The sequence below is a fragment of the Hydra vulgaris genome, chromosome 04 (assembly GCF_038396675.1).
Source record: "Hydra vulgaris chromosome 04, alternate assembly HydraT2T_AEP".
Taxonomy (NCBI): domain Eukaryota; kingdom Metazoa; phylum Cnidaria; class Hydrozoa; order Anthoathecata; family Hydridae; genus Hydra; species Hydra vulgaris.
Window position 1 is genome coordinate 12960227 of NC_088923.1, and position 111971 is coordinate 13072197.

At 28.2% G+C, this 111971-nt stretch overlaps 2 protein-coding genes across 5 annotated transcripts; one reads left to right on the forward strand and one right to left on the reverse strand.

Annotated features, from left to right (window-relative positions):
- Positions 1-5216: 5216 nt before the first annotated feature.
- On the forward strand, positions 5217-76183 carry LOC100214788 (voltage-dependent calcium channel subunit alpha-2/delta-4). 3 transcript variants are annotated; one of them, XM_065795488.1, is made up of 6 exons: positions 5217-6042; positions 39371-39532; positions 55488-55724; positions 65201-66401; positions 68196-68395; positions 75108-76183. In XM_065795488.1, exons 1-6 carry the CDS (start codon positions 5445-5447, stop codon positions 76013-76015), a joined length of 3306 nt encoding a protein of 1101 aa, XP_065651560.1. In that variant the 5' UTR covers positions 5217-5444; the 3' UTR covers positions 76016-76183. The 3 variants fall into 3 exon arrangements, with proteins under 3 accessions (XP_065651560.1, XP_065651562.1, XP_065651561.1); XM_065795490.1 differs by lacking the exon at positions 5217-6042 and adding an exon at positions 37625-37815; XM_065795489.1 differs by lacking the exon at positions 5217-6042 and adding an exon at positions 38003-38794.
- A 14151-nt stretch (positions 76184-90334) lies between these two features.
- On the reverse strand, positions 90335-103667 carry LOC100211222 (prolyl 4-hydroxylase subunit alpha-1). 2 transcript variants are annotated; one of them, XM_065795485.1, is made up of 12 exons: positions 102948-103667; positions 98921-99061; positions 98575-98777; positions 98251-98302; positions 92856-93031; positions 92500-92744; positions 92246-92354; positions 92073-92123; positions 91932-91994; positions 91774-91842; positions 91247-91343; positions 90335-90664 (listed from the first exon to the last, which is right to left on the reverse strand). In XM_065795485.1, the coding sequence occupies exons 1-12, from the start codon at positions 103297-103299 to the stop codon at positions 90594-90596; spliced, it is 1629 nt and encodes a 542-aa protein (XP_065651557.1). In that variant the 5' UTR covers positions 103300-103667; the 3' UTR covers positions 90335-90593. The 2 variants fall into 2 exon arrangements, with proteins under 2 accessions (XP_065651557.1, XP_065651558.1); XM_065795486.1 differs by lacking the exon at positions 92856-93031 and adding an exon at positions 93702-93877 and having other exon boundaries at positions 102948-103626.
- Positions 103668-111971: the final 8304 nt, after the last annotated feature.

A 111971-nucleotide genomic window follows, 5' to 3' on the forward strand; every position in this document is an offset into this window, starting at 1 on the left:
TTCATTCCACCTGCTCCAAAAGACGTTTTGTAGTTGATTTCCTTTGCGTGTAAAAAGTCAAAATGTGAAACACGGGTTTGTCTTTGTCGATCGCATGGATTGACTTGTACGGATTTGTGCAACTGTTTGTCTTATGAAAACAAAAATGATTGGGACGACACTTTAACAGAATATTATTCGACTAATTCCGATGCAAGTTCAGGATTTTATCAAACTGATTAAATATCCATCTATGATATATATATATATATATATATATATATATATATATATATATATATATATATATATATATATATATATATATATATATATATACATGTACATATATATATATATGTATGTATGTATGTATGTATGTATGTATGTATGTATGTATGTATGTATGTATGTATGTATGTATGTATGTATGTATGTATATACGCTCACACACACACACACACACACACACACACACACACACACACGCATGCAAAAAACCAAAAATGTGTTTATCCTTGATATATTTGAAGTCATCAATCAAGAACTTCGACCCTTGTAATATTTTCCCTTTTAAAAATCTGTTCACGAAATTCTTTTTGATTATTTTTTTTTTCTTTCACGAAATTTGGAAAATTTATTAGCGTTACGTCATCAGTACCAAGTAAGGGCTCAAATTTGACCTTTTATGCACTTCTAGAAATGCTCGTAAGTTTTTCTCAAGATTTTATTATTTATTATAAGGTTTTCTCAAGAAGTTATCTAACATTTGACGTAAATATGTATTTTTTAGTTTGATTTTTAAAAAACTTTATTAGCAAGACGTCATCAGTACCAAATAAGGGCCCAAATTTGACCCTTAAAGCACTTTCAGAAAGGCACGTAAAGTTTTTCTCATTCAAGATATCAACCTTAAACTATTTAAGTAGTTTTTGTAATGTCCACTTCATTTCCAAGAAAAAATTACACGTAGCGTTCAGACTATAAATTTGTGGTTTAAATTTTCTAATATTATTTTCAAATTTTCAACATTTTTATTTATACTCCGGATGTTTAGGTTTAACAGCGAAAAAGAAGATGATGAAGAATTAAGAAAGCTAGAAGCCTCACTGACATTAAAGTAATTAGTTTCGACTGAAAGTTTGTCAAAAATGTTTACATCAGAATCAATGTCATTTGTTAAAAGTATATTATCTCTGTGAGGCATATTTAAAATGTTTGATATATTGGTTTCTGCCATGTTAAATGTTAAAAAATTATTTTCTTACAGCTATTTATGAGGTTGATCATATTTTATTTTGTATTAGTTTTACTAATAAGTTTTTCGTCATTTTTAATGAAAGCATATTTTAGATTAATGATTTTGTCTAGGGTTTTGCGGTTTTTCAAAACCGGTTTTCAAAAACCGGTTTTTCTAATAAATTTGACACATTTGAAAACCGGTTTTTAAATTACGAAAACCGGTTTTCTATTTTTTATCATTTTTATTTTATATTGTTATTATACAATAGCATTTCGTTACGTTATTTGAGTATTCTGTTTCCTTTTTTTTAACACGCTTCTTTAAATTTATCCCTTATCATTTTTGTAAAATGTTACGTAATAATTACCCAATAGAAACAGTTGCTTGACTGAAAAAAGTACACGCGATGTACTTTTTTCATAACATAACACATAACACAATTTTTCATATACATAAACACAAATTTTTAAAAAGTTTTTCCAAAATGGCTTCCCGAAAAATTCATATGCTTCTCAAATAATTGGGATTTATTATTCATTTTTAAAATGTATTTACGTGTAAGATTATATTGTGTTTATGTATTTATAAATGTAACTAATTTAAATCGTTTATATATTAATAATATATATAATACTATTATGATCTTTATATCTATTTAAATGTAATATTGTAGTATTTATTTTTATGTGTATACTATACTAAGATTTTTTATTTTGCAAATTAGATTTTTGGAATTTGTTACTTATAGAATCAAATTTGTTACTTATAAAAATCAAGTATGTTTTATATTATAATTTATAAATAAATAGTTTCCCTTAATTAGTTTGTTAAGTATTTTGTTATGTTATGGTAATATAATTATGATATGAGCTTAAGCTCTTATCAACGTGGTAATATAATTTAAAGTTACAATTGAAAAAGGTAAGGCATTTTTGTTTCAAAAATATTTATTCAATAATTTAATTTCATTTCCAGATAATAAAAAAAAATGAATAAGTCAGAAGTTTGGAATAGTTTTAAAAGGTCAGGGATAGAAAAAGCAATCTGCAAATATTGTAATAAAATGTTGAGTTGCAAAGGTTCATCAACAAGTAATCTACGTAACCACTTAAAATCAGTTCATAAAATTGATATTGAAAATAAATCAGAAACGTTCAGCAAAGAAGATACTGGTCCTACATCTTTTTTAAAAGAAAAAACTAATATTTTAAATTTTATGCAAGTAAAAAGGAGTAGCTTACAAGAAATCTTATCAAAACTTGCTGCAATGGTTGGGTTTTCTATAAATAGCATTACGAAAAGCTCATTCATACGAGGGTCTCTAACAACGAGGATATTCATTACCCAAAAAAACTCTAGAATAATGGATCTCATTCATGCATTTTATGACGAAGCAAAACTTGAAACTATTACAGAATTAGATTCAATAAAAATGAGTGGAAAAATATTTTCTATAACTTTAAACGAGTGGATAAGTAAAAGAAATCATAGATATTTATACATTTATGTACATCACTTAGCAAAAGATTTTAATTTAGGATTAGTTCCAATAGCTGGCTCTTGTGATGCTCAGAGAACATTCGAATTAATATCTTCGAGACTTAAAATATTAAATTTGAATCAAGAAACTGACATTGTTGCTGCAACAAATGATGGTGCTGCTGTTAGGATAAAATTTAGCAAATTATCATGTATAATTAATCAACTATGCTATTCAAATGCAATCCACCTAGCAGTTACTGATGTATTATATAAACATAGAGAAATGGTTGAAGCTGAATCCGAAGTAAATGGTTCAAGTGAGGAATCGGATGATGAAGATGAAGACAAATATGACGAATATGAAGAACCTTTTTCTTATATTTGTAACCAAGAGCATCCTATTCCTATTTTGTCTGACAATTGCAAACATTCCGTTTCACAAATCAGAAAAATTTGTAAATTTTTTCGCAAATCTCCAGTAAGAAATACCATTCTCCAAAATTATATAAAATTAAAAAAAGGAAAAGAGTTGAATTTAATTCTTGACTGCAAAACAAGGTGGAATAGTATAGAGGAAATAGTTGGAAGATTTTTAGCAGTAAAAGAATGTGTAGTTTTAACATTGAATGATCTTTATTCATCTTATATGTGGAATGAAGCTCAATATCTTACACTTTTGGAACTTCATAAAGTCTTGGAACCCATTTGTCTAGCAGTAGAAGGCTTAGAGCGACGAGATGCCACTTTATTAACTAGTGAAGGTATATTTTCATTTCTATTAAAAGAACCAAAAAATATAAAGTCTAAAATAACTTTTAATCTATTAAAAGCTTTAGAAGAAAGAATTCAAGAAAGAAGACAAGTTGAATTAGCATCTCTTTTACTTTTTTTGCAAAATCCGGAAAACATTTCTGGTCCAACAATTTTTGACTTCAGTCAGCAATCTCTTTCTAATAATTACGATAACGAGCGAAAAATCTTCGTTTATATACATGTTTGTTCCTTTTAATTTGTGCGATTCTTGAAAGATTTTGGCTTTATCTTTGTGTCTAAGTAAATTAATTAAAACTGTTCTTGTACATCTATCCTATCTCAATCCGGTCCGATGAGCTTGCTCGATTTTAACTCCATTCAGTCCTAATTTATTAGATAAAAATAATTGAACTTTCTCTTCGGTTTCAATCCAGGTTTCTTTTGCACTTTCTGGTATTCCATCAGTTCGCAGATTTTTTTTTTCGATATCTATCTTCAATTTTTCAGTATTTTGCGTTTCTATTTTCCGCTAGAATGTTTTTCTTTTCAAAGCGTTCGTTGTTTTCTTCGTAGACTTTAGCTACTTTTTTATCGAAAAGTTCTTGAAAATTTAAAGATAATTTTACGTCTTCAATATCTTTTACCAAAGTTTTGATTTGGTTAGCATTTTCTTTAAAACTTTGTTGGATTTTATCAAGATGCTCATTGAAGATTTTTGTGTTTGCACTTAAAATTTCGACAAATATTTTTTCTTGTTGTTTCAGCATTGCCTCTGTTTCTTTTCTAAATTCCAATAACATTTCCTGAAGCATTTTTTTAATTTCTGCAAGTGTAACTGTCATTTGTTTTAATGTTTTAACGGCCAATAAGTTTTTTGTTGATTTATTTTTTTAAATATTTTTATGTAAAACAATTTTTTTTTTTAAACAGATAAAAACGCGTCTGCTCTTATTGAAGGGCTTATTGGAAAAAAAAAAGTAGTGACAGCGTAAACTTATTGCTGCCATTTTTATTGTTGTCTTCGAAAATAAAAAGCGCAAAAAGAAAGAAATTGGAAATCAAAACGGTGTTTCGTCGTAACGAAAAAATTTGCTTTGCCCGAATTTTTGTTGTCTTGACGAAAACGACCTTCATTCGGATCATGCAATTAAATTCATGGTTAGAATAACATTTTACAACTTTTTTTATCATCCGACAATGAGAAAAACCGTAACTTTCGGAAGCATAAAAATGATTTAAATAAATTAATTTTAATACTAAAGGTATATTTTAAATAAACTTTCATTTGTCTACATCAATATTCATTTGCTAAAAGTTGACGAAAGAGAGAATAAAGTTTGGTATAAAGTATAAAGAGAGAATAAAGTTTGGAATAAAGTGCTTTTTCATTTATGTTAATTTCTATTTAAATTAAAAAACGTTTTGCAAATACGATGGTAAATTTATAAAAAATAAAAAACAAATAAACAATCAATATTTAAAATTCAAATTAAGTACAATTTTCAGCATTAAAGTACAGCGTCACGTCTTTCAGCATCTGGTCAGAAAAGTTTGATCTTTTTTTTTTACACGTAAGTTCTTAAGCTATGATTTTTAAATAGGACTTCACTGTTTATAAATAATAAATGAGAAGTCATTACATATTTATTAATAAATAGTTTTAATGTGAATGCAATATTGATATCAAAAATGATATATAATTGAAGTCATGGTGTTAATAATAATCTACAAATCAGAATGTGTAAATTACACTAATTCATTTATCATGAATATCATTCCATTTTGATGAGACTCGATCAAACATTTTGATGAGGCTCGATCAAATATTCTATTAATTTAAGATTATTAATTTCCGCACTTTTAATTTTTTTAAAGAAGAAAGGTTTAATAAGCAATTCTAAATCAGTTTTATAAGTCACGATTTGTAAACTATATTTTGTATTAACAATCATTAAAAAAGTTTTTAAATCGTAATATATTTGTTACAATGAGGTTTAAAATAATTTTTATCTTGTTGTTTGGAGTTGTAAAAAACGATTTGCCAACTGTTGCAACTCTAAAAGAAGGTGCTGCTATTTTTTCAAGAATCTTGGACTATTATACCAACAAAATCACACAATATAAAGCCTTAAGCGAAGATTTTAACTCAATCAAAAACAGTATACAATTTCTAAAAACTGATGGTCAGAAAATAAACGATCAATTTAACCATGGTGTTGCAAGTTTATTTGAAAAGAAAGTAAAATCTCTGGAAAGTATTAAAAAAAAGATACTTGATGAAAAAGAATCATACAAGTACGTTGATAACTTGGAAAGATTTGAGTATCCCAACGTGCGGGATATTTTTGCTGAATACTCCCGAGAATCAAACACAAGTATTCCAGTGATAGAAATTGTAGGACCTTTTCCGACTGATGTCCCTATAAATTTGACACGAAGTTTTGTCCATATACCCACAAATATTTATGCATATAGTTCTGATATGTTGAACAAAGTGTTATGGACTCAAAAACTAGATGACGTGTTTATTTCAAACCAACGTAATGATGTTCATCTTATTATGGAGGAGTATTGCGAACCATCTGGTAATTTTTTAAATTTGTTCATTGCGTCATTTATAAATATACATAGTTATAAAACCATATAAAAACTTCATAATAAATTATATTTCATTTATTTCATAATTATACAATGGTGAAATCAAAATGATATGAGTCTGGTAACAAAAGAATATTTCATTCAAGGTTTCCTGATTTTTTTTAAATTAGATTAACAATATTAACATAATAAAAAAGTAATAATAATATCAATAAAAATAATAAATAATAAAATTAATAAAAATTAGAACGCAATTTATCAAATCCATCAAATATTTAGAAAATCATTTATTTGATTCAAAAATCATTTTGGCATTTAAAAGTTAACCATGCAAAATTTTTTTTCTTCTGAACTTTAGATTGTTAACTATTGAATATTTAAATCTTAAATAGTCCAAAACCCAGAGTTTTGAATCTTGTTACAGAAAGCTGGTGCCACCGCCAAAGTTATCTAATAGTTCTCTAATTGCTTAAGTATTAAGACTCTAATTAGTTAAGTATGAAGACTCGAGTTACTTAAGTATTAAAAGCCACATTGCTTTAGAACTCTCTGATAATGAAAGTTTTAAAAAAAAAATTTTGAAAGTTTTTTTGAAACTTTTAAACATTTTTTTTTGAAAGTTTTTTTGAAAGTTTAAAACATTTTTTTTTTTACAAAATCATAATAATTTTGATTTTGATTTACACTTTTTAAGCGTTGAAATAAAAGCGTACGTAATTTATGGATGACCCCTTACAAGAAGAACAAAATTTATTAAAAGCGTACGTAACTTATGGACGACCCCTTACAAAATGAATAAGATTTATTAAAAGCGTACGTAATTTATAAACGACCCTCTTACAAAATGAATAAACTTTAATTACTCGAAAAATATAAGTTTTAGTTGTGTGCTTTTTTTTAATTTTATTTTATATATTAATAAAAATTTCGAGAAAGTTACAAGATTGCACTATGATCATAGAGTTGTGACAACGTTTTAAATGCAGGTTATGTATGGTCAAGCACGTAAGTCAAAATATGAGTATTTCAAGTGAAATGTTATATCTCTACAACTCGTATTTAACATAATTTATATCTCTACAACTCATATTTAATGTAATTTCAATGAGGGGAATAGTAGCCATCAAAAGTTTCTAGCAAAAAATTTCTAAATTTCCAGTTTATAGCGTTTAAAAAATCGTTGTTTATTTTTCAAACTATTACGATATTATGGCAAAAAAATATAATATAAAAAAAAATTATACATTCAAACATTCAGGTAGCCTAAAATAAGATTTTTATTATAATTATTTTTATCATTTTTATTATAATTGTTTTTTATAATGCACAGGAAAATAAAAATATGCACAGGAATAGAAACGCACAAGATTGAATGTTTTTAAACGAACCACCTTCAAACACTTTTCAAAATTAGTATAAAAAAAAGCTTATCTTTTAAAAAATACATTCATGTATGTTTGTAAACGGTAATATATTCGCCTAAGATTTTTAAGTCTGAAAAATATTTATAAAGTCTGTTGTAGATTCTTTTTGTTTCAAAAATAGTGGAAAAATTGAGATAAGTCTACGATTGCTTAGCAATGGCGTGTCTCCAGTTTTAAATATTGGTAGAATCTTTGCTATTTTTAATTTATCTGGGACAACTCCTATTTGAATTGATGAGTTAAAAATATTAAAAAGAACATTTTTTACAATGGATAATAAATCAAATACTACATTGCTGGAAATGTTGTCAATGCCCGGAGCTTTGTTTTCTTTTACTGATTTATTTGTCTCTTCAATTTCCTCTGAAACTTTAGATCAGTTTTGGAAAGTGAACTAATGTAATCAAAATAGTTATTGAATAGTTTTTTTGGATTGTTTCTTCTTGATGTTAGCCTTCAACCAATATTCACTGAAAAGTTATTAAATTTTTCGAAGATTTTTCTTTTTTTGCATACTCAATTTCATTTTCCTCAATTTTGGAAATTTAAGATTTTTTTGAGTTTTATCAATAATTTTGTTCATTTCCAATGCTTCTTTAAATAATACCATTATATATTTTTAAATTGTTTGGGATAATAGTACTTTTAGATTTTTTTATTTACTGACATTTATATATGAGCAATATAGCGAGAGTGACAATTCAGCAACGAGTGACGGTCGTAACATTTTACACTCTTAAAGCTATTTAAAATGAACTAAAAATGGAAATGACTTTACTGATTGAATAATTATACTATCGTATAATTAAGTATGCAAAAATTACGGCATTAAAGTCTTAAATTTTTTCAAAAACTCGAAGTAGCGTGACGGTCGTAATGTTTAGTTTTTACCACTTCCGAACAAAACAACTTTGTCAGACATAATGCAGCGAACGGCATGGTAAAAAAAAATCATTTGATGTGTGCATTTAGCATATAATGATATTATTATATATACTGAGTTTTATAGTTTTTATATAAAGTTTTGCAAGCATTTTTGTGTTTTTTTTTTGTCGTGACGGTCGTAACGAAAAATCCATTATTACAAAACAACAAATAAAACGACGCAATCATTGCTGTCAGAAAAAAAGTTGAAATGATTATTAAAAACCATACAAATCATGTTTAAAAATATTATCAAAGTACTAAATTATGGCTTTACGATACGATTTTTAACGCTTCAGAGCAGGACTGAAAATAAACGTCAAAACACGTTCATACAACTTTAAAACCATGCTAATGAATGGTAAAATAATTTTTTTATATAACTTTATATATATATATATATATATATATATATATATATATATATATAAAGTATATATATATATATATATATATATATATATATATATATATAAAGTATATATATATATATATATATATATATATATATATATATATATATATATATATATATATATATACTTTATATATATATATATATATATATATATATATATATATATATTTATAAATATATATATATATATATATATATATATTTCATATGACAACAAATTTTTTTGTCATATGAAATTTGTTGTCATATGAAAGTCATTTACATAAACAAAAACATGACACATTTAATAGAGACTTCCTTTTTTAAAAAAATGTTACAATGGTAACTCATAGTTACAATATAGCAATTTAATTTTTCTATTATCTAACTTTCTACAGTAATCTAAAAAAATTTGATAAAGCATTAAACATAGCACTACTGATGAAAATAGTGAAAGGCCTCTAGTGCTTTTTTATTATTTATATATTTATTTAAAAGAAATAAATCTTTTTTCAAATTTCAAAAATTCAATTATTGTTTTTTTTGCTTGGCATACCTTTTTCCATTATATATATATATATATATATATATATATATATATATATATATATATATATATATATATATATATATATATATATATATATATATATATATATATATATATATATATATATACATATATATATATATATATATATATATATATATATATATATATATATATATATATATATATATATATATATATGTATATATATATATATATATATATATATATATATATATATATATATATATATATATATATATATATATATATATATATATATGTATATATAAATATATATTAGGATGTCACAAAAAAAAAAAAATTTTTTTGCGCTATCAAAAACTTGGCTCTTATATGTAAAATGACGAAATATATAAAAAATATTGATCTGAGACAACTGTAAGAGCTTGGTGTGTAAAACTTTTAAAAAATGTCAATTTTTGTCATGTTTTTTAAGTTTTTATTATTTTAATTGTACATGTGATATAAAAAAGATTAAATTTATTCAAAAGTAGGATTTTTTAAATATAATTATTTAAAGTAGTCATCTTTTACTTTTATTAAATTGTATATTTAACTTTTTTTCTTGGTTATTGGTATTTTATTGATCATTGCTATTTTTTACTTATAAAACTTTGATTACTTTAATATACATGTGATTTAAAACTGTTTCAAAGTTTTTAGTTTCATAATTAAATATATTGTTAAAAATGTCGTACATTAAAAAAATCCAGCAAAAAAGGGGAAAAAGAAAAGTACACTGTTCAAAGCAGTTTAAGGCGATCTTTACATCTGTTAAAATATCCCATAAATGAGCTTCCAGTCAACCAGCTGCCCAGTGTCAGAAATATCCTGCAATACTTTCACTTTTTGAAATCTTCTAGGTAATTTTAATATCTAGTTTTTTTCTAATTTATTTACTTAACCTACAGTTCATGAATATAATTATATATTTCAGTTAATTCTCTTTTGCATAGGAGCACCAGATTTCAGTCCAGCAAAGAAATTATTGCTTGTCCAACAAAAACAGGAACCTGAAGTCTAGTTTGTCAGTATAGAGCATGCAAAAGGTCAATCAATAGATGCGTAACTTCAGCTGTCACTGGCATCTGGATAAAAACTGGTTTTACGTGCAACATTATTAGTGGAAGATCTGTTTGGTAAATTTTGCACACAAAAAAATTATTATAGGCTTATCTTGTTTTTTAGTAACTTCAGCTATGTAACATTTTTCAGTGAAAGGATCTCTAAAACTCACAGAGAAATATAACAAAATGAAAGGATGGAGTAAACTAAACTGGAGTTCAAGTAAAGGGATCTGGACTCAAAAGCAACTAGATTTCCAGGTGGAGGTTAATACCTTGTTTGATATATCTGTTCCTACAGTAATTGACATGATAATGAAAGATCAGAGAAGAACCGAAGATGCAAAGAATGAAGATGTAGCCTTCTACGAAGACTAGAGATCTAAAAGGAATATGACCATGACTGCACAGTATAATGAAGAATTTGAAATTAAGGCTCTGCGAAGAAAGCAGAAATACGAAAGAGTTAGGCAATTGAATGATCAGAAAAACACAAAGGCTCAAAAAGAAAAAAGGACTTTGCAAACATTTGACAGATTGCAGAAATCAACAGACGAGAAAAGTACTGACAAAGCTTTGGATGGACAAATTGAACTTGAAGATGATGTTAGCCTATTTGAAAGTTCCATTTTATGTGAAGAAAGTGATGATTCTGAATATGATGAATCCAAATCAAAAAAATCAAAAACAATTTTAGAGTTAACTCCAGATGAACTAACTGAAACTACTTTTGCTGTTAGCGTTCGGTATAGAATCGGTATTAGGCCCCAGATTGCTATAATTTCTGCTATCTGCAATAAAGCAGCTGTTGACTTGCATGAGATTAATTTATTAAGATCTACAATACACAGAAAAAGATACAGAATTATTAAAAATCTTGGCAAATATTATTCACCAAATTGATAAAGTTTATTTTTTTTATTATCTCTATTACTTTAAATGTATAATTTAATTGATTTAGGTGAAACACTACGACAGGATCTTGTTGATGTTTTAAAAGGAAAAACACTCATAGTCCATTTTGATGGGAAACTTGCTAGACAGCTTGAAGAAGATCTGACAGTTAACTGTGAGAGAAATGCAGTTAGTGTAACTAGCCGAGATTTAGAATGTAGAGATGATTTTTTTCTTGGCATAGTGCAGGCAAAAAATTCAACTGGGTCCGAGCAGGCAAATTTAATCCTCAATCTCTTGGAATACTATGATATTGTCGACAATATCATTGGTGTTTGCTGCGACACAATTGCATCTAACACTGGAAAATTTGCGGGAGCAGTTACAATCCTATCAACTGTCCTTAATACAAGTCTTGTCTGGCGCATGTGTCGTCACCATATTATTGAAGTACATATTAAACATTTTATGACTGGCGCTGAGACCAAGTCTCCGAGAAGAGAAATTTATGTGCGCTCACAGAGGGCTTGGTCAACAATTGTTGACAAGATAGACACATCATCAGACAATCTGGTTAAGTTTAACTGGACTTCTTTAGAGATTGAATTGCGTGTCTATAATATAGACAAGACAGCATTAAAGTTTGGGGAAACTGTACTTCATGAAAATATTTTCAAAAAAGGAGATTACAAAAATCTTTGTCAGTTATATGTTTACTACCTTGGTGGTCTTGTTCCTGCTATAAAATTTCATCAGCCAGGAGCTTGCCATGCATCAAGGTTTATGGCAGATGCAATTTATTTGCTTACATTAGAAATGACAAAGAACATCTCAAACATCATGAATGAAAAGGAGAAGAAAATGGTTAAAACAGCTTCTTTGTTTATATCTTTAACATACTGTCCTTGGTTTTTCCAAAGCTCTCTTAGTTTTAAAGCACCAGTTAATGATTTAGCAGCATTCAAAGATGTGTTTGATTTAAGTAAAGAATATCCCGAGTTTTCTCAATCAATACTGAAAAGCATGCAAAATCATACCTGGTATTTAAGTCAGCAGCATGTTGTAATGGCTTTAGTTGATGATGATGTTAAAAAAGATGAGAAGAAGAATATATTCCAAAAACTGTTACAGTTTCCTGATCCTGAAGAATTCATGAAGGGTAAACCTAAAATGCCTGTAATCACATTGTCAACAATACTATCAAATTTAGTAATATGATAAATGCTTAACATAATTTTTTTTCTAATATTTACAAGTTTTATCGTAAAAATAGCAAAAAATCAAAAAAAATCAAAAATTTGAAGTTTTACTCCAAGCACTTATAACCGTTTATATTTAAAAAATCTGATATATTTAGTCATAATATACCTAGTAACCAAGTTCTAGATAGTGCAATCTCTTTTTTCCAAAAAAAAAAAATTTTTGGGACACCCTAATATATATATATATATATATATATATATATATATATATATATATATATATATATATATATATATATATATATATATATATATATATTATCCAATTGGAATAAGCTTAAAGACAAATAAGATTATCACAAAAATAGAGTTTATCACAAAAATTGTTTGGCCTAAAATTGTACTATTCAACCAGCATTTAAAATGTTTCTTCAAGAGTTGACAGTCAATTAAGTAAAGAACTTGCTGAACAAATCAAATGCAATACACGAATTTTGAAATGTATAATGAAAGTTGTTATTTATTGTGGAAAACAATGTATACCTCCGCGTGGTACGCTTGAAAATGCAGATAAACTTGGAAATGTTAACTCATTTATTTATCATTATTTTAAGTGCGTTAAAACTGTCATCTCAGAAATAGAAATGATGAGAATAGACGTCAATGTGTTTGCAGAACAAATGTATAAGTATGCATCAATTCTTGTCGAAAAATCTAATACAAAGTCAGTAAGTACACACAGTCTAACAAATTCATTAAGCGAATCTGCCCTTTAAATATTTTAAACGGTGTCTCATCATTCCATTCACAGATCATATATTTGTTGAGTTGAAAGATAAATTTAAATCATCAAATACAATTGGGTTATTTTTAAGTTTTGTACCTTCTATGATTTGCGTGAAAACTTCAGTGGAGCTGTCTGAAATGATTCGAAAAGCTACGATATATTTTGAAAGTGATCTCCCTAACTCTAATTTCCTTGATGAAGAAATAGTTATGTAGCATAAAATGTGGCTTTGATGTCAACCAGAACCCTCAACTGCTGCTAGTGCTCTTAAAGAATCTAAGCTAGATAAGTTTTCAAATATTTACATACTTTTTTCCCTTAGATGTCACTTCCAGTCACTATTTCGGAATCTTCCAGTCACTATTTCAGAATGTAAAAAAACGGGATGCTTTCATTTATACAGAAAAGCAACACAAAGACGGGAACTACTTTCTGAGTTGGTTTTAATGAACATCCATTATGATTATAACTTTGATTTAGATGTGGCTGTTAAAATGTTTGAAAAATTACATCCGAGAAGATTAGAATTTGTCTCCTTTCTTTTAGACAATTAACAATTGTTGCAATTAATTAAATATTTATCATTGAGACCAAACGTTTGTTGTTTATTTGTGTGTGTGTGTGTGTGTGTGTGTGTGTGTGTGTGTGTGTGTGTGTGTGTGTGTGTGTGTGTGTGTGTGTGTGTGTGTGTGTGTGTGTATTAGGGTGTCCTAAAAAACAACATTTTAGAAAAATGTATACAGCCACCCCCTCAATATGAACTATATGATAAAAAAACATAGGATTTAAACAATTTTTGAATAAAAAATATTTTTAGGGGTCCCCAAAACCCTAGATCATTTAAGGAGTTTCTAATATTATCAGAAAAAAAGCTCTTTAAAAGTGTATAATGTTGGATCTCAAATGAAGCGTAATCATATGAAAATTTCTAAAATGATAATTATAGTATAAAAAACTTCATTGAAAAAAAATATTGTCAAAAAAACTTATTAAGATGCAGTTTTTTCTTTTTTAGTTAATAAACTTCATTTTTAATGCTGTTTAGTCTAACATTTATTTTTATATAATATAGTTATCATTTTCAAAGTTTTTATATAATTTTATATAATTGTTTAATTCGCTTCATTTGAGACCCAACAGGATACACTTTTGAAGAACTTTTTTTTTTGGTAATTTCAGGAACTCGTTATATGTTCAAAGGTCTTGGGATACCCTAAAAATATTTTGAGTTTAAAAATTTTGAATCAAAAATATATATTAATATATAATAAAAGCATATATATTAATGTATATTTAGAGTAATATATACATATATATATATATATATATATATATATATATATATATATATATATATATATATATATATATATATATATATATATATATATATATATATATATATATATGTATGGATTATTTCATTAAAACACCTTCTGTAAACATTTTTACATGGTAAAAATACTAAGAGAAAATAAAAAGATTATTTGGGAATGTTTTCTTCAAGAGTTCTTTTGAAAATTGTTTGCTGTTGCTTTGCATTCCAACATTGAACTGCCTGTACTAGAATTTGATAAGAATCTTCAGGAATTGCATTTTCTGAAACTTTTACTTTCTTCTTAACCTAAATTAAGTTTTTCATATTTAGTTTATGGATCTTGCATAATTCCTTTATGTCATCTAAAAATGAATGTTTTTGCAAGGAGGTATAATAAACTGGAGGGAGAACGAAGTTAAAATACGTCATTTCTCAAAGAACGGTCTTAGTCGCAACAAAATTTTCTATTAACACCGCGTAATTATCATAATTTAAAGTTAACCAATCACATTCCACTTTTAACCAAAATTATCCCATGATATTGTTTCAAAACGTCATAAGCAATTGCAAAAAAAACAGCCCTGAAATAAAAGAACGCGTTTCTTTTATTTCAGGGCTGATGAGTAAGATAAGGTATTCTTAAAGTTTTATAAATATTGAAAAAATTCTGATACCACGGTAATTGTAATTCGAAAACAATATTTAGAGTTAGTTAGTAACTCGTAAACAATATTTAGAGTTAGTTAATTGTTAATTTTTTTATTTTGTGCTCTTTAAACTAATAATACATCTCTAGATTAGAATTGAATTAATAAATGTCTAAATAAGAATTGGTAATATTTTTGCCAGATTTACAAAAAGGTATTTTATACCTCTATATTTAGAATATAGCAAACTGTTTTTAAATCCAACAAAAATACTAAATGCTTCATAAAGTAATCTTTTTTTGATTACCTCGATACCTAGTATCTAGGTATTCAAACATACCTAGTATCGAGGTATTCAAAGATACCTAGTATTGAGGTATTTAAAAAAAGATTACTTTACGTTGGTCATGATTTTTGTTGTGGTTACTACTTGATTGTTGGAACAGTTGTTATAAACTTATCCGGTCAAATTTTAAGAGAGTAATGTATTTTGATTACAGATTAAAAAGGTTACTAACTACATTTTGACATGCCGTTGGAATAATTATACAACAAAGACTGTACTGCAATTATAAACAATTTTCGGCTTTGTTTTTTCTCCATTTTGTTATAGCTCCTTGTTTTTACTGAGCAATAGTTAAGCTGGGATAAATAATTTCAAAATTTACTTTATTATTTAATAGACGTATAAATAGGTTTATTTTGTTGTTTGTACGTCGATATCTCCCAAACTTTAAATAGAGAGTTCATATAGTTTTTGCTATACTTGGATACATTAAAAAAAAACTTAATTGCATTTCTTCACATTTAATTAAGTCTTTGCTTTGTTAACTCTCTATTTTCACAGAGCTCCAGAACATGCGTTTAAATTAGCGTTGGAACTGCTAAAAAATTTTATAACTGGATAATTTGTGCAAATCGGATACCAAATTGAATCAGAGTTTGCACTTTTGTTTGGAAAGTTGATACCCTATTGTTAATATTTGATCTATTTAGTGAGACAAAAATGCATTTTTCTGTATCCCAAATGGAGCCCAGATGATTAAGTTGTTTATTTGATATTATTTGATAGTCGCCTATGGTTATATTGCCATTAGTTACTTATCGTTTTCCGGAAACATAAGTTCCGCTTTGACAGCATTGAGTTTTATACCGTTTAAGTTATTGTAAACATTACACGTTGTTATAAGTTTTTCAAGACCAGATAGAGTAGAGCTAAACAGAATGATGTCGTCAGCATAAACAATAACACCAGCGATCAAGAACTTTTTCAGCATCAAGCGCACATAAGTAAATAGGCGAATTATTGTTGCTGTAATGTCTAATTGTTTCACTTATAAGAAATTCAGCATGCAAGGTCAAACTCTTGTTATTAAAACCAAATTTAAGGGAACGCGTTTCTTTTATTTCAGGGCTGATGAGTAAGATAAGTTATTCTAAAAGTTTTATAAATATAGAAATAATGCTGATACCACGGTAATTGTTTAGTGATTTGACTATCGGTATAATAGTTGAAGATGACATAGCTGCAGAAGTCCATCCATGATTATTTGCGAAATGAAAGAATTTTCTTATCCATTGCGTTAGTGCATCACACTGGGCATGTTTTAAATGTTTTGCACATATATTGAAATCATCCTTGCATTATTTGGTTTTAGGCAAGAAATAGTTTTTTTTATAATTTCATCAGTAATTATTGTTTCATCAAGATTTTCACTAGGTGGAATTTGACAATAAGTACGGTTATGAGTTATTCTTTTAGTGTTTAATTGTTTTTCAAATATAGTAGCAAATTCTGAGGTAATTGATTCTTTATCCGTTTTATTATAAAATATAGTAAAAAGTTTATGGTAACTAAAATATAGTAAAAAGTTTATGGTAAGTAAAATATAGTAAAAAGTTTATGGTTGAAAGTTTTGGATTCGAATCCTTTTTTATACACTTAAAAATATTCAAAATATTTTTTGAATTACAGTTTTTTAGTTTATCAACTTGTATGTATTGTTGATATAGGTTATTATTTTGAGCTGCTTTGACAGCTTTGTGGAAATTCTTCCGAGTATAGCGATTTAAGGTTAAAGAAGTTGAGTCATTCACGAATCCCGTCTCACTCATTTTTAAAAATAATCAATCAATCAATATATTTCTGAAATATTTGATATTACATTTCATGGTTGTTTACAAATGGTATAAACTACTAATATAAAGTAAACACCTAATGACAATGATTAAAATAGTAATGGCAGTAATAATAAAAATAATATTTATAATAATAAATGATAACAATAAAAATTACATATTACTTTAACAATAATAATAACAACAATAATAATAAAAATATATTTAAATAAGTCTTTTTAGATAATATGACAAATAATTAAAAAACAAACAAACAAAACCAACAAATTATACAAAAATTTATGGTTTGTGAAATATAAACTTCAAGTAAAAAAAAAGCATTTGTTATTTCATAGCAAGTAAGTTGATATCAAAATTGAGAAAAAGAGAAAAAAGATTGCTTTCATTTAATTAAAGTTAACCATAATTAAAGTTAATCATAGTTAAAGTTAATCAAAAGTTAATCATAGTTCTTATAATATAATAACCAAAATATATTGCAAATAATATGACTAAATAAATACATTAAATATAAACAGAAAAACACTGAGAAAATCAAAACAAAAGTTACAACAAACATTACAAACAAAACAAAAATTTACTTTATATACTTTTGGCAAAAAAAAGATTAAAAAAAACAACAAAAAAACGACCAAAAACAATAAAAAATAAAGAAAAATAATAATAATACACGTATACTAAAACATATATAATAAATGGCTAAAATGAAAATAAAAACAAATAATATTTAACTGTATAAAAAATTATATATCACTATTTAAATATAATTAATAAAACAAAAAATAAAAATAAACTACTAAACTACTACAAAATAAAACTAAACTAAACTAAAAGATAGAACAATAAATGACTAACAAAAAATAATAAATAAAACTTTATACGCGAAAAAATTAAAGAAAAATCACTGCGACAAGACTGCGTAACAGCATAACTAATAAGAAAATTGTACATCGTAAATCGTGTATATAAAAAATTCTAAAAAGTATATGAAAGAAAACTAAAGAAATATATGAAATAAAACTAAAGAAATATATGAAAAAATAATAAAATCTTGATTTGTCGTTCTTTTTTCGATGTATAAATAGTTTTTTGTTCTTTCTTTTCCATTCTTTTTATTTATTTCACTCATTAACTTTTTTAACTTCTATTTTCAATACTTCTTTACTTATTTTCTTTCAGATATTTCTTTTTCTTTCCTTCTTTTATTTATTCTTCTTTTTAGTTGATTGTATTTTTCGTTTAATTTATAAACTTTTTCTTTTTTCTTTTTTCCACTTATCTTAGTTATCTTTATCCATTAGAAAAGCCCACCATTTGTGATGTCATTGCAAAGTCAAAAAATAAAAAAATAATGTGTAAGAATTTTTTTACTTTGACTTAATTTGAGATTCCAGGATTTTCCACCAGGATTTTGAATGTTTAGATCTATTTTTTGACTTGAAGTGTTCTATTAGTGCCCACACTCCGATATTAGTAATAGTATATATTTAGGTAAGTTCATTTTCGAAATCATCAATAATTAGTTAATAAAAATAATATTAACAAAATATTAACAAAATTAATATTAACAAAACTTTTAATAATAACAAAACTGGTATTTAAGCGATCATTATACAAGTTTATAAAATTTAGATTGTTCCAGAGATATCTTAAAATACTAAAATCCTCCGTTATTTTATTTATATTTTCTCGATAATACTGACCTTTAAAATCAATTGCAATTGATAGTGGCTAGTGCTCTCTAACAATATGAAATAAAGGAGGAATAACGACCTATTTATATTATAGAAAAGATGTATTCTTTGAAATAGCTATATCGTCAATATAAGATGAGTTTGGTAATGTAAAGTGTCAATATGTGATTGCAGGACCAGCCCCTTTAGTTACATCGACTATTTCTAATTCATTTGATTCAATAAATTCAGATAAAACTAAAGAATAATTGTTTCTTTTCGGGATAGATCTTTCTAGTAGATCATATATTCTATGCGGAAATGACTGGAAATCTCCAAGTATAATTACTTCGCTATTATTGTCATAACTATTCAATATTTCTTAAAGTATGTCTTATTAGGCCGGGTGAACTAAAATAAGCAATTGCTTTTTCTTAGTAATTGCTCAGGTTTACATGAATAAAAACTTAACAGAAATTCATGAAGTTTTTATTCACGTAAAGCTGACCAATTACTGAGTATAACCGATTACTCATTTTTTTCACCCGGCCGCTTGACTTGTTGATGTTTAATTGTTTCGTGACAAGGTGAGATAAATGCCAATTAAAATAATTTTGATAAAATTTTTTTGTAATTTTATTGCGGATTTTATACTATCATCTTCGTAAAGAGATGAGATATTTTGAAGTTGGTTCTTTTGGCTAAGAAAAAATGATTATGATTTATATATATAGATCTCAAGTTTTATATATATTTATATAGACCACTATGGGATTTATATGTAGATCTTGTGGTCTATATATAGATCACAAACATTTTCTCTTAGCGCTCGTACAGAAGATGTGCTATAAAATTATACTCAATCTTGCCACTATTGCGGCTAATGTATTTATTTGATCAATTAAAATTCTTTCTATCTTACGAACAGCCGGATTTACAGTCAGGCTGCCTAGGCTATGACCTAGGGGCACCACAAAAAAAAAGGGCCTTAAAATTAAATAGTAGGAAACAAAATTTTAATTCTTGGAAAATTCTTTCATTTTCATTTAAAAGTAAATGTGTAAAAAAAAACATTTGACTACACTTATTATTTTTCAAATCACATTCTGTTATAAATATATTTACTTAAAAAATTATTGTTTCACATAAATTTTTTAAGTAAGTATATTTATATTTTCTCAAATCTCAATAAGCGCTTCTTTAAGTTCCAGGTTGACATATATTTGAATAAAGGGATTTTGTACCAGATACTAAAGATTTAAAACCCAATTATCTTTAAAACTTGACGAAATGGTAAAAAATAATTTGCATTTTTAAAATTAAAATTAGAAATGTTATACGAAAAGCTTATTGTTTAGGGAATGGATTAGCTCATCAGTTACTTTAGGGGTCGTCCATAAAGTACGTACGCTTTTTTTCGTATACCCCCCCGCCCCTCGTGTATTTTGCAATACGCTTTTTTGAGTACCCTCCACCTCCCTAAAAGTACCTATGCTTTTAACCTATTTATCTAACGTTTTATAATATTTTTTTAAATTTAGTGTCTCCTTTCTTTTATAATTGACCCACTGCCCTCCCATCTCATATACGCCATTTGTAGACCCCCTCTTCCCCTCCGAGCGAACGTACTTTATGGACGATCCCTTACTTAAAAGCGTGCAAATTTTTATTTAAAGTGAACTCATTTATTTTAAATCATCTACTTTGAAACACTATGCTCGAATAAAAAGGAAACAAATTTATCAACCACGCGGTTGTTGTTTTTTAATGAAACAGACCGACAAAAAAAATTTTGTTTTAAGTATTTCAAAGAACACAGTGCTAAAATTTCTTTCGTCGATAATGTACACATTATCGAAGAAAGTAATCGTAATGCTTCGTAAAGGTAATGTTTTAGCATTAACGATTACGAAACATTGTGATTACTCTTTTTGATAATGTATGCATTATCGAAGAAAGTAACAGTAATGTTTTAGGACGATTTTCTTTAAAAGGCTTTCACAGCCTTCTTCAGTCTTCTAAAATACGTTCGCTTTAAGTAAAATTTTGCACTCTTTTTAAGTAAAATAAATGAGCATGCAGCGGAGAAAGTAATCATAATTTGTTTGAATAAGAGGTTTTCCATAAAGTATGTACTCAGACATAGGGGAAGGGGTTTACCCAAAAACGTATGAATCCGTATATAGGAGGGAGGGAGGTGATAAAGACGGCGACTACTTACGCGGTTTGACACCATGATTTACTTTTTTTTTTTTTTTTCCAAACAATTTTTTTAATACGCAACATTTTTGAGGCGATTGGTTTTATTTGTAAAATAAATTTACACATAAAATTAAATTTATTAGTTACCAAAATATAGCAGATTAAACTTGTCAGACTATTTAAAATAAATCAGAAATTTGTATCAAGGTACCCCACCTATGGGTACCTTGTTACAAACTATGAGCATCGTTAAAGAAGTAAATAAAAAGTATAAAGTTTAGAGTAAAGGCAGATTTTTACTCGAAAGACGAACAAATTAATAATTATAATCCAAATAATGCATCAAATGGTCCATTTCACAATTCAGAAATCCAGATAATATATCGTTTTAAATGTCAATCTTAAGCGTCAATAAATAATGGTTTTGCATCAAAACTGGATTTTCTAGTATTTTATTGACATAAACCTTTTAAAAATTGGCTGTAAATATTAAAAGAAATGATTTTTTGAATTGTTTATGACACAATGGAGTACAATTCTACAGTTTTAGGGGCCTCTCACAAGTGCTGTATCAAGTTACCCCATACTTGCTAATAGAAAACAATTGCTTTATTTTTAACATCAACTTGTTTTCACAATAGTTTTGTTTAATGAATTAAAGAGCTTATGTATTGCATTTACAAAATAATGTTACTTACCGATAGTCACATTAAACAGTATACCTTAAAGCTTAGGAACTTTAAAAACAAATAAATTACTTTGTCATAAAAAAAGAACACAAAATTTGACCCCTCGCAGACCTAATGATGTCAAATAATAATTTTTTTGTCAAAACATAGCTAGAAGTAACTGTTACACTATACCCAATAATAGTAGTAACTGTTACACCATACCCAGCCAGTCTTCCTTCTAAACAAAAAGAATAACACATGCTAAGAATGGTTTCCATCCTGTGAAATTAACTACTACTATTGACCAAAAACACCAGTTAAATATTGATACTTTCACCGTCACAGAAACGTAGTATTATATTATACTAAATTTTCATACAGAATGTGAAACCAGATATAAAAGCACGTGACATTAAAATTTGACTTTAAAAACCTCAAAAAACACGAGTAAAACTGTCCGGGAAATACACGTGCTTTTGCTTTACACCTTGTGTTTATACAGGTTTTAATTCTGAAAGTGAAACTGCCAGGGTATAAAAATGGTTGTCACAACTTTTAAGATGCCTCCACAAAAATCTTGCATTAAATCCATACGCTTTTGAATAGTAAATGCACTCACTTGTATTCCAAATTCTTTCTAAAGAACGCTTGACACTTTTGGTGCTGATAAAATTTGGTTTGTTTGCACATCTTGACAACTCGTTTAATTCTTGATGTCATTTTACCCTTAGCTGCGTATCGTGGATAATTTTTCACATATCCAAATGTTTTGTACTTTTTAATCAATTGCTGGGGTACCTAATACCATTCCACTGCTTTTTTTTTATCAGTCTAAATGTTTTAACTTGCTTATACAAGTGGCTACAAACCCAGTCGAATTGCGCTGGGTTTGTAGCCATTCTTTTTAACTCCCATACATGATGATAAATTAAATAAGATTGAAAAATATCAGTCAATTATTAACGGTTATTTATCATTAAGCAACAATGTTTCAAAAAAAAAAATCGATTAAGAATCTTTTTCTAATAATCGCTTTCAAATCTTATTTTACCAAAACAATAGGTTCGGATAATTATTTTTCGTTGAGGTTTTAGCATTCGTTAAACTAAAACAACGTTAGTTACAGAGAAAACGGGGACATACAAAAAACGTACAATAAACGTTCAGACGGATCGTCTCGGACGTGTTCCAAACTGATTCTAGATTAGACGCTCAAAGACATCTTTCAGGATGTTCTAAGGATGTCGTAAAAAGACTTAAATAAGACATTCCGTTCAAGTGCATTTATACAAAATTGGTCTAGAAAATACGTCTTTTAAACGTTCAAAGGACATTTGTTATGCAATGAACGTATTTTAGCAATCACCGAATTTGTAGGGTTTTGGGGACAAAAGTTTAACATTTATAAAACAAAACAGAAACGGCAATTAGTGTGCCTTATTAATTGAAACAAATAAAACACAAAATTAAAAGTATACACAAGATTAAAACATGTTTCAAATTACAGATCTAAAAAATATCATAAAAATTGTTGTCGTGGTTTAGTTTTTCACGGTCGCCGGTATAGCAGTCTAAAATTACTCCCGTAAATAAATACTCCCGGAGTATTTATTTCCTAGGAAATATGTACTCCGGGAATATATACATCTTAGGAAATAATTACTCACAGGACTATTTATTTCTTAGGATATAAATACTCCCCCAGGATATATGTACTCCCTAAAGTTGAATTTGAAATATATAAATGTAACATTGAATTTGAGGTGGCGCGTCGCATCTCTCTGATGCGTACTGATTAAATAATCATTAGCGTAACAACATTGGTTAAAAAACAGATTGTTTTTACAGTATTTTTACATTGAAAAGCGGTTGCAACTTTTATTATTATACTTCCTTTAAAGTTTTCAAAAATATTATAAAAATACCGTAACACCTCTAAATTTTATCAAGAGGATATTTTTTCTTTCTATTCGTACCGCTATTTTGGTAATCGGCTTTAATCGGCATTTTATTGGGTTTCCCGTTGTTAATTTTTTATTTCTCTTTTAAACACTTATATCTTATAGTATTTAGAATTCCTATGATTCTTTGGGATTATTATGAGAAAATTCCTTATTAAAAAGTTCTTCCTAATTTTTCTTTTCTAACAAAATGCTAATACTGGAACCCAGAACCATTTTTGATCTGCGGTTTTGGTACAAAAAAGAAATTAATAGATAAAAGTAATAATTTACAGTTAATAAAGTTATACATTTGTAACTATTGTGTTTGAATATAATATTTATACACAAAAAAATTTTTTTGAGGAAAAGGTGAAAGATGCTAAGACTTTAAACATGATAACAAGTGTCCCCGCATTTTCAATACATCAAAATTCGTTTCCATATATGATTTACATAGGTGATCACAAATATTGACTCTTCCATAAGAGCAAAATGTAAGAAACCAATGATATGAGCCATTATGCATAAGTTGAATATGTTCATTATTGACTAGCTGGTATGGATTCTTTGAACAATTTTGAGCATTTAGTACAGATTAGAATTCTGCAACTGGTACTAGCTGTTTACAAATAAGCATTTGGGCAGCATCCATGATGTTGTTATTTAGCCACGAATTATGAGACAACAAAATATCTTTATCTTCATTTTTAAGATGATAAAGATTTGGAAAATTTAACCATAGTTTCTCAGGTTTTAAAGCCTTTTTTGAGTCAACTGAATTGATTACTTGATGTGATTTCCAAAATGTTTGTTCAACTGTAAACCATGAATGTTTTTCTGCACAAATGATAATCCACGCAGATTTCCATTTTTCATAATTGACAATATCGTTCAAGCAAGCTGCAAACTCCACTAAAAATATTTTTAATAACTTTTGAATACTTCCTTTTATTTTATTGCTCCGTTGCATTAAACTTGAGAGTTCGTGATCTTGAAATTTAAGGAAAATACGCGGAAGAAGAAACTTTTTTTGTTGTTGCAAAATGTTTTTAAATCTCATACAGGTTTGATACAACGATTAATATGTTTCCGTAACAATAATGGATGTTTTCACTGCACTAATTAATATTATTTCAACAACTTCATCAGGTAACATGCACCATAAACTTGTAACTTTCTCTTCAGTTTCAACACAAGAACTCAACATATCATTATATAATGACCTTTTATTTTTATCAATGTATGGCTTCAGCAAAGTGACGCTGTAATTTTTCTTTAGAGTAGTATTTTTTTGGTTAAATAAAGTGCACAAGTTGTTTTTAGAAACTGAATGTACTGTATATGGACCAAGCCAATTAAATGAAAATTTTCCTCCTTTTCTATCTATCCTTTCTTGATTTTTTAAAAGAGCTTTATCACTAATTTCAATCAAATGGGGTGCTTGATGGCGTTTATTATAACCTTTTTACTGTTTATTTTTAGCGGTTTGGATGTTTTTGAATGCTGTATGGTAATAAAATAAATGAAGTAAGAACGGCATCAAAAGTTTCTCTGTCAAAACTTTTAATGTCATGTTTTTAATATCAACCATTCCGTATTTAACATCTTCAGCTAAAGTAGGTTCTCGATTATATAATAAAAAAAATGGTGAAAATTTTGTTGAAGTGTGCTTGCTAACACGATGTGCAAATAATATTCCTTTAATAATGTAGGGCCATTCCACACATTCCACAGCTTTTTCACCAAGAACTTTAACTAATACTTCTTTTATAGTTCTATTCTGACCCTCACATAAACTATTAGATTGGGGATGGTAAGCAGAAGATACCCTTTGCTCAGCTCTTGCCATCGTATGCAATTTTTTGCTGACTTCATTTACTAACTCTCTTCCTTGATTGTTAATTTGTATTTAATGCACTCGTGTCAACAGGTTACTTCATATAAAAAGAGTGCAGTTGAATCAGCAGTTTTTTTTTAAGAGGTTTAGCTTTTGACCATTTTGTAAAATAGTCTATAAAGGCAACTAAATGTTTACAACCACCAACCTCTGGCAAGTTAAAAATATTAATTCCAGCTTGTTCCATTGCTTTAATTACAATTGGAATGAAATACAGTTCTGTTGAATAACTTATTATTTTACCATGTTTTTGACATTGATCACATTTTTAAATAAACTTTTCTACGTCGAATTTAATATTTTTCCAGTAAACCCTGCTAAAGATTTTGGGATGAGTTGCATCTCTTCCACAGTGCGAGGCCATTGCTTTTGCTTTGGAATTTTCACTAAGACCAAAATGAATGTCAGATAATATCTTTTGCTGTTGATCTTTACAAGCAATGACTAACTTTTTGCTCCGGTATAATAATTGTTCAGATAAAATGCTGAAATTCTTGCAAGCATTTCGAAGATTAGATTTGTTTCCTTTACTAGCCTTAATTTCTAGAGAAAAAACTTTTTCTTTAAGGTACTTTTCAATTGCAATAAAAACAACAGGTCGCGCCTTTTTTTATTCTAAGAGTGTGGAAAATTTACTTTCGATATTGAAGGAACAATTTTACGATACAGCGATGCCTCGCGATGTCCTAAAATGCCTATTTAGCCTTGATATACTAAGTTCACTTTGTTTTTAATAAGTTTAAGGACTAAACTGTAACTTAATACTGCTCAGTTTACCACAAAACAAAATTTACAAATGTAAAATTAATTGTCATTAAAAGATTGCTTTTCGAATTTAATTTAAATGGTAATAAGTACTCTCATTGTGAGTACTTATTTACTAAAGGAGGTATTTATTTACTAGCCTAAAATGACTGGGGGAGTACTTTTTGACTAGGAGTTAAGTACTCTGGGAGTATTTATTTACAGGGAGTTATTTTAGGCTGCTACACCGGTGTCTTTTCTATCCAGCGCTCTTTTCAGGACATCTCCAACGCAATTTTCTAGCTCATTCTCGGCATGGTCTCTGCAAAATACGAAAAAATATATAAATAAGATTTATAGAATATAAAATAAATATAATAAATATTCAAACAAGTTAGCTTATACAAAGGCTATCTGAACTATTATTTTTAAGTAATAAGTAATTATATTTTAACAAAAAAAAAAAAGAAGACAACTTATTATCATACATAACATAATAGTTTGATCTTAGCAGTGAAACCAATAAATCAATTAGTTTTGTAGTCAGATTTTTAAAATTTAAAAAATCTAACCTTATCATTTAAAGATCATAATTAACCTTATCATTTGAAGATCATATTTAAGGATCTGCAAAAGTTTTTCCCACATTCTATATACTGATATCTATTATCGATTTAAATGTTAGAATAATTAAAAGTCTTTTTATTATAAATAAATGCAAAGGAAATACCAATTTCTGTTGATGCGCAACTTTTAGTAGTTCAGTTTTACATCAATTTTTCAAAATAAATTTACTTGGCGTTAGTAAGTTTTGCAAAGGGTTCATCATATATGAAACTTGACATTTTTTTTCACAATTACATCCAAATTCTAAAAATTGATATATATATATATATATATATATATATATATATATATATATATATATATATATATATATATATATATATATATATATATATATGTATATATGTATATATATAGTACTGTGAATATGTTTTAGACCACTTGTATAATTAGATGTATTTACAATTTTTTCCTGTGTAATTTTTTTAAAGCGTACTTAAGTTTAATAATATATAAGAAAAGTTGAAAGGATATGTTATTTTGAATAAATAAACACAATTGATGAGGGAACATGAGGGATTTGTTTGTTTATTTATTAAAACAATGTGTCATAATAGCTACATCCAAAACAGGATATTCAAAGACTGCTGTTATAGAAATCATTAAAAAGTTTAGAGAAACTGGCTCCCTTGAAGATAGAAAGAAAAGTGGTAGATCTTCTAAGCTAACAAAAGATGAGAATAAATATTTAAAAATCCTTTCTTTAAGAAATACAAAAAAAGCATCAACCGGTGGCAAAGGACATTAACACAGCAACTAGGGAAAATGTCAGCGTTTCTTGTATTCGACGACACCTACTCTAATTTGGATTAAGAGGGCGTGTTGCAATTCGAAAACCATTATTACAGCATGACAATAAAAAAAAATGACTTAAATATGCAAAAATTGGGCCCAGGAAATGTTTAATCGGGTTCTGTACACCGATGAGTCTAAATTCGAAATTTTTGGAACGAAGGGACGTTAATATGTTTGAATAAGAATTGAAGAAGCCTATCAGCCCGAGTGTTTAAACCCTACTGATGACCTGGTCTCCCCAGAGTCCAGATTTAAATATAATTGAGCATATTTGGGATTACCTGGACAGAAAGAGGGTCAAACATGCTCCTCGAAATGTTGAAGAATGTTTTGAGGTACTTCAAAGAGAATGGTACAACATACCCCAGGATTTTATAACTAATTTGTATGAATCTATTACCCGAACTCTCTTCTTGTTGTAAAAATGTAAAAAAGTTTATCCTCAATAAAATTAATCAATGAACTATCAGTTATGCAATGATCCCCTAGCTACTCTCTATAACTAAATTTTTAATACATCAAAAGTATAAAACTCATAAATAAATAAAAAAAATAACAATAACAATATAAAACCAAAAAATAGAAATAAAAATATAAAACTCATAAAATAAAAATATAAAACTCTAAAAATAAAACATAAAAATATATAAATGTTCATTTAGTCACAACCAAATACCCTCATTTTCATCATCCTGTAAAGTTTATATGGCTCTAAAATTTTTAGCATTGTTACTAAACCATGTAACATGTAATAAATAAACAATAAACTATTTTCTATGCAATTGCCCTGCTTAATTCTCTATAACAATTTTTTTTTTTTTTTATAGTACTTTAATGCATATTCAATACTTCTATTTCCTCATAAAATACTATGCTTAAAAAATTCTGGTACATAACAAAACTCTCCTTGGACTTCTCCTTCTTTGACTTTTCTTTCCAAGTCGTTAAACTTCTTTCCATTTACTTTCCTTCTTTTTACCTGTTATACTTTTTGTTATTGATTTATTATGATTTTTATATTTTTATTTTGCATTGTTATTAATGATTATCACTATTTTATATATAGATAAATATATATAGTAAAATATATATCTATATATAATAAAATATATCTACAGATTATACTTTTTTATATTACTGTATTTAGTATTATTATTATTATTATTATTTATTACTATTATTGCTATTACTATTTATTTATTACTTATTATTATTATCATTATTGTTATTATGGTATAATTTATACCATCATAGGTCTTTACACGTCATCAGTTTATAACTGTTTGTAAATGTCCCGCACGATTGTATATATATACAGTTATTATTAAAGTGAAAATATATTGATTTGATTTGATATATATAAAAAAATATTTATATATAAAGTCTAAATTTTTTTTTAATTCATTACTTCATATATACTAAAACTAAATATAAATCAAATTGTTAAAAAAAAGTCTAAGAAGTAATTTATTAATGTAATAATAATTAAAATAATAAATTACAATCTATAGTATTTCAAACAACTCTTTATGAAACCGTTAACTGTTATTATTTCGATTTTCAGATATAATTAAATATGGCGCACGCATTTAAAAACTACTAAATAAAATGTTTACAAAAAGTTAACCATAAACTAAATATTTTAACCTATGCTAAAAAAAAGATATTTAAATTTAGTTTACATGTTTGTTTGATCTGTGCTTTATTATTAAGACGTTCACTAAACGTTTTTTGTATGTTCAGTGTTAGCTGGGTAATTAATAATAAATGGGTAACAATCGTTGTTTGTTTTTTTCTGAAAATTACTAGATAAATTTTATTTTTCACAATAAAATTTTTAGCTCGGCTCTGACTATACAGTCAATTAAACGCTGAGTCCTACTTCAATGCAAGTTCAAACGAAGATCATGTTATTCGGATAGGTTCTTGCAATCTCCGTTGATGTATAAATGGAGAACGTAGTTGTATTTATGACACCATGTCTTTTATATTTAATGCATTGTAATGATTTTACCCTCTTTATTTTATCGATTGTATCCTTATAATCTGAGTCCTTAAGTCTGTCAATAAATTTGATTGTGATTTTGTTTTAAAGATGTTATTTGTTCACCTCATAATTAGATGCTAAAAAAGCTTTTGACAGCTGCAACAGGGACATTCTCTTTGATAAACTTTACTTTGATAAAAACTTACCTCTCAAAATAGTTAACACTATATCTTCTTTATACCACAAAAGTAGTGCAACTGTCTCTTACTGTCTTTTCAAGGTTCCAAATCAGTTTCATTTGCTCTTAAGCAAGGAGTGAGACAAGGATCCATTCTGTCCCCCTATCTATATAACATATACTCCGAAAAGTTACTCGAAACTATAAAAAATGATAACGTTGTCGGTACTTCTATACATGGAAACTTCACAGGTGTTGTTGCTTATGTTGACGACATCATTCTTCTTAGCTCTACTCTATCTGGTATTGAAAGGCTGATTACAACGTGTAATATTTACAATAACTTAAACGGCATAAAGCTCAATGCTGTCAAAACGGAACTGTTGCTTTCCGGAAAAAGACAATTAACTAGTTGCAAGATAACCCTAAACGACCATCAAATAATACCAAATGAAAAACTTAATTATCTAGGCTTTATTTGGGATACACAAAAATCTATTTTTGCCTCACTTAATAGAACAAATATTAACAATAGGGTATCAAATTTCCAAACAACAGTGCAAACTCTGGTTCAATCTGGTATCCGGTTTGTACATTCATCTTCAATTATTCAATTATATACATCTTTAGCAGTTCCGACGCTAACGCAAGGTCTGGAACTCTGTGAAAATAGAGAGTCAACAATGCAAAGTCTTAATAAACTTAGAAGAAATGCAGTTAAGTCATGTTTTAATATCTCCAAGTATAGCAAAAACTATATAAACTCTCTATTTAAAGTTCGGGAGATATAAACTTACATACAACAAAATAAAATAAACCTATTTATCCGTCTACTAAATAATAAAGTAACTTTTAAAATCATCAGTTCTCAGCTTATCTATTGTTCATTAAAATATTCATTTTTAGATGATATAAAGGAACTATGTAAGATCCATAAAATAAATGTGAAAAACTTAATTCAGGATAAGAAGAAAGTGAAAATTAATGTTTTAGAAAATATAATTTCTGAAGATACTTATCAAAATATAGTATCGGCACTTCAATGTTGGAATGCAAAGCAACAGCAAACAATTTTCAAAAATACTCTTGAAGAAAACATGCCCAAGTGATCTACTTTATTCTCTCTTTATATATCTTAAACTATTTTTTATGTATTTTTACCTTGTAAACACATTTACAGAGGGTATTTAATAAAATAATAATATAATATAAAACTTTTATTTGTTGATGAAAAGTATAGAAATTATGTAAATCATAAAAAATATTTTTTTAAAATTGAAGCAAAACCTTTAATCACATTAGGTTGTACTTCAAGTTGTTCTTCAATAAAGTTGTACTTCAATAAAAAACTTTGCATATAGTTAGAACAATCTTTTCATTAAACCATAACAGCAGTGCAACTGTCTCATACCAAGGTTGCAAATCAAATGAGTTTTATCTTCAACAAGAAGTAAGACAGGGTTCAATTCTATTACCGCACCTTAAAATATTTATATCCAGGACCTTTTCAAAACCATTAAAAATTAAAGTAATGTAGGTACGTCTATATATGGTAACTTCACTGGTGTGATAGCGTATGATGATGACATTATACTTTTAAGCTCAACTTTATCTGGTCTGGAAAAATTAATCAAAACTTGTAATGTATACTGCAATTCAAATTGCATAAAACTAAACCCTGATACTACTAAGTTCCTCCTGACAGGTAAAAGACAACTACAAAGCTGCACAATATCTCTCGATGGTATCGAATATATTTACACAATAGACTCAAACACTTGGGGCTTACATGGGATAAAGGGCATTACACATTTGCCTTACTTGATTGGGTAAACATTGCTGAAAAATATCTAATTTTTGGGCAGCTGTCCAAACTCTTGTTCAATCTGGAATCCGTTTTGCTCAGCCAAAATCTATCGCACAATTATATCAAACCTTGGTAGTACCAATATTAACTTACAGTCTGGATCTTAGTAAAATCAATGACGAAACAATGAAACCTAGACAGAATCGGTAGGAATGCATTAAAATCGCTTTTCAACCTTTTAAAACTCCGCAAAATTTATTTGCACTTGTTATTTAAAGTTCAAGACATATCCAAATGCATTCACCAGAATAAACTGAACTTATTTATTCGTCTTTTAGATAACAAATCGACGAATCCCACAGTAAAACAATCTTTTTTAGATGATGTCTAGCAGGTGTGCCATATTAGTGGACTAAGTTTTGAAAAATTAAGGAATGAAAAAGTTAGAAAACGTTTTGTGGTGGGGGATGAAATCCCGAAAAATATTAAGAAAACATTAAAGTACTCATTAGATTGGTGGAACTTAAAAGAACATTTTCAATTTCAAACATCTAAACATTTTCAAGCAAACTCTAAAAGAAAACATTCCAAAATGATTTCTATTCTTCCTTTCAAACTTTAAATAATTTTTTACTTTTACCTTGTAAAAATATTTACAGTTGGTGGTTAAGAAAAAATAATAATTAGATGAATAATAAATTTTCCGAACTAAAATTTTACTTATTTTTAAAATTGGGCCTCCAATATTTATTGACCCCTAACATTGTTAATCTGGTTCTGATCATACTTCTGACTCTAATGTGCTAGATAGAACTAACGATTATATTTTAAAACCAAGATAGCCAATTTTTAATTGTACAGAAAAAACTGTTGTTTTGTTCTTTGATAAACTTGGAACCTATAGCAGGAAAATTGTAGGTTAAATAGAAAGTAGTTTGTTAATTTCATGATTTTTATCAAGTATTTCATTCTAAAGTTTATATTAGCTTATTTATCTGGTAATGCAAAAATAAAAAATAAAAAAAATAATTAAACTAAAACTTTTTTTTAAATATTTTTTTAAAAACCAAGTCAGCATAAGCGCTCGATTGAGTTTTTTTTTCAAAAATTTTGCCAGCATATTGAACGAATCGAATCTACTGATAATCCATATTACTTCAGTTTTAAAACGTCGTTGCTGAATTATAACTAATCTGCAACGATGTTACAAAATCGAAGTAATACGGATTTTTTAACATTGTTGCTGATCTGTAACCAATCAGCAACAATTTTCTAAAATCGAAGTAATCTGGGTTGTTAGTAGATTCGACCCGAGTTCAATATACTGGCAAAATTCTTCTCATGTTCAGGCCTGTAAGCTTAATAGGAGAGACTGATGATTTTTGCATAGAGGTAATAAACTTTCTTGGTGTTGCTCTAGAATCGGAAACTTTTTTCTCTGCTTCTACAAAGCTGTGGAGTATTTTGGAACTATTCGATAGCAGTTAATTAAAATCTCTTTCGAAAACTCAAGCGTGCGTTCTTGTTGACTCCGGTTAAACCCATTCACCAGAACCACTACAAAATGATAAAAGCCGCTGTCCTCATAATATTTTGAGATCAGTGGATAGAAGCATTGCTCACAAATCGTAAGAAACATTCGCCTTTATTGATTGTGAGTCACAATCAATAAGAGCGAATGTTTCGAAACGAAAGCAAAAACAATAGTATGGGATCAAATTTTACAACGAATGAATGCGTATTACAGTAAACTCCCGGTTATTTCAAACTATTTCTGGCGAGGGAAGGTCATGTACAGCGGAAAAGACATCAAGTTGGGAGCAAACCCATTTGCCCACTATCCTCTCGAGGTATGAATTGAGAGATGTTTACATGTTTACAACGCTGACGAGTTTGGTTTATTTTATCAACAGCCACCGACAAAAATCTTTCATTTAAAAGGTGAACGATGAGCAGGAGGAAAATTAAGCAAAGTTCGTTTAACAGGCTTGGCAGCAGGAAATGGGGTTGGTAAAAAGCTGCCTATGTTTATAATCGGAAAAGCAGAAAAACCACGATGTTTCAAAGATGTCAAAAACCTACCTTGTCAATACAAGTCCCAAAACAATTCCTGGATGGACTCTAAATTCTTTACTGATTATGTAAGGAGGCTTGACGCAAAGATTTATGCTGAGGGTAGAAAAGTTGCACTTATCATAACTGCCCAGCTCATCCTAATGTTGAAAATCTCAAACCAATTGAATTTGTATTTTTACCACCAAACACAACCTCCAAAACGCAACCAATGGACCAGGGAGTCATAAGAACATTGAAGACTTTTTATCGCACGAATGTTGTGAGGCGTCAGATAAAATACATCGGTGCTGGTAAAACAACACCAAATATTAACATTCTTGAAGCTATGAGCATGTTGGTCAAGTCGTGGGATGCTGTATCGACTAACACTGTAATAAATTGTTTTAGAAAGGCAGGCATCTCAAAGGAAATTCCGGTTACAAGTATAAATGGTGAAGAAGATCCTTTTGAATTGCTTCAAGAAAACGTCAGAGCTTAAATCACGTGGCTTAGTAGAGAAAGATTTTGCTGTTGAAGATTACGTAAACATAGGTTTTGATATTTGTACAAGCGAAGCAATCGCTATCACAGATCGAGAAATTCTGGATTTCATTTTAATCAACGATTGTGCTGAGGTAGATAAGGAGGTAGACGAAGATTCGAACGATTTGCCTCTCGTAAAGTCAAAGTTATCAAATGGTTGCACGTGCAATAGAGTTAATTGAATGTTGGTCTCTTTTTGAAAATAACGGCGTCGAAAACCGGCAATCGCTAAACCTAGTATCAAAGATGTCACAGTTAGCCTTAACTAAATTTAGGTTTTCTGAATTATGTCCAAATTAATTTCAACGTTTTCTGAAAGAGTATAGTTTACTGATCACTATGTATATAGTCCACCAAATCAAAAAACTCCTATTAAGTAATTATGGCATTTTAAAGATTTTTTCGCGCCTTTTATTTTGCGCCTTTTTTTGCAAGTGTTTTGCGCCATTTTTTGGTCCGCCATGTTTTCATTCAAAATTTTATTGTAAAAATTAAAGACAATTTATTGAAAATGAATAATACAGATGGTATTGTGTTATATTACATAGATTAAGATTGCATAATTACATAATTGGAATGTTTTAAATCATCAAAATATTTACAAATATAAAATTAAAAACTATTTCTTCTTGAATTGAATCACTAAAAAAATATCAACATTTAGATCAACATGTCCAAGAGAAACAAGATGTTTTCCATTATAAGAACCTAATGCCCTTACTAAATTATATTCATAATTAGAATTATTTGCGGACACCTTGTACCGGTTCCACGAGGCAGTTTTGAAGAGGTAATGAACACATTCTCCTGATTGCTCCGAATAAACTCCAAGACCCATTTCATGTTCATTTCCGACCAAATAATGTTATCCATTACATGGTTGACAGTTCCCGCCCTAATATGAAGCTCCCGTAAAACAAGTCTATCTACAAGAAGTTCGGAGGGGTTTCCATATACTAATACATGGTTTATACAATTCTTAAAATGTTGTGCACACTTAGGTTTTGAACCAGATTCCTTGAATTTTGTATAGTTGTTTTGACAGCTCTCGAAAGTTCTGTATGGAGCATTTGTTTAAGTTTCTCTTCTATCCTACTCACATAGATAACAGGGATGAATTGAACTGCTACTTAAAAATGTACCTGTCAGAATTTGACTAAGTTTTATGTCGCATACCCCAATGTGCTTAACTTTTTCAAGATTTAATTTTTCAAATAACGTTTTAATGTTTAAATATCTTTCTGAGATTTCTGGAGCTACTAGAAGAAAAAATGAAGCATTTACTGACAAATCTTTAAATATTTTTTTTAGACCATCTTTATATAAAGACCAGCAAGCTGTTACCGGTTTTATTTCAAGGTAATCTATTTCAACTTTGCCGTAATTTTGAAAAATTTCATTGAGATTAACTATAATTAAACAAAATTTGATAAAACCACTTCCCCCCGTCAACAGCAATTTTTAGCAAATGATTCTTAGAATCAACACATTTTAGATCCAGGAGTAGTTTAACAAAAAGAGTAACATCATTGCAGTACGCTGCTGTAATATTTTTATATTCCAAAGTTTTATCTTTGTTTTTAAATTCAAATAAAATATTTTCTTTGGTAAATAATGGGAGAAGACAACTGTCCAAATCAGAGACACAGTCTTTCAGTCCAGGTTTTACAGCGTTTCTTCTTTTTTCAACAACTCTGTAATTATTAATTTTTTTATATAATAAGTTTTACTCCAAATATTGCAAAATTTATTGTGCAAAATTAAATTTGTATGAGTATTGTGATTTTACCTTATTATATTTGCAAGTTTTATCATTTGATGGTTATTTAAGGAAAGAAAATTCTGAATATAAAGAAGATTTATGTGAGCAAAATTGGTTGTTTTTGGAGTATTCTCAGATCCTATAGATAGCTTCAGTTTACTACCTCCTGTCTTCAATGAAATAGTGTTACCACTTTCACTACATAGCTTTTCTTTAATAAAGTGAGAAGCCATTTGTTCCTTGACATCTACATAAGTTAAGAAACTATGAAGACTGAATGGAAAAGGTTTCGACAACTTTACATTGTTAAAAAGGTTATTGGCTTAAAAGCTTACAAAGGTTTTTTTAAATTAAAATTATCATTTTTGATTTATTATTCTTAACATTTTTTACACTTATCTCTCTATAAGTAACGCAAATTAATACGGTTTTTCTTATACCTTGATATCCGGATGCCGCTGATATATCATTTCTGAAAAAAAAATTACATTAACGAACTCGTTTTCTATAGAACATGGTATACAACCTTTCACAGTCAAATAATCAAAGTTATAAAAACTTTTTCTACCTGAGCGTTGTTGCATTGCATTTATGATGCAATCCTCTTTTAACTTTAGTCAGACAGGAACTACACCGCGGACTAATAGCTGCCGTTTTAAAACTCTTTATACCAGATTTTTTTCTTGGGTATCTTTCCCTGCGTTCTTGCGATTTTACATATTTCACAGCTGCAAGATTTTAGTTTCTTGAAACTATATAAAAAATTATAATTTTATATTTCTTTACAACAGATATACAAATAAAATAACATTTAACCCATTTCGTGTTTTAGCCGGGATAGTCATCTTTGACCAGTCAAAGTCAAAATTAATTTTCTGCCTGAGATCAACAACATTTGTTCTTTCAACTATACCCCTACACCTTAAAAAGATAAAGATATGCTAGTACCAAGCAAAATGAGATTTGATTCATTTATCAAATCTTATTTCTTTGAGTTCAACAAGGTATCCAATTTTTCAGTTATGTGAATGGTTTTACGTTTATGACATATATACTTTTTATATATATTTGTTTAGTTAAAAATCATTAAGTATACCAACCTTGGACACAATCGAGTATCGATCATCAGCAATGTTATTACCCGAAAAACAGCTCTGAAATTTAGAAATTATATGGCTTTGGCTGTTTATTTTCATATGACATTTGCGACCACAAAAAAGACCACTAATACTTTTTTCTCTGTTCTTTGATGATCTAAAATAGTCGGAGGATGTGATTTACCGATTCTTAACATTTTTTTAAACAAAATTTGTTCGACGTTTGTCTTTTGCAATTAAATTTGTGGCAGAAAAAATGGCGGATTAAAGATGGTCGTTCAGAAAACGTTGAAACTAATTTGGACACAATTCAGAAAACCTAAATTTAGTTAAGACTAACCGTGATGTTTGATAAGCATTCTTTAAAGGCAAAAAAGCAATTGAAAATGGACGATTTTTTCGAAAAATTGTAAATATTTTATTTCTTTATTTTAGATTGTTTTTTTTTTAGAAGTTAAAGACTTAAACGGCATCCTATTCCAAAGTTTTTCTTCTTTTTTACTTTCTACTACTGTTAAAATTTAATAGTAACTTGAAATTGGTCACTTTAAAGAAGATTTTCAGTTATTCGAACTTTCGGTGATTCGAAGGAAATTCTTGTTTCCCTTGGAGGTTCGAATAACCGGGAGTTTACTTATATTGTAAATGAATGAAAACGCATTCATTCGTTGTAAAATTTATTGGAAAATATTTTTTGTTTTAAGATGATTTGGAATCAGCATGCTGTTTCCAATCTTTGCAAAGTGCAATTATTACTCTAGATATATGTTCTGAACTTTATTCATCTCTTGTTGATTATCTGATTGGATTAACAGTTACCGGGCAGATTATTTACAAAAGAGTCTCTTTTGTTAAGGAAAAATAAATGGAAACTGCTTTTCCAAATACTCAAATCATTCATAGAATTTTCATGTTTCATGATATACATCGAAATATTAACATGTAATTATGGTTTAGATTCATTGATTAGCAATTTTGTTGATGAAAAGTGTAGGAAAAAGTTTTTGTAGATTATTCCTGTAAAAACTTTGCATAGTTTTCTAAATAAATATTATGTTGTATGTCTCCAACCTATTATGATCTTACGAAGTAAAATCTTATGTTGAAATCAAAAGGGAAAAAGCTCTATTCAATAGTTTGCGATTTCTTTTAAGTATTGCAATTTGGTGTTTCATAAGTCAACTTTGTATGTTTGTTGGAGCTTCTTTAGCATATACATTATTAGAAATTCACTCTGCTTTTTTATAAAATATTTCTGAGATACTTGTTACAATTTTTTAAAAGCAAAAAGATCATGAAATAAAGAGTTTTCATACTCAGTCCGTAATAAAAAGCTCACCGCTCACTTGTCCCTTTTACAACAACTGTACAATTATAGTCTAAAACAGGTTGGTCATGAAAATTATTTATATATTATATTCATTTACTTTATATTTATAATATTTATTTAGGCACTTTTTAAACATGATACCATTTGCATATACACACCATAAAAAACACAAATATGCTCATATAATATATTATGTTTTTAATGTATATAATTTATATCTGTATAATGTATATAATTTATATCTGTATATGTTTATATTACATATGTATAATATATTATCACATGTGCATAAATTATACACATGTAATAGTATATTGTAGTGTAATATGCATATATTAGGTGTGTAATATATTTTATGTGTGTAAGTATAAAGTATATATTTATAGACATAATAATGTGAATGTTTATAAATATATATGATGTGTATAATATATGCTGTAATACATTTACACATGTTTTCATATTTTATTTATAATATATCATTACTTTTCATAAAATTTTATCGATAGTTAGTTTATTTTTCTACTTTATTTGTCAAAAATAAAGTAGAAAAATAAACTAACTATCGTTAAATAAATTAAATTAACTAAATGTAATTGACAAAGTTTGGCTTTATAATTTTTATTGTCTTTAGGTTTTTTGCGAATGTTTCCAGGAAATTTAAATGGTTATAGTAATGCTGGACCAGATTTATATGATTGCAGAAATCGTGTTTGGTTTCAAATGAGTTCTACAAGTCCAAAAGATGTCGTAATTGTTATTGACACTTCAGGGTCTATGGCAGGAACAAATATAAGTATGATTTAATAAAGTAGTAATTTGTTTTCTAAATATTTATGCTATTTTTTATTTTTTTTTAACCTGGTGTATTATTACACTAGAGTTATTTACACTTAATTATTACTTTTTTTCTTAGCTTAAAAAAAAATTTATGCATGTAAAAAGATGTACTTTTTAACTTTAAAGTTACTTTATATCTTTAAAAAAACTAAAAAGATTTATAACTTTACAAAAACTAAAATTTTTTTAAAAAGTTCTGTAAAGCACAAAGTGAAAAAACTCCATGTTTATATTTTTATTTCATTAATTAGTTATTTTTTTAATAAAAATTTGCTGCATGATATTTATAGTATATAGAGATTGTATATCTTGTTATAATATACCATTTCAAAGTGCTCGAACTACAAAGTTGTGGGCCAGAATACACAAACAGCATGTATATATATATATATATATATATATATATATATATATATATATATATATATATATATATATATATAATAAAAAATTTAATATATATATATATTAAAAAATTTACATTAAAAAATTTTCAAATTATAGTAAAAATATTTCACAGGAAGTTGGGAATTGTTATAATTATGTAATAACTATATAGTCAAATCAGGTTATCCTGCTACTGGTAACATGTAACCCAGTACAATCTGCTTCATGTCCTGCTACCTTGTAGGATACGCCTTTTTAGGCAAAGGCTAGGAGATGCCAACTCCGATTTAAAACACCCCCTGCCTTGGGGCTCTTGGTTGAGTAAAGGCTAGAGATGGTGTCTTGATAAAAATACTCATCTTGGGCAGATGTTAAATGCACCCAGCTACTGTCTTGTAGAAGGCCTCCTAGGCAAAGACTTAAGGGGTAAACAGATTCTATCTGTTGACCAGCCTCGCACCCCTTCTTCATCTATTAGGCTGGCGCAGATGTATTTTTAATACATTGTTTCCAGTTTAGGATGTTGAATGCTGGATCTTCTTGATTCAATGCATGGGTTTGCTTGTGTCACTGTTTATATGACTAGGCAACTCATTCTATTATCTCCTTATGAGGGTACAGCTCTAAAACTCAGTTTTATGGTTCTGAGGCCGGCTGGTAGTCAGGTTTTCCGAACTCTGTGGTAGCTCTCAGAGAGGCTGATTCCATCAACAGCTGAAAAATATCAAAGTATTAACAGTGCCATGTTGCGCATGGATGGTGTCCCTGTTTGTACTTTTAGTGTGCATTGCAGAGGCCACATTTGGAGCCCTTTGTTATGGCTTAGGGTTTATTAGTAGTAATGAGGCAATTGCTTGGGCTATTAAACGGTGTTCTGAGTACTATCTATGCTTTGAGTCAAGTTCTTCAATCTAATTTAAAAATGAATAAAGTACCAAAAACTATAAAACACAAAAAACCATCATCATCACCAAGTTCTCTAAACCTATCATTCACTAATATTCGTGGTCTTCGAAGTAACTTTTCTTCTGTTGAGTCTTATCTCTTGCAAAGTTCACCAGACCTACTTGCTCTTTGTGAGACTAATTTGAGTTTGGCTGTCTCATCTTGTGATCTTAGTGTTGATGGTTATCTTCCTCTGATTCGTAAAGACTCAAATAGTCACATGCTTGGCCTGGGCATTTACATTCGTAAGAATTCACCTGTTTGTCGTGAAACTAGGTTTGAATCCACAGAATATTCTTTCATGTGCTTTCGTTTAGCACCACTTCACTCTATTGCCTTTCTCTTTGTTCTATATCGCTCTCCTTCATCTCAAGACTGCACTCTTTTTGATGTTATTTCTGATCATATTGACCAAGCCCTCTCTCTTTATCCATCAGCTAATATAGTTGTTGTCGGTGACTTTAATGCTCACCACTCTGAATGGCTTGGCTCTAGTGTCAATGACTCTGCAGGCATTAAAGCCCACAACTTTTGCCTTTCTCAATCCCTAACTCAAGTAGTCAACTTTCCAACTCGCTTTCCTGACAACCCTAATCATTTACCTTCTCTACTCGACTTATGTCTTGTTTCTGATCCTAGTCAGTGCTCAGTTTCTCCACATTCACCCTTAGGTGCTTCTGATCACAGTTTGATCTCTTTAAAACTAATATCTCATTCTTCTTCATCACCTGAATACCCCTATTATCGAACCTCTTACAACTACAGTAAAGCTGACTGGGATTCTTTCCGTGATTTTCTTCGTGATGGCCCTTGGGTAGAAATCTTTCAACTTCCTGTCGACAAATGTGCTTCTTACATAACTTCGTGGATTCAGGCTGGCATGGAATCTTTTATTCCCTCTCGACGATTCCAGGTCAAGCCTCACTCTCCTCCATGGTTTTCCTCACACTGTGCTGCTGCGATTGCCAATCGAAACCGTTACTTCCATATTTATCAGCAAAACAATTCTCCAGAAAACAGACGTCTGTTTATTACTGCTAGAAACAACTGTAAAAAGGTTTTGTCTAACGCCAAAACCCGCTATTCTCAGGTCATGAAATCTCGTATCTCATCTCAAAAATTAGGCTCTCGTGACTTCTGGAGAATCTTTAATAATATCAATAATAAGGGCAAATCTATAATTCCACCTCTCTTGTATGGTTCAGACTTTGTCACCTCACCTAAAGACAAAGCCGAACTGTTTGCTAAAAACTTTTCATCAATATCATCTCTTGATTCCACTAATTGCGTTCTACCTGATATTGCCAACAAACAGGTTGATCCATTGCTTGACATTCATATCACTCCAGCATATGTATCTAAAGTGATTTCCTGCCTAGACTCTTCTACAGCTTGTGGCCCAGACAACATACCTGTTACTGTCTTGCAGAAGTGTTCTCCGGAGCTGTCGTCTATACTCTCAAAACTATTCAACAAGTGCTTATCAGAGTCTTGTTTTCCAGCCTGCTGGAAAGCCGCATCTGTTATCCCTATCTTCAAAAATTCTGGGGAGCGATCTGATTCGTCTAACTACCGTCCCATAAGTCTTCTTCCTATCATAAGCAAGGTTTTTGAATCTTTAATTAACAAACACTTAATTTCTCATCTTGAATCTAATAACTTACTTTCTGACCATCAATATGGATTTCGATCTTCTCGTTCTACAGCTGATTTGCTAACAGTAATAACTGACAGGTTTTATCGTGCATTAGATGAAGGTGGAGAGGTTAAGGCCATCGCTCTTGACATTTCAAAAGCGTTTGATAAAGTTTGGCATGCTGGTCTTCTCCATAAGCTTTCTTCTTATGGTGTATCCGGCAACATCTTTAAGATCATTGAATCCTTCCTTCCAATCGTAGCATAAAAGTTGTCCTCGATGGACAACACTCTTCTTCTTATTCTGTAACCTCAGGGGTTCCTCAAGGTTCTATCCTTGGCCCTATACTCTTTTTAATTTATGTTAACGATCTTCCAGATATTCTCACATCTAAGGTGGCATTGTTTGCTGATGATACTACCATTTATTCTTGTCGTGATAAGAAACCAACACCTTATGATTGTTTGGAGGGGGCATTTGAGCTTGAAAAGGATCTCACTTCTGCTACAGCATGGGGCTCACAGTGGCTGGTGAACTTTAATTCAGATAAAACTCAATTTTTTTCAGCCAATCGTTATCGCAATAATTTAGATCTTCCTATATTTATGAACGGTGATGTACTCGATGAGTCACCTACTCTTCATCTTCTAGGATTAACTCTTACTTCCAATCTTTCTTGGAAACCATATATCAAATTGGTTGCAAAATTAGCATCTGCTAAGGTTGCATCTCTTTATCGAGCTCGCCACTTTCTTACTCTGGATTCTATTCTCTATCTCTATAAATCTCAAATCCGGCCTTGTATGGAATACTGTTGCCATATCTGGGGCGGATCTTCTCATGATGCTCTTTCTCTTTTAGACAAGGTGCAAAAACGCATTGTAAACATAGTTGGACCTGCTCTTGCAGCCAACCTTCAACCACTATCACATCGTCGTAATATTGCTTCTCTTTCTCTTTTCTACAAATACTATAATGGGCACTGCTCTAAAGAGCTAGCGTCTCTTGTGTCATCTACTAAAATTCATTCTCGTGTTACTCGTCATTCAATTAAGTGTCATCCTTTTTGTGTGACTGTTCCTAAGTGCTCCTAAAACGCTTATTCCTCTAGTTTTTTTCCTCGAATATCAGTTCTTTGGAATTCGCTTCCTTCATCTTGCTTTCCTGATTCATATAATTTGCAATCTTTTAAATCGTCCGTCAATCGTTATCTTGCTCTACAATCTTCATCTTTTCTCTTACAGTAACTTCCAACTTTAATTAGTGGAAGCGAAGATGTTTAAAAAAAAAACTGTAGTATTTTGCAACCAGGAAGTTGCATTAACTACATTAGATAATTAAAAATTCATGAAAAGAATTCTTTAAAATTTGGATATATTTGAGCTGGTCATTTGTTTTTATAGTTTTTTAAAAGGAACTTATTTTCATGTCTGCATTTAGAAATTAATTCTGATTTTTTATTCAGTAAATTTTCTTGGTCTAAATGAGTAATAATTTCAAATTTTTCTCGTAAACATAGTATACCTTTTTTGGAAATGTTATTATAGGCAGGTGCAGTTTTTAGGATAGACCAGTTTAATTTAAAACTAATTTTTTTTTCTTCTAGTTGCCAAATATATTTAGACAGCATAGTCTCTTTTGAGTACTTTTTATGTTTAAAAGATTGTTTGTGGTTGGCATAACGTTTTTTCCATTTGCCCTTGGTTAAGCCAATATATTGTTTATCAGGGTTGTTTTGCGAGGAAACAATGCATTTGTAAAAATATTTTTTGATAAGCATTTGCCATTCATAGGGCAGTCAAGTTTTTGCTTGCAGTTACAATTTTCAGTATTTTTTTCTTTGAGAAATTCATTTTTATTAATCAATGCAAAATTATGGCATTTTATAATTCTTTCAATATTTTTTGTACAGCTATAGCTTACTTTAATAGTGTTTCTGTTAAAAATTTTGTGCAATTTATTAGAGGGAGGGAAATGTTTGTCAGCTATTTTTAAAAACGCTTTTCCAATGTTTGTTGAAACATTTTTGCTGTACGGGAGGAGGGGGGGGGGTTGAACCAAATTCTATTTCTATTTCACTTTTTTACAATTTTTGTTTCATTTTTTTGCTCGAAATTTTTAAATTCTCTTTTTTTAAGAGCATCTTCATACACGCATTAGGAAGAGTTAAAAATATTTTCATTAGAAGAGTTTTGATTTAGCCTATTGTTAATTGAAATGGGAAAATTCGAATCATCCCCCCCTCCCCAAATATTAAAACAAATTCCCATTTCAATTAACAATAGACTAACTTGAATAAACTATCAAATAGATAGATATTTTTCTTGTATTTATATTTTTAACATATATTTCAATTTATAATTCATTATAGATCTTTAAAAATATTTTTATTTTTTTATTTCTTAGTATTAATTTTTTTTTATCACAATTCTTTTACGAATAGGTTTTATCTAATAAATGGCTTGACTATTGTAGGCTAGTTCAAATTTCAAAATTGCTTCTGATTTCACACCAGTTGCTTTATATTTTTTTAACTGATTGGTAAAGGTCTTGATTTTTTTGGTTATTTAGATGTTGATTGATTTTTATTCAGAGCTTCTTGAATTTTGGCAAAAAAAGATATTGATTGTGATGGTTCTCCTTGTTTGCCAATAGCGCAATCATCTAATTATGGTGGGAGACTATTTTCTTTTATTGCAAATATTTGATATAATAGTTTTGCAGCAGTAACTTGAATATCTTTATTCGAAATGTAAAAAAATGTGTTTATATTTTTTAAAAAAATCGAATTCTAACTTTTTTTTTTTTTTTTTTTTTGTTATTCACCTCCTCAAGGCCGAGAAGGCCACTACTGATGAGGAGGCTACTTAACATAATGTTTCAACAATTTTCGTATCTGGAGATTAATGCCTCAGCAAATTTAGAGCTGATGTCAGTTTCTAGAATCTTCAATTTGATAACTAATATCTCCATAACAATCTCACACTCCGAAATTGTTTTATTTTGCTGCGAACTAATGCAGTAGCAATGATTTTCAATAAATCAGACAGCGTTTTCAACAAATCCAAGTCAATGTCATTTAACATGTTTAGGCAGTTTAGTTCCTTGAGTGTTTTTTTTTACACCTTCTAAGCTGTAAAAAAAAAACACATCCAAATATCTTATTTATCATCTTAAAAACACTGTTCCATCTAGTGCAGTTATCGAGCAACAGTTCTTCGTCATGCAAAGGTTTGTAAATTTTGCAATATCTTCACTATCTAAGCCAAATTCCTTTAACTTTCTGATTACATAAAATGTTCAAATGTTTCAGTATGACATAAAAATGGCAATTCCTCCTTTCCTTAGCAGTATGTGAAGTTGTGGTGAACATTTAAATTATAATATCTTCTGCCTCTGTTGCTATTCATCATCTGTTAATTCTCAAATATTTGTTTTTAATTTATTTAAATTAAATAACTTAGCTTTGAATTAACTAATGTTTAATTACACGTGCCTTTTAGTTAACTAACTTAATAATTTTATTTATTTTTGTTTTGTTTTTAAAATTAAATCATAATATATAAAATTCTCTGCCAACTGTAATGACGCATTAGGTTGACATTGAAGAGAATTGAAGAAAACACTTTAATTTTCAAAACAACCGCTTAGAATTATTAAAAATGTAATGTAGAAAAAATAAAGAATTGAAAAAAAACTTTGTCAAAGTTGATTAGCAGTTGTAAAACAAAGTACATCTGTAATTAATATATGAATATTTTAATCTAAAAATTTAATTATGCAGTAGTATAATGTTAGTGTTAATGCATTATTTGGAGGTTTCTAAATATTTCCAATACACCTATGCAAGATTATATTTAACATGATTAATCAATAGTACTTCCGGAATCTGTAATAGTTGTTGACAAATTATAGGGAATATAGTTAAAACAAAAGATAGTAAAATGAAAAAAAAAAATGATGTTCATATGAATAAAAATCACCCTGACTAACCGGGATAGAAAAACTACTTAAATCTCACCTCTCCTTTAAAACTCATATAATTTTAACATTGCGTTTATATGTAAAATTTTTCACCCCGCTTAGGCAAGGTCTTGCCTATGAACTACTGGGAACAACCCGGGTTGATGGGGTGAGAATTCTTCGTATTAACACACGCTGAAAACCATCCCAGGTGGACTGGACAGCTTTGTTACAAAATTTAAGTATTATTTACTTGATTTTTAAATTTAAGTCATTTGATCATGTATGCTTATAAACTTTAATATTTGTCTTGAAGTTTTTCAAGGCTAAAGTTTTATTTCTATTAGTTAATTTTAAATTATTCATGATATTTATTTTGTAAAACATGCAGTATAATCAAACGTTTAATATGCATATAATAAAAAGTTAAAAGTTATCAAGTAATTTTATGTAAATCGAAAGAGTTTTTTTATTAAACTTTTTTTTTTAGTTTTTAATTTAAAAATTGATGTGAATGATTATTTGTTAACAAATATCACATGACCTTGAAAACGTCCCACTTGAGCGAGGTATTTTTTTTCATATGAACACGAGCTGAAATTTATCCCACCTATTCAAGTACTATGGTTAGGCAGGATGGTTTTTCCTCTATAGGGTCAGCCCCTAAAACTATGCAATAAAAGTAAAACACGATGCTTTATTTAACATTGACATATTTATTTATTTAAATTTTGCAATGCAGTGTTATTCATAAAATAAAAATATTTATTTAGTAATTCTCATTCATTCTATTAAAAACACATTTGTTTCTATTTTAAAAAATATGTGAGAGATAAATTTAAAGAATATAAGTTGAAGAAGTTAAAGATAAGTAAAAAAACGTCTCAAAAAATATTAAATTCTTATCTCAAAAAACAGTTCTACATAAAAAAGTAAAGTAATAAACATCACTTATATAGTTACTGTATTTTATAACAAAGATGTCAATTTATTTTTTCTTTGATTTATGTTTATTATTTTTTAACTGATATGAATAACTGCAGACCAATAACTAAAGTTATTTGATGAACAGCTTAATAACTTTTATAACAATACTGGCAAAATGGTATGCTAAATAGAAACAATTATTTTAATAAATGTCACCTAGTAACAAACCTTTTTTTTTATTTCAGTGCTTGAAATAAATAAAAATTGCGCCTCTAATTAAATATATAATTATTAGCAATTTGAAAACATAAAAAAAAATCTGTTTTTTAAATGTTTCAAGAAAAATATTTTGCAAATTAAACTAGTAATAAAAATAAAAATGCTGCAAATAATTGTAAACGCACCAATTCTACACTTCTTTTCAATAATAAAAATAGAAATTGCTTTTGAGTTTCTTTTAAGCTTAAATAAATTTTTCAAGAGTTTATAGTAATATATAAAATTATTTTTTATCAGATAATATTTATATATCAGTTTACATAAGAGAGCGATGCGCAGTGGGCCAGGTGGTGGACAAAACCTAAAAATGAAATATTTGTTATATTCAAAACCATATAATAAAAAAAAAAAGCATGAATTTTTTACTTTTAATTTTTATGCTTAGTTATAGTAAACAGTAACCTTTAACATTTTATGTGCATACTAAATTAGTTGATATATTTATAGTATTTAACAGCTTTACAAAAAAAAAAAAATTAAGTAAAGATCAACATTTATTAAATAGCTGTCAAATAACAATGTATTTAGTACTTTTGATTTGCACAAAATTTGAAAGTCGTGAAAAAAGTCTAACAAATGAAAAGGGCTTATTTATTACTTGCATGGTACCATCAGAACTCAGTGGACATAATAACAATAAAAACTTTGTACTGTGAAGAAATGAAAAGCCATCATCTACTGCATATTGTCAACAAGTAAGATTTTCTTTTCAAAAAGAAACTAAGAATGCTGTTGAAGAAAAAAAAATTATTGATACTGAAATAGAAAAGTGTGATATTATAGGCATTATTTTTTCTGGTAAAGAAATATCATGATAGATGGATAAGTTCAAGTTCAATTTTATCAACTATGATAAATTCAACAAAGTGTTGTTCAATGTGTGATTTGTCTACTAAAGACATGAATAAGTTGAAGAAAGTGTTGAATTTAGACACCAATAATTTAGAGTTAAAATATGGTTTATCTAGCCTATACGCTTGGATAAACTTTTTTGAGCTAATTATTCATAATGGATATAAAAATAAAACTAGAAAATGCCAGGCTAGAACCGAAGCTGATAAATTGGCAATACGGCAAGTAAAGAGTAGAATTCAGACCGATTTCATGAACCAATTGGAATTGGTTGTGGATTTTCCTAAAAGTTGAGGATCTGGTAAGTCATATTCTGTGTGTGTGTGTGTGTGTGTGTGTGTGTGTGTGTGTGTGTGTGTGTGTATATACACACAATGCATGTGATGAATAAAATCGCCCAGCACGATATTTTGTGCTCGTAATACTGAAACACATTATCAACGTGCGCGATTATGTGCACTCAGCATTAAGTCTTCAAGAGCGATATTCAGAGTTGGAAATTGGTTACCATGGAGCCATCCATGAATTACGTATGCAAGTATGGAGAGGGGTCACTTAAAAGCGTACCAGTGCGTACAAGGAAAAAGGTGGACAATTTTTTCTTTAAATTTTTTTCATGTGAAGTCCAGGAAATCAGACAAAAAAGTTGTGGTTTTTTAGTTAATGCATTTGTCTATCTACCCGAAAAAATATGTTACTGTAGTCTTGATATTGAATAAAAACAATGAAATATTGCTATTTACTAAAAGTTGACAATATAACTTAGTTTCCTATTGGAGTTGAATTAACATGCTTGATTGCAGTCATTCTAAACAACAGAAATGTTGTTTAAAATATATACTAGTTAAAATTAAAAAAAAGATTAAGAATATTTCTTTACAAAAGATGTGTGAAAAATTAAAATCAATAAAGCAAAAAAATCTTACATTTTTACAAAATCATGAGGATTAAAACTTGATTTTTCAAAATTTAATCAAATTTTAATATAAATTTTCTATTCTCATTAAGCCGAAACTTTTTGAAAATAGTAAACATTCCATTCTATCTGAGCAGTAATGAATTCATAACTTTTCATTCATTGTTTGTACAAAACAGAAAACTGCTTTCTAATTTAAACTGAATGTGCCATTTAAATTTTATAAGTGAATAATATTTTATATATTTGATTATGTACTTAATAAATATATAATAGACTTATACTAATATCATTTATATTAGTGTAGGTATATATATACTTATAGAAATATAGTATATAAATAACTTATATACTGACGTATATTTTGAGAAATGCATTTGTGAAACTAGTGACATTACATTTTTTCTTTTGTTGTTTGTGAGCATACTTATAAAAGTTTCAATTTAAAGTTATATAACAAATATATTTGTTATATGTATTGTTTATTGAAACTAATATAATATTTATAAAGTAATATTTATAAATATTATGCTAAATATTTATAAATATTACTCTTGATATTTAATTTTTTTGGAATTTTCATTGAAGTGTTGCAAGTTTTGATATTTTATTACATGGGCTTTTATACAATTCAAAGTAAAAAATCTAGTTAAGCAAAGTTTTTTGTCAAATGGACCCTAAAATACTATAAGAGTTAGTGAATGGTTCGACTTAACCAGGGTATGATTAAGCGAATAATAGAGGAGAGGTTAAGACCATCGCTCTTGACATTTCAAAAGCTTTTGATAAAATTTTGGCATGCAGGTCTTCTCCATAAGCTTTCTTCTTATGGTGTATCAGGTAACATCTTTAAGATAATTGAATCCTTCCTTGTCAATTGTAGTATAAAAGTTGTCCTTGATGGACAACACTCTTCTTCATATCCTGTAATTTCAGGGGTTCCTCAAGGTTTTACCCTTGGCTCTATACTCTTTTTAATTTACATTAATAATCTTTCAGATATTCTCACATCTAATGTGGCATTGTTTGCTCATGATACTACCATTTATTCTTGTCGTGATAAGAAACCAACACTCTCTGATTGCTTGGAGGGGGCATTTGAGCTTGAAAAGGATCTCACTTCTGCTAGAGCATGGGGCTCACAGTGGCTGGTGAAGTTCAATACAGATAAAACTCAATTTTTTTCAGCCAATCGTTATCGCAATAAGTTAGATCTTTCTATATTTATGAACGGTGATGTACTCGATGAGTCATCTACTCTTCATCTTCTAAGATTAACTCTTGCTTCCGATCTTTTTTGGAAACCATATATCAAATATGTTACAAATTTAGCATCTGCTAAGGTTGCATCTCTTTATCGAGCTCGACACTTTCTTACTTCAGATTCTATTCTCTATCTCTATAAATCTCAAATCCGGCCTTGTATGGAATACTGTTGCCATATCTGGGGCGAATCTTCTAATAATGCCCTTTCACTTTTAGACAAGGTGCAAAAACGCATTGTAAACATAGTTGGACCTGTTCTTGCAGCCAACCTTCAACCATTATCACATCGCCGTAATGTTGCTTCTCTTTCTCTTTTCAACAAATACTATAATGGGCACTGCTCTAAAGAGCTAGTGTCTCTTGTGCCATCTACTAAAATTCATTCTCATGTTACTCGTCATTCAGTTAAGTCTCATCTCTTTTCTGTGACTGTTCCTAAGTGCTCCAAAAACGCTTATTCCTCTAGTTTTTTTCCTCGAACATCAGCTCTTTGGAATTCGCTTCCTTCATCTTGCTTTCCTGATTCATATAATTTGCAATCCTTTAAGTCGTCTGTCAATCGTTATCTTGCTCTACAATCTTCATATTTTCTCTCCCAGTAACTTCCAATTTTAATTAGTGGTTGCTTGCAGCCTTGTTGGAAGTGAAGATGTTTAAATATTATATATATATATATATATATATATATATATATATATATATATATATATATATATATATATATGTATATGTATGTATTTGTATATATATGTATATATATATATGTGTGTATATATGTCTATATATATATGTATATATATATATATATATATATATATATATATATATATATATATATATATATATGTTTATATATATATATATATATATATATATATATATATATATATATATATATATATATATATATATATATATATATATGTATATATATATATATATATGTATATATATATATATATACATATATGTGTGTGTGTGTGTGTGTGTGTGTGTATATATATATATATATATATATATATATATATATATATATATATATATATATATATATATATATATATATATATTATATAATAAACATATTTCAATACATATGCTCAATTTACAAAACATTTATGTTCTAGTAAATATGAAAATACTGCCAGCAGAGCTTTTGCTAACTTTAAATCAACTGCTGAGATATTGAATGTTGATGAAACTCTTATCTAATTTTTATATTATTTTAGTCACTTTGTCCTCAGGATATGAAATAGATTCTATAAAATTTAAAAGTTTTTGCAAAACTGCACTAAAACTATATTTACCAAAATATTCATGGTACTAAATGTCACAATCTGTTCAAAAAATTCTGGGTCATGGTCACGCCATAATTACAAGACAATACCTTCCGATCGGAATAATGTTAGAAGAAGGTACTAAACAAAGACTTTAGTAACTTTCAGGAACATTTTAGCAGAAAGACCTCAAGAAAAAGTACAAATCAAGATTCGATTAATAAGTTTCTTGTGTCAAGTGATCCTTTCATAACATTTAAAAAAAATTAAAGTAACAATCGAAGTTTGCATAATTTTTCGGCCCACTGTGCAATGGCAGGCTTGTTCTAAAAACGTTTGTATTTAAATTATTTATAGCAATTTAAATGTTATTTATGCTTTTCTTAGTTTTAAACTAGGTTAAAAAGAGTTTAGTCATAATTGTTACAACATTACATAACAATGTTTTCAATGATTTACTTCAGTGATGTCTTTAATATGGAAATTTTCTTTTGTGGAAGGGAAACATCTTAAAATAGCTAAAGGAAAGTTTGGAAGGAATAGATACAAATTGCACTATTTTTTCCTAGCATATATTTTTGTCCAACTATTTAACCATAAAGTATGAAAAATTTACAATAATATATTATAAACTCACATAAATAAAGTTAGGTATCACTTGTATAGTTAAAAACTAGTCGATGGAGTGACACCATTAAAAAAAGAAAAGAAAACATAGAAAGAATTTAAAATAAAAACAAAAATGAAAAAAAAAGAAAAGAAAACTAACATGAAAACAAGACAGAAAGAAAAAAAAAAGGGGGGGGGGGAAAGAAAAGAAAATAAAGCATCAATAAATAATGATAATATTAATTATAGTAATAATAAATAAAAAATAGATAATATGAATAAAAAAAACATTACAAATAATAACTATAATATGATAACTTTAATAAAAATCATAATAAGATAATTTTTATAAAAATCCTAATGAAATCTAATGATAAAAACTATGGTAAAAATAATTATAATAATATTTATAACTAAAAAAAAATTTTAAAAATAAACATAACAATTGCAAAAATTATAACAAAAATTATAAATTAAACTATTACTACCATGGAATCACTATCATTATATATAATATTAATAAGGCACCTATGATAAAGGTAAATTAATGATAAAAATAATAATAGTAATGAAATTAAAAAAGATAATATAAAATAAAAATAATAACATTTTCATTAATACAGTAATATAATAAACAATAATAAAAGATAAAATTGATATTCATAAGATATATCAGGGATTATCTTTTTCCGGATATTTACGGAATTCCAGATGTTTTTTTCAACTTTTATTTTTTCCAGATATCCAAAACATTTTCCATAAATTACAAGTTTAGGTATTTTTGTAATATATTTGTTTTATACATTTTTTCACTCATCGCTCATACAAAATTATGAAAAGTTTTTAAAAAAACAACTAAAAACAACTCAACTAAAAGGAAAAAAAAGGAAAACATATTCCGGGCTTTTTCTGGATATTTTATCTAAACAATTTTCCAGATTTTTAAAAAATGATTTGTATGATCTATGATATATACTCAAGTAAAAGTTTCTTAATTTGGTTTCGATTGAGAAGAAGGATGTTTTTAATAAAAAAGATATTTAGTTTAAATCTTTGTTTTTATAAATGGTATTAATTGCTTCCAGTGAATAATACATTGGTGTTTTATAGAGAGCTTGCCATATTTGATAGTGTTAAAAAAAGAAAGTGCAAATTATTTCCCTTGTTTTAATAAAAAAATTAAATAAAAAATTTGATGAAATAAGTCTTTACAAACATAAATGTTAAAAAAAAATCAAAACTTTTTATGTCAAAACTTCCTACAAACAGTTTTAAAAATGGCACAAAACGCCCTAAATATGGCCCCTTTTATCCCTTAAAGGTAACCTTAAAGGTTTTAACCCTTACGATTTTCAAAAGTAAAAAAAAAAAATTCATCAGTACTAAATTATGGTTTGGGCAGATAATAAGCTCTTTTTTTATCAGACATTTTTTTTGAAACACCCTAATATACATTTAATATACATGAAATACCCATGACCTTTTTTTGAATCATCCTAATATGCATATAATATACATAGCTGATGTTTTTTATTTGTATGTTTCATTAGTAAAAATTATTTAGTATGACATTTATAACTACATATTTGTTTATTGAGTTTCAGAGGGAAATGTATAGGTTAAATATTTCCAATTACATAATTTGTCTATTTACAATATGAGGCTTGGGCAAAAATGGTGTGCGAATGCATGCTGTAACTGACCATTCTTGTTCTACAATTTGACCACGGCTGTTTCGATGTTTTAACAATTTAAATGCAATAAAAAAAATCTTTATGTTATGAATAACTTTTAATTGTTGATTTTTTAAAATTTTTTATTTAAGTCAAAGGCTTTAAAGAAAAAAAAAGATTGTTTAAAATTAACGTGTATATTAAAAAAATTTTTAGTTGGCACTGCTTTTCCATGTCTTTCTAAAAATCTTTTAAATTAAATTTTCTAAAAATCTTTTAAATTTTATTTATATAATGTTAATTATGTTACTTTGAATTATGATTAAGTTAAATTAAATTTTCCTAATGCAACTGAATGATTTAATTGTTTTTTTTGTTTTGTTTTGTTTCTATTCAGAGCCGTCAACACAGGGGGGCACTGCCCCTTCTTTTCCATTTTTTTGTAAAGGACCATTTTTCTTTTAATTTAATTTTTTTTAAGACATTTCTAGGTACAGAGGACTTTTTTTAGAAATTAATGATTGTGCCCCTTCACTTTGAAATCCTTGTTGTCGACCCTGCTATTTTTAACAATTTAGTTTCACTTTTCAATAATTTAAATAAAAAAAATTTATTTATTAAACAATCATTAGAAGTAATTTGTAAAAGCATTTTGCATAACTTTAATAAAACATTTCAAAAGATAAGTTTTTAAGTAATTTATTTCAAATGCAATTAAAAACACAACAAAAAGCAAATTTCGCTTCAAGTTTTTTGAGTTTTTTTTTTAAAGCTTATTTTTTTTTTTTTTTATTCTTTAGTTTTTTTAATTTTTTTCCTAGTTTAAGTTTAGCTTAGCATTTCTTTTTTCAGCGCATTTATGAAATGTTTAAATTATCAAAACATCTAAACAGTTGTGGTCAATTTGTCAACAAAAAAAATCATTTGCATGGTCAGCCATAGCATTTAACTCCACTCTATTCTTGCCAAGCCTGCAATATATGCAATATGTGTGTGTAATTTATTGTCTTGTAAATAAATTAAGATTGTAAAAGTTTAATTTTTTTAAATTTCATAACTAATTCTTTGAATTATTTAATAATTTTTTTAACTTATTGTATTTTTTTGTTTGTTTGTTTATTTTCTAACTTTTGCAGTGTTAGAAATTTAATAATCCAGAGTTGTTTCACTGCTTCTTTTAGTTATTGCTGGAATTACAGCAAAAGCATTAATAGATACCTTGACGGAAAACGATTACTTCAATGTTTTGACAGTTGCCAAAAGTACTACTTATGTTTCCCCATGCATCAAATTTCTCATCCAAGCCACAAAGTTTAACAAAGAGAGAATGAAATATGATATTAACAAGATAGCTGAACCCTCAGGTCAGCTCAACCTTTCTGATGGTATCAGTTCAGCCTTCAAGACTTTAAATTCAGGTTAGTAATAAAAAATACTTTTTACTTGTTTAGTAGACAGTACATTGATTTGATTTGTGACCCTCAAAGCAGTACAACAAAATTCCAAACAATACCCTGTCCATGTCCTTGTTTTTTAGATTCTGTCCTGACATCTTCTTTATAAAAACATAAAAGATTTAATTTCTTTTTTTTAATTCATTTTTGTTTTATCATTTCTAACTTTGCTCACCTATTAAGTAAATTTTTTTTTTTTTTGATGAATAAATTCTTTTTTTTTATTCATTTTGTGTTACAGTTTATATGTTGTTTATTTTTATATATTTCAGTTTACATCACATCAATTATAAGGCCACATGGTTAGGATTTTTTTGTGGTTTTTTTCAATTTGGTTTTAAAAATAAAACTAACCATTCAGTTTTTTCATTCATTTATTTAATAAATTTAGAATTACAGATTTTTAAAAATACCAAAGAAAGCTAAAAATTAATTTTTATTTTTTTAATATTTTCTTTTATATAAAAATTTTTTTCAACATTTCCAACCGCCACTGTAGTTCTTCTGGCAGTGACAACGTTATCAAAAGTAAAAAAAACCCTCTTCAAAGTTGCAGAAGTTGCTGAAAACTTATTTATGTATTTTGATAAAATTGGGTACTGCAACTTCATAACTTTCCACCACTCTAAGATGTTAGTCATTTCTTCAGCTGTTTCAGCTGCTAAATAATAATCACTTCCTAAATCATAATTTAGTCATTGTTGAAGCACTGCGTGCTGAAATTTCTCGTTTCAGTCTTTTTCTAAGCAGTTCGTGGTGATTAACTTTAGCATTTTTATTACTTTCATAGTCAGTTTTGTTGCTAATCGTTGAAGCTTTTTTGTGTTTTTTTTTCCTTTTTCTTAAGTCAATATTGCTTCTTTTATTTCATTGCTTTTTTTATATTAAATCAAATGCAGGCCTTTGTAACTAAAAAATTTAAAAAGTTTTTAAAAATCTAAAAAACTTGCAAAGCAATTAGTTAATTGCAACATTAAAAGGAAAAATCTTTCCTGCAGTTCATAAATCAGCATTTTTATAAATATTCTTGTTGGCTTGTGTTTGTGATATTGATGGAAAGGATGCTCTTGGTGCAAAGAATATAATTCAGGTATCACATCTTGGATTGTTGGTCTTTTATTGGCTGATAAGGTTACTGAAATATTGTAAATATTTTCAAGAAATTGGATTGCTGTATTCTCAAGTCTTCCATTGATCATCTGAGGGGCATGACCTTTCAAACTCGTTATTGGTTTTTGCAAGTGTTTTGATTGCATCTAAGACTTCAAGGACTGACTTTATGCATATGTACTCGAAATACCATTGGTATACATGGAACAATCAATAACCTGGGCTTAATTCCAAGTTCTTTACAAGTATCTCTAAGCTTAGTTGTAGAGAAAACACTTCAATGTGTGTGTGATGCTAAATTTGTACAGTTTTTTATTGCTTTAGAAAGTTCAATTGAATATTTGATTGATTTAAGAATAACTGTAGCGCAATTCTGAATTAATTTCATAACTTTCTTTAGCAACCAAAGCAATATTGCTGTCATTAAATTCTTCTTAAATTAGCAATAAAAGTGTCCAGGTTTACTGCAATAGATACCGCATTGTATCTAGTAAATGATAGGTAAGCAATGGGAAAACTTACTAAAGTCTAAATTAATGCAGTGAAATGTAAGACTTATGTAGGAATCATTGTTTAAACTTTTGTGCATTCATTTTCAACAGAGTTCAACTTGTTCCAAATTGTTGCAACGCCATTTATAAAGAAACTTTATCTTTGTGTGCAGTCTTTTACCATCTCTGATTTCAGTTTATAATTATGACCATGTATTATAAATTATTTACTATTAGTTAATGTTAATTGCTTGTCAAAGTTGCACCTTTTCAATGCATTTAGTTTATTAAATATTTTATACATACACTTAAAGTTTCCTTAGTAGTCTTTTATGGGGAACAATGTCAAAAGCTTTTGCAAAATCTGTAAAAATAATATCAATAGATAACTTTTTTTAAACGCCATTTGCCATTAAATCTAGTGATTCCAATAGATTTGTTATGCATAATTTTCCTTTCATAGCCATGCTGATTTTCCTTTAAAAGATTATTTAAAAGAAATTAGATGTACAGTAGTGTACACAGCTTTCAGAATTAGAAAAAATGAGGTCGACAATAATTTGCTGACCTTAATCTTTCAGACGTTGGCATCAGGTCAGCATAAAAAACCTGATACAAAGGTTTTACCATAAAACATAGAAATGAGGTCGGCGATTTTTTGCCAACCTCAAACACTTCTAGGTCAGCAGTTAGGTTTGCATTGCTGAATGCCGACCCTAATTCAGAGAGCTGCATACAATTTGCGGACAGGCTAATTAAATTTTACTAATATTTTAACACTTACTTCACAAAATCCAATATATACCAAATAAAAGATTTTCATCTTTACTGTTATGTTTTAAAAAAGTATTGATAATTTAGTTAAGCTCAAAAATTTATGGACAATACTTACACATTTTAAATTTTTCCCAAAAAATTGCTAGTTAATTGATGTTGTAAACAAACACTTTGTGGAAATAATTATAAGTGGTTGAGGTAATGGGGTATAAGAAAAGTATGATATTTTCAGTGAAAAGATTGATAGCAAGTTTAAATAGAGCATCGGTTCAAATGGAAATTTGTTTTGTAAGACAGCATAATTTTATGAAGCAGGGAGGTTTTCTGTTAAACAAATTATAAAGAGGTATGAACGTATAGGACCCACAAATATTCAAAAAAAATCAGGAAGATCATGCAAAACAATATATTATCAGGATAAAATGCCTGTGATACTAAGCAACAAAAAATCCTATTTGACAGCTATTGATTTAAATGAATAAATGAAGGGTTTTTATGGAATGAATTGTAATATTACTACTACAAAGTAATGTTTGCAACATGCAAATGTGTTTGGAAGATGCGGTAATGGTGTAGTGGTAGAGCACTCGCTTTATAAGCGAGAGGTTTCATGTTCTATCCCCACCATATTCCTGGTGGTAACTGCGCTCAACTTGTTTCTCTGTGCAGCGGCCTTTTTTTCAAGGTTCGTATTTTGAAGTTATAGAGTTGAGAAAGGGTTATAATCATAATTAAGTAGCCTCCTCATTGTAGTGGCCTTCTCAGCCTTGGGGAGGTTAATTAAGATAAAAATAAAAAAAGATGTCAGCCTAGAAGATGTCATCATATTCCTGAAACACTGAAATGGTCAAAAAGAATCAGTATAATAAGCTTGGTCGGGAAGCAGGTGCGATCACACTCAATTACTGACCACAAAAATAATATTTAGTTGCTACAACTTGACCACATTTTTTTTAGATGTTTTGGGAACATTTAATATATTTTTAAAATCCTGTTTTGCGGACATACATAGAAACATACATTTAGAGTATTCAAGTTTATGAAAAAAAAATTTTTATGGACATTCATGAAACATACATAATCTTTAATGTTCTCAAAACATCTTGGTGCGGAATAAAGAATATTCGTGAACACTAAAAACCCGCCAAATCTACAAACTTTTGTTGAGATTTCTATTATTTTAAGACTGTTGCTCATTCATGGAGCCACATATACAAAGCTGTAAACGTTTGAAACTTTTGTTTTTTGTTTACAAAAATAGAAGTTTTAAATATATATATTTTTTAAATTATGAAAGTTTTGAGAAGTTTGTTATATATAATAGATTTTAGTAGTATATTATTATTTTTTAATAATAATATAAATAGTATGTGTTTTTTAAGTAAATGTAGTTTGATGTATGTATTTTTTATGTTAATATATTTCTTTTACAGCAATTTGTACGATTGATTTTGTAAACAAAAAGACTTTCAATGACAATGTTTTCAATGCAATTATTAATAATCATCAAAGTTAATAAAACTAATTATGAATAAACATACAAGAAAAAAATTTTTAAACTATGCAAAGCATGAAATAGTCATTAAAAAAATATTAACTTTTTTATTTATTAATCAATTCTACTAGTGTTATTTTTTCATTAGAATTTTGTTGAAATAAGACAAAAGTGTATAAATAAAAGAAATTATATTATACTCTTTGATAAATAGAAAAACATTTGTTTCTTTATTACACAATCATTAATAGTAAGTTGTTACTCTGCATAAAAAATGTCGCATAATTTTATAAAAAACTATGAAAAAGCGAAGTTAAGAAAATTTTACTTCTAGACATTTGTTTAGTTTCAAGTACTTATTTTGTGTTAAAAATTATTTATCTTTTGATATTCATACCGAGGGGGGGAAAGCCTCTTTACTTTTTGCTTCACGCAAATTCTGACATAAAAATTGAGCAAAATAAAAACTGCCTTTTTTTATTCAAAAATAACCCCACTTATAAATTTAAAGGGTACGGGCCTGATTTCTTAGTTAAGTTCTTTTTGTAATTGTCTCTCATCGGTTCAGTTAATGCTTCTTGTTTTGTTTTTTTTTAGAAATGTTCTCAAAACAACTAAAGAACTGCTGCCAAGTTGTCCTAAAATATAAGATGCCTGGTCAGGAATCGAGTGTGAAAACATAGGTCAAAGAATCTTTTTAGGGATGAAAACAAGTTTATGTAGTTCGAATCAGGTAGAATCAAGTTTGTTTGACATCCATTTGATTCCAAATTCCAACTGCTTACCATAAAAAAAAAGGAGGTAATGTAATGGTTTTGGGGTGTTTTAGTCCGGGCAGCATTGATCCGGTTCATTGATATACCAGAACTATTGATCAAGAAATAGATTAAACAAAAGAATATGTAAGAGCATTGTGTTACCTCATGGGAAGGATAAAATATCTTGTAGATGGATTTAGCATTAGGAAAACAATCCCAAACACACTGGTAAATTGCTTCAAGAACTCTACAAAAAGAGTAAAACTCGTGTTTTGAAGTTGATATCCTAATCAACTGGCTTAGTTGAAATAAGATGCTGTTGATTATTTATGGCAACATGTCCATCAAATATTAAACAAGTTTACAAATTATGCTAATTATTAAAGAAATATTGCACTCAATTCCTTTTATTAAATCAATGTCTAAAACAATATCGAACTCATCAAAAATCGTTATTTTAATTAATTAAATTACGCTGATTCAGGCTTGGCGAGGAAGGCGTGCGATTTCACATCATAATATGACCATACAAATACTATTTGATTTTTAAAACATGACCACGGCTGTTAATATGTTTTGAAAATTCGTATACATTTTAAAAATTTGCTAAAAAAATCTTAACTTAACTATGAAGAAACTTAAAAAGAAACTTATCCTAAAAGAAACAAATAAAAATCTTCATTAAAAAAAAATAGCAAAAAATAAAATAAAAATAACTTAACTAAACTTAAAACTAAAAAAAAAAAAACTTATTAAATGAATAATAAACTATAACAATAAGATTATTTAGATTACATTTGGAATAAATAACTTTAAATCATTTATTTTTTTACTAATGTTTATCTTTTTACTAATGTTATAATATAATATTATACTCATAATATACATCATACTTCATATTAATTAGAAATATTTATCTATCCTGATGATTGTGAAAACACCATATAAATGCTTCTAAAACCTTAAAAAGGAAATCTTTAATATTCAAAATTGTTAAGATCAAGAAAAAAAAGTACCTTAGTGCAATTTTAGATTTAGAATGATATCAATTTAGATTTAGAATCTAAATATGCATTTAATTCAATGCTAATAAGAAATACATTATGAGCTTGATCATTTAGCCAATGCATTGGTATCAGACTTGGTAACCATATATATATATATATATATATATATATATATATATATATATATATATATATATATATATATATATATATATATATACATATATATATATATATATATATATATATACATATATATATATATACATATATATATATATATATACATATATACAGTATCGGACAAAATGAGTGCAACCAAATAATGCTAATTTAGTTTCTTTATATAAAAGTGCTGCTTTTTTTCAATTTAGAGAAATAACTATGTAACTGTTTAGAGACAGAGTTCTTTAAGTTTTCGTCACAAAGTTCATTATTTGTACACGAAAATTAATAAATTAATCAAAAGTATCAAAAAAAGTTGATTTCCTTCTGGACAAAACAAGTGCAACTCAACAAAATGTTGACCAAGCTGTATTTTGCTACCAATATTTCGTGGCGAATCCTTTGTTGTCGATCACAGCCTTGCATCTTCGAGGCATAGATTCGATCAGGTGATCAATGAAACTTTGTGGAATCGCTGCCCAGGCCTTTTGGATTTGTTCAAACAGTTGATCCTTATTACGAACACCTTCACGATTAATTCTGCGGTTGACGATCTCCCACAGGTTCTTGATAGGGTTGAGATCCGGAGATTGAGGCGGCCAATCCATCACCTATAGATGGTTGTCTTAAAACCACTGCTTGACTACTTTTGCAGTGTGTTTCGGATTGTTGTATTGCTGAAAAACCCGTTTTATTGGCATATTCGATTCAGCATGAGGTAACATAACATCTTTCAGGATATTTTTGTACATGAAACAGTCCATTATTCCATCGTTTTGATGTATTGGACCTAGACCGTTAGCAGAAAAACACCCCCAGACCATTACATTGCCTCTACTATGCTTCACGGTCTTATGGTAGTAACGTAAATCGAGGCGTTTTCTGGCCGGTCGACGTACACTGCAAATGCCATCGCTCCCAATGATGTTGAACTTCGATTCATCACTGAACAGGGCAGTTCGCCATTTTTGCACATTCCAGTCAATATGTCTTTTCTTCTGGTTTTTTAGTGAAATCAGCGGTTTCTTTGCAGGGCGTCGAGAAAACAATCCGGCTTCAACAGCACGTCGTCTGATTGTTCGGTCCGATACATGCAGCTCTAATTGCTTTTGTATCTCGACTGATGATATCCAGGGATCTTTTTTGACGAATCTGACAATCATAGAATCCTCTCTAGAAGTGGTGGAACGTGGTCTTCCACCTTTGTTATCTGCTGCCAACTTTCCCGTAGAGCGATATTTGAAACAATCTTGATACGTTCCATTTTTTCACGCGATATTTATCACGAATACTTTTTTGTGACATTCCACTTGCGTAATCGCCAATAATTTTCTTTCTTAGTTCCAATCCAAGACTGTCGGGAGCCTTTTTTGCATTTGAAGTCATAAAAATAATAAAAATAAATAATCACGCTTCTCAAGGCTTACCGTGTTACATTTACCTTGTGATGATACAATAATGCTCTGCGGAACACAACGTCTTGGTTGGATGTGGACTGTATTGATGTAATGAAACGCTTGTTGTATTTCACTTCTTGTATTGATGTTCTTCGATAAAACACTTTGATAAAACTCACTTCGATAAACTGTCTTGATAATACTGACTGATTGACTTCCATATACTGACTGAATTACATGTCGATTTACATGTCTCTTATATAGTAAAATGAACCTGTGTGAACCTGTTCTGGAAGATTCTAGATGCTTCTTTTCGATGCTTCTGGAAGCTTCTGGATGCGTCTGGATGCTTCTGAATGTTTCTGGATGCTACTGGATGCTTCCAGATGTTTCTTATGGAAACTTCTGGAAGCTTCTGCATGCTTCTGGAAACTTCTGGATACTTCCTTTAATTATTAAAAAACTTCCGTGACGCGGACAAGGCTTAAGAAAATGAAACAAATCAAAAAAGTTGCACTTGTTTTGTCCGCTGCAAAATGGCACTTGTCAACAAAATTCTGCCTGTGTGCTGTCACCTGTCAGCTGATTGCTCATGTCATGGCATGCTTTGACTCCAGACTCCTGGACTGTTTGCTGTGGTAGTATAGTTCGCTTCGTTTTTAAGACATGTAAAATTAGGAACACTTTTTAGCATTGTTCGATGCTGGTTGTAAATGTTTTGTCCAATACTGTATATATATACATATATATATGTATATATGCATGAAATTTATTTCATGAGAATATGTATATATTCTCATGAAATTTTTGAGTAAATTTACAGATGTCTTCCTACTAACAAACTTGTCACAAAATAAATGGGGATGGTTATCACGCTTTCCTGCGTGTATTGTTTTCTTAAACCGCTAATTCAAATTCTTGGCTCGTGCTATATAATGTCGTTCAAAAGTGTGCTCAACTATGATTCTAATTCTTATTGATAGCAAAAACAAGCAAACTAGTAAAACTTAAAATCCTAAATTATTTGTGAATGGAAGTAAAATAAATTGTTGAAGTCAAATTTTGCTAAAAAAAGAAGCACTTTGACAGTTTTAAATTTATCTAAAGATGAATAATGCTTATGTATCTACTGATTTGAGTCATTTATTAAAAGAAGATCAAGAGAATATTGGATTGAACATCAACTTTGCAAAAAATTAGTTAATGAATAATGCACACCAGGCCTAAAAACTATTTTTAAAAACACTTATTATAGTATAAGTTGCGTTGTACTTTCGAAAGAAAACTTCAAAAATTTCAAGATATTTTTATTTATATTATTATTTATATTAAAAATTTTTTATTATGTATTTATTTACAATATATGTTTGTATATATTATTATTTATTTTTATGTTATTTATATTTATATTATTTATATTTATATTAAGATTATTCCATGTGTCTGGAAGTATCGCGCTCAACTTGTTTCTCCTTGCAACGACCTTATTTGTCAAGGTTTGTGTTTTAGAGTTAGAGAGTTGAGAGAGGGTTGTAACCACAATAAGTAGTCTTCTCGACTATAGTGGTCTCCGCCTCAACTATAGTGGCCTCGTCCTCAATGAGTGGTCTTGACCTTAAAAAGATGAAATTGTTAATAAAAAATTTGTTTCAGAATAATCTGAAAAACTTTTGTCTCAGAGTTATGTTAACAAAATTAAGTTGTACTCAAATTTGCATTAACTGATTATAGTCCAAACATACCAAGAAATGTAACAACTAACCCTGCACTCTGTGACAACCAACCCCATAGTTAGGGTTGTCACACAGCAGAGGTCTTTGAAAAATGATTTTACAACAAAATATATTTAATTTAATGTCATGAAATCATTGTAAAAGTTACTAAAAATAGTTAAACTACCTTGTACAAAAATTGGCTTTGATATAGTAAAAAATAAAATATGAGCAGTCTAAAACGTAAAAACTGTGACAACCAACCCTACTCTTCTCTACTAAACACAACAAAAAACGTAAAAACTAAAAAGCATTTGAAAATTATTTTTGTCTTTCTGGTTACAAAATATTATTGATATTTTAATAACTAGGATATTTTCAAATACCCAATGAAATTTATCTTCAAAAACTTATTAACTTGAAGCATTGTCATAAATTAACTTTTAAATTATAAATAATATATTTTTTTGTTTGACTTATGTAAGTTTATGTAAATTTTTATGTATTTACACCTTATCTTATTTATAGACACTAACTTTAATCGCACTTACACTTCTGGTTGTAACAAACTAATTATGGTGATAAGTGAAGGAATAGAAGGAGATTATAAATCTGCAGCGAAAGATATTTTTGATAAAATGAATAAAGATAAAAAAGTACGTGTATTTTCATATCGTGTTGGAAGAGTAAAAAATCCAAATAATCAAGCTCTTAAAGAGATGTCTTGTAATAATCGAGGTTATTTTTATCAAATAGAAACCCTCAATAATATTTGGGATACTGTCCCGAAATATCTAAATGTACTAAGCAGGTCTATTGCAAATTCAAGAGCGGAAGTAAAACCAAAAATATCTCCTCTATACTTAGATAGTACAGGAGCTGGAATGGTTTTAACAATATCATTAGGTATTTTTGATAATGGAAATTATTCTGGTGTTGTTGGAATTGATATGCTAAGTCGTGCTGTGAAACAACTAGTTCAAAGTAATTCATTAGGTTATTTTAGCCACACTTTGGTTATAAATAACAATGGTTTTATAGTTTCTCATCCAAAGTTTAAGGAGCAAGGAGGTTATCTTACCCCTCCTGGGAATATCTATTTTGAAGATTTGGAATACAGTCAAAATATAAACGATTCAATTACTTTAAAGTCCCGCATGATCAATGGAGAAAATGGTTCTGTTAACTTAATGACATATTGGCTGTATGATAACAACCGTAAACTTGCAGAAAATAACATGACTTATTATTTCAATCCTGTCAATGACACTTTACTTTTTTCATCTTTTGCATTAAGTGATGTTGATAGAACATTTTTTCAGTTGGACAGAAACGTTAGTAATAGTATGTATGAATATGGATTGGTTGCTCTTTACATTTATGAATCTGAAAATTTTACTGAAAATGCTACTACCCCTGCACAACCAACTTATGTTGACATACCGAATTGGCAGTATTGTAATATAACATCATCTGATATAAATAAAACCACCAATGATATGAAGGTCTATCCTAAAACAAAAGAAGTTTATGAATTTTTGTTAAATTATGGAAGTATAGATGATATAACTGATGATTGTGATGAAATTTTGGTTTCTTCATTGCTGGTTACAGCTGGTTATGCTTTTTTGCGTATTAATCAGTCATGGGCATCATTTTTAGACGAAAAACAAATTGAAGATCCAGATTTTCAATCTGTGTATGTTGGAACTGCTGGTGGATATACGAGGTATATGCAGATTTTATTTGTGTAAAGTTCTTATTTTAAGAAGCTTTGTCTTTTTAAAGAAGCTTTTTGTCTTGTAGAAGTTTAATTAACACAAAATTTCAACATTATTTTATCTCATTTAGAAAGGGTATAGGACAGAGAGTGGGGGAAGGCCTTACACCAAAAAAGCTTCAGTTTGTAACAATTGTAACAAAGTTAATTATAAAACATCAATTTTGTTATAATTGATATAGCTTGAAATTAATTTGTATAGAAAGAACAATAGGTAAGTAGGAAAAAGAATGTGTCTGAAAAACCTTCCACTTGTTTAAATTTTTTTTGCAAAAAACCTTATAAACCCAAAAAAAATATTTTATTTTTATTTAATGTTATATTATAATTAAAATATAAACATTTTCATATACTTTCTATATTTTAATATATATTTTTTAAAACATATAGAGGCATTAATAAGTAATGATAAGGGTAATTCCCTCCTTCTATTACAGAGAATATTTGTGCAAAGTACATTTTTATTAGTAATTATAAAAAAAGTTTATTTTATATTAAGACTCATTTTTATTTATGTTTTTGCAAAAAATATTTATTACTGTTATAATTATTATATACTACTGCTATGCTTTGAGTAGTTTGTATATTATATATCTCCTCTTCCCCTTACATACGCATTTTTTAGATCTTCTCTGAGTTGTTATGGTCAAAACTTGATCTCTGAGTTGTTATGATCGTGAATTTTTAGGGGAAAAAAAAATTAAAAAGAAAGGATATTATCGAATCTATCAAAGTTTTGTTTGTTAGATTTTCTTTGTCCTAACTCTTTATTTCTCGCCTTTTTTTTCGTTTTTTAGAAATTATTTTTAAGAGTTTCTCAAAACAAATGAATATTTGTCAGGTCCTTAATATTGTCAAAAAAAAAGCATTTTAAAACATTTCAATATGGGTCTTAAAAGAAACGAAGTTATATAAAGTATTTGAAAATAATTTTGTATTTAAATTGTCTTGATAAAAGCAGTTACATACAAAAAAACACTATCATTTTAATTAAAAAATGATTTAAAAAAAACTTAATTTTGAAATTCATTGTTTTAATAACAAAAAGTATTAAGAAGATGATTTCTTTTTTTCAAATGTTTTAAGAACCATCCTAGTATGCATGATACTTTAAACATATATATTAAAAGCATTATACAACATACCTGACTATATTATGCATACCTCAAAATAAAAATTTCCAATAGTTTATTAACCAAATATAATAAGATAATTAAGAATGAAGAGAGTTTCTAATACTCTTATTTGACTGACAAATGATAATTCTAAACTCAAAAGCAACTTTTTATTACTTATCAAGATTACAAATTTAATTTTTTTATTGTCACACTGTATGTTGATTTTTAACTAAATTTTTATCCAAGCGTATTAATACTTTTTTTTTGTATTAAACCTTTTTTTTATTTAACTTAATAATTAAGTTCTGATGTCAATATTTAAATTTATTGTTTTAACTTTGATCAAACTTTCCTTCTGCATCTGCTATTTCTTACAATTTTTTTAAGTTTTCTGATATCCACTAAATAAAAACTGTTTAATTTATTTGGACCATAATGCATTATTGTTTGGATTTGGATCATAATGCATTAATAGATATATTTTAATATAAAGTAAAAGTATGAAGACTTCTCCAAAATGACAGCTTTATTTGAATTAAACCATTTTTACTTTTTTTGATATTTTTTGCTTCGTTTTATTACTTAAGTAATGGTTTTAATTTGTTTTAATTTTAATTTGTTTTAGATACTTTGGATTAAATATTACTCAAATTCCTCCACGTGATACTCTTCGCACTGAACTATTTGAACAAGCATTAGCTATGCCTTTATTTAATATTTTAGTTTCTGTCCCGATCCGTGATGTATTTGATGATGAGGTTGTCTTTCTTAAAGTAAAAGCTTCATCTTGGGTTGAACGTGATGGCAATAAAATATTATTGGCAGGTTTGTTTTATAAAAATATATTTCAATATGTTTTTAGTAATTATCATAAGTAAATGCATCAGATAGAAGCAACTATTTCAGAAAAACTAAAATAATTAAACTTTCTTGCTTAAACTGTCCACAAAAGTTCTTTGTTCTCAATAGTAACAAGTGCACCGAGAATAATGAGAATAAATACATACCATGAAAAGCTAACTTTTTTATTTTAGTCAAAGCTTGCCTTCTCCGTTTTGTTGTAAGCCATAAAGTCAGCATAATATATGCCACAATCTACAGACTTGATAACTTGTTCAAGTGCGTTTTATTCCTAAGAGTTTTAGTACATGACGTCATTGATTTTTTTTTTTGTTTACATAATTAATTTCTTACGCAAACAAAAAAAAATCAATAGCGTCATGTACTGAAACTCTTAGGAATAAAACGCGCTTGAATAAGTTATCAAGCCTGTAGATTGTGGCATATATTGGTGTGTCAAAACATTCATCCCCACTAGTCTCAATAACCATACCATCAGAATCAGTATTAATATCAGTATCTTCTGTAGATGAGTTATCGTTTTGGATGTTTCTGATTCTCTTCGATGAATTTTTGTTGGTTCAGCTACTCATTGTGTTCCTATTTGCATATTGTAAAAATTTTTGTCTTCACTTGTTAGCCACACACCTTTCAAATCAGTAATATCAAACAATTGAGTGAAAGAAGTGTTAACTGATTTTTTTGGTTTTCTTAAATATTTATCATAATCTGTTATTAGATTTTTTGCTTTACAATGAACAGATTGCATTGATAAAGTAGGAAATAAAAATTTTTGCCACAATTCTCTCAGTTCTAAGCAAATTATTTTGATTCAATTTAATTGTGATTTTTCTAAACACACAATTGATTTGAATCTTCTTATCGCTTTAGATGGCATTTTTCAAAAACTGTTTAAATTGTCCATACTGACTACACGTTTTCTAGTAACATTGTGAAATCTATTTTTTTTTTAATTCTTTGTCTAATTTTTCTTATTTTTGTTAATTAGATTCTTTTATTGCTTATATGGCATAAAAATTAAAGTGTTGCTGAAATTATTCCATTATATTAAAAAAGACAAATATTTGAAAAATATACGTTTTCAAAATGAAATATAATTATCTTTTATTTGCATATAACATTCAACAATTGACGTTCAATTGTTTGTTTTTTTGGACGGTCAAAATTTTTATTTGTTTCTTTGTTTAAATTTTCATCTGAGTAATAGTTCTTCATAACTGAAACCAAACACATAAAAAATACGAGTTCATTAATTTATAATGCTCAAAAATTAATGAACTCGAATATCCTTTTAAAATAATTATTTTAAATAAAATCTATGTATTTTTTAAATTTAAACTTGCATGTTCTTACCTGCTTTAGTAAATTAGTTTAAAATTACGCTAGGGGGCACAGATTTTCATTCAATTAAAAAAAGAAATTTGATAATATCCAATGTTAAATGTCTTTTTTTTTAATATCTAAACAAATTTTAATATCAAAACAATATTAAAAAAACTTTAGCTGAATACTTAAAGTAAAAAAGTACTTAGGGGAAGGTTGCGTATGTTGAGCATATTAACAGTGTATTGTTTTTTTGCAGTCGAAATATTATAATATTTATATTTATTTTTGCAGATTATCATAATTTAATCTTTCCTCTTAAAGAATATAAATGAATAGTTCATTAAAAAAAAATCTTTATACCAAAAATTATGTTATTTTCAACACATCCAATCATCTCATCTTAGAAAACCAGATGAGCTTTTTTTTAATGGAACTCAAAAAAACTCAAAATAATAAAAAATAATTACAAAAAAAATTAAATAAAATTGTATCTACAAGGACTATACTTAGATAAAAAGTAATTATCTCAACCATAAAAAAAAATAATATAAAATCTTTCCTATCTCTAAAAAAATTAACAATATTATTTTTTGAAAACACTTTTGCTCTTGAAATACCAATAAAGCTCTGCGGAGAATAACTTTAAAAACACACACTTTTCTTAATAAAAAGCCCCATCTCATCTTGATCATCTAAAAATGTATCATCTTAAGCAACTTTACCAAGTACTATCATAATTTAAATGCATGACAACAGCTTGTGTATTATCTCATATAACCCACGGAATTAGCTGTAGATAAGTCAAACTTGTATGAATATCCTTAACCAAAAAAGTTTGCGAAAAAATCATTAGTCTACCCATAAATAAGGTTACACCATCTTAGGAACCTGCACATCTTACCAACCTTCCCCTAATACTAAAAGAAATCATTTTATAAATGCTTTTGAAAAATGAAAGCATTGTCTCTTTTTATTCGCCTTTATTAAGACGGGTTGATGTTTTATGTTTCTATTGCAATTTAATAATAGAAAGGGAAAAAAGTAAATGCGCGATTGATAACTTCAAGTTTATTTAAAAGTTTATTCATTCCATGCAATGCCTCACTTCGGCGGGAAAAAGTTACGAAAAAAAGAAATGAAAAAAAAAAGAAAAAAGAACAGTTGGTAGAGAAAATGTTCTTAGTTACATACAAAAGTTTTAAACAATATTTTTATCTTTTTTATTAAATTTTTTTTTCCAACCGGCAAGAATTCATTATTTAGAGGTCAAAATAGCAATTTTATTCATTTCAGGCGGTCATTGACTGTTATATATTACTGTATATATATATATTTCAAAAGGTCTGGTGAGCACAAATTATATTATCATTTTAGTAAAATAAAAAAAACTTTTTAGTTTAAAATACATGTTTCGAACTTACAAAGTTCATCATCAGTTTAAAATGACCAATATAAAATTTTTAAGTATAAAGGTTACAAAGTAATTAAAAATCCATAAAAAAATTGCTATTCAAAAAAACTTTTTATAATACTTAATTAAGATAAAAATTATAATACAAAGGAAATAATAAAAATACACTCAAAATTACAGTTAACATTCATTACACGAAAGGTATTTTACAATAAAGGACAGGATGTTAATATAAGTTAGATTAGAACAATTCAATACCTCTGTGCCTAACTTGTTTGTTTAACTCAGGGTTCTGCCATTTTATATAAAGAATTCCCTATTGGCAGAATCCAGAATGGTAAAACATTCTGCAGTTGCTTTATTAAAACAATGATGGATTTAATATGTTGAAACATGTGATTTTTTACCTTCCTTAAAATGTTCATCAATACGTTGAGAAATGTGTCGGACAGTTTGCCCTATGTAACAAACATTACAGTTAGCACAATTAAATTTATAAACAACGTTAGATTTTAAATTTTTGGGAATAATATCTTTTAATGAAAAAAACTGTTGAATTTTAGTAGAAGTAAATGCCAATTTTATGAAAAAATTTTCTTTGCAAAACAGCTTTATTAACTCCGATATTTTGTTTTTTGAGCGTTTAAAGATTGTTTACCAATATAGGGTAATTTAAAATATTTACATTCATATTTAGGTTTTTTCATAAGGTTCAGAGTGTTTAAGATCCAAATATTTTTTTAAGGAATTATCTATTAATTTGTTAAGATATTGATTCAATTAAATTCATTCTAGTTGACTGAATATTTTCATGAAATCCTGCCCAGGTGTTATTTATTTTAAATGTACGGTCAATGAGAGTTTTAATTAACCCCAATTTGTTTTGAAATGATGTAAAACTAAAGTAAGTAGTTAATAGCCTAGTAAAAGTTTCTTTATGGTATATACTAGTTGTCAGGTTATTTTGGTTTTCAATACAAACATCAAGAAAAGGTAATTTACCATTTTGTTCATGTTCACAAGTGAATTTAATATTCAGGTGTTTAGAATTAAAATAATCAAGAAAATTTACACTGTCATTTTTTGATGGAAAAGATGCGAAAATCTCATCAACGTATCACCTATAAAACAATGGCTGAGTGCCGTTATACTTTTCAATCCATTTGTTTTCAAGTTTATTGGTGAATTACATATTTATGGGTGAATTTGAAAACAAATGGATTTATCATAAAATTTATCATAAAGTTGGCATTTACTTCTACTAAAATTCAACAGTTTTTTTCATTAAAAGATATTGTTCCCAGAAATTTAAAATCTAGCGTTGTTTATAAATTTAATTGTGAAAACTGTAATGTTTGTTACATAGGGCAAACTGTCCGACACATTTCTCAACATATTGATGAACATTTTAACGAAGATAAAGAATCACATATATTTCAATATATTAAATTTTGCATTCCACTCTAAGTTTTTTGAAATATTTTAAATTGTTTCGTCATCAAAGACAAGTCGAACATTCAATTTCTCAAATGGTTTTGGTTTTATTGATTTTATTGATCTCTCCCGAGTGTAAAGCAGTATTAAAGTGTAAAACTATTTGCAAAAAAAAATTTTCTTAACTTTATCTCTTAAATCTAATAACCATACTCCTCCTGTCCTTCCAGAGAAACAGGTTTATCTATTTCTAGACATTTAAATCAATCTGGCTTCTGTTGCTAAAATTATTCTAAATTTTTTACAGCTTGTTACAACATCCCTGTTTACAGTTTTACAAAAGTGTTTTTTAACACTCTCTTCAAAGCTATATAAACTTTTATTATATTATTTATCTCAATCTTGTTTTCCTTCTTGTTAATATTACTATCTAGATGAGTGGAAACATTTTTCCACTACTGACCTTGCATGGAAACCAAATATCCTAGCGTTGGTACTTTGAATTGTGCTTACTATTATTTACTGCTGATTTCATATTAAATCTTTTATCCATCTCTCTATAAATCTCTTATTCCTTCTTTTTATGAAATGTTGTTGTCAGATTTGAGCTAGCAATTTTCATCGCCATTCAACAAAATTGTGTCATTTTAATGTTGCTGTTTCATCATTTTTTTAAAACTTTTATTAATCTAGTTTTTTTTTTCTTTAAGATCAATCCTTTAGAATTCTCCCTTGACTTCATGTTTTGATGAATCATACAATTTATAGTGTTATAAAACTTCTACTAACTGTTTTTTTACTTTTAACTCTCTTCTTAACTTTGTAGTAACTTTTTTCAATTTGCTCTTTACTTCGTAGTAACTCTTAACATAATTGTGGCAGCTTGTACTCTTGTTGGAAGTAAATTTGTTAAAAAAAAAGAGACTGTGATAGAATAAGATTTTACTGCAAATCCAAATAAAATTATAATAAAAAACTGTCAGCATCTAACATAAACAGCATAAAATCAAAAGGATACTTCAGTTAACTTGAAATATATGTTAAGATGAAACATAAGATTTAAATAAAGGGTATAAAAATATAAGTATAGATTTAATTAGATTAAATAAAACAAACTGATGGTTACATTTTAACTAATAGACAAACGAAAATTTTTTCGGGGTTTATATTATTCATTAAACCCAATATTTGATTTTTTGAGGCTTATAAAGCAATTTTTAATTTAAAGTAACAAAATAAATAATTTTATTTTAAAAGATTTGTCTAGGATACTGCTTGAGTTTTAGGCACAATGGTTTTTAATTTAATGTATAAATAATTAATAATAGTACTGCATGCGATCGCAATTTTCAAATCTGGAAATCCAGGTGGCCATAACACTGATCAGTATTTTGGCAGGTTCTCCTGGAGCCACCAATGGGTCTTTCACCTTATGGGATGTATGTGGTGATGCTCCATCTTGCTGGAACACCACATTGTTGTCTGGAGAGTAGTTGGTATCGATCCAGGACTTGATATGGTTCTCCAGGATTTGAATGTACTCATTGGTATCGATTTTCTGACCAGATTTGATGAAAACCGAAGGCATTTTGAGACCATTAGATGAAACCAGGCCAAACATCATAACTGAAGCTGGATGTTTGGTCTTGAATGTATACTTTACATGCTCTGAGACTGCTTCGATTGGTTGATGACTAAAATAATTGGTTCTACTGTTTGACACAGAATCAACAGTAAGCAATTTCTCATCTGAGAAGGGATGATCGTTGGTCTTTTCTTTCAGAGGCATATAAGTTTCTTTGATCTTCGCTTTGACTTGAAATCCTTTCTGACCACGTTTCTGATGGTGTGCTTAATCACTGAGAGATCCTTAGCAATTTTCCTCATTCACCTTATTGGATTCCAAGAAATTCGGCCCTTGACAGCCTTTATCAATTGAGGAGTTCGAACTAACCTAATTAAACCACTTCCAAGCTTCCTCCTTATACGAGCAGTTTAATCACAGTGTAGACAGTACTTTAGAGGTTTGTTTAGCATCTTAAAAATGTCTTTGGGCGTGGTCCCATTCATGGCCAGGTCAACAATTGGTTTATTTTTACTACTCATCACTTTTTGGCTGGTTTTTTGGTTTATTTTATTTTTAAAGTTTTATGCGTCAACAAAAATAAACTATGTGCGTAAAAATACCAACGGAACATTTATTTTTAAATTACCAAACTTATTACGAGGTTTGCAGTCGCATGCGGTTATGTTAGTGCGTGTATTTTTTTACAGTTCCGCATGCTTGGTCATTTTAACTCTAAATAATTTGTTTTAATAAATCTTTTTTAATAGTTAAAAGTATCAAATAAGTATATAAGCTAATTATAAGTATTTGTAAAGACATGCAAATATACGCAAATAAGTATAAAATTTTATAAAATAGACAAGTACATGTATATACAAAAATGTATAATATATATAAATTTTACACATTATTTAGCACTTTTAAGTTATGTATTTTAGTTACCGGCACAGAGATGAACTCAGGTTTGATGAAAGAGATATTTGATAATATGACACTATCGATCGGATTGAAGGACGATTGCAAAAATAATAACACATTTGTATGTGCTGTCGTTGATCAAAATGGTTACATAGTCGTCAGTAATCAGGGTGGTGAATTAATTGGACGCTTTTTAGGCGAAATACAAGGACAACTTATGGAACACTTTTCTAGCCCTGATATTTCTATATTTAAAAAAGTTACTTTAAAAGATAGTCAGGCTGTTTGCCTTGAAGAAAAAAGTTATAATTCTAATGCAGATCATTTAATGAATCCTGCTATACTATTGTTTAAATTATGCTCGTGGTTGTTATGCTCTATGTTATCGTTAATGTATCATTTCATAATGCTTGCATACTCCGTAATCCAAATACCGCTTGGGGGTTCATTGAACCCCGATAACTATATTAACATAACTTGCGTAAAAAAGCTGTCGTTTTATTTATTCCAGAGTAACAAATGGGATGATTTACTTAACCGAGAAGAATTAGGGAAAAAAAGTAAAAGAAGTCAATTTACTCTACGTGTTGTCCAATGCACTAAATCTAAATCGCAGCAATATGTTTTGGCTCCAATACCTAACACAAATTTGATATTTATAGTAGCAAATCAGCCAGATGAACGTAGTTGTAGGAAAAACATATCTTTAGTAGAAGATATTGACCAAATAGATGATTTTTGTACGCAAGAGGAACCATATCGAGTAATGCCTGGAAAATGTTATAGCGAAACAAGCCCGGATGATGAATTGCCCCAATATTGCGGAGTTGCTAGAAATTTGCGCGCTTCTATAACTGTTTTCTTTACTATTTTTTTGTTTGGACTTATAATTAAGTTAAAAGTTATAGATTACGCGCTAATAAATTAAACCTCGGTGACACATCACATATTCTGACTTAATAGTTAATATAAGGTTTTTATTGCCCTACGATAAATGATTTTTATTTGTTTTACCATTTTTTAGTAAAACTGTTGATATTTAATAATAATAGTAAAATATTCATTATTTATTAATAATAAATAATTAACAACTAAACTTTATTTTTTTGTTTTCTGGTTTTTACTTAAACATTGACGTTTTTTGTTAGACGTTTTTTTTTTTTATCATTGCAAAAAATCGATGCATAAAGATGCTATCTAATGTCAAGGTCCGTTATTCTCAAATTACTAAATTTTCATCTTTGATTTTAGGTTCTAAAAACTTTAGGAAAATTTTTGATTGTGTTATTAACAAAAGCATTCTAACATATTATAACGTGGATCGGATTTTATTGATCTTATTACCTCTCCCAAAAATAATTTATATTTGCAACTATTTCCAAAAAACGTTTCCTTAAATTTGCCTCTTGAATCTAATAACCGCATTCATCCTGTTATCTTAGAGAAACAAGTTAATATGTTGTTAGCCAATCCAAACCACTCCTGGCTTCTTATGCCAAAATTAATTCTAATTTGAAGTTTCTACAGCTTGTGGTCTGAACTTCATTCTAGTCATAGTCTCACCAAAGCTGAAATTTTGTCTAGTGATTCCATAAAGTATAGTGGAGACCGGGGCTAGTTGACAGTAGGGGTAAGCTGACGAACTGTGATTATCTTCGGAGCCTTTCATTAGAAAGTGACAAAAATTACACAGAACCTTCCATTTCATCAAAATAGTCAGTCCTATGAAAAAAAATTATTGTAAAAATTCCATTTATTAATAGTTGCCGTTTTACAGGATCTATAGACTGTTGATTTTAAAAAAAAAAAAAAAAAGGCTTTTGGGGTAAGTTGGCAAAATTTTCACGGGGTAAGTTGCCTCATAGCATTTACTGTAGAAAAAAATACATATTTTTATTAAAAAAAAAAATTTTTTTCAGTTTTCAGCAATATTGAAAAAATTTATTTTTACAAAGAAATAGTATTTTTTTTAAGTTTTTTTTTTTTACAGATAAAAAGTGGGCTACTGTTTTGGTTGTTATACGTACAAGTATTTAAACCGGCTGTAAAAAAGTATTACATTTTAGGCTTAAGGTGGTAGTCTATCTTTAAACCTAAATCCTAGAATTTTGTATAAAAAACTCCAATTTTTGGCTGCAATATAAAAAACCTTACAAAACTAAGGAATTTAAATTTTCAAATTTGGTTTTGGGACACTGTTTTTTGGTCCACGGGACCAAAAAAAGGGCATTTACGCTGCGATAAATAACTCAAGAACGATTAAAGATACAATTCTGGATTTTTTTGTACATCATCTAATAAGGAAGTTGAATTGGCTGAATTAAGGGAAAAAAATATTATTAAAAAGTTTTTGTTTAAATGATAATTCAAAACGGCATCAAAATTTTGACCCAAAGTACAGATTTTGAGCCCAATTAACTAAAGAACTAAAAAAGTTAAAATAATTTTTTTTAATTCAGCTAATAGATTATATATAAAAGAATCAATGTACCAAATTTCAGGTCCATAGCATTTAATTGAGAAAAGTTATTTATCGCACCGTTTCAAAAAAACCTTATTTTGAGAAAAACAGAATAGAAAAAGAAAATCCGACTCTTTTAGTCTAATTTAAGCCAAAAACTCACAAATTGCGTTAACAAAGTATTATTTTTGAAAAACAAACTGTTTCAAATCATTATTGGCTTTAGAAATGTTTTTTTAAGACAAAGTTTAAAAACCACTTTAAAAACAAGAAAAGAAAAAAAATACATAAAGCAATAAATTAGTAAATTGTAAATTAGTAAAACGCTATATATAAAAATGTAGAAAAAATTGTATAATAACGTAGAAAAAAATAGTTTAAAAAAGACCAGTCTCATATACTATTCCTTCCATTTCTTCATTGGCATCTGCAAATCCTTTACGCTGAGCTCTTTTTTTTTCCGTTTAAGCTTGACTTTCGGAGTAGACTTAAGATTCATATTAGCGACCCAGCGGGCACACGACGTTGGAATAACGTTGAAATAACGTTGATCAACGTCGATCAACGTCAATCAACGTTATTTCAACGTTATTCCAACGTCGTGTACCCGCTGGGGACTCTTACAAAATCTTTATTTGTGCAAAACTCTTGCGTCAATTATCCATTATACATATTTAGCATAGCAAATACATTTAAAACTCCATTTATTCCCTCATTAAAATTTATGATTGCAGATGAGACACAAATTTCTAATGTGTCTCTAGCAACAAAAATATCCTTCGGACATCTTTTCCAAATAATTCCATTTGACGATTCATTGTTGTTTTGTGTTGGCCCATGCAAACACTTATTTGGTAAATCATCATCACTTAAACTAAGAAAAATTGGTTTTATTATGTCTCATACAATAATGGGTAGTCCTGGTTTTTCTTTATACAGGGCTGTACCATTTATTTTATCAGACTGGTATTTACACCAACTTTTAGGGGTTCTTGGACACATTTGGTGGCGACTATCTAATGTAAGTGCATCTGAGCAATGGTGAAGTACTGCACCAATTGCTTTTTTTAACTGGTAAACTGTTCCACCATTACATTGACGTACTGCAATTCCAAAATAATTTTGAAGTTTATTAAATTCTTTTTCGGTAAGACGATTTTTTCCACCAAGTGGTTTCCCATCAGACAATTTTAGTTTATAAGTGGCTTTAAATTTACGATGTCTGCTACCAACTCTTTTTTGTATGTGTCCAACACATTCTAACTTTTGGACAATAAGATTTTTGTATGGATTACATTTAGCAACTTCTAGATAAGATTTTGAGTCACCTTCACCAATATAAGAAGCATAACGTAAATTTTTGTCTGACTCTGATGATATAAAACATTCAACAATTCCAGCTGCCTCCATTGCGCCTAATGAGCCCTTATGGTTAATGCTACATTCATGTGTACTAAGAAACTCATCATATTCATCAGTGCCTTTTTTTGTTTCCCATTTATCACATTGATGGCATACTTTAGATTTAATGCGGTAGTCAATGCATTTTCCAGTATCGCTTGAAATTATAGTTACAACACCATTTAAAGAAGAGAATCCTCGCTTTTAACAGGTGCCTTCACATGAAACTGTAATATCTGTCTTGTTCTCACCAAGACCTTGCTTAATCTCAGCAGCTGCTTTATTCATAAAGTTTAGAGCAACTTGCTTGTAAGCCACTAATATCTTCCTTTGAATATCATGAAATGTTTTTTGTATGCATTGGTGGAGGTAAATTCATAAAACCACAAATGGTTGTTAAAGCAGCATGCCCCTTTCCTATTTCCCTCATAGCAATAATGGATCTCATATTTACATCCGATTGATATTGCCCACGAGATTCATCATCAATTTCTTGGCTAGTATAAACCCTTTTACTCCATGAGCAGACTGAGGTTGTACATGTAAACTCTAATAAAACAAACAGTCCTTTCTTTCTTGATAAATCTGTTGAAAGTTCAATACTCCTCGATTAACATTCAGGGCACATAGCAATTTCATCTATGATTAAATATTCATCTTTTTAAAACAAAGCTATTCAACATGATGTAACAGTGTAGAAAATTCGATTTGTTATTAGGTAATGAAGTTCGTTTTGTTGATACTGTTGTTGCTTTATGATTTAATAATGTAAGTTTCTTTGATAAAGTTGAAGCATTTAAGTTACTTGTTGAAGGTATGTTATTAACAAGACTATTTTCCGAGTCAATGTTGGGTTCAGGAGCTTTAAAAAAACTTTTGCCATAAAAACGTCGTTTTTTGAAAAATCTTGGTCCTCCTGCCTTTCGTCTTTTTCCAGCATCAAGTTTTTTATTTTCCATACTTATTATTTTTTTTTGAATTTGAATAATAATTCATCTAACTGAATACACAAGTAGGACTTCTAGCACGAATCAAATAAATTATAGTAAATTAAGAACTATAATAATATATAAATACAAAATATATCTGCCAGCAGCAAAAGCATGCTTCTATTAAATCTTTTCGAATATATTTCGAGTTATACTTTTGGTTATACTTTAAAACTACATGTGGATGTCCTGGATTACTTTTAGATGCTTATCGATGATTAAAACAAGTTCAGGTAGGCTTAGTTTTTTAAATTTTTTTAAAGATCCGATTTTAATTTTTTTTTTTTTTTCGAAATCGCAAAATTTATACGATTTTTATAAAAAAAAAATTATACCACCTATATCTAATGATAAAATCATATAAGTTGTAAATATTTTTTTGAAAAACAAATATCACCATCATTTTCTACGTATATGATATTTGGTAAAACAGTACAATTTGAAATTTTGAAAATTTTCATATTTTATGGTAGACTACCACCTTAAAATTGTTTTTGAAATTAATAGTAACAAAATTTCTATAAATTTTTCACATATAACTTTAGTACATTAATAAACTTTTTTTTAGCTTGCGCTTACTTGGCTAACTTTTCTTTTTTTTTTTTTTTGAGGCCCAAGAAAATTTTTTTTAATAATGTAAGCAAGTTAAAATTGTTACCTAAATTCGGACTCTTTAAGACTGCGCTTTTATATTTACAAAAAAATTTGCCGTTAGGGCTACAGAGCTCGAAGAGTAAAAACAGAGGCAACTGTCCCCGGTTTCCCTTATAGATAATGTAAAAAAATGCCCCATGATTCGTAACAGGAGAACACCCTTTTTGTCATTTTTAAAAACTGCGTTTCAAAATGATGCAATTGTCATTTTGACGCAAATGTGCCTAAAACTCAAAAACTACTTTTTCAGGCTCTGTTTCAAAATAACGCATGCGCAAATAGTTTTGAAATTTTATTTTTAAACATAAACTTATTATATACCATTTTAAAGAACTTTTATGCGGAACAACTCTTTTAATAACACTAAGGTCTTAAGACAATGGGTGGTTAGTTATTTAACAAGTAAATGCTACAAATAGTATGCTAAATACCTTTTTGAGATAAAAGTTTCAATCAAAACTTTCATTAAAAAGGTTATTGATTACATTTTATTAAAACAAGCTTGAATTATTTTTTTTTTAATATATTTTTGGGTAGGTAACTTCTGGCCACGGTAAGTAAGCAGCTTTATCAGAAGGTAGAAGTTTTTCTGGCGATATTATACCCTTGGATGCTTAACCGATGTATTTGATTAAGCATCCAAGGGTATAATTTACCTGAAATTATAAATACAATTAAGTAAAACAACTATTTTTCTACAAAAGTATTCCTATGCATAAAGGAAATTTTTTACCTCAGTCTCGCAAGTGTGCTTTTCTTTGCTCCTCCATAAAACTAAATAAATCCTTTAATCGAGGAAATTCCAACTACTCGAATACTCCATAGACTGCTAATTACTTCTGATAATTTTTTTCCATTTCTCATCTGCCATGTTTTCAACTAGTTTGTTTTACTTTTCCCAAATATAGATGAAACAGTAACACAATCCAACCATGCATGGACAAAAGTTAAATAAGTAGTTTGCATACAGTCATGGCCTTCTAGAAATACAGGCCTTGACATCGCGAAAAAATATCTTTTGACTGGAGGCTGATTCTATATGGATAGATTTACATGGAATGAAATATTTTTGTTTTGCAATGGTTATAATCAACAGCGATTGGTCTAAACACAAATTTTAGGTGACTGTGCAACAAATAAATGGTAGTTTAGGGTTAATCTTTTTGTAAAGTGCAACATATTTATCTAACAAAAAGTTATCAATTATGCCTCAAAAATGTTGTGTCCCATGCTGTAATAGTGGTTATGCGTCATCAACTACAAAGGTGTTCACCTATCGATTTTCTTGCGATGAATACGAAAAAGAAAATTGGATAAAAGCTCAAGAAAAAATCTGATTGTAAATAAGTATTTAGTATCTGATTGTGAATAAGTATTCTGTGGTGTGCCGACTTCATTGGCCTATAGATTGCAAAACTTTTATATTTTATCGTGAAAAAGAACGTCCTACAGAACTACCAACTATCCTTTCTAACATACCAGAGATCTGTCTCAGTTTACCTTTTTCTGAACCCAGAACAACAAAGTTGTCATCGTCCAGTATAAGAAATACAACATCAGATGAACGAGATAGCCTTAAAGAACATGATTTTTTTTTGATTTGATAGCATAAAAGAGAGACTCTTGCGTAGTAATGATCTTATTGTATACAACATAAATGACAATAATGATGTTGTTTGCATTCAGTCAAAAGAATTTGTATGTGGTATTCCAAAGTTTTTAGTTATCATTAATAGGAATTTAACATTAACTTCGTTTTATCTTGGGTCATCTTGTATATCTCCCATTTTAATGTCAACATCATCATGTTGAAAGTAATGGTCAGTTTTTGATTAAATCATACGTTACTTAAAAAATAAAGATGTTTGCCATAAAAAAAAGGTTTAACTCGAACATATGGACTGTATGCCTCAAAAAAAAGTTGGTGAGTTTACTTACTCTCCAAATTTTTTATATTTCTCCAACTCTGATATAATTACTCGAGCATTTGAATATTTAGCTATATCCAGGTCTCTGTACAGCCGAATTTTTAATGATTATAAATTACCCAGTATAAGAACTTTGACGAGAATCACTTCAAAAGTTTGATCACAAGATAGTCTGGAATTTTTGAAAAATGTTATGATGCGTATTAAAAATACACAACGTAAATGAATATTGCTGGTTGATGAAGTTTATATTAAATCCACATTAACTTAACATGGAGGTGTATTATTTGGAAATTCTGCTGATCAACCCGGTGTCCTTGCCAAAACCATGTTGCCTATAATGGTAAAATGTTTATTTGGTGGACCAAAGCTTTTAGTAAAAATGATTCCAATTTTTTTTTTTTTTTTTTTTTTTTTTTTTTTCTTTCTCTGTTTTAATATAATATAAGATTTTACAACTTCGTAATATAAAATTTCAATAAATAAAATAAGTAAAACAGATAGGGGCTCAAAGAAGATGAGGATGACAGTACGTTATCGCAATCTTTTCATAGAGCCCCTATAACAAGATTTCAAAAAAATATCGTAATATGTTAATGCGTAATAAAATTTCAATAAAATATCGTAATAAAACGCGTAATTCGCTAATAAAATTGATAAGCAACCAACAAAAGTAGAAATAAAACAAAAACAGATTTATGAGAAATTATTCAAAGTATGATTAACCAAAAACATTTCTTATATTTTAAAAATATCTTTTTTTGTTAAAAACTTGAAGGAACTTAACGAATTTACCGTGCCTTTGAATCCTTTTTGAAAAGTATTCCATACTTTTGGACCTCGATATAGAATGCTGTACTCTGAATATTTGTTTATTATCCGAGGCAGTTTATATGTGTTGGACATATTCGCTCTAAGATTATAGCTATCATTTTTATTTATTTTAAACTTGTTATTAAAGCTTATAGGAGAGATATTGTGATTATAACGATACATGAAAATTAAATGCTGGTAGATATTAATTTCAAACACATTCATCATTTTCATATCTTTTATTAAGGGCTTAGCGTGTTCACGCCTATTTTTTGAGTAAATGATTCTGCAGGCATGTTTTTGTAGACTATAAATTTTTTTAATCTTTGCCGCTTGAGTACTTGCCCATGAAATGTTTGCATAGCTGATGAAGCTATGAATTAGTCCAAAGTAGATTAATTTAAGACTATTTTTATTGACGTAGGAGCGAACTCGATACATCAAACCTATTATTTTGGTGATTTTTGACTGGATATATATTATATGTGGAAGCCAGGATAATTTTTCATCAACAATGATTCCTAAGAATTTTATATTGGATTGCTTATTTACTAGTTTATCATTTAGAGATAGGTTAGGCAACTTGAGAGGAAGATTTTCTTCTTGTGTTTTTTTGTGAAATAGTATATACTTTGTTTTCTCAGCGTTAAGTGAGAGTTTGTTTGCCTTAAACCAGTTGTTTACTTTACACAGTTCAATATTCATGTCTGCATATAATTTCTTGATATCATTGTTGGTGAGAAATAAATTTGTGTCATCTGCAAACATGACCGAGTTCATTTTTAAAGATGCATTACAAAAGTCATTTATATATATTAGAAAAAGAAGTGGACCAAGAATCGATCCTTGCGGGACTCCACATAAGACATTTAATACTCCAGATTGGACATTATTTACATATTGTTTTCTGTTTGTAAGATAGCTTTTAATCCAATAATAACTTTTATTTATTATTCCGTAATGCCTTAATTTATCTAATAGAATGCAATGGTCCACTGTATCGAATGCTTTTGATAAATCAAGAAACACTCCTAAAGTAAATTTATTATTTTCAAAACCATTAGTTATTTGATTTACTATTTCAATGATTGCATGCTCTGTAGAGAGATTTTTTTGAAAGCCAAACTGATTTGGGTAAAAAAAATTGTTTTTAATGAAGTAATCATAGATTCTATTATAAACTACACGTTCGAAGAGTTTTGAAAATACAGAAAGTATTGATATAGGCCTGTAGTTTGTAATGTCAGAATGATCATTACATTTGTATAATGGAATTACTTTTGCCAATTTAAGTACATCCGGAAATATCCCAGAATTTAATGAGAGCTTAAGTATATGAAACAGGGGTCTATTAAGACTGTGTTTGTTTGCAATAACTATATCACTAGATATCTCATCAAATCCTGGAGCCTTTTTTTTTTTTAAGGAGGCAAAGGCTGCCTCTAATTCTTTATAGCCTAATTCATAATCAAGCATGGTAACGTTATTCGTGTTTTTAAGATAGGTTTTAAATGATACAGATGTTGGTACAATTTTATTTACAAGATTTGGACCAATATTTGTAAAATATTTATTGAATTCTTCTGAAATTAGTTTTTGACAAAATATATCGTTATTTTCAATAACAATTCGTTTAGGAAGAGAAGGTGAATTTAGTTTTTCTCTTCCCATTAAGAGATTAATGATGGACCATGTTTTTTTGCTATCAAATTTGCATTTGTTAATTTGATTACTGTAATATTTTTTTTTTGCATTTTTAATGAGATCTTGGTAAAAAAATTTATAATTTTTGTAATTTTTTTCATTATCATTGTTTCTATTTTTCAAAAATTTATTGTAAAGTTTTTGCTTTTTTTTTGAGCACTTTAATAACGATTTATCCATCCACGGATTAGCAATTGCTTTTAACTTAATTGTTATTATCTCTTTTGGACAGGTTTCATTAAAGTACTCCAAAAATGTACTTAAAAAGGCATTGTAAGCTTCATTAGTATCTTTACATTTATATACGTTGTTCCATGTTTCTTGTTTTAGTCTACTTGTTAATTTATTAGTGTTACTCAATTTTAAATTTCGTTTTTTTAAATGTATAATTTTTGAATGACAATCAGACATAGATTTAAAGTTTTTTATTTTTATGAATATCGGGAAATGATCGCTAATATCTGTCAAAAATATACCGGTTTCAAATGTCGTTTCTAAATAATTATTGATAAAAATATTGTCTATTGCTGTTGCAGAGGTTTTTGTTACTCGCGTTGGTTTATTAATAGTTGACAAGACATTAAATTTAAAAAGCATATCAAAAAAAGATTTTATTTTTGGAAATTTTGTGTTAGAAAGAGCATCAAGATTTATGTCACCAGTTATATATAATGTCTTATTTTCTTTATTTATTTTCATAATCGTATTTTTGATAAAAGTTTCGAAATTTTTTATTTTTCCACTCGGTGGACGATAAACACATCCAACTAAAATGTTTCGGTATTTTTTATTAATAATTTCAATGAAAAGGCTTTCATAATTATCATTTGAAAAGCATAGTATATTTTTTTATCTTGAAAGCATATTTTTCTAAGACATAAATTCCTAATCCTCCTCCTTTTTTCCCATTTCCTCTTGATTGACTTATTAGTTTATAAAATGGTAATATATAATTAGAATTTAATTCAAGAGAACTTTCTGTATCATGCCAAGTCTCTGAAATAGATATGATGTCGAACGTGTAGTTTAAAATATTTAAAAATTCTTTAAGTTTATCAAAATTTTGCTGCATGCTTCTAATGTTTATGTGTAATACAGAAAATGAGCCATCATCTGCTATTACTTTAAATTCAAAAGGATCAATATACGGTGTGTTAATTAAGTTCCTTTGAGTTTCTTGAAAAATATTTATATTTTCTTCTGATAGGTTATTTATAAAGTTGTCCTCAAAAAAGTCTAAATTTAAATTGTGAAAATCTAATTTCTGTGGAAAAAGCGCTGCCATTTTTTAAAAATGTATAATTTAAAAATATTTAATATAATTAAAAACGAAAATACTCAAAACGCTTACTCGTTTACGCATGTCGGAATAACATCTGTGTTGCGGGTGTTTTCTCGAAATTCGTGAACAATCAGTTTGTTGTAAACAACTTTTGCAAAATAGCCATTTTGACGATGTATCTTCGCCTGATCAAAAAGTTCCTTTCGAATTTTTCGCGTGGTAAAACTAAAATCTTCGTTTAGAAAGATATTAGTTCCTTTTAATTTTGTTGCTCTTTCCAAAATTGTTTTTTTGTCCTCGTAATCCCGGAGCTTCAAGACAATTGTTCGCTCTCGTTTATCATTAGCTACTCCCACTCGATGAGCCCGATCAATTATAATATCTTTTTCAATTATTTATCTTAGATAAATAGATTATCTTTAAATAGTTGCTTTACCTTTTTTTTTGTGATTTCCCAATTCTTTTCTTCATTATTTTCAACGACCCCGTCAATTCTTAAATTGTTTCTTCTGTTACGGTCTTCAATATCAACGCTTTTTAATTTTAACTCAATATTGTCAGAAGATATTTTACCCTGCATTTTTCGTACATTTGATAAATCGTCGTGAACTTTATTAATTTTTTCCTCAACTGCTCTAGCTTTATCGTTAAATACATCGCCAACAAAATTTAATCCAGATTTCATTTCGTCGAGTTCTCGCCGAACTTCTTTAAAACTACATTGAAAGTTATCAAACCTCTCATTTATGTTCGATAATGCTTCATGAAAAAAAGACAAAATTGTTTCTTTTTGAATATTTAGTAGCTCTCTCATCATAGCAATCGAAACTAACTCTTCTGATTTAGACATATCAACTTTTATTTAACGAATTAAAAAAAATTCCAAAAAATATTTAACTGTAAGAAAACGCGTCTGTTCACCACGATGTTCGCCACGCAAAAAAAGTCACTTAGATTCTGATTTTCTTTTTAAACAATGCAAACCAATTATTGAAACAATTAGCAATCAACCCAATGCAAAACTGTTGTCAATTATTACTGATGGAATAATTGACAACGGTTTTGAGCGAATCAAAAGTTTTTTAAAATGATGAATAAAATTGACAAAAAACCTTGTTGTGGAGATAATGAAAACACATTTTTTATTGTTTGATTATGTTCAGGTCATGAAGTGTGTTTGTAATAATTTGTGAACTAAAAAAAAGCGGAGAATTAGTTTTTGAGTTTGAAGGTAACAAGCATGTAGAAAAATGGAGTGATTTAGTAACTCTTTATAAGTTGGAATCAGCTAATCTTTTAAAGCTCAGCAAATAAAATTTCTATCTCTCCAAAACCAATTGAGCGACAGAAAGTTGACACTTGTTTACAAGTTTTCTGTGTTGAAACGGTTGCTGCACTTAAAAATCATCCATCCATTAAAAAAGATGAAGCTAATGGCACCATCAAATTTATTTCTATATTTGTAAAGTTTTGGAAAATTTGTAATGTGAAAGGTGTTGGAGCAGATATTCGTAATAAAGAGGAGATAAAGATTATAAAATTCCATACTGGAATAAGACGAGTCACTTTTTTTCAAAAATAAAATAATTAAATAGAATTATGAAAGATCAAGGGAATTTTGGGGCGTATGTAATTGTAACAAAGAAGAATTACTTATTTCTGTAGCACATAATGATGCAGCAACCCTTTTACAAAAAGATTCGTATTGGAACGAAATATGGAATCTTAAATGAGTAGCTTATAGAGGCTTAGCAGCGCAGATTTTCCAACATGGTACAGCAAACCATACTTTACATTTCGTTGATTCCACAACGAATGTAATTTTATGTAAGACTGAGGCAATGTGGCAAAGAAAAATAGCTAAATTTAAAGCTATAATTTGTCCACAAACCGTAAAATGGTTCCCAAATATTTGTTAGAGTTTACGTGGGCACAGCTTTATAATGAACACTCTTTTTTAACTTTCAAAACAAAGTTGTAAATGAATATCCCGTTTAAATATTGTCAACAGTATCATTTGTATTATATAATTTTTTTTTAATTAAAATATTTCAATCAATCTTAGCGATAATAACTCTTTTACATATTTTTGGCATACTACTTAACGACTTACCCAATTTGTTGGATAATTCGTTAAGTTAAGGACCAACGAAAGTCAATTTTACGCCGCCTATTAACAAGTTTTTTTTTAATTCTTTTGCATCATTTGGTATTAAATTTTGACTATACCTTTTATTCATCCTATAAAAACTCCGATAAAAACTCCGATAAAAACTCCGATAGGAGAAAGATTTAATGATTTGGGAGGCCAAATCATTTTATGCAGAATTGGATTATTCTTTAACTCAGTAAGTAACTTATACAATGTTTTGAAAAATATGTTTGGGATTTAAATTTTGGGATTGCTTTCTTCTTAAAAAATGAATAGCTTTCCGTTAAACCTACTTTCCAAAGATACAATATGACTTTTTAAAAATGTTTTTCATTATTCCCTATATTTTTAAAATGTCTCTATTGGCATTCCAAAAAAACCAAAGGTTTTAAATATTTCACGTTAAACACTCAAGGGCGTTTGTATGCTTGCTTGTACACAGCTTCTGGACATTCTCTTAAAACTGTTTAACAATAATCTGCCATCATTGAGGTGCTCCATTAATCCTCGTGCCGCTTTTCCATTTCAGCCACCTCCTGATGAAAGCGTTCACTATATTTAATGCTCACGTCCGCACAGTTGGAAGGAAAAGAGTCCAGATGACTGTGTAGAAAGTGTAGCTTCAATGATATATTGCAGCCCAGTGTCTGATATGAATTCAATTGGCTCTTAACAATTTCCAAGTAAATATGAGCTCTGCTTCTCTTCACTAATTTAAAATTCTCTTTGATTTTCTCCAGGTTTATTTAAGGGAAGTTAAAAATCAAATACTTAATGCTGCACCATCTCGATAGATGGCCTTTACAAAAATTTTTATCAAGCCGAGTTTATATGTAGAGGCGGCAGGAGAATTTTACTGCGCTCAACAGGTGCTACATGAATCACTTTCACTTAGGTCATTCGCTTTTGATGTAATAATCCACTCTAGCTCGACTATCCCACTTACAGAGAAAGAACCAGAACTTTGTATAACCGAGCTGCAATCCTAGAATAAGTGCTACAAACTTTCAGTCACCACGAATTTGCAAATCCCGAACCAGACCATTAAGTTTATTTGGAGAGATTTGATGAGGATCATTGTCAAATGCAGTTGGTAGAAATGTCACATCTTCCAAAGTTAATGGTTCTAAAGCTTCTACTTTGTCATTGGCATCATCAAAATGCAAAAGTAACAGTTAGTAACATGATCAATTGGTTGGCTCCAAATCATGGGTACCGCTCGTAATAAAAAATGGCATGACTCGTATTTTGCTATGTAACCAAATAGAAACCCCGGCACTACAAAAAGTAAAACAAATGTAAGGAGCTCAAGGTTGCTCTTGATCTCCTAACTTACAACCAAAGTACAAATGGTAAGCTTTCTTGATCACTGGTGTACGTTTCAGGGAAACGAACCAATGTCACAAATATAACAGAACGAATCCGAATTATTGACACACTTTTTTTGCATGTTTGATTAAAATTAATGAAATGTTATTATATTTTATAATAAAATCTGAAACAAACAGATAAAACAGTTAAATTGCATAAAAAACATATGAGAAAAAGAACACGGTTAAAGAAGTCAACACATTCAATGAAAAACGATCAGTTAACGATAACTTTAAAACTAGAACTAAACAAAATTTTGAATATCAGATATCTGTGTGTGAGTGTGCACACTCATTTCTGAAATAAATCGCACCTTTTAACTCAATGCGTAAGATGGTTTCCTTGTCCATATATTTGTTTTAGTAAATCTCTCCTCTACACAAACACGTATTTATCAGATTTACTTATAGATTTATTCATTTATATTTAGATTTGTTTATTTATATATAGGTATTCCCATTGAAATTATATGAAAAGGTAATTACAACTAAGTAGTTACGACAAAGTAATTACAATAATAAAGTTACAACTAGGTAGTTACAAGTTAATTACAACTAGGTAGTTACAATTTGGTAGTCACAACTTTAATAACAATCATTAACTTTAATTACAACTAGACAACAGCAAATAAATTCGTTACAATTGTTAAACAGATATCTCCATGTGTCCGTAATATCTTGTCTTGTTTAAGGGATAGAAAGAATTTAATAATACTAACTGCATACTTTTTATTTCCAACTCTAAAAACTGATCACTCATTTTTGTTCAAAGAACATTTTCTTGTAAACTCATTACCCAATGTATGAAACCATTTGTTCGCAACTAAACAGAAAAATTTTATTATTATTATATAAAATTTTCTGCTCAAGTATTGTTTTTTTTTTTTAGTTTTTCATTATAGTGTTTAATTAATATTAGTACTTGTACAATATGTAAATATTCTATTTAATGTAAAATCTATTTCAGAATATACTTGATTTGACTTGAAACACATTTTTGAGCTGAACTTGATTAGTTTTGTAGACAATGTGACTCAATCATCAAAATTTATATATATATATATATTCATATATATATATATATATATATATATATATATATATATATATATATATATATATATATATATATATATATATTACGAGTAGAAGATAAAAGTTAGATAAGTGTTTTTTACTAATTATATATATATATATATATATACATATATATATATATATATATATATATATATATATATATATATATATATATATATATATATATATATATATATATATATATATATATATATATATATATGAAATTATAATTGTTTAAAAAATTAAAGCCATTATTGTAACATTTATGGTATAAAGTTTTTGAAAAGACAATATTTGAAATTTACAACTTAAAAAATCTTACCCCATTTTGAACCAGAAACTACAGGACATGATGCATGCTCTGTGGCGTATATTCCAGAACCATTTTTATAAAGGTTATGCCAAAAAGCTGCATCTCCCTATTTAAAAAACAGTTTTATTTACAAAAAACTTTGAAAAATTTAATTATAAACAAGGAAACTAAAAAAGATATCTTTTTTAAGAGATTCTTTTATCTCATAAGACGTCAAAAATGTTCAAAAGACATATAAAAAGTTTTAAATACGTTTAAAAGACGTCTTTTTTAGGTCCCTTGCCAACTGGGTAACATGTTCTAATATAAATTTTTCAACAACGATTCATTTTAATAAATAAATACACATTATACTTGATTTACTATTTATGATTATATTTGATATACTAGTTATGATTATATTTAAATTAAAAAAAAATAATACTAATAAATTAAAAGATTATAATAACTCATTGTTAAACAGTACATATTCATTCTTTGTATTTTTAAACACAAAAATCAAATTTCACAAAGTAAAATGTTAAAATCTTATTTACTAATTTTGGTTTTAACGAAAGACCAAGTCTTGTAAACACTGTGTCTCCACCTCTCTCAACATCGCTTAACTAAACAAAAACAAAAGAACAAAAAAGAAAAGTGATAACTTTTTAATTCTTTTAATGTTCTATAAACTATTTAACTTTAGGCAACTTACATATATTAATAGAGTAGCAATTCTGTTTCCATGCTCGTGTTTATCTAAAGGTGAGCCTGGATCCTAAAGAAGTAAACTAAAAAATTATTAGATTAAAATAAATATCAACTAAAAGATAAAAAGTAGAAAAAATTTTTTTACCCCAAAATCAACGTGAAACTCATATTGGCCACCTAAACCATAATTATTTACCTAAAACAAATTTAACTCGTTCACTAACAAAAAATAAATACTTTTTTGCCTGCATAATAAATATAATCTTTTTTAATCAATGTAACAAAAAATAGAAAATTTTCATAAACTTTAACTCTTACTTGAAGTTGTTCTGAGAAATCATCATTTAGATCAGTAGCATCTTCAACAAGTGGTCGAAGTTTTCTTGAAATTTCAAACTCTTCTTCAAATGCATCATCAAAAAAAACACTAAAAAAATAAACCAAAAATTCATTTATAATTTAATACTTTTTTATTGATGATTTCTTTATTAATTTTAATATTAAATATAAAATAAACATTATTGATTGATTAATTAATGATTTCAATAATATAAAAACTAACAAATATTTACTTTTTTGACACCCTATATGAAGCTGTAACATGTTTTTGAATAATTGGATCTATTACTTCAGAAGGTCTTAATCTTGGGTTTGCAACATCTCTGATCTTCTCTGCAACCTCTTCTGTAATTATCTCATGGAACACAAGAACATCAGGATTGTCATGCATTCGTGTTACTTTTAAAGGTTTTAATATTAGGCGTGGTTTGTTATTTTTGTAAAAGCATACAAGATTATTGACATCTTTTACTGCAATCTAATTAATAAAAAAATTATAGCAATTAGTTAAATGGATTTAATAAAGCTTGTACATTGAGCATTTTCAAACTAACATAACCTCTGAGCTCGTGCTATGATGGGTTCTTACCGTCTTTGTTCTTTGATCTCTTCTACATGCTCGAGCATAACGAGAAGCAATAAATACATCTTGGATTTGTTTTGCCATTTCCATGTATTGGCTCTCTGGATCGTTTCCTTTTTGATTGTGAAAAACATACCATTCATAGATAGGCTTGTTTTTTAGAGCCTGTGCATTACTGGGATCTAAAATTTTTCACAATTTTTGTACGTCAATAAAGAAATAAAAATAGGAAAAACTACATTTGATAGGACTACAGATTAACTATGCATACTATTTAGGCAATATACACATCAATAGATGTCCTAATAAAAGATTTTTTTATTGTTGAGACATAAAATTGAAAAATTTTAAACAAACAAATTTAAGTTATAATTTTAAAAACGATAGGTTTAAAGACGGAGTTAGCATATATACAACAACATGTAAATATTGAAGACTGTGGAAAGTTCTTATACCTTTTAATTTTATTAAAAAAATTATCCAGGCCGTAATTTCAGCCCTTTAATTCTTAAAGTCATGGCTGCAACTGTCATGCTTAATACCGAACCTAATGCCTTAGTATACTCAAGGCAGAGATTAAGGCAAAAGACAAATTTGTATTATTGATATTCTTGTTAAACTAGAGCAATAAAAAAGTTATTGCAATATTTGTTCATATACTAATAAATGAAATAAAATGTGAAAGAGAAAAAAGAAAATATCATTAAAGTTGATGAATGGGAAAAGAAATAATAATAACAACAAAAATATGTATATCTGTGTAATAAATATGTATATGTATGTAATGTGATAGTATATCTGATATCCGACTCAATTGTAATTTTTCCTGGTAAAAAAAGGGCCATATTTTACCAATTTCTTTTTTCTTTCATTACATCCTTTTGCATATCGACTTTTATAAAACAAGATTTCGTTTTGTAATTCCTCTTTATAGTCCCATTGCTCTGGAGTTAACCATTTTTCTACATTCTCTTGTTCATAAAACTCATAAAACTCTTTGTTTTTAATTGCTGGTTCGTATGTGGAATCTACAAAGTAAAGCATATGTTTGGCATACCACTGGATTTTTCTATAAATTAATTTTAAAGATAAAAAAAAAGTGTAGAAAAACAAAATATAATTTTAATGCAACCTTACTTTTTATAATTTAAGAAGGAATACGTTTGTAAACATAAGCTTTTTTTTTATTTAATTACACAAGTATGCAAAACAGATGTTTTACTTTTGCTTTGATTTCGCTAACAGATGTTTTAAATTATTTAAATACGTAATCAAGACGTATTTAGGACGTTTTTGAGACACAAGACGCATAATAGACGTCTTGTGTCCAGTCGAATATTATTTATAACTATTAAATACGCCTTAAATACGCCTTGTGTCTACAGGGAAGAGGTGGTTTGTACAGACAAGGCCTCATTTGCCTGGCAAACAAGTCAGTGAGTTCTGGACTGATATGAATAATTAGCAACTCCTAGGCAAGTTAAAAGTTATATCGTTAAAAATTATATCGAGGCTGGCCCACGCTTTTAGTTACAGAGCTGCATATTTTGTACCCCTATACTGGCTCAGAATAAGCACAGATTTTTACAATCCAGATTCGCTAATTTTGAAAGAGAGGCGTGTGTTTTTCAAATTGTTTAATATCGAAATTTAAGAGCGTTTTTCTAAGGAGCTACGTCATATTTTTATTGTTTTGATGTTAATCTAGAGTATTCTAATAACTTTACAAACTTAATGACTTTAAGGAAATTATAACTTTTTTAATGTTGATCTAGAGGAATCTATAAAAAAAATTTCAACTTAGAAAAAAGAAACTCCAATCAAAACGAAATAGAATGAAATAATATGAATATTAAAGCAAATGTGAAAATCTATAAAAATCAATAAAATCTATAAAATTGTTTCTTGTATATTGTTAAATTGTAGCGTTTTTATAGCATTCCCAATTCTATTTACATAAAGTAAAATATTTTGGGGGTTGCTGTAAAAACATTGCTGCGTCTTTACAAATACTTTGTAAAAATTTAGAAAATGTTTGTCAGGATATGTACAATAGTTATTGGTATAAACTTTAAGCCGTAAGTGGTTTTAATTAGTTTCTGTTAATATTTGTATAAATTGATAATGCAAAACTTATGCGTAAAAAGATTGGTTACTAATATAGTTGAAAGTTTTATATAAAAGGTGGTATTTTTTTGTTTGTCTACTGAACAATAATTAGTTTTACTGTGATTGGAAAACTTAAGTATTGACATATAAACCAAATAAAAGTTGCAAAAAGTAAGTAAATAAATGTGCGCACTCTTTTTAAACCAGCAAATCAGATTGCGTATATTTGTGCTTATTTTGTGCTTTTATACGGTTTCCAAAAATGATGCCGAACTGCCTTCCATATCAATAAAATATTTAATCAACTATAATATTTATATGTTGGGTTTTTTATAATTGGACAAACGGAATAATTGTGTCAAATTATTATAGCTAGCATGGGTTCTAATGAATTGTGGAAAAATATTTAAGCGTTTTTTGTTCACTTTTTTTTATGGATTTAATTATGTATCCTGATCCTTTTACCTTTTACACTAGAGCTATTATATTAGCAGATAAAAATATAGTAACTATTGTACTTAAATACCTAAAATATACGGGTTTTATTTGGACATGACTCCTAGTACTTTTGAAATTTCAGCATGCGCTGTTACTGCCGTTATAATTTCAACTTGTAAGATAATGTATGATTATTTTAATCCTGCCTATTCATTGATGGCTCTTTGATCCGATCTGTTATATAATTAAACAGGATATTTTTGCAACAAGCAATATTTCACTTTTAAAGTTCAAGCTATATGTGACAACAAAAGCCTTTTTTTGAATGTTGAGTGCATTTGACCAGGTAGTATGCATGAATCGAAAGTGTTCAAAAATTGAGCAATAAAAACAAAGCTAAGAAAAGCTATTCTGTATTGTGTGAGCTTAAGCGTACTCAATAAAATTTTGTGCTAATCTAAGCATATTTTTGAAAATTGATGAAATAAGATTTCACCCGCCGAAACCTATCTTTCGTTCACCTTAAATCTAGATGGGGAATAAGAAAGGTTAATCTTATATAAAGGTTGATAGTTGAAACTAGAGACTGTTGCTTCCATTTCTTAAATTTTGTTACAAGTATGTGAAATAAAAATCCTTGTATTGGTACAAAATGACTAAGTTAAAATACAAACAGTTCTCATTAAAAAGAAAAAACATAATGGAACACAAAAAGGTACGGAATCCAAGTTGTAAGTTAAACTAAACTGTTAATTACATATTAAACTAATGTGAAGAAATCTTAGAGACCTAATAACATTTTTTAAGTGTTTTTTTTTTTAAGCAAATATTTATTAGTAATAAACTAAGGAATCAAATTCCATTGGTGAATATACGTTTTAAGGATGTTTGTATAACTGATTTTAGTCTGAGTATTGTTGTTAAAAAAATAGTACTAAAAGTAAAAAGCTCACCACAACTCATTAAACCTTGAAATTCAACTATTTACAACAATTTGTAGTCATTAATTAACTTAATACTTTCTGTGTTTTTTTGATTCTTGCGTTGCTTCTGATGTTTCTTTTTTAAACGCATTGTCACTGGCTTTATTAAATAATTTTTGGTCTTGCTTTTTTGAGGTTAAAAATATTACTAATGTTTGCTTCTACATCCTCTAACAATTTTTGATCAATAGATAAAGATGAAGACGATAGTTAATGAATAATTAATAAATATTAATGAATATTAATGAAATAATTAATGAAGATGATAAAGATAAAAAGTTTCTTTAGTTTTATGTCTGTTATCCTCCTTTCACACTAAATGTAATCGGTTAAATGTTTGCTGACTACTCCAAAATAAATGAGCTGGGTATAAGACCCATCTCAATTACAGTTTTATTACTTCAAGTACCATTATCCATTGCTTTTAAAATTTGTTCGATTTCTTCCATTTTTCTTGAATTTATTTTATTACTTGCTTAATCACAATCTAAAATCTTTTTCATTTATAATTTCGACTGCAGCAGTCCCCAAGTAAAAACTTGTATTAGTGAGTTCGGCAATAGCTTAGCAAACTTCTTTATGTGAGCTGATTTTATTGGAATCAAATTTAAGGTTTTTATAGCTTCCGAGCATTCTAGCTCACAATTTACATAGTTTTCTACCATAATAAGGTTCCAAGGTTGTTGTTTTTTTTCGGTTGACAGTTGTAACCATTATTAGTAACTATGGAAACTTTGGAGTATTTGATCAAAAAAGTGGATTAAAATTATTTCATTAAAGTTACCGAAAAATTTTTTTCAATTAAGTGAAATATTTTAAAAATACATATTTAGGAAGAATATTTATAAATATCAAAAGTATATTTATAAATATAAAAAAACATATATTTCATTGAAATGAAACATTTCAATAAAAATTTTTTCATAAACTGAAATGTTTTAAAAAGCTTCATCAAACTTACCACAAAAAAAGGGTTTTTTTGTAAATTACCATATTTATACATTTCAATATTTATAAATATACTTATGATATTTATAAATACTTCTTAAATATACTTAAATATATACTTTAGAAATATTTTACTATATTGAAAAAATTTTTTTGCGGTAACCATGAAAACATATTGTAGCGATAACTTTAATGAAATAATTTTGATTGGCTTTTTTGATCAGACACTCCAATGTGCGACGTCAGGATCTCAATAAACGGGCTGACCCGGTTTCTATATAAACAGCACCTAAACGAGGAAATACAATCTGCAAAAAACTTAGCATTGAAACATAATTGGAAAATGGAATTTTTTTTAAAGTTAGGATTTACATATTTAAAAAAACCTTCTATTGATGTACACTTTAAAGATATTTATTAATTTATAAAACAATTTTTAACAATGTAGTTCTCAATTTTCATGAAAAAGATTTTTTTTTTTTAATGTTTTTTAAATTCATATAACTTAGTCTCGAAGATTTATAAACTTCTTGTGCGCATAATATTTATAGTGTTGTTGTGATGAGCTCAAATGACACAGATAAACAAAGAGACTCACGCGTTAAATGAAAATCAATATTTGACTAAAAATGGCTTAATTTTGAAAATCTTATGTTATATGTTTTTTTAAATCTTTCTTGAAAAATTAAATGCAATTTTTTATTTCAAAAAGTTTATTAATAGTTTGGAGTTCATATTGAGAGTATCCCTTTCATGTCGGAATCTTTGGATCCTTCCAACAATCCTATTGTTTTTTCCGATTTTACCTTCCAGTGCAAATCTTATTTTAAAAACTTAATTAATTTTTTATCCCCCTTTTATTTTAAAGGTAAAAACTTTTATACTTTTAAGCAGAATAAATTATTTAAAAATTTAAAACTAACCTTCTTTAAGAACCAGATTAGTGTACTTAAGGGCTTCCTTCATGTCATTGGACTAAAATTAACATTATTTAAATGAGAAAAAAAAGTTATTACCACAAACTTTTGTATTTTTTTAAATTGTAATAAAATATTTTTTAAAACAACATTTAATTTATTAAAAATGATTATTTTTGAAAGCCTAAAAGTTTAGGGGGTTAATGTTATAATATATTTATATATATATATATATATATATACATATATATATATATATATATATATATATATATATATATATATATATATATATATATATATATATATATATACATACAATATACCTACCAAATAGTTCATCCATGCTAAGAACTCATTTATTTGTAGTCTTGTAATGTTCCCTATTCTGTCTTTTAGAGTAGGATCATCCATAATTCTCTCTGCTTCTTTTAACCAGCTTGCCATATGAACATATCGTCTTGAATCGTGTGCCATTTCAGCAATTTCTAAGCATTGTTGTGCAGTCAACTTGTGCTTGGTTTTTTTTACTCCTGAAAAAATATTTTAAATATTACATTTTCAAATTGTCTTCACAATCGAAACTTAAAAAAAAAGGTATTTAAGCTAAAAAAAGTGTAAAAAAAAAGAAAAGAATAACTTAAAATTTAAAAGTTAGTAACAATGCCTCAATTACCACTGATTTCTCCCTCTGCTATTTCTCTCGCTGTAATATTGTAAGTATCCTGCAGCCTGAACATGGCCGCTGTGGCACCGACCATATCAATGTCGTATGTTGGTAAAAATATCTCATTTGCCTTTAAGATTGTTTTTATATCTAAAATAATAGGACAATACTATTTATAAAAATAGAAAATATTTTAAAATAAAATTTAAAACTAAAAAAACTATGTTGCATATATTACCAAAAAATATATTTCATTAACAGAAAACACTAATTTTCCCTACGCTTGGGCAGAGGAGTGCTCCTACACCTTGTTTAATCAGCAAAATAAAAGTAAATAATAAAAATTATTATGTACTTTTATTTTGCTGGAATTAGAATGTGAAGACAATGTGCAACAAAAGATTGCTGAGAAGCTATTGAGTAAGATACACGGGCAATTTTTCTACTTTGGACCAAAAAAGTAAAAAAAACCTTTTTTGTTATTTTTCTCTTGTATGCTTATAAAACTTTTTATCTGCCATTACTTAAGTGTTAATAATTTACCAATTTATTGGACTTTTGATTAAAATTAATTGTTTTTTTCTCGAGCCTTACTGATCTTTTTAAAACCTAACTAATGCGTCACCTTGTCTAGTAGGGGTAAGTTGAGCAGCTTTAAGAAAATTAAATAAAACTGAACTATCGAACATAAAGAGACAACTTTGATAAAAAATAATAGAGCGATGCATTATTTATATATATTTTTTTAATTAGTGATTTTTAAATTGGGCTTCAAAGTTTAAGCTAGTTGTATAAAATTATATTTTTATATTTAATGACACTTTCTTACTATTTAACTTTTTCTCTTTTTTACTTACGTCATTAAAGAGTATAAAATAGAAAGTTATTGATGATTCATCCAAGTTTCGTACCATTTATATTCAATTATTTGTCGATTTTTCAACTTACTAAATACTTTTGCTCAACTTACCCCGCTGGGGCAGGTTGAGCAGCTCCGCAAAGTTTAGGCAATAGCTTCTCAAAAAAATCAAAAACTATACTTTTTTACTTAACAAATTTATAGCAAATTATCTTTCAATGATCATGAGATCTGTTAGATTTAGTAAAAATCGCTAAACTAACCCGCTCTACCCTACTGTTTATTGCGTGTTTATCTCAAGCTGCCGTTTTACACTGTTCCTCAGTTTTTACTATTTTCTTTAACCTTATCCTTCAGCTACCATCGGCTTCAAAAAACTGTTGCAAATACTATAACTGTGATAAAATAACTTTCATACGTAGTTAAATATTTAGTCAAATGTAAAACAAGTTTTTATCAAAAATGCTCAAAAAAGTATTAATACTCAGCTGTGTTTTGTATATAAATTAGGAAACACTAAAAAGTAAATTTAAAATTCTCGTCGCAAAACTAAGTAAACTCAAGTCACATACTACAGTATTGTATTACTCAACCTAGCCGGCATTTGTTTTAAAAAGTTACGTTCTAAATGTATTTTAAATGTCTGTTTTCTAAACATTCTTCGTTTTCTAAACATTCTTCTGTAAAGAACGTTTAAAAGACGTTTAAAAAATGTTTAAAAGAGATTTAGAACGCAACTATAAAACAAATCCCCGTAGGGAATTGTCAAAATGGAGAATTGTCAAAATGCAAATGCAGAATAAGATATATTTCGATATTTTTATAATCGTAAATAATCACTTAACATAAACAAAACTAAATTTATTCTCTTTCGGAAACCAACTAAAACAGGACTTTTTGCTTAAAAAAAAATCCTTAAATAAGTAATATTAATATTACCAGACAAACATCTGTAAACTTTTTAGGTGTTATTTTAGACAAAAAATTATTATGGAGAAATCATAGAAGTACTCTTGAAAGAAAACTTTTAATAAACATTGCAATGATGTATAGAGCAAAACCATTTTTAGATGTTAGGTCTTCAAAATGTTTTTATTTTTCCTTTATGCAAGGTTATTTAACTTACAGCAATATTGTATGGTTACTCTAAGTTAAAAAAATTTATTCTAAACAAAAACGTGTTTGCAGAATTGTATTTAGAGCAACAATAACTGTGTCTTGTGAGCTACTTTTAAGTAAACTTAATGAATTAAATGTGTTTAAAACCAACATATACCTAGTCATAGAGTTCATGTATAAAATAAAGCGTGGACTGTCACCAACAATATTTTATCCATATGTTAGCAAAGTAAGCCCTAACTACCACATCAAATTTTCAGTAAATAATTTTGTTACTTAAAAATATAATTTAAATTTATGTTCTTATTCTATTCAGTACAAAAAACCTATTTTGTGAAAAAATAAAAACACTCGCGCAATTCAAATCTAAATTATCGACGTTATTTAGTACTTAATTTTTTTATTAATTTTGTCTCGTTTAGAAGTTATTCAACTAATCTAGCACTATAAATTTAAAAATCATTTAACAAAAAGAATAAAATCAATTAATATTATAAATTTTAATGTCTTTATCAGACTTTCATTGAAAATATTTACTCTTTAAGTTACCTGCAAAAATATTATATTTTACTGTCATTTAATTTAAACATCCACAACTATTTTTGTAAATTGTCTTATATTTACGGGTAAATTATCTTATATTTACTTTAATATATTTTATGATATTGCAACATAAATTATATTAATTTTAAATTACGATCTGTTTAAAACCCAAAACAGGAAATTTTGTCATTTTTATTATTAAACTTTATTTATTTTTATTATTTAAACCATTTTATTACTTTTTTGTTTCTTAACATCTTATAATCATCTTTATTTAAAAATATTATTTTTTATGCGATACAGTTATTTAAAAGCGTTTCTGTTTGGGCTTGGTGATAAGGCTAATTTACGTCTTTTTCTTGCTCCATTCGTATACATTCGTAAAAATGTTTCAACATCCACCCACCCCACCCCCGAAAAAAATTCACTGGTGAGAACTGCCTACTTTTATGGAAAAGTAAAGTACATACACTTTTAGACAGCATAATATACATTCATCTGCAACTGGACTTTAGTTAAGAAGGGTGTATTTTGTTTTTTATTGTTCATTAATAAAAAATCGTTTGTTGCATTTATGCTTGTTTGTACTTATGTAAGTTTGCTCTCACGCCAGTTTGTTTATTTACTCCAGTCGCCTTTCGCTTTCTTAAAATAGGAAAGGGGAGGCAGGATTTCCTAATTTCTAATTTCATAACTGAATCGATGTAAGTGCAAACCGAGACTGTCTAAATGCAAAACAATTGTAAAAACTTGGGAAAGAAATCATGAGTTAAAAAAATTACTTAAATTATAAAATAACAAAACTAAAAATCCCAATAAGCTTAAGTAAAAGGTAGAACGTTGCCACACTTTACCCAAAGAGCACTGAAATTGCAATAACACTCACATTAAAAAAGGCTTGATCGTGCAGTTAGACTCGTTACAAGCATTAAAACATTTTCTAGTAAGTTTCAAAACATTTTGTAATACACTTGTAAAAATAGATTTTTACTAAATGCGTAAAGCTAAGAATATCATAAGCAACAAAATATTTAAAAAAAAACAATTCTAAATTATTAAACTATAAACACTTAAATCTAAAAACTTTTTGTAAATTTTTTATAAATTTATTATAATAATGAAATTTAAAGATAATACTTTTTATATATTTTTTTTTTATTATAGGTAAATAACATGAAAGAACATAGTATTTAGGTCATAGGGTATAAGAAATATTTAGAAACATGTTTTTATTTTAAGTATTAAATTTTAATTTTGATTTAAAGTATTAAATTAAAAAATATATATAATCTTTGTTTACTAAATTTCTACCTATCAAAAATGAGTTAATGCGTTTCAAAAATGAGTTACCACCGTTAAAACACATTGACATATTGAATAACAATTTAAAGATTTAAGTTGTTTTTCGATATGTCACTTAGTTTAATTTACCAAATAGTTATTTTTAAAACGCAAATGTTTACCTTGTACGGGCTTTTTTTGCTACGGCGTAATAAAAAACAATAATTTTGTTACCGTTAGCTTTTTCATCGTTTATTGATAACAAATCGGCAAGATCTTTCCAACCAGAGGTAAATCGTTTAATTAGAAGGTAAGAGTTGACAGGATTGCCTAAGTACTTTATTGGATCGTCCTTAGAAAGTTCAAGGGATTCTCTAACAGACTTAGCAAACCCTTGAAGACTTTTCAGCTTTAACTTTTCGTCGTCAAGATACTCTCGGGCTACTTTAATGAGCCTACGTTCTATTTCAACTAGCGGTTCTAGGTGGGCAATAGATTGATACACATTTCCTTCAGGTTCAGATGAACAAAAGTAAATAAATGCCGCTAGCAAGTTTATAACAATATATTTTTTATACTCTTTCATTTTTATCAATACTTTGCTAATATAACTAAAATGTATGTAAAAGCTTTTTCTCGCAGTTGGTCGTTTAGTTTTTCAAACGTCATTAATCAATTTATTTCTCAACGTTTAATATACAACACATGCTTTACTCTACTAAATGTAAACCAAAGTTTATTTAGAACAAATGTTGTTAGTTCTTTTTGAAAGAAAAAAACCTGCCATGCGTACCAAGCGAAATTCGAGATCTACTTAGAATATTGAGAACAATGTTTGGTCTTTTTAACTTTAAATGTGTCTTTTGCACAATACGATCGGAAAGCGTGGCAAGTGCCAAGGTATTTTCAGAACATTGCGCCTGTAAATCAAGACAAATCTTGCGGCACTGTGTTAAACCAACCGTGATGAAAACTTTTAATAAATCAAAGATTTTTCACACTGTGCATCTTCGAGTACATTTTATTTTGATATTTCATTTTATTTTTATTTTGTTTATCTGAAATAATTACTTACATTTAAAATTTTAATGTTTAAGTTTAGTTTTTAGATTTGATAGTAGTTAATTAAATCTTACAACTATAACAAAATACTAAGTTCAGTATAAAATATAATAACTCTGTAATATAGAATTTTAACAGTTAATATAAAATAACTGGTCAGTAAACCAGAAATTTGATATCCGACTCAGCATTTTTTTTTAAATAAGAAGCTTTTTGGAACCCACCAACTATTCGCTTGAATGCATGCCTATAATTTTAAATTTATATATCATAAATAATAGTTTAAACATCTTTATAACCTTCATCCTTTCCAAACAAGACCTTCCATTTAATACAAGTTTCACAGATGTAGAAAGAGTTTTATATCTTTATGACTTATTTAAAGTCACTAATATACATGGGAATTTAGACTAAATCAAAAAATAATACTTTATTTGGAGCTAATGCAAATTGTTAACATTAAGTGTAACAAGTAATCTGTAACATTTTGTTAACTTTTCAGTTTGACGGTTCAATCGGAAATTTTGAGTCGTGCCGTTCCTCACAACTAACAAAGTACTGCGCCATCTTTGTCTAATCAGTTGTTGGATGTGTGTGTGCGCGCGTGTGTGTGTTCTTCACTTTCTCTATTCAAACAAAAACTCGAACAAAAACTTCTTAACGATGTTAATGAATTAAATTCTTTTTAAGATTCTTTTTTTTTGAATAACTATCTTATTAACTTATCTTTAATTTTTTTAAATTTTTTTTAACGATTTTCTGTTGATTATAGATTAGTAATGATCTTAACCTTTTTGATATGGTACAAAGTAATTTTATGTTTACATTTTAATAGTTGTACACGCTTGCTGATGAAAGCACGTCGGGGCGTAGTGATAAGGCAAGTATTGTCTACTTTTAGCCCCGGTCATGTAGATTTTATTTATATAAAACGGCATTGTTTTCTTTTTTTTAATAACGAAAAAATAATTAGGATAAGTAGAGATCTGACAATGTTAGCTTGATAAAAAAGGTAATCATTTTTCGAATTACCTATATTAAAAAATTGCTCTGTTACTAAATAAGCCTACGGGGACAAATAAATTTTAGAAGTAATTGATTAATTAAAGCTTAGCATTCAAACAAATTAGGGTGAAATATGCATAAAAACAAAACCGACACCTGAAGATTTAATAGGCTTGAAACAACATTCACACTAATATAGTTTACCTGTTAAAAATGAAAGTGATAGTTATTGATTGCAATTTTTATAATGTTTGTAAACAACGTAGAGCTTTAAAGTATTGAGAGTTTTTCAATTAAATATTTGAAAATAAGAAACATTTCAAATTTTGTTGTAGTTTTATTTATAAACTTTTTCGTTATAATTTAAAAAAATTAATTTTAGATTAAAATGTCTAATTAAAAAGATTAGCGATAACGTGCCTTTGATATGCTTAGTCACAAGAAAAAATTAATTCCATTTAGTAATTGAAAAATAAAAAGGTGTTCGAGTGTTATCTAATTACTTTAAACAAATTTGCAATACAAAAAGAGACGTGCCGTACCAAAATATAGTACAAAACAGCTCAAGAAAATTCCCTGATAGTGTCGACAGAGAAAAAGAAAGATAAATTGGCTTCAAAAAAAACGCAAATAAAAAGTGGTAAATTGGCATCAAAGGACATTCGTTTTGTCTTAAAAGATGCCAATTCTCTAAATTGTCCAAAATTTAAGCCAATTAAAGACCTTTTGGAAACTTTGTTTCGTTCTGCTTATAAAGGCGCATCGTAGGTTACGCTTGTGTTAATATTGTTTTTATTTATGGATCTCACTATGCTAGATTTTAAATCTTTTTTTAAATAAAGTAAAGTTCTAATAAAAAATCAAGATAACTTAAAAGAACAATTCTTTTAATAGAATGTTATTATCACAATCCACCATAACAAAGTTTATTTATGATATTACTCTCTCAATATAAATATAAGTATATATATCTTTTTTTCTCATCTTTTTATTTTATTTTATTACAAGTATATAATCGTTTTTTTTTGCAACTGCATCTGCTCTCTTTTTCTCTTTGGAACTGCAGATAATGTAGTCATTTTTAAGATAATGCAGATAATGTAATCATTTTTAAGATAATGCAGATAATGTAATCATTTTTAAGATAATGCAGATAATGTAATCATTTTTAAGATAATGCAGATAATGTAATCATTTTTAAGATAATGCAGATAATGTAATCATTTTTAAGATAATGCAGATAATGTAATCATTTTAGCTACTACTAATTACTACTTTGTATATTTACGCCAATATAATATGACATTTATAAATCACGGGGCTCGGTGATAAGACAGAACTATCTCTTCTTCTTGCTCCAGCCATTACTTATTTTGTTGTATATATATGAAAATTGTATTTATTGTAGAAGACGAAATAAACATATTTAAAAATATATATATTGGAAATAAGGATTACATAGAAAATAAAAGAACTTGAATGTTGTTCAAGAAACGCTTCATAGCGTAAATGAAAGGTGTAAAAAGTTGAGAACCAGGGAATGGGACCTTATTCAATTTTATAATTTATTCAATTCAAAAGGGACTTTATTCATTTTTATAACTTAAATTTTACGTATCATGAGATATAACTTTTTATACTTCCTTTACAAGCATTTTTCAGAATTTTTTTCCTGCAAATTCTTTACTCATAATGTCGTCATCAATACTTTCCAAGAGAAAGTATTGATGATGACATTACTTAAGAGAACGTTGATTGAAGCGCTTCTATCCAATTGTTCTACAAAGCTTTTTTTTTTTTAGCTTAAGTTTAGAAAATGAACGTCTGTATAATTATTAACCTATTACACACAAAATTTAGAGAGCTAAAAAACTTTTTTTCAATTCGGCTTTATTTATATAAAATACGAGTAAATTGTATATTTCAACTAATCTTTATATTACATATTAAGAAAGCGTGAAATATTTTAAAAATTAAAAAAATATATATATGCTTGAGCAGAAACCATGCAACAATCATGGGCAGATTCAGTATTTTGGTGTTTGAGATAGCTAACTCTAAACATTTATGTGTTTATAATTATGTCTAATAAGGATGCTTTGCAAAAAACTGCGATAATTGGAGCTTAAGAACAAAAACCTGGTGGGTTGTGCGCAATCAAGCAATAGAAACCAACACAACCATTTAAATATGTACCTATATGCTTTTTAAAAGTATACTATAAAATCTCGTTTAATGTAACCTGTTTCTTGATCAAATATCAAAATGCTCCTATATCTCAAATTTGTATTAATGCATGTTGTTAAATTCTAAACACGTGTGCGTTTTTGCGTTTAGAGTAGCCCTAAATTTTATTTATTTTTTTAATCAGCTATAACACTGCGGCACCTAATTTCATAGTTTTAGTTTAATAAAAGTTCGTCAATAGGGATGGCTCTTTTACTTTTTTTTTATTTATACGAGTAAGTTAATTTTTATCAAAAAGTAAATTGCATAAATAATTTTAAACGTTAGTAAATTTACATTTCCGTATAAATAATTAATTTTTTTGAAACGACTTTTACTTTATAATGTTTTTTTACTTTCATAAGTAAATTATGTAAGAGAAGATTACATCAAAAGTAACTTACTTTTACATATAAAAGTAAGTCACATGAAAAAGTTGTTTACTTTTACATTTAAAATTTAATTTCTTTTGAAAATTACATTACATGATATAAAAGTTTCTCAAACTGTAATTTACATTTACCTATAAAAGTAACTAATTAAAAAAAAATTATATCAAAAAAAAACTTGCATAATAATAGTAATAATTGTAATACAAGTTGCTGTAACGACTATTGTCGCGAAGCATGACGTTTAAAATTTATACTTTAAAAGCCGTTAACAAATGTTTATCTAGTCTAGCTTTAAAAGAATTTACTGTCATTGCAGAAGCCATTTTTTCAGGTAAAGCATTCCAATGAGGTATCACTCCGTTTGTGAAAAAAATTGTTTCTCAGGGTTTTTTTGCAAATTCTCTTTCAAATTTCATTGAATGACCTCTTAGACTTTGGGAAGAAGCTTTATGAAGCTCTTTATACCACAACATCTTATCAATCCCAGTTGTTATTTTGAAAACATCAATAAGATCACCTCTTGTACGTCTTGTTTCCAGAGTTGTGAGACCCCAACTTTCAGGATAACTTAGATGTTTTAGTTCAGGTGCTGGCTTTGTTTTTCGCCTTTGAATTTTTTCTAGGTCATTGATATTGTTTTTATTACCTGGACTCCACACTGGAACTGCGAATTCTAGGTGTGGTCTAACCAGCGATATGTTTAATTGTCTTACCATTTCAGTATTAAGATAAGTAAAGCTTTTTCTTATTAAACATAAGATTCTTTGTGCTTTCCTTGTAGCTGCTTGAACCTGATGATTCCATTGCATATTGGATGAAACTATTACACCTAAGTCTAATTCTTTTGTTGTCGTTTTTAGAAGAAAACTTTGATTGTCGTGTTTCATAGTGTAGTTATGGTTAATATTTTTTCCTCCAATGTGCACAACACTGCATTTGCTTATGTTAATTTCCATTAACCATACATTTGACCATTCAGTTAACAAATTAATGTTATTTTGCATATTAATTAGATTATTATGTTCTTTTATTACAGATATGATTTTAGTATTATCAGTGTATAGTTTTGTAATTGAAGAGATACATTGGGGAAGATCATTAATATATAACAGAAAGAGAAGAAGACCCAATACAGAACCCTGTGGCACACCACTATAAACCTCGCACCAATCTTATACTGCTTCACCCATTACCACTCTTTGTTTTCTGTTTTTTAAAAAAGAATCAATCCAATTTAAAATATTGTCTTTTATTCCATAGTTATAAATTTTATATATAAGTCGATGGTGGAGCACCTTATCAAACGCCTTTGCAAAATCTAGGAACAATATATCAACTGGACAACCATCTTCAATTTCAGTTGTAATAAAATTGAAAGTTTCTAATAGGTTTGTTACGCACCCTTTATTTTGTACAAATCCATGTTGTTGAGGCGTTAACAGATTGTTTTCTGTTAAATAAATTATCAGTTTTTTTCTTATTATATTCTCTATTATCTTACTTGGTATCGATGTTAAAGAGATAGGTCTGTAGTTGAGCGGATCTTTCTTGTCTCCTTTTTTAAAAAGTGGTGTAATGTTTGCAGATTTCCATAATTTTGGCAGCTCTCCTGAATGAATCGATTTCTTGAATATTAAAGACAAAGGTTTGGATAATCCTTCTGCACATTGCTTTAGCACATAAGGACTGATGTTATCACAACCAAGTGACTTGTTTTCATTAAGTTCTAATAAATAATTAAGTACAATATCTTCTTTTAGTTCTTGGTCCTAGTCACATTCAAATAACACTACCAGACATTTTTTCACTTTTCACTTTATACAAGAGGTTTGGAACGAAAATAATGTTCTTTGGATATCCCTGAAGACAAAATGCATAGCCAAATTTGTCAGAGTCGAACCATATTTTGGTAAACTAGAGGTACCGGTTTTCCCATTTTTGTAATAAAATTAAGCAATTAGGGTATATGAGTGTATAATTGACAAAAGACAAACTAAACAGGATTGTAAGTCAGCCAGCAGAAGTCAGCCATCATTTACTCATCGGCGCGCCCCTGGTAGCGATGCTCAATAGTTGAAATCGTTTGGTAGAAACGTTCTCCATGCTCGTCTGTAATGTTTCTCTCAAAATGCTTAGGGAAAAAGTCTAAATGGCTATGCAATAAGTGAATCTTTGGGGACATGTGCACATTCATTTCTTTGAAGACTGAAAACAGTTCTGAGATGGTGTCTTTATAGCCGTCCGACCGGTGCTTGCCTGAATAAATGAGTGCAAAGAAGAAATTATTTGATAGAATACAAGTATTGTGTACTTAATTCCTAAAACTTTCAGATACTTACCCAGAAAGTTCTCCATACAGTCTTTCAAAGCCTTCCATACTCTGAGCTCAATCGGGGACAAAGAATCAGTAAACTGTTGGCTTTTCAAAAGTTTTCGAGTGTTTGGTCCAACGAATACTCCTTCCTTAACTTTTGCAAGTGACGGTTTCGGAAAGGTCTCCTTTATGATTTTCATCGGCTCGCTGTCAGAGTCTAATGCCTTAACAAAGTTCTTAAACAGGCCAAGCTTTATGTGCAATGGAGGTATAATAACTTTGTTAGACTGAACAAGTGGCTCATAGCGATTATTGTGAACACCAAGGGTCGCATTGCCTCGTGCTGGCCACTCATTCCTGATGTAATACTCATGTTTAGTGCGGCTATCCCACAAACATATGAAGCATGTGTATTTCACGTAATCTCCTTGCATATTTGTCAGCAGACCTACAACTTTCAGATCCGAGTAAACTCTCCACTGAAATGTGTTATAACGAACAAGCTGCAAAATAGATTTCATAGTTTCATAAGATTCTTTTGCTGTAATTGAGTAAGTAATTGGGATGGCTGGATATGCGTTCTCATTAGGAGAACGCATATCCAGGGACCCCAAGTCAAAAGGACCGCCTTTACACTTCTTGTGCTGCCATCAATGAACAACCACCAGTCATTCTCCACTTGTGTATAGATACCCATCTTCATTAACAAACCAGGAATATCACAACAAAATACAAAGTTAAAGTCTTCACTTCTCTTAAAAAATGGCACGTAAGCTGCGTTCCTTGTTTTATAAACAGACGTTCTCGTTTCCTTAGTAAGGACACCGAGTTCTCTTAGCATTGAACCAGCCAAACACGCATCCTGTTTGGACAGGCCAAGTCTCCTAACAAACAAGTCCAGCTGTCTCAGGCTGATAGACTTCGGCTCGTCGTTGGGCAGCCAATCATCATCATCTTCATCGCTCTTCTTTATGTTCGGAACATCATCATCACTTAAAACAACATTGAGAAGATCAGAAGAAAACACAGGAGGCTCTTCTTCCTCTTCATATGCTCTCGGTCTTATTACTGATGGTAAGTCAGGGTAAATTATGCTGTTAGCTGTCCTTCTGGTAAATTGCGCCGTGTGTGTCAAACAAAAATAGCAATCAGTTACATTATCTTTTTGGTCGCGCCACGACATAGGTGTGGAAAAAGGCATTCTCTTCAATTTACCCTTAGACCACAGGGACAGGTTAGACAGACACGTAACACAGATCTTATGGGGGGGGGGGGCAAAACCTTGTCCTCATCCGCTAGTTTCATTTTGAAATAAGCATAATACAGGGTCTTAACTCGAGGTGTAATGGGACGCTCATCTCCTTCAAACATAAACCTCCCACAAATGTAACAGAACTTGTTAGGATCGTTATAGCACTTCCGTCTCTGAGACATTCCAAATAATCGGAAATAGCAAAAATAGTTATAAAATAATAAGAATTATAATTCATCAAAACTGAAACTAAACATTTGCTCACATGAATTGAATGGTGGACGAAGAATTACATATAATCGCCAAAAATAAATTGGTTCATTACAACAGTTAGAATTATCACCATTTTCACAAACTTGTTTTTCAGCTCAAGTAATAATAATGTTAAGTGATAATACATGATAACTAATTTAATATCAAGTTAAATAAATGTATTTGTCCTATACATTCATTAGAGTAAAAGCATCATAGAAATTATAACTATCGACTTCTCTTAGTTTAAAGTATATGAAAAATAGAGAAATAAAAATTTCCATTTTACAAAAAAATGGTTCGACCTAGACTATCAAAACAATACTTTTTCTTTTTTAATCATTCATTAAGTACTAAATGTTTCTGTTACAGTTTCTCTTGTATAAAAATTCATGTCTGGTAGTGTTATAAATTGCTAGATTAGAATTGAATTAATAAATGCCTAGATAAGAATTGTATAAGAATCTGGATAAGACATCATCATTACTATTATGAAGGTATGAAGTAACCCTAACCCTGACGGATTGTAACTTCTAAATCGTTTTTTTATAAGACATTAGCGTTTTTATTTATGATACCCCTCTGCTGAGTTATTCTCAAATAATTTTAAATTTAAAGAGTACAACATTTTTTATAAATAAAGTAAAATCAGGTGGAAAATTTTGAACGTGAACGGCTGTGGAACTGATGTGATATACAATAGTTTTTTAAACGCACCAATATGTAGTCCTGGTGAATGCCTTTATGCTATACTT

Bases quoted from the DNA above. Each gene is read 5' to 3' on its own strand.
- LOC100214788 (XM_065795488.1), top strand. From the start codon at position 5,445: ATGAGGTTTAAAATAATTTTTATCTTGTTGTTTGGAGTTGTAAAAAAC. The intron at 6,043-39,370 runs GTAATTTTTTAA...TATTGTCTTTAG, and splicing joins GGAGTATTGCGAACCATCTG to GTTTTTTGCGAATGTTTCCA. The intron at 68,396-75,107 runs GTTTGTTTTATA...TATGTATTTTAG, and splicing joins CAATAAAATATTATTGGCAG to TTACCGGCACAGAGATGAAC.
- LOC100211222 (XM_065795485.1), bottom strand. From the start codon at position 103,299: ATGAAAGAGTATAAAAAATATATTGTTATAAACTTGCTAGCGGCATTT. The intron at 92,745-92,855 runs GTAAGAACCCAT...TTTATTAATTAG, and splicing joins GAGATCAAAGAACAAAGACG to ATTGCAGTAAAAGATGTCAA. The intron at 91,344-91,773 runs GTAAATAAGATT...TTTTTTAAATAG, and splicing joins TTTCGTTAAAACCAAAATTA to GGAGATGCAGCTTTTTGGCA.